Raw genomic sequence first — 125742 nt, 5'->3', positions numbered from 1 at the left:
CTCTGTGGCTGAGAGCAGGAATGTGTCCCAGCTAGGGGGGGGCGGTGGGCGGTTTAAAGCTTTCACCACCGAGCCTCTCTGGCTATGCAATCACTACTTGGAATTTAGTCCATGTCCGTTAAGGCTACTGCACTGAAGGCATTCTGAGGGATGGACCACACCGTATCAGCTCAGGCGACAAGCGGTACTATATGGACAGTTCATCTTGCTGATATCTCCTTTCCTTTTTTTTTTCCCCTCACAGGCAATCGCTGAAGGGAAATGCATGTTCACCATGTACTGGAGACGGAGAATACTGGCAGGCTGTCAGGGTGCGACTATTTAGCCATGACATCAGCTTTTGATCTGTCTCTATCTGCTAGCAAAGGTGCATAACCTAATCATTGGAACTGACCTACCCGAACCCTAAAGAATAACTGTTTAAGCACAAGCAACATCAAAATAGGATAACTGATGCATATAAGGGACAATCAAAGTTATAGGCAGATTCCAAAGACCTATATAGTTTAATCATGTCATTAGTATGGTATCAGAGGAAGTGTTTGCCTCATTCTATTCTTAAGAGACTCTTGGGCCTCACATTAAACCATATAGGCAGCACTTTTAAAATTTACTAACATATTTTGAGTCTGCTGCTTTTGTGTGTAACTTAACACAGCTTCTATATTTAGTAAAGCAGAGGTGCTTACCTGTCACAGGTGTTCTCCAAGGACAGCAGAATTTAAGTCCTCACACATGGTGATATCAGATGGAGCCCTGCATGGAAAACTTCTTTCAAAGTTTCCTTAACTTTGACTTGGCATACTGAGCATGCCCCATAACAGGCATTGACCCAGGCTCCCTCTTCAGTCTCATAACATAGAATTACAATGAAAAATAAAAAAAAAAATAGAAGAAACCCAACTGCGCTGGGTGGCAGGTGGGTTTCGTGAGGACTAACATCCTGCTGTCTTTGAAGAACACTTGTTACAGGTAAGCAATTCTGCTTTCTCCAAGGGCAAGCAGGATGGTAGTCCTCACATGTGAGTGAATCCTCCAGTCCGTAGGACCTTCTAGTGGAAAGTTTTCTAGAAGCCACTAGGCTCAGACACACATCTTCTGAGAGACTGAGTGGTTGCAGACTTAATCTCTCAATATCCAGGCTGTGAACAACAGGCCCTGGAGGTTGGGATGCCACAACCTCCCTCAATCCTGCGTGATGAGATCTGGGGGAAGTCCCCAGACTGAGCTGTTTCCAGATGGAAAGCTCCTGTAAGAGTGGAAAACAGACCTGTCTCGCCCAAGGAGGGGCTATGAGGCTCATAGTCCTTCTGTCCTCACATAGCTTCAAGAGAGTGTTTGCCACCAAATGAATTGGAGGATACGTGTTCAGAGGACCCTTGCCCCAATGACAAGCAAGGGTGTCTGATGCTAGTTTGCCATCCGTCCTGTACAGGGGGACACAAACAGAGCCATGTCTGGGTTCCCCACAGAGGCAGAAGTTCTGATTCACCACCTTCTGGTTAAGGGACCATTTGTGGGGTCTGAAAGCATGACTCAGTGTGTCCACCACCATGTTCTCTGTACCTACCAGATACATTGCCCTGAGCACCCTCCCATGGGACAGAGCTCATGATGATCCCATACCTCCCTGCTTGTTGACATACCACATCACTACCTGGATGTCTGTTTGGATCAGGACACCTTGTTGGACAGTCGATCTCTGAAACCTCACAGCACATACCTGATCACCCAGAGCTCCAGGAAGTTGATCTGGCAACAGCTGTGTGGATCACATGAGCTCCCCCGCCCAGGGTAGATGAATCTATGGTTAGGACATGTGGGGTAGGATGACTCCAGAAAGAGATCCCCCATTCCAGATTGGAGAGTACCCACCTCCAGGACAAAGAGTCCCAGAGAGACCAGGTGACTGGGATGCAAGCCTGGAGGCTCTGTGTGGCCTGGTGCCAATGCAACCTCAGGATCCATCGGGCTCTGTGCATTTGTAAACGTACCAAGGGCGTGACATGGACCCTGTGATCCAACAACCTTAACATGTGCCACGCTGACAGCTGCTGGCTCCCTGGATCTCTGCTGCAATGGACACCTGGGTGGCAGCACGTGAACAAGGAAGGAAGGCTTTTGCCAGAGTCCTGTCTAGCAAGGTTCTTATAAAGTCCAATTGAGGACAGAGATGGGACTTCGTGTAGTTGATGACGAACCCTAGTGATTCCAACATGGGTATGGTCAAGCTCATGTACCGAATGGCCCCTGCCTGAGATGTGCTCTTGCCCAATCATCCAAACAGGGGAAGAAAGGCACTCCCAGCCTGCGGAGGTGTGCAGCCACCACGGCCAGGCATTTCATGAAGACAGGTGGAGCTGGCACTAGCCCAAATGGCAACACTCTGTACCAAAAGCGCCATTTCCACACCAGAAATCGGTGATACTTCCAGCGACTTGGGAAGATCTCGACATGGGTGTACATATCCTTTAGATCAAGGGAGCACAGCCAGTCCCCCACGTTGTAGAAAGGGGATCAAGGTGCCTAGGGAAACCATCTTGAACTTTTCTTTTTTTTTTTAGAAACTTTTTCAAGGCCCTTAGGTTGAGGATGGGACAGAGACCACCTGTTCTCTTTAGAATCAGGAAATACCTGGAGTAGAATCCCCTGGCTTGGTGGAACAAGCTTGACCACCCTGGCCATTAAAAAGGTGGAGGGCTCAGCAAGCAGTACTGCCTAAAGTACTACTGGACCCCCCAAAATGGGCACATGCAGCAATTTGGCAGGACACCCAATAGGTTTAATTGGTACCCCTGCTGGATGAGGGCCAGAACCCACTGGTCCTAGCTTATACTGGGCCACCTGTCCATGAAGAATCACAGCATCTCTGGTACAGGAAACTGGCTTATACTCCCTCCAATCCAGTCAAATCCCTGTCCTCCTTATCTCAAAACAGATTCTCGCTCATACACGGCTCATCAGCGAGCCATTCCTGAACCTCTGGCCGAAGATCCGAGGCCCGCAGCCATGCCAATCTGCAGGTGCTGATTCCCGCTGATGAGGCCATCGCTGCAGTTTCAAAAACATTGTAGGTTACCTGCCCCTTCTGCTCCAGCAACTGGAGGGAGTCCTGCTGCTGCTGCTGAGGCAGTTGCTCGGTTATCTCCTGCACCTGCTTGCAGAGGTCCCGTGAATACTGGCTCCTGTAGAGCTGGTAGGAGGCGATGCAGGCCATAAGCATAGAGGCCTTGAACACTTTCCTCCCAAGAGCATTTAAGACGCTGTGGTCCTTTCCTGGGGGCACAGAGAAATGGGTCGGAGAATGTTTGGCTCTTGAGGGCGGATTCGACAACCACCGATTGGTGGGGGAGCTGAGGCTTATTGAATCTGGTAGCCTTCTGGATGAGGTAGACCCTGTCCATTTACCTGGTAACGGGAGGTACTGTGAGGGAATGTTCCTATATCTTCATCAGCAGTGTCTTAAGGATATCATGCCCTGGGCGTGCCATGATTTCCTTAGGAGTCTCCACAAACTGGAGGATCTCCGGCACCTTGTGCTTGGAATTTTCCTCCATCAACAACTGAAATGGATTCACTTCTGCCATTACAAAACTTGGGAAGGATAAATCCTCCAGCAGTGACCTCCTTCCCTCTTCTGGAGGAGACTGTTCTAAGGGGAGAACCTCCAAGCCCTCAGAGGAGAGCTCTATAGTATTATCTCCCCCCAGGGGTCACAGGGACTCTCATCCTCATTGTAATCAACAGGGGATGGGGCCCTGGGTGCTCAGCCTTCGTCCAGAGGCGCAGTCATTGGCAAACTTGGTGCAGGTCCTAGCAAAGCTGGACGGGAGCAGCAGGCCACAGTGACAGCCTAGGCAGAGCTTCTTCCTCAGAGGAACCAGTGACGGCCACCACATCAGTTAGGGGAAGCATCAATGCCCCGCTGGACATCGATAACCTCCTGGGCACCGGCACCAGTCAGGCCAGTAACCCACCAAGGAGCATATTGAGCTATTCGAGCAGCTGTTCCAAAGCAGACAGACTGGCATCAGTGCCAAAGAACTGATGCCCTGCAGTGCCTACTCTACCACCAGCCAGACAGACATGCTGCTCCAGTTCCTCCTCGAAAGGTGCCAAAGCCAACACTGCCTGGGAAAAGGGTAGGGGTGGCCAGATCTTCCTGAGGTGAATCAGCAAATGGCACCAGGTCCAGTGAAGACTGTCATGGACACCCAGCATCGATGGAGCTCCTCACTCTGGCTTTGCTTCAGGAGCATCACAGAATGAGCTGGTACATCCCTGTGCATCAAAGGCAACTGGTGCCTATGTTTCCTCTGCTTCCCTTGTTGCTCAGTCTTTCCCCAGTGTCAAGGTCGAAGATAAGCAACCCAACCTCCTCAAGCTGGAGGAGATCAAGCATGGCTAGTCTCTGGCGCCCCATCCACCAGCAGCATTGATGGAACTAACACTCGCGCTGATGTCGATAGCATGGTGTCCATCGGCGCCAATGCCGAAGTTTGTCTTGGACTTCCCCGACCCAAGAGTTTCTCCATCATGAGTTGGGCATGTTATCCCTTTGGAGTCATTTGGGTGCACTTGTGACAATATCGGATGTGATACGATGGCCCCAGGCAGAGGACACATCATGGGGATCTGTGATAGACATGGCCCTTCAGCACAACAAAAACCAGTAGTAGCCAAGGCCAAAGTGAAAAAGAGATGGACACAAAAGCAACAACAATGGCAGGGAGCAAAGATGACCTGCAGAGATCAAAGCACCTCCTCTGCAGGGGAGGTCAAGGCAAAAAAAAACTTACCCAAAAATACCAAACCACCTAGGTGAGGAGGCTACAGGAGGGAGCCATCGTCAATGGAACACAAGAGACCTCAAGGAAAATCAAGGGGAAAAAAGTTTTCCACAAGCTTTAATGAACAAAAGCTAAGAGCTCACTCACACTATGTTGCAAAAGCTCCACAAGAAGGAGGAAAAAAAAAAAAAAAAAAAAGACTGAAGAGTGATCCCACCTGCACATGTAGTATAGGGCATGCTCAGTATGCTAAGTCAAAGTTCTAGAAACTATGACAGAAGTTTTCAGTGCCAGGCTCCATCTGATGATGTCACCCATGTGTGAGGACTATGATCCTGCTTGTCCCACTTATATCTAGTAAAAAGAATAAAGTTGTAAATTTATAGAAGAACCCTGCCTACTACAAAGTCTTCATCTCAATTTAAAACTTCATTAAATGTATTTTAGGTTTAGGCACATCATTTCATGAAAATAAATCTGAGTGTCCATGCCCACTTGTCCAATACAATTTGTAATACCTTCTCCCTCCTTTCGAGATGTAACCTAAATTATGGCTTGCTGTCTAACAGCCTAAGCATGGTTAGTATCTGGAAAGCTAGTGCTTCAAAAATCTAAAAATATCATTCATATGGGACACTTTTTTTTTTTTTTTGCTAAATTCATTTCTAATAGTTCTGTATGTTGACATGGGTGTAGCGAGAAGGGTAATTATTACATGTGGTGGGAAGGCCCTGTTGTGCATGTAATCTAGGAGCACATTGTATTTTGCAAATATATGTGATATCCCCATATTTGGCTATTACCTGTTTGGTGGGATGGAGTATGTTTGAGAGGGGATATAAAACTTACCAACCAATTGCTGCATGTAGGACATCTCAGCCTTGCACATTTGGGGAAGCATTCTCCCAGTTTGCAGTGATGGGGAAAGGAAGGTAGCAGAAATTGCTGCAATGGAGCAACTGCCCTATGCTCTTCATGAACAAATGGACACTTATAATGGTAAGCAAGGCATTCTAGTAGTCTTAGAGACAAGCGGGAATACATGCCTAATTAAGGCAGGACTGGTTTTGGGTATGTAGGTGTTCTATGTAATTGGGCCTGGTATATTGTATCAAGAGAAAAATAAACATTCACCACAACCAGAAGTATTATTTTATTTTATTAGAAGAAAACCAACATATAAAAAGAAAAAAAAAAGAGAACTCTAAAGAATAAAATAAAGCAACAAGCTTGATTTTAAACACAAAATGCTTTTTGAAATTCAATTCAATTAGAACACCAAACATTGTAAAAAACGGAAATCCTTACTAAAGCCTCCAGTTCAACACTTATGCACCAACCCACTTTCACCTTACCTGTACAAACAAAACCCAATTACAGGTAACCAGAATTTATGCCCAGTTTCAAATCCGTGATTTGTGAGAGAGAAGTAAAGGAGGTTGTAAATTAAATTGGTTTGCCATTCTGAGGAAATCAAATCCACATATTATATGAACTGGGACCAGGAAGAACTGCAGGCTTTGAAAAATAATGCATTACATTAGTTACAAGTATTTTAAGACTCTTTACAAATCACTGTAGAAAACAGAATATTACAAACAAATGAGCCCAACAACAGGAAAAACCCCAACATGTTTAACTGAAGAGTAACAGAAAACAAAAAAAACACACTAATAAAGTAGACCTAATCCTATTCCATTTACTCTACATATCAAGTACTCCCTTAAAACTAGAGGAGTGCCAAGAGGCATCGCATCACAGCACTATGCTCCGTATATAACCCTACTTAAAAACTGATATTGCCTTCTAGAACTAAAGAGTCATATTACTCTAAATTAAAAAAAAAAAAGGTTCATCTGCAAGCATATTTGCAAAGTCCCTCATCAATTCTTGTATACAACAAACCATATTGTATGTATTTTTTTGCATCCTCATCACTATCCATGCACAGGGATTCTGCAGTAGCAGTACAAGTATAGGTAGAAAAGAAGAGAGGATGAATGAACAGGCTAGTTAATGGGTCTGTGGGCAGGTGCTACAAATCCAAATTTTTTTTTTTTTTTTTAAAACACACAGATTTCCCTCCCCCACAAAAGGCTTACAAGAATGCTTGCCCCAAACCCTTTGAATCTACCACTATGGATTAGGGACTAGAGGACCCTGATTTATTAAGAGTCACCTCCCATTCTGTGCCTGAGTAGAAATTCTTATGCACTGGAATCCGAGAAATTTTTATGGAACACTTAGGTGAACGCACAATGTAGTGATACAAACAACTGCAAAATATCAGAAATACACTACCAAAACAAAATATACATTTGACATAGGGCTGACAAATCTTGCCCAGCTGAGTGACATTTTCCTTTGCCAATTTACATACAGCATTTTAAAAACAGGCACTTTTGAAGAGTTCCTGCCATGCAGGGAGTAAGAAAGTGACTTACTGATATACACAGAAAAAAAAACAGATTGACCTTGTACAGCAATAGAAACAGAATTCATCTCATACCTGCTATAAAATCAAATCTCATCCAAAACTGTTTGATGCTTTGGCCAAGGTATATGTTTATGTAAACCACAAATTAATAAGAGCAGGAAGGGAAGCCAATAAAATTAAGAGAATTTCTGGTGAAACTGCTGTAAGTAAGCTAATTTAAAATATAGTTATGGCATGGCCAAAGAGTTTTATTATAGAGCCTTGGGACTACTAACCTTGTGGTTGGTTAGGTACACAAAGCAATGGGTGCTAGGAGGAACTAAAAGAAGATGGTATATGCTCTACTACCCAAGATGGTGGAATACAAAGATAAAGGAGAAGTCTTGCTGGTGGTCACACTGACAGCTGGGATATATCCTGTCTTTTTATGCTGCCTTTACTATGTTATGTGTTCTTGGTCATTCCAGAATCACAGATGAGTGGAGGGGGAACAGTAGGTTGCAATGCATAGTAAAGAATGTAGAGGTAAAAGCAGATGTCCAAGTCTTCTTTAGCATGTTAATTTATTTCCAGTATTCTAGGTACTATTTATATGCCCACCTTTAACATGCACAAGAATTGTAACAAGTTTTAGCTCAATAAAAACTGGTTTTACTCTTTAATATTTTCACATCTGATGTTTTAGTGCACATACCATGTAGCAAAAATCTATGGATTTCACAGAAAAATGTCAAAACTAAAAATATTTGTTCTTTATTCCATTTACTATTAGTAAGGAATAGAGAAAATCCCAACTTCATATTAAACATGAAAAAGAATAGTTAATTTACCTCTATAGGCCTCCATTTTTATTTCTCTTTGCTTTACAAATCCTAGCATTTGCCAGAAAATCTTCTTGGGCTGGGATAGTATAAGCAAGATTCCCCATTCATTAAAACAGATAAGCTCCATGCCAGACAGTACTGCATGGCTGCAGCTACTAAACTACTCCATGTGGACATACACACAGCCCCTCCATATCACATCTTACCCTCTCCATTTTCTACAAGAATGAAAACGTCTTGTCAGCAACACTTCCCCTTCTCACCCATAGGACTGCTCTTAATTTATACTCATGTTAACAGGGCTAGACGTTTGCTCAGTCCGCTCAGCCGAGCTCACTGTTTAACCCGTGGTTGGACACATGTTTTAGAAGCATGTCCATAACCCTTATGCTATAAGGGGATTAGTGCGTCCAAAACGCACATCCAAACCCCCTGAAATAGCACTCATCCCATGCAAATGCATGTTGATGAGGCTGTTATTCTCCCTGATCTAAAAAACAAGGTACACTTGACCTGCACATTTTTACACTCAGAAATTAACTCCTGCCCAGAGCAGGAGTTAATGTCTGAGCAACCCAAAAAAATTACAGCAAAGCAGAAGATACTGCTTTTCTGTATATCCTCTGACTTAATATCATGGCAATATTAAATTAGAGGAACCAAAAGGTTAGAAATATATTTTTAAAAAGTGCCAGCAGTCAGATTAGGAAAATGGATACTCAAAATTGAGTGTCTGTTTTCCTAACCCGCTGACAGCCACTGCCATGGAGGTGCTAGGGGCACACATCTGACCCTAGCACCTCCTTGGCAGCATGACCCCTCATTTAAATATTAAATCGCACACCCAGAAGTGGGCGTGTGTTAGGAAAGCAGGTGCGCAATGCTAAGTGCCCGTTTTCCACGCTCATTTATTGCATCAGTCCTTTGTTCATCATTACAGGTTATCAACAGCTCTTTAGTAGTCTGCATGACTGTCTACAGTAAATCCCAAACAGTCCTATGTAAAGAGCTGCTTATAACTTGTAACAAGGTTTTAGAATGCACTATTACTTCTCAATTTATCATCATCAGTGTTTGCATCAGTTTCTTGCTAGTGAAGGATGTCAGTCTGAATAGACTGTACAGAAAGAAGGAACAAAAACTGAATCTGTAATCAGCAATGATGGCCAAAAATGCAGAATATTTAGCTGTTTGGCAAAGAGGGGTGAGCAGATTAAATTTCGTGCTTGTCCGAATAGAATGCGCCTCAAATTGTCTAAATTCTCATTGCCTGTCTTAATCGCCAGATTCCTACCTGTAATCAAGTTAAAAAAAAAAAAAAAAGAACATGATTTTTCAGACCATTAAGTTTGCTCCCCTAGCACCTAAAGAGGTTTAAAGATTCCCAATATCTATTTTTAGTTTGCTGTGTTACTTCCAACATGTATCTTAAAAAGCACTGGAGTGATTTTAGTATAGAGCCCTGCCTCTCCTTCTCACAGTGTATAGGCATTTTTCATCAGGTATTCCTTGTCATCTATGGGGCTCCAAATGGTTGCAAGAGAACTTTCCTGCTGGTTTCTTCTGGCCATCTTGACAAAGACGATAACCATTGCTCCAAGAAGAATAGCAGCCATGACTGCAAGCAGTACCGCCAATGCAACAGCTGCAGAAAGAATGTAGTGTTAGTTTATATTCGAGAGTCTTTTTTCCACTCACTGAGGACAGCATCAGAAAAAGTAAGAATGCTTACCATAAACTGTGTTTTCCATTAATAGCAGGATGAACTAGCCATTATATGTGGGTGATGTCATCTGGCAGCTCCAAACTCATCTCTCCAAGCTAGTAGAGCATGCAGTTCTGAGCATGCACGGCAATTCCTACATAGCCATTGTCCTGTGAGTCTCCTTGGTCTATATCAGAGCAAATCTAGTGGTTTAGTCAAGTCTCTAGGGAGACTAGCAGGTATTCCATGGCTAATTCATTTTGCTATGTACAAAAAACACAGTGTATGATAAGCAAAGTTGTTTTTTGTGTCAATAAGCAAGCTGAATTAGCCATTACATGTAGGGAGTCCCAAGCTGACTGTTGCAGTGGAGTGTTAATTAGTAAGCAACCCAGCCCTTACTGAAGAAAGGACTACAGCAACCAGATTTTGCAAAATTGCTTGTCTAAATTTACTGTCAGTCTTTGAAAGATTATCAAGACAATAGTTGGGTATAGATATGAACTGAAGATCAAAGTTGCAGCTTTGCAGATATCTTCAATAGGTATTTCTCGAAGATGCACAATGGAAACAGCCAAGGCTCGCACTTGATGAGCCTTCAGAGTCTATAATTTACAGTCCTGCTAAGATGTAGCAGTGATAAATGCACTCAGCCAGCAAGTTAAAAGATACCTTTGACTATTGCTACTCTAGTTGGTTGGGAGAGTATGAGAGAAAACCGTTTGGAGGTTGTTTTTTTTTTTTTTAAATATGCTAGGGCCCTTTTGCAGTATGCAAGACTATTTTGCCTCATGTGTAAACAGCCTAGGAAAGAATACAGACAATATATAGTATTAGTTGATATGGAAAGTCAAGACAACCTTTGGGAGAAGCTTCATGCAAACATGGAGAACCACCCTGTTGTGGAACAACTGAATGCATGGCAGATTGTAGAAGACAGCTTGGATTTCATTGACTGAAATCACTAATAAGGAACACAAACCTTCCATATCAAGTACTTTAGAGAAGCTGACTCCAGTGGCTCAAAATGGGGAAAGGACTACATTCAGGTTCCTTGTAACATAGCTTCTGTACTGGGGGTTTGACAAGCTATAGGCCTTTCATGAAATATTAGCAGATGGGTAGAAATCAATTTGCTGTCTACTTGAGTATGGTAAGCTGCCATAGTGCTTTGGCATGCTCATACAGAAGTGTTGGCAAGGCCAGAATCAGAAAGGTGGAGCAAGTATTTCAGCATATGCTTAGGCTTGCAGGAAAAAAGGGTCCAAAGCATTTTGATAACACCATTTGGAGTACCTATGACTGGAGTAGAGCAGCAGCTTACTGGCTAGAGCAGAGGGTTACAACCCAGGGAAACCAGAATTCAAATCACACTGCCACTTCTTGTGACTTTGGGCAAGTCACTTCCCTCAGTATAAACAGATTGTGTACTCACAATGCAGTCTGCTTTGAAGTGGCTAAAAAGCAAATTAATTTGAAGGCATAATTTCTCCTACTGGAAGGTTTTCTAAGAGACTAGAATTTCCATTAAAAAAAAAAGTTTAAATCCTCAATCACTAAGCACTCAAACTCCAAGCTGTAAGGTTGAGGACTGAAAGGCTGACTCGAAAAGAGTGTGTATATATATATATATATATCTAAATAAAAGAAATGGCTTAGAAGCATTCATTCATGAGTCTGTCAGCTTATGAGTGAGCTACGTTTTCTGAGTTTTTCGCATTGATCCCCTTTTTTGTGATACAGCAGAAAAGCATACATGAGGCTTTGTTCCCACTCAGGGTAGAAAGTCTTGAGCTAGTTTGATTGCTTGGTAGAAGTGAACAAAATTGGATTTAGTTTTGTGTTCTATGATCTGAACAGGCCCATCGACAGTAGACCCCATAAGCTGAAGAGTTTGTTGGCCACTGATTGCTAGAGAGACCACTTGTGTGGTTGAAACACCAAGCCGATCCACCAGTGTTCTGGAGATGCCTGGTAGACAGGTAGCCTATACAGCAGTTTGATTTCTCTCTGCCCAATGCCAGACTTTTAGGGCAAAGAGGCCATGATCCCATTCCTTTATGCTTATCTTAAAACATTGCAACTTGGTTGTCTGTGCATCATCTTAAAGAAAAGAGCATCCTAACTCAAAGATTGATAGAGTGTATCTGATTGCTCTCTAGAAGACCAATTTGATAGCAGCTCTCTTCAAGAGTCCAGAGGTCTTGTGTTTGAAGGGTTCCAGTATGCACTCCCTAACCCTTTGGTGGAGGCATCAATCACCAGAACTACTTGGTAGGGGAGCAAGTAAAGAGGGACTCCTTGAGTACTCACTAGTGTTGGCACCACTTCATTTCATAGTTCTGATCTTCAGAGATGACGACAGCAGTCAAGTTAGTTGATCCCATTAGGTACACAGACTCCACTGAATATAGCGGTTGTGATGACGGGTCAGCAGAACCACATGAACAGCTGCTACCATATGACCAAGAACTACTAGAAGCCACCTTGCAGATGAGTCTGGAGAATAAAGGATGTTGTGGATGACTGATGTCATAGTGCACACACTGTCAGTTGTCAAGAATGCTCTCATTTATAGAGTTTATCCAACTCCTGATGAATTTGAGGCAGAGTGGTCTCCATGCTTGATTTCTCGAAGTTGATCAGAATACCTAAATGTTGCAGAAGAGCTATGGTTGAGCTCAGAAAATATGCCCACTTCATCCCTTGAGCTCACTGTGATAAGTCAATCATCCAGGTATAGGAAGATAGTTGCGATGGAGAAGGTACAGAGAAGGGCAACCAAAATGATAAAGGGGATGGAACAGCTCCCTTATGAGGAAAGGCTGAAGAGGTTAGGGCTGTTCAGCTTGGAGAAGAGATGGCCGAGGGGGGATATGATAGAGGTCTTGAACGATTAGATGTGACTTATTTACACTTTCGAATAATAGAAGGACTAGGGGGCACTCCATTAAGTTAGCAAGCAGCACATTTAAGACTAATCGGAGAAAAATCTTTTTCACTCAACACACAATAAAGCTCTGGAATTTGTTGCCAGAGGATGTGGTTAGTGCAGTTAGTGTAGCTGGGTTCAAAAAAGGTTTGGATAAGTTCTTGGAGAAGTCCATTAACAGCTATTAAACAAGTTTACTTAGGGAATAACCACTGCTATTAATTACAGCAGTAGCATGGGCTCTTCTTAGTGTTTGGGTAATTGCCAGGTTCTTGTGGCCTGGTTTGGCCTCTGTTGGAAACAGAATGCTGGGCTTGATGGACCCTTGGTCTGACCCAGCATGGCAATTTCTTATGTTCTTAAGACTTGTATTCCCTAGTAAAACAGATGAGCTGCCACCACCACAAGGCATTTCATAAAGACCCTTGGGGCTGCTAAGAGGCCAAACATGAGTACTCTGTACTGGCAGTGGGAAATAGCCACCTGAAAGTGGAGGTAGTGCCAATGTGAACACATGCATCCTTTAAATCCAAGGCACATATCCATTCATCCTTCTGCATATAAAGGCAGGATTGTACTAAAGCTTATTTTGAATTTCTTTCACAGTATATATGGTTTTCAGGCATCTCAAGTCAAGAATGGGCTGCAGACCTATTTTCTTAGGAATAAGGAAGTATAGGGAATAGAAACCTGGTGCACACAGACGTTGAAATTGATTCTATTGCTCGTTATTGGAACAGTGATAGGACTTTCAGTGAAAGCTGCGGTAAATAAGATGGATCCTGATGGAGCACTGTAAGTCATGTATTGAGGTTGGCAGAAATGCAACTGGTATCCAGACTACACAAGCTGGAGGACCCAGGGGTCCTTGGTGATCTGACGCCACACCTCCATTCTTCCCCTTACCGGAAGGATCAAAAATAAGGCCCGGTTTGGGCTGGGCCTGTCATGTAGGTTTCTGGGTTGTTTTTTTAAAACTATTTTCAGAATTTTCAAATTTTACAAGTTAAAAAAAGACATCAGGAACACCAGATAAACAAGAGGAAATAAATTTATACAAAAGAAAAAAATATTGAAAATAATTATCCTAATAAGACCACATTAGGGGGACCTATTTAGATACAAATATATGTATAGAAGAAAAAGCACTATCAACCAATATTAACTCTCAAGATGTTAACAATGGCATTGATACATTAAGGAAGAACGAGAGATGATCTCTCGATTGGTTAGAAACTCTTCCAACTATCAGGATCAAAGAAAAAAGTATTAGAAGACATTTTAATAATAAATTTACAAGGAAACTGTAGAAGAAAAGCTGCTTTTTAGCCATAAATAACGTCCAACTGTTGGGTTGCCTTAGCAACATAAGGAAATAAAGCCAATTGTTGCCCAAGAAAACTCGTATTAGAAGAACGAAAAAAACATTCATAGTCCACACACGATCATGTTCCAAAGCAAACGCAACAAATAAGAGTAACAGTGCCTTGAACTTCTATCTAGGAATCTGGTAAAAAAGCTGTCAAATTTTCCAATTCATCAGTATGCAGAGAGGAAAACCTCAACATTCTTGCTCGACCGAAAAGGTAAATAGAATGCTTTGGTAACAGGAAGAACAAAGTCATGAGGAACTTTAAGAACCTCAACACAATTTTCTTAACCATTCAATTGGAGAGACACTAGAGGATTTAGGAAAATTAAGTATTTGCAAATTCAATTTTCTAGAATTATTCTCAAGAGCTTCCAATCTATTTTGGGGAAATTCTTGCCCTTTAATCAAGAACATATCACATTTCCTGAGAGAATTATACTGTTTCTCTAGGGAAGAGATACATTCTGAGTTGCTTTTAATCACTTGATCATGACCAGAAACTTGGGTTTGAACTTTTGCAATAGGTGAATTCACAGTACTTAATTTGGACACCAAATAGTGCTCTAACTTTAAATAGCAATCCAAAGAGTTTCTAATGTTATCGGTGAAGGGGTCTCAAGACCTGGAACTTCAGAACTAATTCCTATAGCCGGTTTCGCCAAAGTCTCGTTGGTAATCCCAGCCAAATCTTGAGACTCAAAGCAACTTCCTCCACCATGGAGGTAGAGCTCTGAACCAGTTTAGGTTGTGGAGATACCTCCAAAGAACTTGCTGACAACAGAATGAAATAATGGTGATATGCAAGAATCAGCACGGAGGGAGATTGAATTCCCAGAAAGAGTGGCATGAGTATCTATGCCTGGCTGAACTAACCCTGAAAAAAAGAGTACTGGTGCGTAATGACAGCTGAGTAAAGGAAGATGGTCCTGGAGGAGGCATAGATGAGGAGAGGCAAACAATTCCTTTCCTCTTTTTACTCATTTGGTTGATAGGGGCTGCAGATAAAGAAACAGGAGCGAGGAAGAGAGTCCTTACTTTGATATGAGCCCAAGCTTCTCAAACACATGTAAACAGGGAGGAGAAATTTTCAAAGCTGCGTGCCTCTTTGGTGTGCACGGCTTCGGCAGGGTGCCGCTAAAGAGGCATTTTTATGGCTCCTCCTGATGACATCATATGCTGGGCTCCAGCGGAAAGTCCACTGCAGCTGCACAGCCAAAAGAAAAAAGAAGTCATTTGATGTTCCGGGGCTCACCCAGAGCCGATCACCACTTCTTCCCTCTCTGAAGGTCCCCTGTGTAGGTTTCTGATGACAGCATTCTTTAAGACCTGGGCAGAAGTGGCTGTTTAAGCTGGGACAGGAGGGGTGAGAGATGGTACTGTTGAAAAGACCAGGAAGACCTACTGTGGAATCATGGTTGTTTTTATGGAGAGAAGTGACATTGCACTGTGGAGTGCTGTTCAGGAGCCACTGAGTGTGAGTGCATCACCACATTCTATTCGTTAATTTGAGTGATCATCTCACAGAGCTTTTCATCTAAATGATTGCCTCTTAAAAGATGACTGACGTCCCTTGCTTGTGAATCATCTCACAGATGCTAGTTGTTCGAAGCCAGGTCATATGGCTAGCCCCAATAAAGCCAAAGGAGATATATGAATCCTATTATTCAGTTTCACATATTGATCGAAGTAGATGGCAGATGCCCTCCTCTGCATCCAAGTGTGGTTTTGGATAATTGCCTTGTTAATGGCAGGTAAGAAAAGTTTCAACTTTTGAATAGTCATGAATATATACTGCATATGTAGAACTAGTGAATGCAAGCAGATAGCATTAAACTTTGAAAAATTATGGTTTCCCACATTCTCATGTATAAAACACCGAGTATGTTGTGAACTGGAAGGGCTACCAGTTCAGCTGGCGTGTCTAGTATTTGAAGAAGCCAAAGGAGCTCAGATTAGTGATCTGTCTTTTGCAGACATGAATGCCCAGTACTGAATCCATCTTTTCCATAAACTTAAAATAGGTAAGATCCTCTGGTGGTGAGGCATGGTTCGGAGAATCTGGAAGAAGGTCAGAGGGTATGCTGGTAGAGTCTTTATCCGCACCTAAAAAGTATTGGGTCATTTACTTAGGATCCCTGTGACAGAGGACAAACCAGAAGGGACTGCAGGTTGACTGAGGTAGAGCGGCCTGGTCTAACACCTCTGACCTGTTAGAATCCACTGCAATGGATAAGGAACCAAGGGTTCTGATGAGGAGTTCATCCCTTTAGAAATCAGGATGCTGATCTGTGGTATCGCCATAGCAATTAGTAAAAACAGACTCCAAAATGTTCCTTCCATCTCCTTGGTCAGAGAAGTAAAGAAACTCATGTCTGCGATTTGGTCAAGTGACAGATGTATTCTCTGGCTTGGCAGAGATGTATACTGAGAAATCTGGTTCAGTCTGTCAATTGCATCAGAGCTGTGCCGTGGGTCCTTCTACTGTGCAACACGGAATCATATGATATAGTATCCTGAGCACGAAGGCCTTGCGTGTGTGTGTTAATGAGAGCACCTCTGCGCATGTGTGTGGGGGTACGAGAACCTGTATGCATGAGTGAGTGAGCCTGTGTGCATGTGTGGTATGATGAGTGGCTGTATGTGAGCATGGGTATGTTAGAGGGAGTATGTAACAAATTAAAGTTTGTGTAGCAACCCCAACCCCCCCCCCCCCCCAAACACATACAGCCACAACCTCCTTAGAGTGACTGTAAATCAAAGATCCTAGTTATTGAATGTGGGAGATTCTCTTATTAGATGTTGAGTGTTAGATCAAAACTTTTATTAATTAATTTGAGAACTTAAAAAAAATTGAATGATATCCTGTTGGTCAGTAGTTTTGAAATTTATTCTGTTAGTATAGTTTTACTATTATGATTGATGTGTGTGTGGGACAGTTGGTGTATATGTGAGAGGAAATGTATGAGAGGGCAAGTGTATAAGAGGGTGTGTGCAAGAGAAACGAACACGTAAGTATGCGTAATAAAGAAAACGTGTGTGGCCCCCACCTCCTCCAGTCCATGACTATCTCAGGATGATTAAATATCAAGAATTTAAATATTTCCTGCTCTCTAAACCTGGGACTTTTATTAGTTTTAATTACTGAATGTTATTTATGTTTCTGCTTTGAAATATTTTATTGGTATTTTGGAAAAAAAGTTATCATGATTTTATCCATTTTCTAAAATTGTTAATGCCATCCTGGGTGGCTAGAAATGGACAGGGCTTTTTTTGTTTTATTGCATATAAGCTTCTTAGGAGTTTTTCTTGTAAGGACTTATAGCCAAGTAGCCAGATACAGTAAATGGCAGACCAAGGTATGCACACTTTACTTGAAATTTGGGTTGGAGATTTTTTGGTACAGTTCTGCTGATATGTGAACCAGGAATATTTATGATAGAAAATGAAATTTTTTTAAACCTGTAGATGCAGCATTTTTGTATCTAGAGAAGGCTAGCACAGGAGTGGTGTGTGTGGTGGGGAGGGGAGAAAATGGGGAGTGGACTGAAGTCAGGGAGAGAAAGTATGCCCACTGCCTCTAATCCATGTCAATCTGAAGGGGGGTGAGATAAGCCCTTCTCCCACCTCCTCCCAGTCTGACTTCCTTACCTTTTGCCCCTGAAGAGCAGGGATCAGATGGAGAGAGAGGGGGAATAGGGCACTATCAGACAATTTTTTCCCAGGGCACCATTTGCCTTAGAGCCAGCTGCGGCCATGCCGATGGTGCCAATGGACCCAGCTTAGAATGTTTATGCTTTTTCGATGTAGGCTTCGATAGCTCCAGTAATTGATGCCATTATCTCTGATGCAAAGTGGCTAGTGGACTAGACCCCGTGGCTTCAGTCTGAGCAGACAGGGTTAAGGAGCTTCTGCACCCTCGGCAAGGCAGATGAGGGTGCACCATGGGATGAGGACCTACTGAGACTCCAGAGAGATTTACACAGTTTTTCAATGTGAAGTATCCTAGACCTCTGCTAGTGCACAGGCACATCAGCTATTCTGGTCATGGTCCAGGACCAAAGACATCGGTAATAATTCATGGCCACTGGGGAGGGTCATATAGAATTTTTCAAACATTGTTCACCCACAGTTGATTTCTTCTTCTGATTGGACATGGTGGAAGACATTTTTTTTTCTTGGTAGCATTGAAAAGTGCTGTTGTGGGGCTAGAGGAGTCAGGAAACAAACTGAAGAAAAATTATCGAATTGAGAAGATTTTTACAGGAAAAATATAGGAAAGATGAAGTTCACATGCTGTGCTCGGACAAAACAAATGACTGAGACAACCCAAGAGGCAATGCCTGCATGGCAACTCCCACATAAGCTCAGTACAGTTTAAAGCTCTACAAGCTTGGAGAGACGAGTCTGTTTGGTGCCATCAGATTTCACCCACATGTAACGGCTCATTCAGCCTGCTTATTGATGGAAAAAAGTTGCTTACCTGTAACTGATGTTCTCTGAAGACAGTAGCTCACTAGTTTTATACATGGGCATTGGGCAACATCCAAAAGCACCAGCCATGAACATATTTTCAGACCTTTCTAAGAAAAGCCAGAAGGGCCCTCTGAGCATGTGCAGCATGTCCTGCATTCCTGTGGCCATGCAGTGTGCCTTGGGAGAAATTAAGCTAAGCTCAACTCAAAGGGGAAGTAAGCTTGTGTGACTGGTGAACTGCTAAACTAAGAGAATACAGTTATTGGTAAGCAACTTTGATTTCTTTGACAAGCCGTTCACCATAGCCACATACATGCACTCCCTAGCCAAGGGTTTTCCTCAAAACAAAAAAGGAAAAACCTACCACCACCCACCAACAAGGCAGTAAACTGGTGGTTGCATAGTAGTAAAAAAAAAGACACCAAAGCATTGCATCAGGAACCAGTATCCAAATATTAACTGACTCCACATTACAGCTTTGCATATCTCTTCAGAGATAGACCTAAAACAGGGTTATCAATGCAGCCAGTCTCTTAACATTATGGGCCTCGACATGTTTCTCCAAGTTCAAAGGTTATTCTTTGGTTATGCCCAGTCATCATTAGATAAGACTTTCCAACATAGCTATCCCACACAAAAAGCAGGACAGACTTTCTAAGGTCTTTTATCCATTCTAGATCAGTATTTCAAGAAGTATGCTTTTAGACCTGATTAAATATGCCACAAAAAAAAAAAATCACTGTCTGATGCTCAGTCCATCTATGCTCTGGTCTCAGCACCTTGCAGCTGGGGGCACAAACTGATAGAGAATTTTCTGAGAACATGTGTAATCATGTATGCTGCTCTTCCTAGTTGCAGCATAAGCCCTGGAGTGTGTAAACTAATGGGCAGCATATACAGCATGGATAGCTGGGACCTGCCTCGTGCAGCACACAATGCACAGAACACCTTCTCATCTTCCCGTCTGATTCCTTCAAGCCTGTCATCTCCAAGCTGAGTGAGACCAGGAGAGCCTTCACTGAGCACTGGTTGTAACTCCCTTAGTAGTGGGAGCAGTAGCAGAGGAGCAGCTCTGGTAGCCACATACAGCAGCCAAAACAATTAACTGAGCCAGCTGCCCATTCCACATTGACTTCTCCTGCAGGAGCTGGTGCATTGTGATAGCTTTGTGTGTCTTTGCCTCCTTTCCTTTTGTTTAAAAATTTGGAAGAGACTTGTTCGGGGCTTTTCAGTGCTTTCCTAGCTCTTCTTTTGGCTAAGAGCTCTCTCCACAGAGGCTTCTGTGTCACACATTTTTGTTAATGGGAGGCAGATCTTGCACATGAGAAGGTATGGAACTATTCAAGATTTCTGTTGCCTACCTTGTAATTCAAACTACAAAACTTTGACATGTGGTCTTGGGAGAAATGCTGGAAGGATGAATGGCCAATTAAATGGGAAGCTGCCACAGCCTTAGGCAGAAATTTAGTATGGGTGCATAGCTCCGCTCTATAATAATGAAACAGTGTAAGGTGGATACTTTACTAGGGCCTGAAGTCCTCTAACTATGCAAGCTGAACTTACTATCACCAAAATATGAACTTCCAGAAAAGTAGTTTAGTCTATAAGAGTTCAGCAGCTCAAACGTTTCATCAGCTGCATTAATGCCACACAGATGTCATGACAGTGCAGGTGGCTTGATGGGACGCATCACATGAAGCAAGCTGTACATGAATCTTACAATTAAGTGTTATACAGAGTCTGTCTTCCTTTTACAGGAGGGGCAATGTTCCTTCATATCCAAGATCGAGAAACATGTGAACCTCCAACTATCCGAGCAACTAGAAAATCAAAACATCCTGTACCACAACCAACACGGCTTCAGAAAATTCCTAAGCACCGAGACCCTCCTATCGCTCACAGAAACAGCACTGAGAGGCATCGACGCCGGTCACTCTTACCTCCTCATCCTCCTGGACATCTCTGCCGCCTTTGACACCGTAAACCATGACTTACTCATAACGTGACTGGTGGAGATCGGCCTAAGAGAAAACACCCTCAACTGGTTTCAATCATACCTATCCAACAGATCCCACAAAGTCCACCTCAACAACTGCGAATCAGACCAATACCCACTCCCCCATGGAGTTCCACAAGGATCGTCCCTTTCATCAACCCTGTTCAATATATACATGCTCCCACTCTAATTCCTCTCCACAGCTTGAACCTCATTTTCTACATCTACGCAGACGATGTCCAGATTCTCCTCCCCATCAAAGAAAGTTTAACCAACACTATTACACTCTGGGACACACTCGCCACCCAAATAAAGAATATCCTCTCGCAGATATCCCTCACCCTCAAAATAACTGAAATACTACACATATCAAACAAACCCTCCACCAAAACCAACAAAGACCTCTCCTCTCCCCTACCTAACACCTCCCTCGTCAATAAGGTCAGAGATCTTGGCATCACCCTTGACTCAGACCTCAATATGAAAAAACACATCAGCATGACAATCAAAGAGGGCTTCTACAAACTACAAGTCCTCAAAAAGCTCAAACCACTTCTTTTCCCCTATGATTACCACTCCGTGCTACAATCCCTCATACTATCCAAGTTGGACTATTGTAACTCCCTCCTCCTTGGACTTCCTGCCTCCACCTTAAAACCCCTCCAGCTGCTTCAAAACGCAGCAGCCAGATCCCTCACAAACAGCAACCGTTCCTCACACATCACCCCCATACTAAAAGAACTCCACTGGCTCCCCATATCACACCGATCACAATACAAAATTCTCACCATACTTCACAAAACCATCAACAACCATAAAATCAAATGGTCCAATAACCCTTCCCAACCACACCACAGCCAGAAAAACCTGCGATCTCAAAACAGGCCTACTTATTCCCCACACTAAACTAGCACACCTCACCTCCACCAGACAACGCACCTTCTCTGTAGCTGGACCCACCCTCTGGAACAAGCTCCCCTCTCAACTCAGACTGGAACCCTCCATTGACTCATTTAAAAAGAAATTGAAAACATGGCTATTCCTCAATGCCTACCATGACAACCTAACCCTCCCCCCCACCTTCACTCCCTACTGCAACGCAAACTGTGCCTCTCAGACCCGCCATTACAATCATTGTACTTTTTGACATCCAATATTGAGACCCCCCAACCCTCACACCCACCGTTATTCTTATCAAATGCTACTCCCGCCACATGTTCTCCCTACAATGCCTATACCACTCTTCTTAAAGTTCGCAATTTAAACTTACGTTACATAATATGTATTAGTACCAGTCACAGTTATTGTTAAACGATTTTTGTTAAATGTTTGTATATTTTGTATCAATCTCAGTTAATGTTAAAATGTAAAATAGTATGACCCTAGTCATACTATTGTAGTTGTTGTAATATGAACCGGTGATGTACGCCAACGAATGTCAGTATATAAAAGCAAATAAATAAAATTGCATCAAGATGTACCTTAAGAGTTTGCTTTTGAGTCCAAATTCAAATATATAGAAGGTAGTCAAGCAGTGTGTATGGAACAGGAAAGGGATCTATGGCTTTGCTCCTACACCAGACAGCACACCACCTCCATTTTTCATTTATACAATCTTTAGTAGATTCCTTCTTAGAAGCCTGAAGTACTTGAGACACCAACTCTGAGACCATAAAAACTTATTACTTTGTTCTTAATCAGTCCACAAAGGTAATGAATTGAGATAGATGTGAAGTAATGTACCCTTGTTCTGCAATATTGGAGTCTGGAAAGATGTTGAATTTTGTTGGTTTTCTGATGGATATGTTAAAGGATTGAAAACACTGTCTTGGCAAAATGGCAACTATGACAATTTAAATTTGGACACTTATAGACTGCCTTTCCAAAGGATCTGCACAAGGAAAGATACACTCATAAAACATGTTAAGCAAGCAGACAGTCTGACAAACGCCCCCCCCCCCCCCCCCCACTACACTATTAAAAAGTTAGCACTGATCAGAATCACTACAAGATCCACAATCAATTTTTATAATTTATTCTAAGACAAATCAGCATTAAATATGACTCCTCAATCTGCACATTGCACCTAAAAACACCTCCCACAGCTTGAGAGCAACCCGATCTAGAACACTGCACCAGAAGATTAAGACTGGTACAACTTTTCATATGCCCTCCCCCCCCCCCCCCCCCAATCATACATGTACTAAGAACTGGCATGAGGCATTTTAAAAATACTACAATATTAAAGGCCAGGTTTTTGTCAATGTAAATAGCCAGATTTTAATATTGCCTTCAGATGTCAGGTAAAACTTCCAACAGAAAGCCTTTAGAAAGGTATTCACAAGTTTGGTGCCAATGCACAGAAAGTTCAAACATCATTTCTCAAGAGAATACATAGTTGGGCTTCCTGGGCTGTTCTTAGGGCATGATGTGGAGAATACCAATTCAGCCAATTTCTTATCCCTTATGGCCCTAAAACTTAAATGTAAACCTTAAAAGATATGCTCAAGACTTACTGGCAACAAATGGAGTTTCTGAAGCAGAGAGGTTGCTCTCTCTCCTGTCCCAGAATCATTTGTGCTGCTGCATTCCAGACATTCTGCATGTTGCACATATTTCTTCATAAATCAAACTTGCTATACAGAGGACTTATTGAATATATTAGTGACCTTCATATAGTGCCACTTATGGCTTCTCTTGTGTCAGTGGTAAGACCTGAGAAAGCACTAGGGCTTTATAATCATGAGGTCACCAACTAAGTGAAATTCTAGGATCCTTCGATGTGAAGTTATCAAATGCACTTATCTTTGAAAGAGTCCACTTTAACATTCCGTAGTCAGGTTGACATCGAAGGATCCTAGAATTTCGCTTAGTTGGTGACCTCATGATTATAAAGCCCTAGTGCTTTCTCAGGGCTTACCACTGACAACAAGCCAAGAAGCCATAAGTGGCACTGTATGAAGGTCACTAATATATTAGATAAGTCCTCTGTATAGCAAGTTTGATTTATGTTGAGTTTTGATTTCATGCTATAATTCAGGTATTTTTTTTGAATAGTATATCATGCAAATATTTCTTCAGCAGACTCATAAAGAGCTTGAGGTAAACCAGATACAAGATTTATAGGCCATGCACAACTATCTTAAAATTAATGTGATCTAAAAAGCTTGTATAACTGACAAACTAAAGCAGTTTAATAAAAGCTTTCCTAGTGATTGCTAGAATATTTTAGATCCATCTTTAAACCCAAGCCTAAAATTATCCAAAAGATAACATTTTGTAATTTGGGAGTAAAGGACAGTCCCATTAATAATGGGAAGCAGGCTCAATGCCAAATTATAGGATCTCAAACTTGCTGGAATTTAACCATATGCAAACATTTAAAATCTCCAATGCACCAATATATTATCTCGTACTGGAAAATGGATGTACACATCACATAAATGGCATTTTAAAACCAAACCTAATGATCTCCAAGCAGTTTTAGATTGTTAAATAAGATTTGGTATAGGCAGTGCTATCTTTCCGGGGGAAAAAAAAATGCTGGTACTCACATGCAGGATGCATATTATATATATTGAGGGACCACAGGGCAAATAAAGCAAATAGTGGAAAAAAGGTGCGAGTACTCAGTACCAGCAAGTATCCCCTGAAAAATAGCCATGGTTACGGAGATGAACCCTGTGGAATACCACAGTAAGCCAGTGGGATGATGTATGCAGTCTCCAATTGTTTCTCTGAACTATCCAAAGAAAAAACAGGATAGAACCAATTCCTAACCGGGCCTCCACCCCTCAATTCTACCAATTTTTCCAAGAGGCAGAGATCATGATTAACTGTATTGAATTCACAAGATAGACCCAGAAGTACTAGCAATGATGACCTATCCCAGTCTACAATATGCTGAAAATCAGTTGATGAAACTGTTGCCATGCTAGCCTCATTAATCATTATCTTGCTTTATAAAATGCCCCAAGTCTCTTGTCCTGTATGTTTATTAGATTGTAAGCTCTATTGAGCAGGGACTGTTTTTTGTGTTTGTACAGTGCTGCATGTGTCATGTAGTACTGCAGAAGTTTTAGTAGTAGAAATATATCTAAATATTAAGCCTGTTCTAAGAATAGAGTTGTTTTGAAACTGCATATTCAATTATTTTATTAAAAAAAAAAGAGTAGGTTAGATACTGGCCTATAATTATAGTTCTGGGCTCAGTAAAACTCTTTAGGAGTGGAAAAAAATGGTCTCCTTAAGACATGAAAGAAAAAACAGTATTCATTCAAGGAAGCATTAATCATCTTAAATTACCCAGTTTAATAAATCCCTTATTGATAAAACTGACAAGGCTTGTTGGTATCAACATCAACCCTCCCAGCAACTTCCTGGCTTTTCTCCACTGCATGAAAATTAGTACAAAACTGTTTAGGTTTCTTCCTTACCAGGAAAATCTGGTTTAACTCCTGTGGGCTGTCCAATTATTTCTGAATTTTAATAATTTTATTTTCAAATAAAGACACAAACTCTACAATCTGGAACCCCCAGATATTAATTAAATCTGTTGAGGGTTTTTGGAGCTCAAGCTATTTCTAGTAGAAAGAAATAAAGCTGAAACTTTTTTTGCAGTCATTTCTTTATAACTAGAACTTCTATTCTACTTCAAAATTGTATCTGACTCTGCTCATGTTTTCACCACAAGCATTCCAATCTGCACCCTACTTGTTTAACAGAAGTCTTCAGAGGACCAAGGGGCCGGTTTACCAGAACGAGATTGTTGGGCTTTAATTGGAGCAATCACATCTAAAAGTATTCTGCAACTCCAAATTCCACATATTAAGTAATTGACAGTCATTAGATAGATTTAAGTTTCATTCTCTTAAGCAATAAAATCTATATTAATCCTTTAAGTATAATTAAGTTTTTCCTATATGTTTCAGGGGATGTGTTTTCAGTTTAATTAAATGATGGGTTTAAAAAAAATCTTTGACAGACTGTACCTCATTCTTCTCATTGAAGCAGCAAATATCCATCTGGCTTTATGAGTTTATTTAACTACCAGTTGTACCAGCACTGTCGTAAACAGGGCTGAAATAAAATGTTGGGTATGATTAATATTTACTTTGATGACCTGTCACTTAAGAAAACTACTAGTCATGATAAAGTTGCCAGCTCCACTATACAATCAATTAGGCTATCAATGTAAATTAGATGTTTCTGCAAGAGGCCCACCATAATAGCCAATTTATCATTCTAGTTTGAAAACAAAAACTTTCACATCCCAGGGTTCATTCAGAATGCAGCTGCTAGAATGATTTTTGCATGCCCAAGATGGACAGGTGCAACACACCCCTGCATTAGTTACCTATTGAGCTGAAGGTAAAGTTTAAATATTTGTGCTTAATTTTCCAAATGAGAACAGATTGTCTTATTTGCAACAAATTCGAAAAGCAAGTTTGCTTACCGTAAACGGTGTTTCCATAGATAGCAGGATGAATTAGCCATGCTGACTGGGAGTGTCACGACTGGGATCAGTAGGCGGAGTTTTCTCCAAGAGTACAGAGTTTTCAACTCTGTGCGGTTGCGCGGTGAGGTTCCCTCGCAATTGCCCGATTTACCTCAGTCTCTTGTAACAAAGCAAGAAGTGCATAGAAAAATAAAGGTGTAGTCAGTGTATGTGAAGACTGTCTAGGGAGGAGGGAGGGAACACATGGCTAATAGAGATGTGAATCGGAACTGATATCGGATCCGATTCTGGTTCCGATTCACATCTATAGAGATATATCAGTTCCGATTCACATCTCTATAGATGTGAATCGGAACTGATATCGGATCCGATTCTGGTTCCGATTCACATCTCTAATGGCTAATTCATCCTGCTATCTATGGAAACACTGTTTACGGTAAGCAAACTTGCTTTTTCCCCAGCCATAGCAGGCTGAATTAGCCATGCTGTCTGGGAGTCCCAAGCTCCCGGGTGGTGTCAAGGTGTTTTGTTTGTAGGTTAGGACGCCACCCTTAAATTCTGAACAGTAGACAGTCTTATTTTTGTGTCATGGTTGACAGTATTGCCAAACCCATGGCTGCATCAGAAGAGCTCTGCTGTTGTAAACAGTAGTGCGCTGTGAAAGCGTGGCGAGAAGACCAAGTTGCTGCTTTGCAAATGTCTATCAGCGGAACGTTTCTGTAGTGGGCGACTGACGTTGCAGTTGCTCTTATCTGGTGTGCTTTTCATCTTATATTCAATGGTATATTGCGCTTATTGTAGCAATACGTAATGCATTGGGATAACCAACTAGCCAGAGTTCTCCTGGAGACAGGTTGGTTGGGAGTTAGGGTTGAAGGAGAGGAATGGCTGAGATGGCCTGGAGTCTGATTGAGTTCTCTGTTTGTAATAAGCCAATGCTCTTTTACAGTCCAAGGTATGGAGAAACTTATCTGTCATTCTGATGAGGTTTTGGCTTGAAAATTGGGAGAGAAATGGACTGGTTGATATGAAACGCAGATACTACCTTAGGGAGGAAGGCAGGATGAGGTCGAAGGGTACATTGTTATGAAAGAATTCTAAGTACGGGGAGTAGAGAACTAAGGCTTGCAGTTCTCCGTGCTGATGTTACTGCCACCAAGAAAACAGTTTTCCAAGTAAGGTATTTGACATGACAAGAGTCTAGAGGTTCAAAAGGAGGTAACATTAACGGTTCCAGTACGATACTGAGATTCCATGGTACCGGCGGCTTTGTGACCGGTGGTCTCAGATGCAGAATGCCACGCATGAATCTGGAGATTAAAGGGTGGTTGGAAATGGGTAGTCTGTTGTGAGTACGATGGAAAGCTGCAATTGCACTAACATGCACTCGAACGGAGGTGTATGCTAGACCCGCTGAGAAAAGAGTATGGAGGTATTCCAGAAGACGTGTTATCGTTGTAGAGAAGGGGTCTAGATTCTTTGGTCTGCACCATTCTGAGTAACGATGCCATTTCCCGGCATAGTTGTGCCTGGTGGACGGTTTTCTGGATTCAATGAAAACGTCCTCAAGTTAAGATGAGAGTCCTGGGTAATTTAGTGATGGTGTCTAATGATCTGAAGTCGGCGAAACAATGTGACAAGGCGATAGCTAAAGCCAGAAGAATGCTGGGCTGCATAGAGAGAGGAATATCGAGTAAGAAAAGGGAAGTGATTATCCCCTTGTACAGGTCCTTGGTGAGACCTCACCTGGAGTATTGTGTTCAGTTCTGGAGACCATATCTCCGAAGAGACAGAGACAAGATGGAGGCGGTCCAGAGAAGGGCGACCAAAAAGGTGGAAGGTCTTCATCAAATGACTTATGAGGAGAGATTGAAGAATCTAAATATGTACACCCTGGAGGAAAGGAGGAGCAGAGGTGATATAATACAGACTTTCAGATACTTGAAAGGTTTTAATGATCCAAAGACAACGTCAAACCTTTTCAATAGGAAAAAAATCAGCAGAACCAGGGGTCACGATTTGAAGCTCCAGGGAGGAAGATTCAGAACCAATGTCAGGAAGTATTTCTTCACGGAGAGGGTGGTGGATGCCTGGAATGCCCTTCCGGAGGAAGTGGTGAAGACCAGAACTGTGAAGGACTTCAAAGGGGCGTGGGATAAACACTGTGGATCCATAAAATCAAGAGGCCGTCAATAAAGAGTGGGTGGCTCGCCAGAACGACGGCTACTGCCTGGAGATAATACCCTTATTCAATAAACATACACATGGTTACTGTGACTCCAACATCGCTCTAAGCTACAACAGCAAGAGGAAATGTGGAAAAAAAGGATTCGCACTCACAAAGCGGGGAGTAGCTGGCTTGTTACGGCGGTTACTACCCCAAACCAAATAAGCCTGATACTTCACGTTCAACCCATATCCAGCATAGCTCTCTGCTTCAACAGCAGGGGAGAAGAAAAACTGATACTACACGCATATCCAGCATAGCTCCCTGCTTCAACAGCAGGAGAGAAGAAAAACAACCAATAAGGGCTGAATAACATAGTCTGGGTAAAACAAATAAGCATGGGTGTAGCTTGCTTATTGCGGCGGTTACTTCCCCTACTACCCCTAACTAACCAAGCTTGATATTTCACTTGGATGCACCTCCATCACTGCTCTCTACATTAATGGTGGGGGTGGAAGGGAAATAGAACCAAAGAGCTAAGAGAAACAGATAAGTATGAGAAAAAATGTGTGAAGCTTGCTGGGCAGACTGGATGGGCCGTTTGGTCTTCTTCTGCCGTCATTTCTATGTTTCTATGTTTAGTACGTGCCTTTCAATCTCCATGCTGTCAGATGGAGGGATTGATGCATTGGATGAAGAAGGGATCCCCCCCATCTGAGTTAGAAGTTGGGGATGGTTTTCCAGCAGAATTGATGGGCGAATGGATAGTTGTTTGAGATACACATACCATAGCTGCCTTGGCCAGGATGGGGCTATGAGTATCATGTCCGCTACATCTGATGCATTTCTGTATCGTTTTTGATATGAGTGGAATGGGAGGGTAAGCATAGAGTAGGCCCTCCATCCATGGAATGAGGAAAGCATCTGAAACATAACTAAGTTTGCTTGTGTGGATTGAGCAAAATGCCAGAGTTTGCCGGTTGCTCTCTGTGGCACACAGATCCATAGTTGGAAAACCCCACTGTTGGAATATGTTGGACACTACCTCCCGGTGCAAGGTCGATTCGTGTGGATGGAAAATTCTGCTGAGGCGGTCTGCTGTTACATTGTCTAGAACGGGAAGGTAGAGGCTTGTATCGAGACTTGGTTGGATATTGCCCACGTCAGTATGCGAAGTGCTTCTCGACAGAGAATCCAGGAACCTGACCCTCCTTTGTTCACGTAGAACATGGCTATCTGATTGGTCTGTGTACACCATGATATGTTTTCCTTGAAGTTGGGAAGAAGATTTGAAGTGCCCACCAAATGGCTCGAAGTTAAAGGAGATTGATTTGAAAATTAAACTCCCAAAGAGACCAACGTCCCTGAGTTTTTAAGTTGTTCAGATGGGCTCCTCAGCTCTTCCGGGAGGCATCCCTGGTGAGAGTGACTTGAGGAGGCCGCTGAAACTGTGCTCCCGAGTTCATATGGTTGGTGTTCATCCACCATTGAATGTCTGTACGCATTTGTCTGGTGAGGCGTACTCTGGTTGAGAGTGGTTGCCAGAACTGACACCATTGGTTCTTGAGTCCCCATTGTAGGCGACGCATGTGGAGTCTTGTGTATTGGACTACATGGATGGCTGCTGCCATATGACCCAGCAGTTGAAGAATTTGCCGTGCCGACGCATGCAATTGATTGAATAGACGCTGAGCTAGAGAAGACAGCGTTTGTATCCAATCCTGTGGTAGGTACGCCCTCTGATGCACAGTATTGATTAGCGCCCCAATGAACTGTAGACTTTGAGTTGGTTGTAGATGGGATTTTTCGTAATTGATTATGAATCCCAGCTTCTGAAGACAACTGATTGTTTGGAATGCATGAGTCTTTAATGTAGTGTGCTCCGAAGCTACCAACAGCCAGTCGTCGAGATAGGGAAAAATCTGTATTGAGAGCTGTCTGAGATGAGCCACCACCACCGCTAAGCATTTTGTGAATACCCTTGGGGCCAAGGAAAGGCCAAAGGGTAGGACTTTGTTTCCAAGTTCAGAACAATCACTATCAATTCAAAGGGAAGGGTGCATGGGTATATGGGAATAAGCATCCTTCAGGTCTATGGAGCATAGCTAGTTGCTGGGTTGCAGAAGGGGTAGAATACTCGAGAGATGTCATCTTGACTTTTTCTTTTTGAATGTGTTTGAGGTTTCGCAAATCTAAGATTGGCCGAAGACCTCTCGATTTTTTTGGAATGAGAAAATATGGGAAGTAAAACCCTTGATTTTTTAATTAGGTTGGGATTACTCGAATTGAGTTCTGCAACTGTAGAGTGACTAACTGTTCCCATAGGTCTGTTGAATGTTTTGATGTGTTCTTGAGGGGAAATTTGAGGAAGTGTGGGAAGAGTTAGAAAATTCAATTTGCAACCTTCTTTTATGATGTTTAGCACCCAGCGGTCTGAAGTAATCGCTTTCCAGCTGGCATAAAAATGCTGAAGGCAGCCCCCTATGTAGTGCGGTGGCTCTGGGTAACTCAAAAAGATTGAGTTTGTTTTGGAGGTGCTGCTGGAGTTTGTTTTGGAGGTCGTGGTTGGCGAGGACATCCACGTGAAGGTTGAGTTTGTGGTTGGTAGTGCTGATTGGGGTAATACTGTGATCTATAAGTATTATATGGCCTAAAAGGTGCCCTTGCATAAGGTCTTCTTCTGAATGAAGGGTAAAATCTTTTAGAAGAAGGATGAGGGTCTTATGATGTCAATGATTGAACTGCAGTATTCTGTTCCTTTAAAAGGGTAACTGTTTCAACAAATCTGTTACCAAATAGATTGTCTCTCAGACAAGGAATATCCAGCAACTTGTCATGGACATCGTCCCTTATGGAACTGACTCTTAACCATGCCATGTGCCGTGCTGCTATAGCTGTTGCTGAGGATCTAGCCGATGATTCAAATGACTCAAACAGAACGGAGTAAATGTCGGAGACCTTCCTCCATGTCTGTGAATGATTGTGGTAAGGAGTTATCCGAAGCCACACATGCTGGTTGTAATCTCTGTAGACATTCAAAGAGGTATTGGATTATTTATTTTTCTATACCGACATTCGATTTGACATATTACATTGGTTTACATACATGATGTCTAAGGCAGGCCTAATGACATGGTACAGTGGATTACGTAAAATTGATGTCGTATCTTTGTGGAGCATGGAGGAATGATATACCTTACGGCCAAAATCATCCAGGGATTTATGATCTTTTCCTGGTGGTGAGTTCGCGTGAAGTTTTGATCTTTAAGCACTAATAGTGCAGATTCCACTACTACCGAGTTATGGGGTAATTGAGTGGACTCAGACCGTGGAATTTCTCATTCGGTATTTTAAAGTCCATCTTCCTTGAGGCTGCTGAGGTAGTAAAGGGTTTTTCCCACATTTTATGTAGAACCGCATCTAGCACAGCATGTGGTGGTAGAGCTGTTGGTTCTGGCAGCATTTCAAATATCTTTAGGATTCCTAGAACCTCAGCTCGAGGGTCGGGGAACCTTTCCTGTTTCAATATTCAGGAGAGATCCTACTTTTTCTATGAATTTAGCGTAGGATAAATCCTCAGGAGGAGAATAAGGTTCAGAAAGGCCCTCAGGGGGATCTGACTGAAATCCTGTAGATGAGGAAGGGGACAAAGTATACCATTGTGAATGTGGAGAATCTGGTCGATCCAGAACTGGAATTGATTTTTCTCTTTGCTTTGGTGACGGGACCGTTGGTAGATGTCGAGGAGAGGTTGGAGAAGATGGACCTGGAATCTGGGTATGAACAGCTTCCAGATCATGGAAGAATGTATTCAAAGCCAGAGAAATTTGTGACATCGCCTTTGATGCTAGGATATGTTGTGAAGGTGTAGGAAATGGTTCTGAAGGTGGGGCAGTGCTCCCAGAGACAAGTCCTGAGAAGGACGGCGTGGTTCTGGGATGGTGGATTGAATGAGATCTTTGAGAAGACGACCAACCCGAATGAGAACTCTCTACCAATGATTCTTCAGAGGGGGAGAGGTGGACTACTTCTACATCAGAATCCATCCGTGGAGATTCCGGCATTTGGAGATGTTTCCTCTTAGCCTTTTGTTTGGAATGGTGTTCACGTTGTGATGGATCCTGGGGAGAGGTAAATGGTGGAGCTGTAGGTGGGTCATGATGTTTTGTACACTTTGCTTCATCATGATGGTGATGTCTAGCATGTTTCCTTTTGCGAATATCATGGTGAGATGACCCAGATAGTGAAGCAGCTCTTCCAGAAGCATCGTCCGATGCACCCTGCGAAGCGTCGTGACTAGGCTGAGGCGTCGATGCGCCGTGGACTGCGCCGTGCACCGATGCGCTGTATGGTTGCTCCGTCTTGGTCTCCCATGCTCAGAGTGCTTCGGCGTCGAGGAGCAGGAACGAGCGGGTACAGAGCCCTGTGACCACTGAACGGCGCATGAGTGGACTTTCCCGCCGAAGGAATCCTTTCGCGGCCCTGGCCGAATCGCCCTCCAGCGATGTGGATTTTCTAGCTGGAGTTTTCTTGAGTTTCTTCGCCGGGCCCAGGGCGACATCTGACCACACGGTCTTGGCATGAGGCTGTGTCATGCTCCGGGCCCAAACAAATAATAATTATGTTCATCAGTGATGGACAATTTTCCCGCATTGGCAGTACTTGAACCCCGATGGCTTCGGAGCCATCGCCGCCAAAGTGACGGGAGAAAAAGTCAAAAAAATTTGAAAAATCTGAAGAGACGAGTGAGGAGAAAAAACCCCTGCTTGCGGAAAAAAAACTCCGCCTACCGATCCCGGTCACGACGCTCCCAGACAGCATAGCTAATTCAGCCTGCTATCACTGGGAAATGTATATTCTCTCTCAATGTCTACAGTTCAGTCAAGGCCCTTTTATTTTTGCTGATATATTTTAAGGGGGTGGGTACAGTCCATCTTAGGGATTGAGTGTTCTCTGTAGTAGGGCCTGTTCTCTGGAATCTTTCAGAATCACTAGACAGAAGCTGTCTTTGTAGAGTTTAAAACAAACAAAACAAAAACACACCCTTAAAACATTTTTCCCCCGGTTGTTTGCTTGCAGACATTTTGCCAGAGGTCTCTAGGTTTGACATTTTAGAACAGACCTCAGTTTGGTGTATATGTTTTTGTTTTTACTACACACACTGTGTTGTAATGGTTTTTATAAATGTTGTACACTCTGAATGAGCTTCTGAAGGCTGATGAAGAGGTTTATAAATAAAGCTAAATAAAAGTGTGCTTGACCAAGGAAGAGTAGCCCAGTATATAATTGCTATTCAACCCCATCTCTTTCCTAAATTTGGAATACAGGCAAGTATCCTGGCAAAGGGTTGAGAGTGTAACTCCAAGTTCTATATGCCACATCTCAGAAATAGCAAATAAATCAACATCCTCATCTATTAGATCATGGACAGTCAACCCTCTCTCAGCCTCAGATCTGTCATCAAGAATATACTTAAGCCACCAAATGAAATTTTCTAAGGAGAAATTGTATCTTACCTGTTAATTTCCTTTCGCTACACCAGTCAAGAACCTATGGGTTTATCCTCCCCATCCAGCCAAATGGAGGCAGAGTTTTAAAACTTTTTTTTTTTTTAAATGACAACAGTAGAACATATATGCAGATTAGAACCAACTCAGCCAGTTTACTACTGTCAAAGCCAAAAAATGATTAGAAAAATACTAAATTTCTAAATATTAAATCTGAAACACCACAACCTAAAAGCTGAATCTAAGCAGAATTAAAATGAACTGAAACATAATTCATATATGAAGGAATGAATTCCCAATGCTAAACAATAAGTCTGAAACAACTTAAAATAGCAATGAGTAAAAACATTTAGCAACAACAAAACAAAGTATAGGGTTCTGGACTGGTGTAGCAGAAGTAAAGGAAAGGAAATTAACAGGTAAGAATTTCTCCTTCCATTACCTTCTGCTCCACCAGTCCTGAACCTATGAGAAATACCAGAGCCCATTTAAGGATGGGGGGGGGGGGGGGGGGGGGGAGATGACAATCCTGCTTTTAAGACAGAACAAAAAATGACTTGTATAGCGAGAAGATCCAACTTATAGTGCTTTGCAAATGTTCTCAAAGAAGTCCATGTTGCAGCTTTTCATATCTCCAATGGACTTACAAAACATCTTTCAGCCCACAATGACACTTGTGCTCTTATTAAATGAGCCTTAATCATATTAAGAATCAATTTACCTTTCAGCAAGCAAGCTGAAGAAATAGCATTCTTTAACCATCCAGCAAACGAAGTCTTCGAAGCTGCTTCTCCCTTTTGTGGACCATAAAAAAACAAAACCTTTCCAACTTCTGGAAAACCTTTGTCCTCTCAAGATAAAGTTTTAAACATCTCCTAACATCCAAATATCTTAAAAACTTTAAACCTTCCTTACACTCTCTCTTACTAAAAGGTAAAACAATATGCTGATTTAAATGAAATGAAGACACAACTTTAGGTATAAAAAGAAGGGACTGGTCTCAAAATAATTGAATTCTTTGTAAAGCACAAAAATGGAGATTGCACAGATAAGGCCTGCAATTCCGAAATTTGCCTTGCAGAGGTAATAGTAACTAAAAAAAACCAAACTCTTAAGTGTTAAGTCCTTAATTGTAGACTCTATTAAAAGGCTCAAAAGGTGAACCAGTTAATGCTTGTAAAACTAAATTTAAACTCCAATGAGGAAAAACAATTTACAGGACAACATAAGTGCTTCACTCCACATAAGAAACAACCAACATCCCTATGGGAAGAAATTAAGTTACCATTAATGTTTCCTCAAAGATGAAATGGCCACAATTTGAGCCTTCAAAGAGAGTTTAAATATAAACCTTGTCCAAACCACCTTGGAAAAAAGGAGAGAATATCTCCTATCTGCTCCTTCCATGGTAATACCTTCTTCAAACAAAAAATCTCAAACACCAAACTTTCTAGAATGTAACATTGTACTAATAACTGAACGCAAATAGCCTCTTTTTTACTAATCTTTCCCTTTCAATAGTCAAGCCATAAGCCAGAATGGAGTTCGATCCCATTTCTACAGTACCCTGATGAAGAAGTCCCTTCATCAGAGGGATTAGAAAGTTGGTCCACTAGAAGTCTCCTTAGATCTGCATACCACGGTCTTCTTGGCTAATCAGGCGCAACTAGCACCTTAAAACTTGAGCTATTAAAGGGCATGAGAAAAAAAAAGGTAGGAGATTGTAACCCCTCCAACTCTGTAGAAAAACATCTATTTCTTCGCTGTTCAATTCTCTGCAATGACTGAAAAATATTTTACCTTTTTGTTTTGATTGGATGCCATTAAATCTATTTGGTGAATAGGCATCCTGGATCTATTATGTTCCGACTTAGAACCAAATCCACCTCTTGTGTTAACGAGAAGTTGGTAGTACGAATTGACATAGCTCGCAAATCTAAGCATTTCTTGTTAGTTTGGGATGCTTATATTCAATCCCTGCCTCAGAGCTCGCAGTTTAATCCTAAATGATTTTTCTCTGCCCTATGTACAGCAAACTTCTCTGTGGCATTATGCCTTTTAAGTGTTAAGCTGAGGCCTTGAGGGGGTGGGGGGAGTTAGGGGGGCTGAGAAGATCTCACCAGTCTGCTCTCTGTTCTTGTTGCATAATGTTTGCTACTTGTCCACGGTTGCAATGATGATTACATTTTTTGTTATTTAACTGGTGGGGAAGAAGAGTATTTGGGGAGGGGATGGGGGGGTTAATGTTGGTGAGTTATTGTATGTGATTTTCAAGCAGGGCCACTGGAGAATCCCAGCGTACCCATCCTTATGTATTTATAGTAGTGCTGTATTTTTGAAACTCAATAAAGGTATTTAAACAAAATCTGCTTGCCCTGACCTGCTATGTGTTGTGCTGTCAAATGCAGTGGATGACTCTCGGCCCAAGCAAACAGGCTTGTCTCCTCCAACACACTGACTGCGAGTTCCTCTGTTTGTTTATATATATGTCACTGCTGTTGCATAATACCTTTGCTGCCTTTCCTTGAAGCTGAGGCTGAAAATACAGTACAGCCAACCTGTCAGCCCTGGTCTCTAAACAATTTGACTATTCCCTCTTCCTGAATCCAAACTGTGTGTGTAAAGATTCTTACAATGTGCCCCCCCCCCCCCCCCCCCCCTCAACCTGCCAAACTGGCATCCCTTGTCAAAAACTCAGAGTGTAGTTTCTAGAGGCATTCCCTTCATAGTTGACAACTGAATCCTCCATTTTAGAGTTGCTTGATCCTGATAATCCTGATTCCATCTTGAAAGAAACGAAATCCGCAGGGGGATTGTGCTCTTGCCCAAGGTACTAAACTCTAGATTTGAGGCCATTAGACCTAAAATCTGAAGGTAATGCCACAGTTGGGGCTCATATTGAAAATCACTTTATCTGGACACAAAGCTTTAAAGTTCTTTTCGGCAGTAAATAAACCATGCCAGCCGCAGAATCGAACACTACCCCTAGATGTTCCAACTTCTGGGTAGGCTTTAAATGACTTTGAAAAACTGATCACCCATCCTAGATGCTGAAGTAGAGAGACCACTATTTCTATCGATTTTTCACCTTCGGAGAATGATTTGGCCCTTATTTACCAATCGTCCAAATAAGGGTGAATTAAAATTCCTCTCTCTCAAAAAGGCTGCTACAACCACCGTTACCTTTGTAAAAGTTCTTGGAGCTGTAGCCAAGCCAATCGGAAGGGCCACAAAGAAAATGTTGGCCTAGTATACAAAAACAAATATTTTTGGAAACCTAGTTTCATGGGAATATGAAAGTAAGCCTCTTTCAGATCTAGGGAATTTAAAAATTTGCCCTTATGAACTGAGGCAATTACTGTGCAAAGAGATTCCAAATGGAAACAAGAGATGTTTCGATTTACCCCTTTTAGATCTAATATCTGTCTGAACGAACCGTCCTTTTTTGGAATCACAAAAACTGAATACCCCCTTTGCTGCTCTGGTAAAAGAACTGGACAAATTGCTTGTAATTGAACTGATTTATTTAATGTCACATGGACTGCCGACACCTTTACAGGTGAGTGGGCAGGTGAAACTACAAAATGATCCTTTACCAAACTCAATTCTGGAGCATAATTAACAGATTATATCCAAAACCCATTGATCTGAAAATCTGGATCCATTCTCCAAGAAAAGCCTGTAGCCTACCCCCAATGGCTCCCCTGGAAAATGAATCCTCCTCACTTCATTGTTTATTTGATGCCCCGATAGATCAGAACTCCCCTAGATCTTCTTGCACCATGAAGGAGGGAGAGGAGTTCTTCCCTTTACTAGAGATTGAGGCATTACTCTTACCTATATCTCTTGGCTTCCAAAAACTGAATATGGCTTCTATAAAAATGATAAACTTAGTTTAGCCTTATCCTCAGGTAATCTCACAATCTTTTGGTCTCCCATACTCTATTATATGATCCAAATCTTCCCCAAAAAGTTATTTTACCCTTGAAAGGAAGACGAGACAGCATGGATTTTGATAAAGAATCAGCAGACCAATTTCTTAACCAAAAGAGGTGTCTAGCTCCCACAGAAAGAGCCAAAGACCTAGCAGAAAATATCATATAAAAAAGCATCAGATATATAGGATGCAGCAGTCTCCAACCTTGCTGAGTTAGATAACTCAGATAAGTGCTGAATCCAAAGCAGCATAGATTTAGCAACATAACTAGAATAAACTGCTCCCTGTAAAATCAAAGAGCAAGCAGAAAAAAGATTAAGGACTGCCCCTAACTTCCAATCCTGAGCACCTCAAAGCAAGCATCTTCTTCTACAGGAATATTAGTTTTTCTAGCAACAGTGACTGAAGCATCCACTTTAGGCTGCTGAAAAAAAAAAAAAAAAAAGGAGACGATCCAAAACCTTAGAAGGTAACTGACACAATCTATTAAAAATCCTCTGATGCTTATAACTAGCTTCAGGAAATTCCCACGCAGCCAGATCATAGCTTCAATCTCTTGATGAAAAGGGAAAGTAGAAGCTGTTTTATGTGAACCTCTCGAAATAGGATCACAATCAGGAACAGGTTCATCTTTCTCCTCAAGAGGAAAGGTTGCCGAAACCTGTAAAATAGCACAGCCATCTCCTCTTTATGGAACAATCTAATCTGTTCTTCATCCTCTAATGACTGAATCTCGCCTTCTACAGAGTAGAGAATCCGTCTACATCCATCATCCTCCGTAGCTAAATAAGGACAATTTAAATCCAGAGATAGAGATTTTGCATCCGCTGTATCCAATCTCTTTTGAAATCTCACTGACTCAGCCATAGAAATATTAGGCTGCAAGTGATTCATATCACAACCCTCTCATAAAGCATTAAATGCCTCATTCAAAAAATCTAAAAAATTCTAGCAATAAAGATGCTGAGTTACTGGTAGTCACATCCTGCTTTGACTCTGTAGAAAAATCAAGCCCTGGCAGCAACCGGGGTAGTCCCTGAACCGCACTAGGACCTTCCCTTTAATGACAATGCTCCCAGCGTGTGATCCAAAATGGCTGCCAAATCCAAATCAGCCATTAGAACGGCTATAGAATGTTCCCCTGCAAGTGAAGATGCCCTTGATCGTGGTTTCTGCATGTCAGCAACAGGTTCATGTGACTACTTTTTTGGCTGTCGCTGGAACCTTCAAATGATTCAGAGGATTCAGCCTTACTGCAACAAAGAGCATAATGTTCCTTCACAGGAACTGCGTTCAGCTCCACAGCAACATTTCTCCGACATCAGAATTTTGAAGAATTCAGCTTACGGCAGTGGCTGTCAGATAAAGCAAAAGCTTTGATGCAGGTAAATAGCTAATTCATCAACTACTGAATGAATTAAGACAGCTATAGAAGCTCTTTACCACAACAATGGTAACAGAGTAGGGAAATTAGTGTCTCCGACTCGCTTCACTGCAGGAGCATGGCCATAAAAACTGCAGCTTTGACAAGTAAAGGGGCTAAAATTAGCACGCAATCCTTTAAAGAACTCTCCTATAAGAGTAAAATTAAAAAGCTCCCATCCAATGGCTGGAGGCAGAGAACACTGGCTGAGTAGGTTCTAAACTGAGTTTATGTTCTACTGATGTCATTTTGAAAAAAAAATTTAAGAACTCTGCCTCCATTTTAGTTGGATGGGGAGGATAAATCAATAGGCTTGGGACTGGTAGAGCAGAAGGTAATGGAAGCCAAATGTATTTTATTTAAAGATCCTCTCAATTTTATTAAGGATTTTGCCATTAGAGGTATTGGAAGGAAAAAGCATATGATAATTTTGCTTTCTGAACTTCATTTGGAGAAAAAAAAAATCCACAAACTGATACCTTACTATTCAGGACTACTGCAAGCAAATTTCTCTCAGGAACTCCCCACCGAGTGAAGATGTGGTTTGTTGCAATCTGATCTAAAAACAACTTATGAGAGTCTGACACAATCTGTACTGATCTTCAGTGATGAGATCTGGGGAAATCTCCAGCCTGATTAGTTTCTTGATAGACATGTCTGATGAACAGGAACCAAATCTGTCTTGGTCAGAATGAGGCTATGAGAATCATGGTCCCTGTCTTCAACAGTTCTCAAAATACCTCTAGTTGTGAAGATACATGTACAGCAGACCCTTGCCTCACTTGACAGCAATATCAACATTGTTGATCTCTGCTTTTTTGTAATGAACAGACGAGCTGGAGATTTCAACAAAATATTACGGGCTGAATAATGCTGGAATTTTAATTTAAGAACTATAGTCCCAGATGGTTTAATTTTTTCAGCAGATATATTTTGTTGCTAAGATGCTGAGAACGCTGTTCTGCTTTATTCCTTACACATATTTATACATGCAGTCTTTGTACTTTAAAGTTTGTTCTTTTTTTGTTTTCTTTCGCTTTTTTTGTATATTTGGAATTTTGGTGTATATATGTTTATTTAGATTGAAAAAAAACACATCATGTGTATGTGATGTTTGGAAAAGTGGATCAGCACTGTGAATAGAATACAGGAAGGGGTTACACACCCTCAAGGATAAAGCATACGGGGACATGGACTTACTTTCTTAAGTTATATTGTGGATAGCGAAACATGTTGGAAGATATTTGGTGTTTTGGGACCTGATGATTTTAAATGTATGGATGAGTGTGAATGGTTATATTTTTAAAAAAATATATTGGGTGGGTGTTACCTTGTATATGATTATTGTATTCTATATATTTTTTGTAATCTTTGTATAAATAAAATTGATTTGATTGGATATGAATGATCATATCACTTTTTGAATTTTGTTTTACTTGACAGCAAAGCATCTAAGGTTAATTTGACCTGTGCTCTTTGCCTGGAACAGAAGAGTGGTAAATTCCTGAAGGAATGCAAACTGATCCACTACAACCGTGCCCCACTCTCAGAACATCTGGTTTGCTATCCCCCAGCACAGGGACCATTTGTGTGGTTTCAAGGAATGACTCAACCTTTAATTCTCCATGCCTGCTAGAAATGTGTCCTTAAGAACAATCCTTTCAGAGATGGCACAGTCCCACAAATGGGCAGACACCTGACACAGGAGATACATAACATAATAAATGCCAGCAGAAAGACTCAAGTGATCCATCCAGTCTGCCCAGCAACTGCCACTCCATGCAGGTTACCCCTGTTAACACAGGTTTCCCCTTTTCAACCACTAGGGTCCCCATACCCTTTTGAATTTCATTACTGTTATCTTTATTACCTCTTCTGGTATGATCCCATGCCTCACTGCTTGTTGATATAGATCGCCTTAACTTTGCTGTCAATTTGAACCAGGACTACTTTATTGGCCAACTAATCTCTGGGTATGCTCTGAAGGCTTTCAAAACACCTTTGGCTCCAGGAAATATCCTGAGCAGACCAGAGACCTTAATTGCAGAGCCCATCTACATGAGTTTCCCATTCCAGGTTGAATGCATCCATGGTGAGAAGTCTGAAAGGGTACACCCTTGGTCAGACTGGAATTGTCTCCCTGCCAGTACAGAATCTGAGCAACTGTGTAAAATGGATGCTGTTGTGCAGAGCTTGAACCCATTATGATCTGAGAGTCCACTGGGTGCACCTCAAATGAAGATGTGCCAAGGGAATCACATGGACAGCAGATGCCATAATCACCGACATCCTTAACATGTCCCATACTGATGGGGAGATAATTCATTTGCATGCTTTCCACTACAAGGTGATAGCCCTCTGTTGCAGAAGAAAGGCTTTTGCCCGAGTCATATCTAGCAGAGCTCTGATAAACTCCAATTGAGATGAAAGGCTCAAGTGGCAGTTGGGGGTAGTTGATGAGGAACCCTAGTAACTCCCAACACCCTGATGGTCTTGGGTATTGATTCTGTGACACAACCAATTATCCATATAAGGATACACATGCATTCCCAATCTGCAAAGATGTACTGCCACCTCAGCAAGACAAACAAACTTTGAAATGTTTGTATGCTAATGCCAGAAGTCTAAGAAGTAAGATGGGAGAATTAGAATGTATAGCAGTAAATGATGACAGACTTAATTGGCATCTCAGAGACATGGTGGAAAGAGGATAACCAATGGGACAGTGCTATACCGGGGTACAAATTATATCGCAATGACAGAGAGGAGCAGTCGGGAGGAGGTGTGGCGCTTTATGTCCGGGATGGCATAGAGTCCAACAGGATAAACATCCTGCATGAGACTAAATACAAAATTGAATCTATATGGGTAGAAATCCCTTGTGTATCAGGGAAGACTACAGTGATAGGGGTATACTACCGTCCACCTGGTCAAGATGGTGAGATGGACAGTGAAATGCTAAGAGAAATTAGAGAAGCTAACCAAATTGGTAGTGCAGTAATAATGGGAGACTTCAATTACCCCAATATAGACTGGGTAAATGTATCATCGAGTCACGCTAGAGAGAACGTTCCTGGATGGAATAAATGATAGCTTTATGGAGCAATTGGTTCAGGAACTGACGAGAGAGGGAGCAATTTTAGATCTAATTCTCAGTGGAGCACAGGACTTGGTGAGAGAGGTAACGGTGGTGGGGCCGCTTGGCAATAGTGATCATAATATGATCAAATTTGATTTAATGACTGGAAAAGGAACAGTGTGCAAATCCAAGGCTCTCGTGCTAAACTTTCAAAAGGGAAACTTTGATAAAATGAGAAAAATTGTTAGAAAAAACTGAAAGGAGCAGCTACAAAAGTAAAAAATGTCCAAGAGGCGTGGTCATTGTTAAAAAATACCATTCTAGAAGCACAGTCCAGATGTATTCCACACATTAAGAAAGGTGGAAAGAAGGCAAAACGATTACCGGCATGGTTAAAAGGGGAGGTGAAAGAAGCTATTTTAGCCAAAAGATCTTCATTCAAAAATTGGAAGAAGGATCCAACAGAAGAAAATAGGATAAAGCATAAACATTGGCAAGTTAAATGTAAGACATTGATAAGACAGGCTAAGAGAGAATTTGAAAAGAAGTTGGCTGTAGAGGCAAAAACTCACAGTAAAAACCTTTTTAAATATATCCGAAGCAGAAAGCCTGTGAGGGAGTCAGTTGGACCGTTAGATGATCGAGGTGTTAAAGGGGCACTTAGAGAAGATAAGGCCATCGCGGAAAGATTAAATGATTTCTTTGCTTCGGTGTTTACTGAAGAGGATGTTGGGGAGGTACCCGTAATGGAGAAGGTTTTCATGGGTAATGATTCAGATGGACTGAATCAAATCACGGTGATCCTAGAAGATGTGGTAGGCCTGATTGACAAACTGAAGAGTAGTAAATCACCTGGACCGGATGGTATACACCCCAGAGTTCTGAAGGAACTAAAAAATGAAATTTCAGACCTATTAGTAAAAATTTGTAACTTATCATTAAAATCATCCATTGTACCTGAAGACTGGAGGATAGCAAATGTAACCCCAATATTTAAAAAGGGCTCCAGGGGCAATCCGGGAAACTACAGACCGGTTAGCCTGACTTCAGTGCCAGGAAAAATAGTGGAAAGTGTTCTAAACATCAAAATCACAGAACATATAGAAAGACATGGTTTAATGGAACAAAGTCAGCATGGCTTTACCCAGGGCAAGTCTTGCCTCACAAATCTGCTTCACTTTTTTGAAGGAGTTAATAAACATGTGGATAAAGGTGAACCGGTAGATATAGTATACTTGGATTTTCAGAAGGCGTTTGACAAAGTTCCTCATGAGAGGCTTCTAGGAAAAGTAAAAAGTCATGGGATAGGTGGCGATGTCCTTTCGTGGATTGCAAACTGGCTAAAAGACAGGAAACAGAGTAGGATTAAATGGGCAATTTTCTCAGTGGAAGGGAGTGGACAGTGGAGTGCCTCAGGGATCTGTATTGGGACCCTTACTTTTCAATATATTTATAAATGATCTGGAAAGAAATACGACGAGTGAGATAATCAAATTTGCAGGTGACACAAAATTGTTCAGAGTAGTTAAATCACAAGCAGATTGTGATAAATTGCAGGAAGACCTTGTGAGACTGGAAAATTGGGCATCCAATGGCAGATGAAATTTAATGTGGATAAGTGCAAGGTGATGCATATAGGGAAAAATAACCCATGCTATAATTACACACTGTTGGGTTCCATATTAGGTGCTACAACCCAAGAAAGAGATCTAGGTGTCATAGTGGATAACACATTGAAATCGTCGGTGCAGTGTGCTGCGGCAGTCAAAAAAGCAAACAGAATGTTGGGAATTATTAGAAAGGGAATGGTGAATAAAACGGAAAATATGTCATAATGCCTCTGTATCGCTCCATGGTGAGACCGCACCTTGAATACTGTGTACAATTCTGGTCGCCGCATCTCAAAAAAGATATAATTGCGATGGAGAAGGTACAGAGAAGGGCTACCAAAATGATAAGGGGAATGGAACAACTCCCCTATGAGGAAAGACTAAAGAGGTTAGGACTTTTCAGCTTGGAGAAGAGACGACTGAGGGGGGATATGATAGAGGTGTTTAAAATCATGAGAGGTCTAGAACGGGTAGATGTGAATCGGTTATTTACTCTTTCGGATAGTAGAAAGACTAGGGGGCACTCCATGAAGTTAGCATGGGGCACATTTAAAACTAATCGGAGAAAGTTCTTTTTTACTCAACGCACAATTAAACTCTGGAATTTGTTGCCAGAGAATGTGGTTCGTGCAGTTAGTATAGCTGTGTTTAAAAAAGGATTGGATAAGTTCTTGGAGGAGAAGTCCATTACCTGCTATTAAGTTCACTTAGAGAATAGCCACTGCCATTAGCAATGGTTACATGGAATAGACTTAGTTTTTGGGTACTTGCCAGGTTCTTATGGCCTGGATTGGCCACTGTTGGAAACAGGATGCTGGGCTTGATGGACCCTTGGTCTGACCCAGTATGGCATTTTCTTATGTTCTTATACATGGGGGGCTGATGTAGACCAAACTGCAGCACATGATACTGAGGAGACCAACAACAATGACAAATCAGATTTCCTGTGAGAAGGGAACTATGTGGGTATACGCATCCTTGTGATCATGGGCTTAGCCAGTCACCCCTTATTGAAGAAAGGGAATCAGGGTGCCCAGGGAAGTCATCTTGAACTTTTCTTTTGCTCAAGGCCTTAGTCTAGGATAGGTTAGAGTCCCCCTTTTATTTTGGTATCAGGAAAAATTTGGAGTAAAACCCCCCACTCTCTTTCCCAGGGAGGAATGGGCTCAAGTGCATTGGTCTCCAAGCAGGAAGAGAGCTCCTTTTGAAGCAGCTCCCAATGTGGTGAGTGAACCCAAACTTGGATCTGTGGGCTGATTTGGCAGGAGACCCAATAGATTTAATTTGTAACTTATGATGCTGAGGATCTATCTGACGGATAAAAACCTTCCAATGGGAAGGTCCTGTGGCTGCTGCAGCTTAGGGCCCATTCCTGCCTTGGAAGGCATGAGGGGGGTCTGTTGCATTCGGGACTGAGGGAATGGAGAATAGAATTGCCTTCCCTGCCCCATGCTCTGATACTGTCTGGAAGAGGAGAGCTGCTGACTAACTGCATAGTGCTCACAAATCTGCACCACTGCTTCCTTCACTCTCTGAAGAAATTCTCTCCCATACAAGACATGTCCACATTTCCTGCACCTCATGTCAAAGATCTGAGGCTTGCAATCTTGAACACAAAGGTTGAGCAACCCATGTGTTTTCCCACACTCCATTCTCTTTTCCATTCATCAGCGACTGGTGGATGTTGTGCTGTTTAAGGAAGCTGCTAGGCCATTTTCTGCATCTGCTTCATTAAGTCCTGCATGTACTAGCCCATAAAGAGCTGGTGGGAGGCTATGCAGGCATTTAGCATAGCTCCCTGAATCACTTTACTCCCAAGCGTGTTCAATGTTCTAGAATCCTTCCCCGGGGGCTCAGAGCCCTCAGTCCTTTTGTCCCTTGACAGCAGAATCAACTTAAAAAAAAAAAAAGAAGGCAGCTACCACATGTATGGCATGAGATAAATCATATCTGCCTTCTTGTTGACAGGAGCCACAGAGGGGATTTCCCCCACATACTCATTTATACCACCTGAAAGATTTCAGGAACTGGGACTACCATGATCTCCTTAGGGGGCTCCATGAACCAAACGTCATCCAGCATCTTGTCTCATCCTCCATCAAAGTAAAGGGAATGGCCTCCACTATCCTAATGAAACCAATTAAGGAGATATCCTCAGGAGGACTTCCTTCTTTCCAGGTAAGGAGAAGACTCTTCAATTCTTCCTCTTCAAAGGCATCTGCAGATCTATAGCTGAACCCCCAGGAAAATACAATGTTGGACCCTGACTGGTAGACAGGGGAGAAGAAAGACTGTTCACGTTCTGCAGAAAAAGCTTCAGAGAGGCACAATAATCTGCTTGGGCCTGTAACCTGAAGAACTCCAGTGCCTCAGGGAAGCTTCCTCTCCTGATGGGCCAGAGATCACTATTGGGGAGGCCAGTCTCTTGTTCTCCTCTAGTTACCAGCATCATTGCTTATGCAAAGCCACCAAAAGCTGGAGGGACTCTAGCAGTGGCTCAAACAACTTGCATTGGTCCTAATGCCAGAACACTGAAGCCTTGTAATCAGGGCTGGTGCTTCCATTAGGCAAACTAGGCGGTTGTTTAGAGCACCAATATTTTGGAGGTGGCAAAACCCTGCCAGCACAAGGCCCAAAAGGGTGCTGTGCCAGAACCAATACCATCAAAGATGAGTGCTGCGCTGGAGCCATTGCTGCTAGGAGGGAGAGCTGTGCTCAAGGCAAGGTGGGAGGAGGGTTGGTGAATGACCAAAGGTTCACCTAGGGTGCCAAATACTCTTGTATTGGCCTTGCTTGCAGTACCTTGTCCAAGGCCTGCTGGATCTTTTGGCAAAAACTATTCAAAGATAGCTGATGCCAACATCATTTGGGAGAAAGTTGGTGTAACAGTGGCTAACTCCTGGACCCTTGGAGACTGATGCAATTCCCGACCATTGATGAGGAAGAGCTCTCCTCTTTACAGGACAGCTTTAGGGGGGGATTGACTACTGTCATTGTCCCAGCGATTGAAACAGATGCCGGTACTTCTCAGTCTTTACTCAATGCTGATGTCAGAGGGAGAACCCATTGCTTTCTTTGAACTGGAAGAGCCAGGCAAAGGCCTGACCCTACTGTCTTGTTAGCCTTTTCTCACATTCCTGATCAGATTAGTGCTGATTTATCCTGAATTAAAATCTAAAAGAGTTGGTAAAGCTGATTAACTAGTATTCTTTTACATTTTTAACCCTTGCCTGCTTTTCAATATCGATATAATTTGTCTCCTAAACACTTTTTGGGTGTTCGGGGTTCCCTCCTGAAGCAGTTTTTCGAAACACAGCCCATATCGGGGAACCTTGAAGCTTCTGTTAACTATGTTAGTATGCTGACACATTTGCCTGACATACAAAACATTTTAAGTTATAAAGGGCATTAATAATTGTGTTGTCCTTCCTCGTTGGATTCTTCAGCTGGGATTCAATGCCAAGACGTGCAGTCATGCGTCTGGGGTGTGGTAAACCAAAAGAGCTGTATGTGATGGGAGATGAAAGATTGATGTGCAAGGACCAAGAGAGGGATCTTGGGGTAATAGTGTTGGGAAATCTGAAGATAAAGCAATGTGGTAAGATGATAGCTAAAGCCAGAAGAATGCTGGGCTGCATAGAGAGGAAGAACTAGTAAGAAAACTGAGGTGATAATGCTCTTGTACAGGTTTTTGGTGAGGCCTCACTTTGAGTACTGTGTTCAGTTCTGGAGTATGTATCTCAAAAGGGACAAAAGACAGGATGGAAGCAGTTCAGAGAAGAGTGAACAAAATGGTTTGGGGTCTGTAGGTGAAGGATCTGAATATGTATACACTTGAAAAGGAGGTACAGGGGAGATATGATACAGACCTTCAGATACCTGAAAGATTTTAATGATGCATAATCTACAAACTTTTTCCGATAGAAAGAAATCAGTAGAACTAGGGTGTCACGAAATGAAACTCCAGGGAAAATGACTGAGCAAATATCAGGAAATATTTCTTCATGGAAAGGGGGGTGGAATGCCCTTCTGGAGGAGGTGGTGAAGAAGAAACAGTGAAAGAATTCAAAGGCACATGGGATAAACACTGTGGATCCCTAAAGACTACAGGATGGAAATGAAGAAATGAGTGCATGGGGGTAACTTGCTGGTGTGGCGGTTACTACCCTTAACCAATAAACCTTCATATTGTTAATGCATCATCACTCTCTGCTTCAACAGCAAGGGGTAATGGGGAATTGGATTCAAACAGCAACAGAGGGCCCAACCTTTACAGTCTTGGAATCTGTTAAGTATGGAAGTAACCTGCACAGTGCAGCAGATACTACCATAAGCTTTCTGGGCAGACTGGTCCTTTTCTGCTGTCATTTCTATGTTTGTGTGTTTCTATATATAAACTAGGAGCTTGCTTCCACATATGCGCAAAGGTGAGAAATCCAGTATGCAGCAGCTAGTTGCTAAGCTTCCTATGCCCTTGCATACTTGAGCTGTCCTACTAAAAGTTCAGTAGGCAAATACAGAGATCCTTAGGTGTAGGGATCTCCCACAAATTTGCAGAATATAATTCAAATATTGCTTCCAGAACACTCCAAAAAGGAGGTATTCTCACCACACCTGGTAATGATCCACCTCCCCACATCCACACCAACAGTCAGGCCTACAAGAACTAAATTTAGCAAAAAAATATTGGTGTGCAATTTGTTTGATTTTAACAACTTAAGTCCTCTGCTTTTGGTACAAACAGAAATTGAGGTAGCTACCTGCCATTTGCTTTCAATCCAGCTCTACCTGAAAATTTCTATACCAAGAGCTAATTACATTTGGTGATGTCACCTTTGCTCTTGCCTCATTACCAATACACAAATAAACTTTTTAATCAAATGTTTGCCTCCCTTTTTACAACAAAAGAAGTCCCTCTAACCCATCACATTTCTCTGTATCCTCATCCACCCCTTGCATAGTAATATCTCTTCTTAACCGGAGATATAAATAGTGAGAATGAATGGAAACTAAATTCAGTCACCAAACAGAGAAGGACTTAACCCAAAAACTTTAAGCCCTTCTCTTCCCAGTCCATCATATCTACTGAGAAGGTTGCCTGTGAAAGTCAAAGGGGGGGGGGGGGGGTTATTAAAGAAAACATAAGACTGTTCTATAATAGAAGTCCCAAGTTTCTTATTAGCTATGTGCCAAGGTTTAAGAATATGGACTACAAGCAGGTTGGTTCTACTCACTGCCCTGTAGGCTACTGAAATGGGGGCCAAATGAAGTGCCACACGACTGAAGCCTTCTGTACAGCCCTGCTCTAGTGAAAGCCATTCCCAGATTCTAAGGCAGACTAGCTATGCAGCCCAGTAATATAACTGCAAATCTAGGAAGACTACCCCTTCCTCCCTTTGAGATTTAGTCAATTCTGTATATTTAATCCAGGCAGGCCCACCCTGCCACAGTTGACTAAGGATTTGCCCTTCCAGTATGGAAAAAATATTAATATGGCATGGAACATGCATGAAAGGGTATAGCAGCTTTGGGAGAATAACCATCTTAACTATATTTACTCTACCCAACCATGAATATAGGAAAAAGGGTCCACCTTAACAACTATTTTATTTATAATGGAGAAATTACTTATCTGATAATTTTGTTTTCTTTAGTGTAGATAGATGGACTCAGGACAAGTGGGTTATGCTCCCCTCCCAGCAGATGGAGATGGAGCAAGCTGACATCACAGTATATAAAACTCCTGCAGTGACCCCAGCCTGCCAGTATTCTCTTCAAAAGCAACTGTGGACAGACTAGAAAAATTTTTATTAAAAACAGTCAACCATAACTGTACTCAACCAACAATAAACCCTAAACTCAAGTAACATAGGTACCAGATTAACACTTACCAGTAATCCCCTGGGATCCATATCCCCACAGGAGGACCATGAACACAAACAGTTGGCAGCAGAGGGCAGGAAACTGAGGCCATTAGTTCCTGACAGTGAACTCCCCAACCTTGGAGACTCGCATCTGTCGTGATCACTAACCAGTGTGGGGAGGATAAGGAACCTCCCTGCCTCAGATGTACCTCCTGAATCCACTCTAGATGACAGACCTCCAAATGGCAAGTGGAAACGAACCGAATAGTCCTGAGACTGCGGGTTCCAACAAGACAGCAGTAAGTGCTGAATAAGACACATTTGTGCCCTCACCCACAGCACTACTTCCAGGGTTTCTGCCATCAAACTGAGCACCTATAGATAGCTCCACACTGTCGGGCGGATAGTGTTCACCAACCAACACACCTGAGACATCAACTTTTGGATCTGTGTGTCCAGCAGAAAGACGTTGCCCAGCCTCATGTCAAACCACTCAGATTTTCCAGTGACTGAAAAGATCTAAGACTGCTCTTGCCCAGGTTCACCACTCAACCAAGCTCCTGCAGCAGGGAGATCACCTTCTTGGTCACCCAGCTGCTTTCTTCCAAAGACTTGGCTTGAATCATCCAGTTGTCCAAGTATGGGTGCACCAGGATCCCATCTCTTCTGAATGCCACGGCAACAGCCACCATGACTTTAGAAAATGTTCTTCGGGTGGTGGCTAAACCAAAGGGCAGCACCCAAAACGGATAATGGTGATCCAGCATTACAAAGGACAGAAAACAGTGTTCCAAATGGATGGGAATATGAAGGTAAGCCTTGGACAGATCCAGGGAGGTCATAAATTCTCCCGACTGTACAGCCATCAGAGCACCAGGTTTCCATGCAAAAATGAGTCACTCACAGATGACTGACACTCTTGAGATCCAGGACGGGACAAAAGAAACCTTCCTTCTTGGGCACAACAAAATAAATAGAACAGCGCCCTGTATTTTCCTGAGATGCAGGTATGGAAACCACAGCTCACAGCTATTGGAGCCTCAGAAGCCTGCTTCTTCTGTGGGGAGTGACAAGAAGGCACCATGAACATGTCCTGAGGAATGCTGCAAGATTCCAGCACATAGCTTTCCCGTATTACTTCCAGGATCCATTGATCTGATGTGATCTCGACCCACCTCCGATAAGAGATAGATGTCCCTCTAGCTCCTCTTCCCAAGGTGGGTCGGCAAACCTTCATTGGGAAGCTCGGGACTGGCTGCCTGAGGTTGCTCCTCTCTTGGACTGATGGGGCCGAAAGGACTGAGACCTACCAAAAGGTCGAGTCTTCTGGAAAGTCGGATTCCTGTAGGGACGAGACACTGAGCCTCTGAGAAGACCCCCTCACAGAAAAGGGACGTGGTAATTGCTTATCCTCCTGTACTGGGGAACTGGAGATTTGCCCTACTTACTGGACAGCTTTTCCAACTCACTCCCAAACAGGAGTGAGCCTTTAAATGGCATTTTCATAAGATTAGCCTTGAAGATGTCAGCTGACCAATTTCGCAACCATAGCTGACGTCTGGCTGCCACCACTGAAGCCACTCCTCTGGCCAAGGTATGGGCCAAATCACAGCCCATGTCTTCCAAAGAGGTGGCTGTGGGTTCCATAACTGCTCTGGAATGCACCCCCGAATCATCCACCTCCTGAAAGAGAAGCAAGCAAGAACGTGCCACAAGAGCACAATAGGAAGCAATCTGGAAGGTCAAAGCCATTGCATCAAAGGCCTGCTTAAGGATAGACTCAATCTGCTGATCATACACATCCTTCAAGGCCACTTCTTCCCTCCATGGGGATAGTCATCCATTTAAAGATGGCGCAGACAAGTACATCCACTTTGGGAAAATGCAAACATTCCTTCACAGCTGGATCCAGAGGGTATAGGCCTTCCAATGCCCGACCCCCCTTTGAAACTCACCTCCGGGTATCCCAATCAATTCTTGAAGGGCTTCCATAATAGGAAAAAAGCAAGAGGCTTTACATAAGGAAACAAAAATGGGATTCTCTCTCTGCTCCAACACAGGTTGGAGGTTGCCCCAGGTACTCCCAGCATCTTCGAAGTCTGGGAAATCGGGGCCGGTTGTTCATCTTTATGAAAGAATCACAACATGGTTCGATATGGCTTCAAACCAGGAGGAATTTCCCCATCTTCCAAAGAATCAGGATCCGCCTCAACCGTGCCATCCAGTTCCCCACCTGGGATACCTGCAGTGAACTGAAGCGTGCCACAACGATTAACCGTAGGATTGGAAGAAAGAGGGGCCACCAGCTGAGGATCTGACCTGACAGGTGTGGGCGAAGTGGAGGCTTGTAAACCCTGAAAAAACCCCAAAACAAAACAAAAAACCATTCCACCCATGAAAAAGCAGCCAGATCCAGACCAAACCCCAAAGGTACTCCAGCAGGCCCAACTGAACTGTCATCTCCCTTTGGAACAGCCAATCAAGGGAGTAGCAAGATCTGGTGCACTTTCAGTCAATGCAGAAACTAGGCCATCATCAGAGCATGAAGATCCAGGCTTAGCAAAATCAGAGGAAGACAATTCTCCCTGTGTATCCGAACAGCGCTGGCATGAGGAAAGACAGGTCAGGCTGAGAAGCCCTAATATGACAGGCAACACAAAGAGAGAGGCACTTAGGCTTCTTGTTTACCGGCACCATGAGCAGCAGTAACTGTGCATTTAAAAAACTCGCATTGGAAAAAATGCACGCACAAATTTCAGGCACCCCTGAAATAAGCATGGCAAGGCGCATGCCAACTAGTCCACCTAGCTAGAGCGGATTTCCATGTTAAAAAAATTTGTGTGTACAAAAGTTGCGCAGAACTGACACACATCCAAGTAGGGGGCAGTAAGACATGTATAGGATGCGTAAAAATGCCGCCACAGCCATCACGCAGTGTGCAGAGAAAAGCCTGAATGCGGGGCCTAGTCCACTGGGACCACTCAACCCGCCAGGTTGCCCAGATCCCTTAACCCCAACGGGAGTGGGAACGATGTCGATATGGTGCGCCGGGCACGGAGACCGAAGAAAGACAGTTAAGGGGTTTTAGACCTAAGTGAAAATTTTTTTTTTTATATAGCTTACTCAAGCTTAGCGTGTACCAGATGAGTACAGAGACTGTCGCTGGCTGTGGGGGAAGAAGGCAATTGCTAACACCGCCACACTCAGCCTCCTGCACCCGCTGCCTTTCAGCCGCACAAGCAATTCATGCCAGGAACTGGCTACCGGATCAAGTCACACCTCTGAGGGATCATGGAAATCACCTCAGGAATTTCGAATGGGGGAGGGACCTTTAGGTATCACGGGAGAGTGGGGCTTTCATTTCTCAATTTAAAATTCTCTTTCCAAAATTCACAGCAATCCCCATAGTGAGATGCATGTCCACCATCTCCTGAGACGGAGAATACTAGCAGGCTTGGGTCACTGCAGGAGTTTATATATTGCGATGTCAGCTTGCTTCATCTCCATCTGCTGGCAGGGGAGCATAACCCACTGGTCCCAAGTCCATCTGTCTACATGCTAGGAAATAGGTAGTGGTGAACAACTTAGATCTTTCGGGATCTATATCCCCCGATACTTAAATCCCTCCTCTGCCAGATGGAATCTATTCAAGTGCTCCACCAGCATTGCCTCAGACTTGGAATTATTAATTACGAGAGAGCACTATAATGCTATAGCACCATCATAAATGCAGGAACAGACTCTCGTAAATGTGTGAAAAATACATTGTGGTCCTTTGACTATGCCTCTGATGCTGATTGGTCTGTCCTGCTGGTACCTGAAATACTTATCCATGATTCCAGCCAAGACATTTGTTCCCTCAAGGTCATGGTCGTGCACAGCAAACACCTACAGATGTCATGCGATGCCCCCCGGCACAGGAGACATCTATCATGGTGATCTTCGATAGACATGTCCCTGGTACACAGAGGGCATCGCTGAAAACTAGGGAGGCAAAAATTGAATTCTATGACAGCAGACAGATGCCCAGACACAGATGGCGCTCCAACCCAGCACCAAGGAAAGAAAACTTAGGAACTACTAGGAAATGAAACAAAACCGTGGGGCCCCATGATGAACAAACCTGTGAAAAACTACTCAAAGGCAAAGAAATAAAAGCAGGATTGGTGAGCTCTGCAGAAGAGAGACTGAAGGGGCCCCCATGTGGATGTATGGTGCAATGGGCATGCTGGGATTTTCTGTGAGGTACAAAGTTCTAGAAACTGACATCAGTTCTGGGCTGGGCTCCAGATGAGGATTGCCATACTGCTTGTCCTCAGAAAAAAACACTCAGATTATGTACCTCAATTTTAAAAAGTCTAATGATATCTAACCTGCAATTTGTAGGACTTGTCTGCCTTCTTACTATAAATATTGCTTTTCTCTCTGTTAAAATTTGTTTTGGGCTTACCATGTGGAAAGACCTGTGTTAATTCCTGACTCAGGTCTTAAACAACTTCCCCATCCTGGGGTGGCTGGAAATGGTGTGGATGCAGTGTTCAAAGTGCCTGGTGGTGGGGAAAGGGAGCCATATTAACTGCACAATTGCAGCACCTAGTGGCCAGATTTAGGGACCATAGCTGCAGATTTCCAGAAGGAGCCCGGATGTGGGGGCCCCTCGCTGAAGACTTATCACTAAAATGACTGGACTAAAGTGAGAGAAGATATAAAAACAGGGTGAAAAAATTCCCAGGTGAAATGCAAATTTGCTTATCAAATTATGTTCTCCATAGATAAACATGACATATGGGAGAAATCTGATGGTGCCAAACAGATCCTTCTTGGTTCATACAGCTTTTGCTCTATGTATGTAAGATCCTGCACAAATGCTACATCATGAGTTTCTTAGTTGGATTGCAGAGCTGAGCTTTAGCTGAGCAGTCTATTCTCCAGAGAGGTAGGCATGTGTTAAGCATGGCTAATTCATCCTTCTGTCTATGGCGAACACCATTTACGATAAGCAAATTTGCTTTCTCTGGTCAACAAGCAGGACTGAATTAGCTATGACATATGAGGAGTCCCAAGCAGAGGGTTGCAGCAGAGCACTTACTGAAAAAGCAACCCAGACCCCACCATGGAGATACTGGGTAAACAACCTGCACAAAATTGCTTGTCCACATTTGTTGTCACTTCTTGATAGATTGTCCAGACAGTAATAGGACATGAAGGTGTATCTTTGCGGATACTCTCGATAAGCCCGATTTGCAGATGAGCCACTGATGCAGCCACAGCTCTCATCTGATAAGCCTTAAGAGTCTAATCTGAAGGCCAGCCAGAGCATAATGTACAATATAATCTACAGGCCAGCTGGACAAAAGTGTGCTTGGCAACTGCTATGCCAAATGGTTAGGATCATAAGGAATGAATAGTTATGAGGCCTGATGACGTGATGGAGTTCTCTTTTGATAGTAAACCAAGGCCCTCTAACAGTGAATGAAGGGCCTTTTCTCCTTCACATACATGCGGCCTTGAAAAGCCTTGGGTAACGTAACAGCTTGATTTATATGGAAAAGCGTCACTGCTTTTGGCAAAAAGTTGGGTTGCATCCAGAGAACCACCCTATTATGGAAGAAATGCATATATGGTGAGTAATGTACCAATATCTGAAGCTCAGACTCTTCTGGCAGACAGTCCTATCTAGGAACACTTTTCATGCGAGGAATTTCAAGGGAGTAGACTCCAACAGTTTGAAGTTGGCTTCATAAGCTGGGCCAGTACCATACCGATTCCATGGCACTGGTGGTTTGGCTACAGAAGGCCTTATATGCCATAAGCCTTTCATGAACTGACACATAAAAGGATGAATGGGAGACTGGTTTTCCCTCCACATGGGCATGGAAAGCTGCTATAGCACTGAGATACTACTGATGAAATACTGAGTCCCATGGAGTAAAAGGAGAAAAAGTAACGAAGCAACTCGTTTGGTTTGCAAGTGAATGGGTCCAGTGAGTACTGATGACACTACCACTTAGCCAGATAAGTATTTATCTGCATAACTGATGGTTGTTAAACATGGCCAGGTATTCAGCTACCACCACTTATCTAGCTAAGTTCTTACCTAGATTACAAAAATGAATCATTCAAAATTAACAAAAAACTGGTAACAAGAGCATAGGTATAACCTACACTTCAACTAGAGTGTGTTCAACTGCAAAAATTATATAAAAAATGCAATACCTGTTGTTGAATGGTGAGTGGCAGGATGCAGAGGGTCATAGCCACCATTCTCATCTAAAAAAGGAAAAAAAAGTTAACAGGATTACTATATACATTTCAAAAGCAAGTCATCACCAAATAAGTATTTTGTGCACACAGGAAAGAATTAACATCCAGATACAGCCCAGTCTGAATCATACAGGAGGGAGGAAAGTAGACAACTTGTCAAAACTTAAAAGCATTTTTGGGTGGAAGCGGGTAGGGGGGAGAGAGAGTGAGCAAGTTACTTTTCTTAACCCCACAGTGCTGATACGTCTATTAAATCCATGAGAACTTTGATTGCATTTTATAAAAACTAATCACTTTTTATAAGAAATTCTGCTCATCTTTATACCAAAAGGATTTGCAATCATTTTAGCAGGAGATTTATAAAGAGGTATAAACAAAAAAGTTAAGATATCCATAAAGGCAGAACTAGGAAGCTTTTGTCTTAATTAGGAAGCAGTGCATCTATTCCTTTATGGCAGTGCTTCTCAATCTAGTCCTCAGGGCACATCTAACCAGTCAGATTTTCAGGATATCCACAGTGAATATACATGAGATAGATTTCCATACAATGGAGACAGTGCATGCAAATCTCTCATGCATATTCACTGTGGATATCCTGAAAACCTGACTGGTTATGTGTCCCGAGGACTGGGTTGAGAAGCCCTGCTTTAGCAAGTGTTGCTTACCTGTAACAAGTGTTCTCACAGGACAGCAGGATGTTAGTCCTCACATATGGGTGATGTCAGTGGACTGAGCCCCGCTACGGAAAATGTTTGTCAAAGTTTCTATAAAGCTTTGACTGACGCTGGCACATTGAGTGCACTGAGCATACTCAGCCTGCAATTATCCCTGTGACCACAGGTGTCGCCCCTCAGTCTCGTCTTATAGCAAAAAGCGCAAGCGAAACTAAAATAAAACGTATGTAGACCTAACTCCGTGGGGTGGAGAGTGGGTTTCGTGAGGGCTAACATCCTGCTGTCCTGTGAGAACATCTGTTACAGGTAAGCAACACTTGCTTTCTCACAGGACAAGCAGGATGGTAGTCCTCACATATGGGTGAGCACCGAGCTGAGGATGTCCGAGAGTGTATCCAATGCACCCAAGATGTGCAAAAGGCGCAACGTCGGGATGGAATTTGGTAAGGAGGGCATCCTGAAACCCTTAATGGGTTGGTGGAAGGATGTTGGGCAATTAAACCGAACAGAAGAGGAGTAGAAGGACTGGCCAAACATGGAAGCATGCCGGCCAATCTTATGTAAGCGATAATGGGCTGCGAAGGGATGGAGCGAGCTCAAGGCCGCAGCTTTACAAATATGTACAAGCGGCATTGGCTGAAGGTGAGTTATTGAGGCTGGTATGGCCCTAACAGAGTGTGGTTACACTGTGTTGTAGTGAAATGCCTGCTTGTTAGTAGGAAAAAGATACAGACTGTCAATTAGGAGGAATAGGTCTGTTTGCCCACTGGAACTCGCAGCTTGGCTTTTTCCACAGGAGGAAAGAGTTAGGTGTAAGTTCTATGGAGTGTAGTGTGGTCTGGATAGAATGCAAGTGCACTTTTACAATCCAAGGAGTGGAAAACCCTCTCGCTCTGGTGAGAGAGGTGTTGGGAAAAAGTGGACAGAGTATATTCTGAGTAAGGTGAGATGCTGCCTCTACCTTAAGGACGATATGTGGTTGAGTATGTAAAACCACTCAGTCACGGAGGAATGGAGGGTCAGGTGAGTATGTAACAAGGTGTGGAACTCACTGACCCTGTTGGCAGAAGTGATGACTACGAGGGAAAGAATTTCCCATTGCAGACTGTTATGTGAGAGGAATGGCAAGGATCGAACGGGGAACGCATGAGTCTTGTAAGCACTAATATATAGGCCCCATTCCGTAACCAGTAAAAATAGAGGTGGCTTAATCAGTGGATAACCCATGGTAAGCTGACTCTGAAGGGGTTGAACCGGTAATCAGGTATCCCCACTCCCAAGTGGTTTGCCAATTGGAATCGAGGCATACCCATGTAGAGGATGTCTGGTGAGCAGAATCCAAGGGAGTAAGAGAAAAAAAAAAGAGTGGTGTAAAAATAAGGGGGGGTAAAACCCCTTTTTTTTTCCTACGACACATGGTAAATCATGCCATTTTGAATGGTAAGATTTTTGTGTAGAAGGTTTTTGAGACGCTACCAGTACCTGAGAACATCAGTGAGTTCATGATATGAGAATGACCTGTGAGAAGGCGAATTGGTTACTGGTGCGATAGATTGAGAAGTAAGGGAAAACATACTGGTCTCGGCCAGGACGTGGGTCTGAGAACAGTGAACCCCGTCCCGGTGCAGCATAAGGGTGCTGGCTATGAGAGGCATCGAAAGAGACACATATAAGAGGCCTTTGTTGCAGCAAAGGCATCCATGGGAATGCACTGGAGACATGTGTAGGGAGTAGAATCTGTCCACCGTGTGGTTTGATTCAGACGCAGAGGGCAAGTTCGGCTGACCTCAGCGCTAGAAGATATTCCTCGCTACACATAATCCAAGACCATCCAAGAGGATGGAAACATATGCGGAGAAGGTCTGCTAGTGCATTCAGTAAGTCTGTTAAATAAGTGGCCCGGGGGTGCATGGAGTGAGCAAGGGCCAAGAGTAGAGCTGCACAGCTTCCTAGCAGAGCAGCTAAGAGGTTGTGCATGCTTGTGTGTTGGAAATACCACAATGTCATTATGCTGTCTGTATGCACAAAGGTTTGCTGCATAGGCAGTATTGTAAGGCATAAAGGCATAACTCATGGCTCAAAGCTCCAGGAAGTTAATGTGAAACTGCATGGCGTGGAAGAGACGCATATTGGGTTGAGAAGATGTTAGTTCTAACTCTGCAACCCTGAGTAAATGAGAGTATGAGCAGGACCAGTCTAGGTTTTGGCTCTAGATCTGCAATATGGATCAGGGACAATAGCGGTTGAACAGCTTAGGTCCACTGATAATTGAATTTCACTGAATCTTACTCATAGCAATTTTTTGAGACCTATGAGTAAATGCATGGTGAAAAAAATGCCATGGCCCAACAATGAAAGAATTGAGGGGCTGAGGTTAAGGTGTATGTGTGCAGAGACATATAGGAATTTGTCATAATGTCTGTGCGGTTGTTGGACAGGAAGTTTGTTGTGACTGATGTCCAGAAGTGTGCTATATGGGATTTATGGTAGTGAATAGCAATCCCAGGTAATAGATTTATAGTGAGTCATGAAGGTAGAGCTCCTTGCTTGGTTGACTGATGCAGCTGTCCATGCAAGGAAAAGCGTAAATGATGTTTTACTCCATAGAGAAACAGCAGTCACTGCTAGTGATTTAATGAATTACCCAAGTTACCGAAGCTGTGGCAACCGGCAGAGCTTGGGATTGTAATATTGACGACTCACCATGAAGCACACAGAAAGAATAGAGGAGAGAGGCAACCTACTTACTGTGGTATGGAAGCATGGTGACGAGAGATACTATTTTACCTGCACTTTCTGAAGAAAGTTGATATTTCTGAGGTCCAGGATGGGCGGAGTGTAACTACTTTCTGATGAAAGAAAGAATAGTGAAGTTAGAACTCCCCCCCCCCCCCCTGCGCTTTGTAGCGTCTGGGGGACTGTACCCTAAACCTTGGTACAAAGTGGGGTGGCCGCTCTGATATCTGGCAAGTTGAGAGACCAGGATGTGTCCAACTGGTGGGGCTGACATAATCAGGATATCATGTAATCTCCCACGGGAGCATGAGCGGTAAAAGTTGTACCCGCATTTCTGTGTGCTGTACAAGGAGACATCGAGACCTGTCGTCAGGCTTAGAGGTGGACTTGCACTCGAGGTAGTATTTGCTGGATCTCGTGTTTAGCAGTTCAGCGAATCCATCTGGAACTTTGGTTCTGAATTAGGAACTAGAAGCCAGAGTATTAATCAATACAGATCCCCGTTGCTGAAAATGGGAGGATGTACTGATGCAATCCCAAAGAAATGATAGAGAGGTTCTCTTGGTATTCTGGCTGACATAGCTGGCATAGTGATATGTGACACAAATACGGTTCTTGAAAGGTACATGACCTAGAACTTTTTTCGAAACATGTGGCCCGAATAAGAGAACACATCTCAATGGGAATGCCACAGAAGCGGGTACTTACCATCCGACGTGGATCACTGAAGGACGAGCCGGTGAAGATTGCTGGCTCGTGGATTTCAGGAGTCGAGGGGTAGCCTGTCGGCCGTAGACGCCTTCTCAACTCTGATGCCTGGTATGGTGACGCAGGTATAGAGGAGACTAGCTGAGCGTAGCTGGCACTACCACAGTAATTTTGTGGTGGGGCACGCCTCAGGAACAGGGGAGCCAATTAATAGCTTGTGAACCCAGCCCTCATCGCAGCGGCTCGATGTCTCGTGACGCCAGTGCAGAATTCTTCGGAACTCGTTCCGGTGTTTCTGGAGCACCAAGGACTGCTAGCACTGTTACAGAACAGTGGCGATGGCAGTGATGTTGCTCAGCCCGGGCATTCTCCAGCACCGAGAAGAATAGCACCGATGTGCTAGACGGCGTCTGTGGCGGATGGTCACCGTGTCAGTGACGATGCGTGCCACAGTGCTCAGCCCAATCTTTCCCCAGCGCCAAGATTGATGCCCTCGCTGTCTTGGATGGCGACTGATGACTGTCAGCATGCCTGCACTGCTCCTGGCACTATGTAGTGTCATAGGCTAATACGGGGCTTTAATAAGAACCCAAAGCATGGAGCACTGTGTCTAGGCAAGGGCATTACGTGGAGGTGCTATGTCGGTATTGACTGTGTTGATGGCGGCCTAGAGGGTATCATAAAAAATATATATGAAAAAAAGTCAATGACCCGGGCAGAGCAATGAGTGACGGAAGCACTGACGGCATCGGCGTAGGTATGTATGGAAACGATGTGGCATTGAATAATCGAAAAAACATCAGTTGGCATCGGAAAAATACCACATCGATAGCCCCTCCAGTTGGACACCTCCTGGCCTCCCAACTGGCCGGATATCAGAGCGGCCACCCCACTTTGTACCAAGGTTCCCGGTACACTCCCCCAGTTTATTGGAGAATTTTAAGAGAGTTTTTAATTGTTATATGTTCTGTTCATCAGCTGTTTTGAAACATTTATTCATATAGTTTTACAATTATTTCTGTGTGGGGATCTATAGCAGCTTAGCTTTTTCTGTTTTCCTAACTGGAGGTGTATTGATGTTTAGGGCCTGGTTTAATATTTGTAGTGTTGCCTTTTTATAGGTAGGATTGTTCCATTTGAGTGCATGCCATAATGCAGGTGTAACTTTGTGTGAATTAGTTTGTGTGCATTACTGCAGATCCTGGTACTACTATGTTAGTTGCTATATTTCTGTTTCTATTTTTCCAATTTTGTACTGCATGCAGAGTGGCTTTTTCTGGGTTTCCATTCCAATTTCTGTCTCCATATTTGTAATCTTTCTATACTTGAAGGTCAATCTTGTGTGTATGACAGAGGTGAGGTATTTTACTAGCATGTAGGAAATATTTCTTTACAGAGAGAGCAATGGATGCATGTAATGACCTCCCAGTGGAGGAGACAAACTGTATTTGAATTCAAGAAAGCATGGAATAAATTAAGGGGATCCCTGAGGAAGTAATGGGAATTTTAAGGGCAGCATAAATCAGACTGATGGGCAGACTAGATGGGCTATATGATCTTTTTCTGCTATTTTTCTGTCCTCAGTGTTGGCAGCCAGGCTAAAAAAGAGCTTGGCACCACAACTGCAGCAGTGGCCAGTTTCGAGATGCTGTTAACCAGTTGAGTTGACTATTCTCAAAGACTAGCATTCTGCTCTCAGTTTGCACTGGTAAATTTTTCTGTGCAATGAAATGCACAGTGGGACTCAAACTTACATACAGAAGTGCTCTGTTCCAGCATCATAGATGTGTCAGTTCCATACAGAGTATGTAACGTGAGCCTTGGAGCATGCACTCCATGCTGAAGACACGGACACCACTCAGATTGGTCCTAGGTTCAGGTAAAATAGGTGACTTGGCACCATGTGGATTTTCTGCACTAGAAAAGAAAGAGGGTGCCTGTATAAGGATAACATCCTTTCCGGGCATCTAGGAAGGTCCATTCCTGTGGGGCTCTGAGACAGAGGCATCAAACTTTCTGGCAGAGACTACCAATCTAAAACAGCACATATCACTAAAAGTAAAGGAAGGATACGCAAAACTCATGGTACTCAGAAAACTAAAACCACTACTAACTCAAAATGATTTCCGAACAATTCTACAGGCACTAATTTTCTCCAGCACGGATTACTGTAATGCCCTGCTGCTAGGACTACCAAATACTACGTTAAGACCACTTCAAATACTTCAGAACACAGCAGCTAGAATACTAACCGGAAAAAGGAGGAGGGACCATATAACCGAAACCCTAGCGGAACTACATTGGTTACCGATTGAACACAGAATTAAATAGAAAACCCTATGTACCATCCATAAACTAATTCATGATGAGAAATCAGACTGGCTAAACACAGCATTACGGGTACACGTCCCACACAGAAATCTTCGATCAGCAAATAAAGCACTCCTAACCATCCAGTCAGTTAAAACAGCAAGACTAACCCAAGTGAGAAAAAGGGCCTTATTAGCAGGACCCACAATTTGGAACACAATGCCTCCAGAGATCAGATTACAAAGTGATCTCAAGGCATTTAAGAAAAGTTTAAAAACATGGCTTTTTAAACAGGCATTTTACAAGGAGACGGGAGAATAGAAATTATTCAGGAATAAGCAGATAAACACCGATACACAGTACTTATGACAATACAGTAGAGTAGTCTATGAACCCCACATCACAACTAGCATATTGATAATACTATGTAAAATAAATTTACCCGTAAAAGTACTTTCAGTACACTCGGTCATGACCCACTTCTCTAAATATTTTGTCTAATGATATATTGTAACCGAACCTGTGACGGCACCTGTTAGAATGTACTATAGTACACTTACTTACATTAAATATGTGCCTACATGTAAACTGTTGCGATGGTATATAACTTAGCGACGTTATAGAAAAGATTTTAAATAAATAAATACCCAAAAAGGTGCCCCCCTTTGTCACCTTTTTCTATGTTGCCTAAAGCACACATGGCCTTCATGCCATCCCTGACCTGGGATGGATCAGGAACCCAGGCCCTCAAGAAATTGGAAAAAAAAAAAAGTGTGTAGCTCAGAGGATTACGAGGCAGCACGTACACTTGGAAACTCCCGTGCTTGCTCTGTCAAAGCTCAGTAAGTCTTTTTTACTGATAGGTATGTGTTGGTGCTGTTGAATGATGTCACTCATACATAATGGCTAATTCATGCCTGATGACAAAGTAATTTGTTATACTGTTGTATACACCCAGCTGCTCACATGGGTTCAGAGGGATTTGCAGGCAAGATTTCAGAATTTCATAAATAGCTGTGTTCCAGTAATCAAGACAGTCACCTGGTGGATTATATGCAAGGTGCCAGAAAGCCCATAATATGCAGAATAGGTGGCCTTAAGATATTGTGGTGCGATTCCACAGAGGGTCCTAAAAAAATTGTAAAAAGGTTTCTAGTTTGCTGCTTGATCAGAAAAGCACCCTCTCAAGTCTATTCTGCTCAACATACCTGAGTGTGCTACACAACGATCTTTACACTCTTCTTCTGAAAGGTGGTTGTTCTGGTTTCCCTTGCAACCTCCATATGTAAACTTTGTGCAGGTGCGAGTTGATGTATTATAGTACCAGCGTGGGAAGGCAGCACGGCATGGACCAGTAACACTTGGAGCAGCACAATATTCTAGTGGGATTAAGACAAGACAATGTGCTAATGTGAAACTGGTACAATGTGTACAAATGCCACTGGGTTGTCACCAGGACTTTAGAGATAGGATACTGCTATAGCAAAGTTGCAGACAGTTTTCATTCATGAAAATGCTATTTTAAGCTTCCAATATTAAAGTAGTTTGTTGTAGAAACTGTTTAAAACAGCATGCTGATCAAAATACACTTACCCTGGAAACTGACACCCTTGTCACTTTTGATCTTCTCTGGCTCAGCCACCATTGCTGAAACAAAAAGGTAGAGAACTTGACATTTTGACTGGCTGTCTTTGCTTCACCTGCCTGAGTTCTTGGAACTTGTTTCAGCAAGCCATGACTCACTCCCAAAACAAGAAGGAAGGTCTGTGCTAAAGAACATTTAATTTAAGTGAGCAGAACCAATACCACAATTTTGACTAAAACCTTTTAGATGCACTACCCTCCCTCACAATTAAAACTCTGGCATGCTCAACTTTCAAGGTTGATAAAAAAGTTGCTTACCTGTTATGAGGGTTTTCTTTAGAACAGCAGGATAAAATCAGCCACATAACTGGCACTATATCATCTGATGGTACGGCTGAGCTGATAAACCATACAGGTTTTCAGGGCATGTGCAGGAATTCCTGCACAGCTGCAACCTCTTAAGCCTTCTATAATACAAAGCTTGTACCCAGAGCCAGTGCTACAAGGTGTGCAAACTGTGCATCTGCACATGGCAGCAACTCCATGCGGGTGGCTTCTCATACCATAATCTGGTCAGTGCTGTGTGCAGTGGTGGAAATTTAGCCTTGATTACTGCCCCTCTCTAGCACCTCCCTCCCCATAGTGTCCCCCATCTGTGCTGGTCATGCTCAGCCTCTGCTTACCTGCACAACTGAAGATGGGTCTACTGGAGCCTGAAAATACCCCCAGGAAATATTGTCATCATGGATATGCAAAGGGTAGCAAGTGCTCCCCTAAAAAAAAAAATTGTTTGCCACCCTGGTTCCATTTCCCTTTCCACAGTGCGGCAGTGCAGGGACTAGAAAGCAGGAAGGGTTTGCTTGCAAAAAGGCTGCATTGCCAAAAAGCAGTAGCAAGCAAACAGAAAATAAACAGGAGCCGATCTGTGAGAGCACCAGCGTTAGTTATGTACTCACCAATACACTTATCCTTGCAAGAGTTTTCAGACAAATAGTTATTCTTGTTGCCCAAGCAACCTCCATAGATGAATTCCCTACAGATTTTCTCCTCCATGTCATAATAATAGCGAGGAAAGGCAGCACGGCATGGCCCAGTCTCAGGTTTTACAGTACAGTATTCTAGAAAAAGTTTAGGAATTTAGGCTTAATACACTTTGTAAAAATGAAAAAGTGAACAGTATTTTTACAATCCAATGAGCCTAGTGTGAAACTATGCAAGTCATTTCTTCTCCCAAGAGAGGCTACCAGTCCCTTAACCAGTCAATCACAAGAGTTTAGTTTCCAGCAAAAGCATGGCCCACCACGAGGTGGGTGTAAGTCCACTGATCTGCATATTGAAGCTTAACTTTGAAACCTAACTATGAATCCATCATGGATGCCTTTTTATCCATATGACCTTGAACAAGTCAATCTCCCACTATCTTAGCTTTTCTCTATCTCCAACACTTGCGTATGCATTACAACTTCATATACTTACTAGCAACTGTACACGTTCTACGCCCGGGCGGTGAGCCTTATTGACACATATGCTCTTGTATGGAAGCGTTAGCAAACTTTTTATTGATCAAAATAACACAATTTACATGACAGTCTAAGTAATTCCATTTTAAATTATTAAAGAATAAAGTTATTAAAGTTGTAGAATTTTAAATATTTTGAGCAGAATTTCCCTAGAAATTCACTGTAAGTGTCCCTTCCACATACACACATCCTCACTCTCTCGCACACACATATCCCATCATACAGGCTCCCTCTCTGAAACCCACTCAAGCATCCCCCGCACTCCCCCTATTACCAACCAAGCTGTCTCTCGCACTCCCCCACACACACTCTCTCACCGGCATCCCCCTCCCCTCATATAGACTCCCTCTGAAACCCACACTCAAGCATCCCCCCACCCACCCTCCCCACCCCCTCTTTCCAACCCCCTCACACACACACTCTCTCTCACCAGCATCCCCCTATGCTCTCTCATACCCTCCTGCTCTCTCACCCTCATGCTGTGGGACTTGTGCCGTTCGCGGCGAAGATAAAGTCTCGGCGCATTGTTCGCGGCACACAGGGGCCTTCCATTTTCGCCTTGAGCAGAAAATAGCAGTGGAGACCCCGGCATGCTGCGAACTGAGCTTGTGCCGTGGGACGTGCTCCGTTCACGGCATGCCAGCGTCTCCTCTGCTATCCTTCCGGTTTTGAATAGTCTTCTGGCGAGGGAGGAAATCTGCAGGAAGGAGAAATTCTGTGCAAATTTGCATTCCGCAGTAGTGCAGAATTCCCCCAGGAGTACCTCTTGTAGCTGGTGTTGAGACATGGCTGCTGTATGGCGTGTTTGAGCCTCCAAGGCGGCCAGGGAGCCACCTGCGCCATCTATCAGCGGGCTGGGGAACATGAGCGAGCACCAGACGTACTACCAAGCCAGATATATTATAGATTCTGTTTTGTTTTGCCTTCACATGGCTACACTTGAGGGATAATTAGCTACAGTAATTTTGGATATTTTAAAAAATGAGCATACCAACTCAAAATATTATAAAAAATGACTAAAGTGAAAAATTAAGCTAGTTCATTCAATGTCTCCCATCTCAAGAGGAATGTTATAAAATCTAAACATTAGGACTACCTAGCTACCATTACCATAACTTACTATACAAAAAGTTAAATTTACAGTACACAGCTTATGACAAAAGTATTTAGAGGACTAGCCCAATAGCACTGCCATTGAGCTAATAACTGACACATGGAAGATCCCCAGTTCTTCTGCCAGGTTGGCTGGGGATCTGCAGAACTAGTCTATATGAGGGGATGCGTGTGCTGGTAGTTTACAGTTCACTAGGGCAAGGAAGTTATAGTTATTGTTTAAGGGCAACACCTAGTGGCTGGATTCAGGCTCCATGCTTGAAGAACATGCCATACTGAGTTAGACCAAGGGTCCATCAAACCTAGCATCCTGTTTCCAACAGTGGCCAATCCAGGCCATAAGAACCTGGCAAGTACCCAAAGGGTACTTGCTTTAGATGTAACATTTTCTGCATGAAAACTTGCTGGGCAGGCTGGATGGACCATCTAGTTCTTTATCTGCCATCAATTACTACAGTCCATGGCTCCTGTCGCAAGACCATCACAATGACCAGACTAGGTATATTAAAAGGGAAAAATTTCCAAGTAGTTGTGAATGAAGACTCATGGAGCAAGATCCCAGCTCTGGTTTTGACTGAGCTAGAAGTACAAAAGAACAGGAGGAAACTGATTATTATAATATTTTTCTGACAATGTAAATTGTTTATCGCTGGTACATAAATTGACTGAAAAACAAGCTATTTGATTTTTAGTTAAATGCAAATAAAGTCTAAAAAATAGAAAAAAAAAAAAAGAAGTACTAGCTGGCAGTTTAATTATCTATAGAAACTTTAACAGAACCCCCCCCCCCCCCAACACCACGAATTCTGAAAGTTAGTCTTTACAAATAATTACTTAGCTAAATTTACAATTTAAATATAATCAAGTTATTTTCAGGATTTCCTTCCCTATTAAGGTTTATTTGGTTCTTTATACCGTCGCATCAGTGGGAACCTTCACAACGGTTTATAATAATTTAAAACAAGGAAAGTACAATAATGATAGAGTAAAAGAATGATAGCTAAAATATATAAAAGTAAAACATTAGCAATGGCTGTTAAAATAATCTAAAATACTATAGACTAAAATATGTAAATATCAAAAGACACTAACCTATTGTGGAAGCACAGCTAGAATAGCATAACTATGAACTAAATTAAAAACAAATGCAAAAGGTTGATATCCACTTATCTAATACCGTTAGCTTATCCAATACAGTCTTTTTAGGCTTGTCGGAATAGCCAAGTTTTGAGTAGCTTTTTGAAGAGTTTTGTGTCATTTTGAAGCCTTATGTTTTCTGGAAGTGAGTTCCATAGGTATGGTCTGGCTATTGATGTTGCTCTCTCTGGTAACCAGTTTTGAAACTGCATAAATGTATTACATGAAATTCCAAGGTTTGCCTTGAAACGAGGCAGGAACAGAGATACGATTGTCCACTCTGATTTTGTTGATGAAACATCGCAACATCCATTTAATGATTCGATCAAGAAGGAACATTGTGCACATACAGAACACTTCTTACAGGCATAATCATTTGAGGGAGAGATGCTGCCATAGTTTGCAAATGGTAAATTTAGATTGGAAGAGTCTACGAATTGTGAATCTAGAGGTGGGGTGTATGGATTGTGGTGCCCTTGCCCTTTGTTATATATTGGCAAGACCAAATGGAGCCCCAAGACCCGAATGATAGAGCACCGGAGCGCTATGGCAAGAAGTAGATTAGAGGCGCCCTTAGTACAGCATTGTCTAGATAAGAATCATACATTTGGTGATTTGATGTTTGTGGTAATTGGAAGACCTAGCCCATGTAATCGCGGTGGGAATTTTGATAATTACCTCCTACAAAGGGAACAAAAGTGGATTTATTTTTTTGATGGTGTTTCTGAAAGATTTGAATAAAGAGAGAGATCGATTGGTCAGTTTTTTAATTAAACTTTGATCATTGTGTTGCATATAATCAGTATTGGTAGTGGTGTTTGGGTGACTGGATAAAGGATGTATGAGTGGACTTAGGTTCTACAATTGGGTTGCATGATGGGTTATGTAGTCCGTAGGGAATAAGTTAAACCGTCGTTTCCGGTGACGTGTACCTGGAACGGAATTTAAACCCGTATTTGAGTCTGTGTAGACAACTTAGACACTGAGACGCCATGTTGAGATCTTTTAAGAGCCGTTTAGTATCACCCGGGTGAGTTTTGGATTCTGTTTTGGGTGTTACAGTTCACTGTGGAATAAGTTATGTAGTCTTTAAAGGATGGGAGTTAAAACATTGTTATATTGTTACCTTGTAGCCACCTGAAATGTATCCATGATTTGAGATGTTTCAGTGAAGGTAATTAATTTGAAGATGGATGCTCAGTGAATGTGTGTGTTTGATTTTATTAATTATTTTCTGTTTTAGGATCTGAGAATATTTTGCCTGTATTTCATGAAATAGATTTCCCCTGAAGAAGACTTTTTTCAGTTGAAACATGTGCCATGTTGGGAGAAAACTGGGAAAAGTCCTGTTTGGGTTTTTTGAGTGATCAACATTTGGGCTAAGTATTCAATTTTTTACTAGTTTTATGCACACTTCGCAATAAGAGATGCGTTAATAAAATATATTCTAGCACTTTAATTAAAATTGAATTTTTAGGATGGTTTAAGCAAGAGACAAATGATTATATGAGATTTGCTCAAAAGACTGAAAACTGCCTGCGGCCCATTGCGGGCGAGAGACAGCAGATTATAACTGTTGGAGCACGTGCTGATGATATTGTCTCTTGTCTTATAACAACCTTGTAGTGATAGGATTACATTCTATGTCCCTCTCTTTTTTGCATGTTTTGGAGTGATTAATACGAGAGGTGGTTGCTTCTGCATTTGTAATTTTATATGGAGACATGTCCGAGTCACTTTGATCTGTGTCCCATTATATTTTATACCGATGAGTTAATATTTTATTAATATTTTATCTGGCAATAAAAGTTTACAACCTTTTTATGTCCCTGGCCGAGTGTCTTTCCTCATTCTTCAGTCTTCTCTATCTTGTTTTTCCCTCTATGTGTGCCTCTTTATATTCTGGTTTTTGGTACTGCTCTAATCACTAGGCCAACTGTATTCAAAGTAATACATTATATAATATTTTCCTTCCCTTTATGTTATACCTCATTCCTCTTCTCTCCCTCATTCCCTTTTTCCTCCATTCCCTCACCCCTGTGCACCAGTGGTCGTGTGGAGGTATATTTTATCATAGAACACGCAGAAACAAATATTGCCAAAAAACAAACTTAGTTTACTAAATGTTATGAATATGAATTATCCAAAGTAACATTGAATACAGTATCACTAAGCTGTACATACATCAATACAGGCAAATAGGAGACAGAAATAAAGATAGAACATTAACAAAGAATAAAGAACAAACGCCTCCCTTATATAAGCCAGCATTTGTAGGAAACCTGGAGGACTCTGATCCAGAGACTCTGAAAAGAACCAGCTATATGCTCTGTTTCCTGAGCTCATCTAATTAGAATTAGCAAACATTATGCTTTATATATCTCTCTGCAAGTTAGGTATTTCAAAGACATTTCAGTACCAGTCCTTTGATCTCCCATTTGGTACAAGACATCAATTGCTTTGATGTTCCTTTCCTCATTCCTCTTCTCTCCCTCATTCCCTCACCCCAAGTTGTGGGTCTCCTCATTCATCCCCTCCTCTTTCCCTATATTCTGAGTTATTTATTCATCTCTTGTCTTCCCAGTACCTGGTCCTCTGTCTCTTTATCCTGGGTCCCATCACCCTGTCCCTTAGCCAGAGTCCTTTCATCCTTGATCCTCTCTTCCCCCCCCCCCCCCCCCCCTCGGTAAGGCCCAGCTTGTCCTAATCCTCTCCCTATCCCCTACCCCCACCATCAGGAGTAACAGTGCATAATACTGTCAGCATCTTATGTCTCCTTCTCCAAGCTTTCACAGCCCTTAACCCCTCTCTCAACGTTCACTCTCCTCCCCCCCCCCCCCTTCTTCCCCACAAATAACTCACCTGGCTACATCTCTGGGTGATTCCCTTTTCTGCTGTCAGCTAAGTCCTAAAGTCCCTGCAGCACAGATATCTAGGGCCTGAAACACTTGAGTCTCCAAGTAAAGAAAACACACTAGAGAAGAGTGCTGTACTTTAGGCAGCAAGTGGGGGTAGGGAGTGGACTGGAATAGAGTAGCTGGAGCAGTAGACAGAGGCTCTTACCTACCCATTTATTGCTGCTGTAAAAGAACATAAGATTTGCAATACTGGGTCAGACCAAAGGTCCATCACACCCAGTATTTTGTGTCCACCAGTGGCCAAGCCAGGTCACAAGTACTTGGCAGGATCTCAAAAGGTAAACAGATCTCATGTGGCTTAGCCCAGGGATAAGCAGTGGATTACCCCAACATTAATAATGTTTTATAGGGTTTTCCCTCCAGGAACTTGTCCAAACCACTTTTAACAAACTATTCTAACAGCTTTAACCACATTCTCTGGCAACAAATTCTAGATCTTTATTATGCACTGAATGGGAAAAAAAACCTCTCGTATTGGTTTTAAGTGTACTGATTTTTTTATTTTTTATTTTTTATTTAATTCAATTTAAAAGCACTTTCCTGATTTAAAATGTAGCTTTTGCACCTAAATCAAACTATTACAGAAACCCTTAGTTCATATCATTAAGCATAAGCCAAGTCTTCAGTTTCTTTCAGAATTTCATTAAATCATGTTCTTCCCTAGTCAAAGATAAATCATTCCACATCTTAGGAATTACCATGGAGAAAGCTCTATTCTGAAGTCTGATATTATGAAAAGCCTTAACTAATGGTAACTAATTGACATTATTGCTGGGATCTCTGTAGCCTGTTTTCCATGACAGAAGATTCTCAAATGCAGTGGGCATTTACCCTTCAGTATTTTAAAGACTAAAACTAGCACCTTAAACTTACATCGAGATCTTATGGGGAGACTTTTTTTTAAGAAGTGGGGCTGCAGTAACTATTGCATGACACCTTAGTTTTTGTATTTTTTGAAAGCGTAAACTACTGATGTGTTTACCCATTCTATTCAGCTCATTTTATAGACCTCTATCATCTCCCCCCTCAGATGTTTTTCCTCCAAGATGAAGAACCCTAACCGCTGAGGCCTTTCCTCATAAAGGGACTTGTTCCATCCCTTTAATCATTTTGGTTGCCTTGCTCTGTACCTTTTCTAATTCAGCTGTATCTTTTGAAATATAGGTACCAGAACTGCACACAATACTCATGGTGTGGTCATACCATGGAGCAATAGGGGTATTATGCTATTATCAATTTATTGTCCATTCCTTTCCTAATGCCTAGCATTCTATTTGCTTTCTTGGCTGCTGCCATACACTAAGCAGAAGATTTCAACATATCCATGATGATGCCTACATCTTTTTCTTGAGTGGTGTTTTCCTTGCGTTGTGTAGCTATAATTTACATTGCTCTTCTCCAAGTGCATCGCTTTGCACTTGTCCATATTAAATGTCATCTGCCATTTGGCTTGTCCAGTCTTCTAGTCTTGCAAGGTCTTCTTGCAATTTCTCACAATCCTCTTACAAAATTATTCAAAGTTAAACTGCATCTAGATCACCTCACTTGTTTCCATTTCCAGGTCATTTATAAATGTTAAAGCAGTCTCAGAACAGATCCTTGAGGCACCACACTAGTCCCCTTTTTCCAGAAAATTGATCATTTAGTCCTACTCTTTTTTTGTCTTTTAACCAGGTCCCAATCCACAATAGGCTATTGCTTCCTAACCCATGACTAATTTCCTCAGAAGAGACTCAAAAAACTTTCTGGATATCCAGATACACCATCAACTGCTTAAACATTCATCCACATTTATTTACACCTTCAAAAAAATGTAGCACATTGGTGAGGCAAGACTTCCCTTGACTAAATCCCATTAAATTATGCTATATGTTTAGGAATTTTGTTCTTTGTGATTGTGCCAGATAAAATGGTAGAAACTGACACCAGGCTCAGTAGTCTGTAGTTTCTTGGATCACCCATGGAATTAAAAATTGAAATTACATTAGCAACCCTCCAATCTTCAAGTACTGCAAATGATTCTAAATAGTGTACATACTATTAGTAATTTGTAAACTTGCTCATTTTTCAATTCTTTCAACACTCTCTGATGTATACCATCTAGCCCAGGTGATCTGCTACTCTATAGTTTGTCAGCTTGCCTTATTAAAGCTTCCAGAGTCAACGAGATTTGTTCAGTTTCCTCAGAATCACCACCTTTAAATATTTCTGGCATGGCTCTCTCCCTTATATCTGCCTCAGTAAAGACTGAAGCAAAGAATTCATTTAGTCTCTCCACTATGGCCTCATCTTCTCTAAACACTTTTAACCCCTTGATCACCCAGTGGCCCAACTAACTCCCTCGCAGGCTACTTCGAATATACCTGCAAGTTTTTGAGCTTTTGCTTCCATAGCAGGCTTCTTTTCAAGTTCTCTTTGCTTTCCTTATCAATGCTTGGCATCTAATTTGCCAGTGCCTTTGGCTAGATCCAAATGAAGAAAACAAGAAACCTTTATTATTTGAAAGATATTTTTAGCTATAATAGCTTCTCACCTCACCTTTTAACCATGCTAATAGTTTAGCCTTCTTTCAACCTTTTGTAATGCACAGAATTATCTAGTCTGGATTAAGTGCAGCTCTTCAGTATTCTCCTCGAAAAGCAGTTGTGGATATATATGAGGCTGAATAGCTTGATTAACTTGAACTGGTTATAGCTGGAGACCGCCAGTGCCCTCAACCAAGAAATGTCAACACCCGGTAGGATGGGTGTCCTAATTGGAGAGAAAGCTAGGCTTACCCATGAATAATTCGCTCTCGGGGATGTCGCCCGAGAATTCCGTGAATGATGGCAGCCATGGGTGGGATGTTTAGTCCATCTGTCTACACTAAGGAAAACAAAATTATCAGGTAAGTAATTTCTCCATTTCCTAGCGTGTAGCAGATTGACTCAGGACCAATGGGATGTATAAAAGCTATTCCCGAACCAGGTGGGAGGCTGCCCGTGACCCACTTAGTACTGCCCTTACAAATGTTGTGTCCTCTCGAGCCTGAACATCCAGGTGGTAGAACCTGGAGAAGGTGTGGATGGAGGACCATGTCGCTGCCTGACAGATCTCAGCAAGTGACAGCATCTTGGTTTCCGCCCAGGACACTGCCTGGGATCTAGTAAAATGGGCCTTGACTTGCAAAGGCGGCGGCTTGCCTGCTTCTACGTAGGCCGCCTTGATAACTTCCTTGCTCCAGCGGGCTATGGTTGCCTGTGAGGCCGCTTCTCCTTGTTTCTTCCCGCTGTGAAGGACGAATAGGTGGTCTGTCTTTCGTACGGATTATGACCTTTCCAGGTATCGGACTAGGAGTCTGCCGACGTTGAGGTGGCATAGACAGATTCTGCCGAATTCTTATGCTCATCTGGCGATGGAAGCGAGATGGTTTGGTTGAGATGGAAGTGAGAAACCCACTTTGGGAAGGAAGGACGGTACCATGAGTAACTGGATGCTTCCCGTCGTGAGCCTGAGGAACGGCTCTCGGCAGGACAGTGCTTGTAGCTCGGAGATACGACGGGCTGAACAGACTGCCACAAGGAAGGCTGTTTTCTGTTAATAGTCAGAGAGACAGGCCACAAAGAGGTCTGAAGGAGGCTCCTGCTAAGAAATCTATGACCAGGTTGAGGTTCCATAGAGGCATTGGATCTGCTTGACTCCCTTCAGGAAATGGAAGACATCCGGGTGAGAGGCTATGCTGCCGTTCTCACTCTTGGTTCGTAGCATGACAATGCGGCCACCTGTACCTTGGAGTTGAGAGACAATCCCTTCTGTAGGCCGTTCTGCAGGAATTCCAAAATTGCAGGAATTTTGACTGAGCGAGGGATGATGTCTCTGTCTTCACACCAGGCTTCGAATACTCTCCAAATCCTTATGTATGTTAGGGATGTGGAGAACTTGCGTGCTTGGAGCAGGGTGTCAATTACAACCCCTGAGTATCTGCTCTTACTCAGGTGAGTCCTCTTAATGGCCAGGCCGTGAGAGAATAGAGCTGGATCCTCGTGGAGGATCGGCCCTTGTTGGAGCAGATCCCTGTGTGGCGGTAGCAGGAGAGGGCTCCCTGTCAGCAGCCTTCGCATGTCTGCATACCATGGCCTTCTTGGCCAGTCCGGGGCCACTAGAAGTACTGGTCCCTTGTGGTGTTCTATCGTGTGGATGACTGTGCCCAATAGGGGCCACAGTGGGAAGGCGTATATTAGAGTTTCTTGTGGCCAGGTCTGTACCAGGGCATCAGTTCCCTTGGACTGAGGTTCCTGTCTGTGGCTAAAGAAGCTGGGTACTTGGGCGTTGGACCAGTTTGCCAGGAGGTCCATGGCTGGTGTTCCACAATGGCTCACTATCAATTGGAATGCTGTGGTCGACAGCCTTCTGCTGAGGTAATCCGCAGCGACGTTGTCTTTCTCGGCGATGTGGATGGCAGAGATCTCTTGAAGATTCGCTTCCGCCCATGACATTAGGAGGTCTATTTCCAGAGACACCTGTTGGCTTCTGGTTCCTCCCTGACGGTTGATGTAGGCCACTGTTGTGGCCTTGTCCGACATGACTGACTGATTTGTCTTGGAGTCATTGACCGAACCGTAGGCAGGCTAGTCTGACTGCCCGGGCTTCTAGGCGATTGATGTTCCATCCCAACTGTGTTCCATTGCCCTTGGGTGGTTAGCTCCTGGAAGTGTGCACCCCATCCTCATAGGCTGGCGTCCGTGGTGAGCAGAATCCAGGTCGGTGAGGATAGCCTCACTCTCAGGCTCAGATGGCCTTGTATCCACCATCGTAGTTTGGTCCGGACTTTGTCCGGGAGCTGAAGATGTACGGTGTAGTTCTGGGACCGCAGATTCCATCGTGATAGGGGTCTCATGTGAGCTCTTGCCTATGGCACTACTTCCAGTGTGGATGCCATGAGGCCGAGGACTTGGAGGTAGTCCCATGCTGTGGGACGAAGCTCACTCAACAGGGTCATCAGTTTTGATCTCCCTGTCTGTCAGGATGACCTTGTCTTGTTTGGTATCGAACCGAACTCCCAGGTATTCTAGAGATTGGGAGGGCTGCAGACAGCTCTTGTTTGTGTTGACCACCCACCCGAGGCTCTCCAGTAGAGTTTTGACTCTGTTGGTTGCCTGGTGACTTTCCTCTGGGGATTTCGCCCTGATCAGCCAATCGTCCAGATAAGGATGTACAAGGATTCCTTCCTTCCTTAGTGTTGCTGCCACTACCACCATGATCTTGGTTAACGTCCGGGGAGCTGTGGCTAACCCGAATGGTAGCAGCCCAGAACTAGTAGTGGTGACCCAGGATCGTGAAGCATAGAAAACGCTGATGCTCTTGATGACCCGAGGGTGTAGGTAGGCTTCAGACAGGTCCAGGAATGTAAGGAACTCTCCCGGTTGTATCGCCCTTATTACCGAGCGCAGGGTTTCCATGCAGAAGCGAGGAATCTTCAGGTGGCAGTTGACTGACTTGAGGTCCAGGATGGGTGGAATGTTCGTTCTTTCTTGGGAACGATAAAATAAATGGAATAATGTCCAGTATTTGTTGTGCGGGCACCAGTGTTATAACCTCTAAGGCTAGTAATCTGGTGAGTGTAGCTTCCACTGCCATCCTCTTGGAAGGGTCGTGGCAGGGGGATTCCACAAACTTGTCCGGAGGGAGGTGGTGAAAATCCAGATAATATCCCTCTCGAATGATGGATAGGACCCACTTGTCTGAAGTTATCATCTCGACCCATCTTTGGTAGAATAGGGCAAGTCTGCCCCCTATGGCTTCTTCCTTTGGACGGGTCGGCTGATTTTCAATGTGGGGTGCGGCTGGGACCTGGGCCCAAGCCGGCTCCCCTTTTGTTGTGCTTGTTCCGAAAGGACTGGCTCCTGCCTGCAGGGCGAGCCGCTTGATATGTGCTTCTGTATGGGTTGAAGCTCTGTGATTCTCTGCCTCTGGAAGTTTGGGGGAAGGGTCGCTAGTTTCTCTTATTCCTGTCCTCCGTAGCCGCGGAGATTCGCCCCATTTGTTGGCTAGCTTCTCTAGTTCGCTTCCGAACAGAAGGGTTTCCTTGAAGGACATCCTTGTGAGTCTGTTTTGGACGATGCATCGGCCGACCAGCTTCAGAGCCCAAGTTGTCTTCTGGCCGCAGAGGCTGATGACCTGCCTCTAGCTGTGGTGCGCACCAAATCAGAATCAGCATCCGTGAGGAATGATACTGCTGGTTCCAGGGCTTCCCCGGGAGTGTTGTTCCTGGTCTGTGATAAGCAGGCGCATGTCACAACGGCACAGCAGGCTGCAATCTGTAGAGAATTAGCAGAGACGTCAAAAGACTGTTTGAGGATGGATTCCAGATGTCTATCTTGAGCATCCTTGAGTGCTGCTCCTTCAACTGGGATAGTAGTGCGCTTCGAGACCGCGCAGGCCATTGCATCCACTTTCGGACATGCCAGGAGATCTTTGGCAGCTGGATCCAGAGGGTACATGGCTGCCAGGGCACGCCCTCCTTTGAATGTAGTCTCCGGGGCTTCCCATTCCAGGTCAATTAGCTGCTGCACAGCTTGTAACAGCAGGAAATGACGGGAGGTCTGACTGAGTCCCTCTAGAAGGGGATTCATCTTAGGTTCCCCTGAGGCACTTGTGCCTGGAATAGCAAGCTCTTTCAAGCTGTGTGTGACCAGGTCTGGAAGCTCGTCCTTGTTGAAGAAGTGCCTCATGGTTTGGTGGGGTTCGGTCCCTGGGGGAGGGGGGGGGGGGATTCCCCTTCCTCCAGGGGTTCTGATTCCTCATCTGAGTTGTCCGTGTCCCCGAAGGTGGAGCTACTGGATGGTGGAATCACTTCTCTGGGCATAGAGGGTCCCGGGATGTTGAGATCCTCTGGCGGAGGATGTGGCCATATTATCAGCGGCCCCGGCTGCATGTGGACGAAGGTATGTAGGCCCTTTGAAGAATTCCACCCAGTAGATAGGTGCTGGGTCTAAATTAAGAAGAGCTATGTCCCTGGGGAACCCTGTTTGAGGGAGGCTCCCGCCAAGGGATGCTAGGTCCGGCATACTGTTCGAGAAGCTGGAACCAGTACCGGCTGGGGAGGACCATGGGCTGGATCCCCCAGGGCCTCCTTGCACTGTATACACAGAGCCGTGTCCTCTTCATGCTGAGCAGCTCTAATATGGCATGCTGGTCAAAGGCCCTGAGCCTTGAGCTTCTTCTCCGGTGGTGGCATGGCTTGGGAATGTAAAAAAAAAATACAGACTAGGCGGCCTAGTTATGCGCTCTGGTGCGTCGAGGTTGTGCACGCAAGTTGGGTGCGCGTTCAATATGATGCGCGCCACTGTGTGCACAGGCCAAACTTATGCACCCGGCACAGTAGACGTGTGGTTGTGCGCGTCGCTATGCACATGGCAATTATGCGTGTGCCGATGCGTGCACAAGGGATTTGTGCGCACATCTCGCCTCTGAACACGGGTCGGGACGGCGTACAGGTCAATTTGGCGACGGCGACCACGCAGCCAGTATGGCGACCACCTCGGAGGGTCTCCACGTGGGAGGACCCCCAAATATGACCTGGGCCTAGCCCTGCTAGGGCTGATCAATCTGGTGGCACTGGTGCCGGCTGGCGACCTGTGCGACTCTTCAAACTTCGGAGACCGGAGACTTTAAAGAAGTTTTCTACCTTACCTTGTCTCGGCGTTTCCCGGTCTCATTCCGGGCGGTCTCCGGCTGCAGGGGGAGAGGGAGAATGCCCTCACTGCCAAGCTCGAAGTTACACCTGCTGCCTCTCAGCCTCACCAGATGCCAGAGGCTAAGTCCATGCCAAGGGTCGGCTGTCAGACAGAGGCCAACCACAGAGGGATCGCGGAAATCACCTTGGGAATTCTCAACTGGGGGAGGGACCCAAGGGGTGTCACCGCAGGAGAGTGGGGCTCATCTGTAGAGGTAAGATTTCTTCGGTAAAATTACTCTAATGCTGTGCGAGCGTGCATAGAGTCCCTAATGCTATGGAGTCTGAAAATACTGAAGAGCTGCACTTCCTGCAGGGGTATATGTACTAGGGCTGACATCAGATTGAAATCTGATCTATCTCCAACTGCTATCAGGAGTACACTATACCCATTGGTCCTGAGTCCATCTGCTAAACAAGATCCAAGTCTGCTATTAAAAAAAAAACCCCACAACCATGGGCAGCTGCTCCTTTCAGTTTTGTTCTTAATAATTGTACTCATTTTATCATAGTCTCCCTTATTAAAATTAATGTTATTGCAGTAGATTTCTTTAATGTCCTCCCTCCAAGTTAAGTCAAATTTGATCATGTTATGATCACTATGGCCAAGTGGCCCCAAAACCATTAACTCCTGCACCAAATTCTATATTTCACTAAGGCAGGTGGTAGGCAACCTTTTTGAAGTGGTATGCCAGGATTTCAATAAGGAGTAGTAACTCTGGTCCTTGAGTGGCACAAGCTGGCAGATCATGGTGCCGACCAGATTCCTTATACACAACTCAATTATCACAAAATTAATATTCTTCAGTTAAAATATTCTAGAATTATATAAAAATATGATTGAAGCCAATAGGTTTTTTCCTCATGTAAAAATAAAATGAGAAAAAAAAAGTAATACACCCCCCCTATTAGGGATACAGAACATGCCAGGCTGCTATAGAACCCTATAATGAACCTACATGCTAACTAGCAGAATACCTCATCTCCATCACAAATGCAGAACTTCATATAATGAACAAAGTGACCATAAATATAAAATAGGAACATGCAGACAAAAACAAAGCTGCAACAAGCCAAAATTCTGTATGCAGTGCAACAATGGAAAAATAAACGTTACCATGCCTTAAAACAAAAGAAAATATATAATAAAACCATACTACTAAAAGCACGTTTGCTTACAGTAAATGGTGCTGTCTGGGAGCACCCCCTAGTAGTCCTGTACAGGAACTTCTTAGAAAGTTGAAAACTTCTCTCCTGTGCACTTGCGCGGTGCTTTCCCGCACAACTGTGTCTCTTCAGTTAATTAAATAGCAAAGAAACAGGAACATACAGAAAGGTAGACAGAGCAGGAAGAAATGAATGAGACTGTCCAGGGAGGTGGGTGGGGACACATGGCCAATTCATCCTGCTACCTATGGAAAACACCATTTGCTTCCCATAAACTTGCTTTTTTCCTGCAGCTAAGCAAGCTGAATTAGCCATGCTCTCTGAAGTCCCTAGCTAGGGAGATGAAGCACAAAATAATATACTGTTTTTCAAACAAAGTATGTTTGGATTTGTGTAAGGTTATTTGTGCAGTGTATCCCTGAAAAGTGTGGACAGTCTTAAGAATTAGTCGCATATTGCATCTCCTGCCCCATGACTGTATCAGATTTGGTATGGTGCTGAAGGCAGTAATGAGAAGTTAAGGTATGTCATGATGACCACGTTGCTGCTTTGCAAATGTTTTTTGACAGGAACCTGTCTGTCTAAGGTGGGTGTAGCCCTCAACTAATGGGTTTTAACCTTTGAAGTTAGACACTCAGACTTGGAAGAATAGCTCAAGTAGATGCACTGAGTTAGCCAGTTGGCTAGTGTGTTTAGTTACTGGTAATCCAGGGGCATTCAGGTTGAAGGAAAGAAAGAGCTGGGAGTGCCTCTTTGGAGTGTTAGTCCTTTGCTTATAATAGGCTAATGCTGTTTTGCAATCCAACGTGTACAGAAGAGCTACCAGACTGAATGTGGTTTAGGGAAGAAAGTTGGCAACGTTATGAATTGATTCAAATGAAAAGTCAAAACTACCTTTGGAAGGCAGGATTGATGAATTTGTAAGGTGACTGTCATGATAGAATTGAAGGTAAGTAGAATAGTGCACTAGTGCCTGAAGTTCACAGACTCTTCGAGCAGAGGTTATTGCTACCAGGAATACTACATTCCATGTGAGAAATTTTAGTGAAGATGTTTGCATTGGTTCAAAAAGTGGGAGCAGGGTACTGCTGGTTATGTAGGCGAAGGTTGGAGTCTCAAGGCACTCCTCAAGAAATGAGATATGAGGCAGATGCGTGGATATGGAGGCTCCTTGTATTGAGGGATGATACGCTGTTATGGCGCTGAGGTGCACTCTGATGGAGGAAACCATTAGACCAGAAAGGTACAGAAATGCAGGTATTTAAGTAATTGTTCCGGTGAAGTATGAAAAGGGTCAAATGCTATTGACATACACCAGTGGTGATACCTATGCCATTTAGCTGCATAATATTTCCTCATGGACAGTTTCCTTGAAGAGATAAGAATGTCCTTAATCTCTATCGTAATTTGAAGGTGGCCTAGTACTTCCCTTTCAATCTCCATACTGTCAAGTGAAGGGAGTCATGCATGGGGTGAAGCAGCGTTCCCTCCTCTTGCGTTAGAAGGTCCGTCCTATTTGGAAGAAGGATCAGTCGCTTTATGGAGTGATGCATAAGGTAGGCATACCAAGGCTGTCTGGGCCACGCTGGTGCTATGAGGATGAGACCTGACTCATCCACTATGCATTTCTGTATTACTCGAGTTATTAGTGGGATTGGAGGGAATGCGTATAATAGGTTCCCCATCTTTTTGATTAGAAAAGCATCTTGTGCTAGCATTCATTTGCTTGGATATAGAGAGCAGAAGTTCTGTAGCTTTGTGTTGATTCGGTTGCAAAGAGGTCTATGTGGGGTGATCCCCACCTTTGGAATAGGGAGCATGGCTGTCGTGGTACATGTGGGCACCAACGACATAGGAAAATGTGGGAGGGAGGTTCTGGAAGCCAAATTTAGGCTCTTAGGTAGAAAGCTTAAATCCAGAACCTCCAGGGTAGCATTCTCTGAAATGCTCCCTGTTCCACGCGCAGGTCACCAGAGGCAGGCAAAGCTCCGGAGTCTCAATGCGTGGATGAGACGATGGTGCAAGGAAGAGGGATTCAGTTTTGTTAGGAACTGGGGAACCTTTTGGGGAAGGGGGGGGAGTCTCTTCCGAAGGGATGGGCTGCACCTTAACCAGGATGGAACCAGACTGCTGGCGCTAACCTTTAAAAAGGAGATAGAGCAGCTTTTAAACTAGAACAAAGGGGAAAGCAGACAGTCGCCCAGCAGCGCATGGTTCGGAGAGAAGTATCTTTAAAGGATACTAATGATGCATTAGAATTAGAGCATCCCGACAGTGAGGTTCCAATAATTAGAAAAGTAGTCCAAGTGCCTGTAACTAAAAACTCACCTGAGCTAAAAAATTCTAACTTATCCCTATCAATTAAAAAGCAGAATGAAAATACAAACAAAAAACAAACTTTGAAATGTTTGTATGCTAATGCCAGAAGTCTAAGTAGTAAGATGGGAGAATTAGAATGTATAGCAGTAAATGATGACAGATTTAATTGGCATCTCAGAGACATGGTGGAAAGAGGATAACCAATGGGACACTGCTATACTGGGGTACAAATTATATCGCAATGACAGAGAGGAGCACTCGGGAGGAGGTGTGGCGCTTTATGTCCGGGATGGAATAGAGTCCAACAGGATAAACATCCTGCATGAGACTAAATACCAAATTGAATCTTTATGGGTAGAAATCCCTTGTGTGTCGGGGAAGACTATAGTGATAGGGGTATACTACCGTCCACCTGGTCAAGATGGTGAGACGGACAGTGAAATGCTAAGAGAAATTAGGGAAGCTAACCAAATTGGTAGTGCAGTAATAATGGGAGACTTCAATTACCCCAATATAGACTGGGTAAATGTATCATCGGGTCACGCTAGAGAGATAACGTTCCTGGATGGAATAAATGATAGCTTTATGGAGCAATTGTTTCAGGAACAGACGAGAGAGGGAGCATTTTTAGATCTAATTCTCAGTGGAGCACAGGACTTTGTGAGAGAGGTAAAGGTGGTGGGGCCGCTTGGCAATAGTGATCATAATATGATCAAATTTGATTTACTGACTGGAAAAGGAACAGTGTGCAAAATCCAAGGCTCTCGTTCTAAACTTTCAAAAGGGAAACTTTGATAACATGAGAAAAATTGTTAGAAAAAAACTGAAAGGAGCAGCTACAAAAGTAAAAAATGTCCAAGAGGCGTGGTCATTGTTAAAAAAATACCATTCTAGAAGCACAGTCCAGATGTATTCCACACATTAAGAAAGGTGGAAAGAAGGCAAAACGATTACCGGCATGGGTAAAAGGGGAGGTGAAAGAAGCTATTTTAGCCAAAAGATCTTCATTCAGAAATTGGAAGAAGGATCCAACAGAAGAAAATAGGGTAAAGCATAAACATTGGCAGGTTAAATGTAAGACATTGATAAGACAGGCTAAGAGAGAATTTGAAAAGAAGTGGCTGTAGAGGCAAAAACTCACAGTAAAAACTTTAAATATATCCGAAGCAGAAAGCCTGTGAGGGAGTCAGTTGGACCGTTAGATGATAGAGGGGTTAAAGGGGCACTTAGAGAAGATAAGGCCATCGCGGAAAGATTAAATGATTTCTTTGCTTCAGTGTTTACTGAAGAGGATGTTGGGGAGGTACCCGTAATGGAGAAGGTTTTCATGGGCAATGATTCAGATGGACTGAATCAAATCACGGTGAACCTAGAAGATGTGGTAGGCCTGATTGACAAACTGAAGAGTAGTAAATCACCTGGACCAGATGGTATACACCCCAGAGTTCTGAAGGAACTAAAAAATGAAATTTCAGACCTATTAGTAAAAATTTGTAACTTTATCATTAAAATCATCCGTTGTACCTGAAGACTGGAGGATAGCAAATGTAACCCCAATATTTAAAAAGGGCTCCAGGGGCGATCCGGGAAACTACAGACCAGTTAGCCTGACTTCAGTGCCAGGAAAAATAGTGGAAAGTGTTCTAAAACATCAAAATCACAGAACATATAGAAAGACATGGTTTAATGGAACAAAGTCAGCATGGCTTTACCCAGGGCAAGTCTTGCCTCTCAAATCCGCTTCACTTTTTTGAAGGAGTTAATAAACATGTGGATAAAGGTGAACCGTAGATATAGTATACTTGGATTTTCAGAAGGCATTTGACAAAGTTCCTCATGAGAGGCTTCTAGGAAAAGTAAAAAATCATGGATAGGTGGCGATGTCCTTTCGTGGATTGCAAACTGGCTAAAAGACAGGAAACAGATAGTAGGATTAAATGGGCAATTTTCTCAGTGGAAGGGAGTGGACAGTGGAGTGCCTCAGGGATCTGTATTGGGACCCTTACTTTTCAATATATTTATAAATGATCTGGAAAGAAATATGACGAGTGGGATAATCAAATTTGCAGATGACACAAAATTGTTCAGAGTAGTTAAATCACAAGCAGATTGTGATAAATTGCAGGAAGACCTTGTGAGACTGGAAAATTGGGCATCCAAATGGCAGATGAAATTTAATGTGGATAAGTGCAAGGTGATGCATATAGGGAAAAATAACCCATGCTATAATTACACAATGTTGGGTTCCACATTAGGTGCTACAACCCAAGAAAGATCTAGGTGTCATAGTGGATAACACATTGAAATAGTCGGTACAGTGTGCTGCAGCAGTCAAAAAAGCAAACAGAATGTTGGGAATTATTAGAAAGGGAATGGTGAATAAAACGAAAAATGTCATAATGCCTCTGTATCGCTCCATGGTGAGACCGCACCTTGAATACTGTGTACAATTCTGGTCGCCGCATCTCAAAAAAGATATAATTGCGATGGAGAAGGTACAGAGAAGGGCTACCAAAATGATAAGGGGAATGGAACAGCTCCCCTATGAGGAAAGACTAAAGAGGTTAGGACTTTTCAGCTTGGAGAAGAGACGACTGAGGGGGGATATGATAGAGGTGTTTAAAATCATGAGAGGTCTAGAACAGGTAGATGTGAATCTGTTATTTACTCTTTCGGATAGTAGAAAGACCAGGGGGCACTCCATGAAGTTAGCATATGGCACATTTAAAACTAATCGGAGAAAGTTCTTTTTTACTCAACGCACAATTAAACTCTGGAATTTGTTGCCAGAGGATGTGGTTAGTGCAGTTAGTATAGCTGTGTTTAAAAAAGGATTGGATAAGTTCTTGGAGGAGAAGTCCATTACCTGCTATTAAGTTCACTTAGAGAATAGCCACTGCCATTAGCAATGGTAACATGGAATAGACTTAGTTTGGGTACTTGCCAGGTTCTTATGGCCTGGATTGGCCACTGTTGGAAACAGGATGCTGGGCTTGATGGACCCTTGGTCTGACCCAGTATGGCATTTTCTTATGTTCTTATGTCTGCCCTAGGATCCAGGGGTTTTTAGGTTTCTAAATTCAAGATGGTTCCCACCTTCTCTATGAACCAGGGGTGATAGCTCTGGTGGTTTCTCCGGAGGAAGGAGAGTGGAGAGGAGTAAGCAGGCTCTCCACATGGTCCCTGTCGTAGCAGGCTCTGATTCACCTGCTGATGAATTGGGGGAGGGTGCGGCTTTTGAGAGGACACTAAGGTGTCAAATAAGGTTTGAAGAATTCCAGTAATTTGGGACTGCAATTGAGAGGCTGCAGATGTTTTCTTTTTCTTAGCTGGTAGAGAGCTGTGTGTTGGTCCTTTCTGGGGGAAAGGACCAACACACAGGGCAGTGGGAAGGTTGCTTAGTGTTTTCCCTCTTGTGATGTTTATCTGAAGTTGAAGAGGAAAGTTTGGGAATGGGAATGCGAAGGTGTCAGCATCTGAAGTATTGGAATCTTCTAGATCAGAGATGGTAAACATGTCTTCAGATTGCCTGCAGGACACCTGCACCAAAGTTTGAAGAATGTTTCGGCGATTTCATAGTTTTCAATAGCCTGGACTCATGTGTGAGTCAGATGTGTCGACGTCATGGAAGTGTGGCTCACTTCGACGCACCTTTTGATGTTCGCATCAGTCGACACGTCGCCTGTTTATTTGTGTTGATCTAATTCCTGCGTCTGTCTCAACTGCTCAGTGCTACTCCGGTTATCACAGGAAGCATCAGCAACGCATTAGACACACTGGTGCTTGATTGATTGTGCTTTGGTGCATCCAGGCTGTTATGGGAATGTCCATGCTTCGTATGACCCCCCCCCCCCCCCTACGGTTTTTTACTTATTGGCAGCCAGTTCTAAGGAGGCCTGCTTTTGTTTTTCTGATCTGTTGGGTTCTCGCTCCGGTGAAGATTGCGCGGAACACTGGATAGAAGCATAAGAACCAGACGGGCCTTCCTCCAACTTCCTGAGCCGGGCAATCTTCACGGCCCTCTGCAGCTGGTCCCAAATACCGGCAGGATGCCCGATCGTGGTCTGGGCCGAGGCATAAGTAACAGCAAGTATGCCCATCTGTGAGGGACAATTTCGCTGCATTGGCAAAAATTTAAACTTGGAAGCCTTCGGAGTCATCAGGGTACTGAAAAGGAATAAGTTACTTAACTGATAATTTCGTTTCCTTAGTGTAGACAGATGAGACTCAGGACCAGTGGGTATTGTGCTCTTCTGCTAGCAGATGGGAGACCGAGTCAGATTTCAAAGCTGACGTCACTCTAGATATACCCCTGCAGTAACCTCAGCTCCTCAGTATTCTCTTCGAAAAGCCATTGTAGATATATCTTTACTTAAATAACTTGATTAAACTTTAACTGGTTCAACTAATTTCCAAACTGGAGACTGCTAGTGCACTCAACCAATTAATGCCGACACCGGACAAACTGTGGGTGTCTTGAACTAGGGGTAGGCCACAAGCAGATTGTGATAAATTGTAGGAAGACCTTCTGAGACTGGAAAATTAGACATCCAAATGGCAGATGAAATTTAATGTGGATAAGTGCAAGGTGAAACATATAGGTAAAAATAACCCATGCTATAGTTACACAATGTTAGGTTCCATATTAGGAGCTACCACCCAAGAAAGAGATCTAGGCGTCATAGTGGATAACACATTGAAATCATCGGTTTAGTGTGCTGTGGCAGTCAAAAAAGCAAACAGTATGTTGAGAATTATTAGAAAGGGAATGGTGTATAAAACGGAAAATGTCATAATGCCTCTGTATCGCTCCATGGTGAGACCGCACCTTGAATACTGTGTACAATTCTGGTCGCCGCATCTCAAAAAAGATAAGAGTTACGATGGAGAAGGTACAGAGAAGGGCGACCAAAATGGTAAAGGGAATTGAACAGCTCAACTATGAGGAAAGACTAAAGAGATTAGGACTTTTCAGCTTGGAGAAGAGACGGCTGAGGGGGGATATGATAGAGGTGTTTAACATCATGAAAGGTCTAGAACAGGTTAATGTGAATCAGTTATTTACTCTTTCAGATAATAGAAAGACTAGGGGGCACTTCTTGAAGTTAGCATGTGGCACATTTAAAACTAATCAGAGAAAGTTCCTTTTCACTCAACGCACAATTAAACTCTGGAATTTTTTGCCAGAGGATGTGGTTAATGCAGTTAGTGTAGCTGTGTTTAAAAAAGGATTGGATAAGTTCTTGGAGGAGAAGTCCATTACCTGCCATTAATTAAGATGACTTAGAAAATAGCCACTGCTTTTACTAGTAACAGTAGCATGAAATAGACTTAGTTTTTGGGTACTTGCCAGGTTCTTATGACCTGGATTGGCCACTGTTGGAAACAGGATGCTGGGCTTTATGGACCCTTGGTCTGACCCAGTATGGCATTTTCTTATGTTCTTATTATTTGCTTAGTCTCGAGGTTTGCTATCCAAGGTTCTCCTTTTCTGGGGCAACCATGGGTGGGATGCTGAGTCCATCTGTCTACACTAAGGAAAACGAAATTATCACGACCCAACTGAGTTCCTGCACTAGGCTTTTGACTCTGCTGGTCACCTGCCAGCTCTCTTCCGAAGACTTTGCCCTGATCAGCCAGTCATCCAGGTAAGGGTGTACCAAGATCCCTTCCTTCCTCAGTGTTGCTGCCACGACCACCATGATTTTGGTGAAGGTTCTGGGGGTGGTTGCTAGGCCGAAGGGTTGCACTCTGAACTGGTAATGTTGACCCAGAATCGCAAAGCACAGGAAGCGCTGGTGATCTTGATGGACTGGGATGTGAAGGTAGGCTTCGGAAAGGTCCAGGGAGGTCAGGAACTCTCCCGGTTGTACTGACATTAAGGAGTGAAGAGTTTCCATGCGGAAGTGTAGTACCCGCAGATGACTGTTGATGTTCTTGAGATCCAAAATAGGCCGGAATGATCCTTCCTTCTTGGGAACGATAAAATAGATGGAATAGCGCCCCATATTTTGTTGGGGCATGGGAACCAGAGTTATTGCCTTCAGACTCAGTAGCCTTGTTAGAGTGTTTTCTACTGCCAGTCTCTTGGTGTGGGAGTGGCAGGGTGACAAATTTGTCTCGAGAGATGCTGCGGAATGCCAGAAAGTAACCTTCTCGAATGTTTAGTACCCATTTGTCAGACGTTATCTCGACCCATCTTTGGTAGGAGAGGGCAAGTCGACCCTCTATCTCCTCTTCCTGTGGATGGGTCGGCCCATTCTCATTATGGAGCACAGCTGGAGCCTGCCCCCGGGCCTGTTCTCCTCTTGGTCTATCTGTTCCAAAAGGGCTGGGACCTTCCGGAGGGACGAGGTGCCTGGAACTGCGAGTTCCTGAAGGGTCTAAAGTGTTGCGATCCTCTGCCCTTGGTTTTTCTGGGGGCGGGATGCTGAGATCTTTTACTCCTATCTTCCAGTAGCCAAGGCACTGGGGATTCACCCCATTTGCTGGCTAACTTTTCCAATTCGCTTCCGAACAAGAGAGATCCTATAAAGGGCATTCTTGTGAGATTCGCTTTAGATGTCGTGTCCGCAGACCAATTCCATAGCCATAGTTGTCTTCTGGCTGCCACTACCGAGGCAACGCCCCTGGCTGAGGTGCGCACCAGGTCTGAGCTTGTGTCCATCAGGAAGGCTGCTGCAGGTTCCATCGTCTCAACAGTATACATTACGGAGTTATTTGCCTTGAGAGAGAGAAGCAAGGAGGAACATGCCACCAGTGCACAGCAGGAAGCAATCTGCAGTGTCACTGATGTTGCAAAGGCCTGCTTAAGGATGGATTCCAATAGTCTGTCCTGAGTATCCTTCAATGCAGCCCCTCCCTCAACTGGAATCGTTGTTCACTTTGAGACGGCACAGACCATAGCGTTCCTTGGTCGCTGGTTCTAGAGGATATAGGGCTTCCAAGGCCTGACCCCCTTTGAAGCTGGCCTCCATGGAATCCCACTCCAGGTGGATCAGTTCCTGGATGGCTTCCATCACTGGAAAGTAGCATGAGGCCTTACAAAGGGACACCAAGATGGGGTTCTTCTTTGGTTCCGCCATAGGGTCCGTGCCTGGAATACCCAGTGTCTTCAGATTCTGGGAAACAAGGGCTGGTAATTCGTCCTTGTGGAAGATGCAAAGCATGGTTTGGTATGGTTCCATTCCTGGAGGGATTTCTCTTTTTCCAGGGAGTCACCCTCATCATCTGAGGTGTCTGGGTCCCCGTCAGGGAAGTTCTTGGGTAGGCGAGGCATGTCTCGAGGCATCCGAGCAGGGCCAGGAGGATCTTGTGCTTCTGACAGGGGTTGAGCCTGCGGCACAGCCGGGGTTGATTGCACCTGAATAAAGGCTTGCAGCTCTTGGAAAAATTCCAACCAGGAGAAGATCCCTGGGTCCATAGTAATCCCAGGAGGAGTCTGAGTAGGGGCCCCCAGAGGTGCCCTCCTGTGGGGAAGCCATCTTGGAGATGCATAGAACCGGGGAGCTATAGTCAGTAGTTCCGGAACCATCTCCCGACAGTAAGGGACCAGGCTTTGGTTCCCCCTGGGCTTCTTTGCAATGTTGACAGACAGGACTCCAATTCAGGCTGCGCGGCTCTTATGTGGCAGGCTGTGCAAAGAGTGCCTTCTGGCCTTCTTGGGCACCGGTGCCATTGTCTCTATGTGTTTGCGCACGTGCAGTTCCAAACATGGCTGTGTGTGTAGTTATGCACAGCTGTATTGGATGTGCGGGCAAGTTAGGTGCATCAGCCGCCAGACCTGCCCCGCACGCACCGCTGGTCGAGAAGGTAAGATGGCGCCAACGACTCCCATGCATAAGATGGCAACCCCCCCCCCGAGGGTCTCCACATCTGTGGACCCTCGCACCAGATTGGGACCTAGCCCAACCCGATCGGTGCTCCCTTTTAACCTCGCTGGAGAAGAATTCGGTATGGCAATCCGAGCTCTGCAGACCAGAGACATGAACTATTTTTTTCTTACCTGGTCTCTGCGCTTTACGATAATGTGCCGGGCTCCAGCTGCGAAGGGGGGGGGGGGGGGGAATTACCTTCACTGCCGCGCTCGTTTCTGCACCTGCTGCCTTTCAGCCACATTGGGGGGCTAAATTCAAGCCGTAAATCAGCTACCGGACCAAGGCACACCTCTGAGGGATATCTGAGATCACCTCAGGAATTCTTGATTGGGGGAGGGACCCTTAGGTATCACCGCAGGAGAGCGGGGCTCGATCTTCTTTAAGGTAAATGTTGTTTCTTCTTTGCTGTAATTCTTAACACTATTCTAGTGTGTGGGATAGTGTCCGCATCTGCTAGGAGACAGAGATACTGAAGAGCTGAGATTACTGCAGGGTTATATTTAGAGTGACGTCAACTTTGAAATCTGACTCAGTCTCCCATCTGCTAGCAGAAGAGCACAATACCCACTGGTCCTGAGTCCATCTGGCTACATGCTAGGAAAGTGCTGTTTGGGGTTCACCACAGTGATTTGGAGAAGAGAGAAGTTTTTCAGTAAAGGCGAAGAGTAAGAAGAACCCGCGAAAGCAAAAAACTGAAGAGAGACTCAGTCGCATGGAAAGGCACAACCCAAGTGCACAGAAGTGACATTTCCGCACCAGACCGCCAGGGGGTGCTCCCAGACAGCATGGCTAATTCAGCCTGCTTATATCTGTGGGGGGGGGGGGGGGGGAAATATTCAAAACAGCTGACAAACAGAACATCCAATTAGAACTCAAATTTTTTTTTAGTTTTCCAAACACCAATAAAATAATTCAAAACAGCAGACATATCAACCAGCACCCAATAATTAAAATTTCTAAGGAATAAAAAAAAAACCAAAAAAACCCACCTGCTTTCCATACCTGGGAACTTTTAAATTTCCAGTCACCCTGAGATCAAATTTGTTGGAGAGGGGAACACAAGCTCTCTTCTCTCTCCTCCATGTGCAAATGATACTCACATGCTCTCTCCCTCCCACACATGCAACCATATACACACAGGAGCTCACATTCCCCCCTCAGGGCCTGGGTCTCTTCTTCAGCTGCCAGCGCGATGGGCTCTACTGGCAGCCTCTGGGTGCTCCCTTCTTTTCAACTGCTGTGGGATGGGCTTCGCAATGGGCTGTTGGGCCCAGGGCCGGAGGAACCACTAGGCGAGCTAGGCCTGTGCCTAGGGTGCAGAGATTTAGGGGGCGCTGGCGCCGCTCGCAGCCACTTCAGGTGGCAGAATTTTGAAAGGGCAAAAAGTGCCCCTTCAAAATTCTGCCCAGCCCCCCCCCCGGTGGTCCAGCGGAGGGCCCAGGAGCGATCTGCCGCTCCTGGGGCCTTGGCTGCCACGAGCGGCAGATCGCTCCTGGGCTCCCCGCTGGACCAGGTGTTTTGTGAGGGGTTTTTTTGGTGGTGGAGGAGTGGCAGCATGTGGTCCCTACCTCTGGAGCCAGGGCTGCGTGGCACAAGGCTGAAGGTGCCTAGTGCGCCCAATCCCCTTGCACCGGCCCTGGTGGGGCCTTTCAGTCATCAGTCACTAGCTGGATGGGGTCTGCTGGCAGTCATCAGGTTATCAGTCTTTTTTGCCACTGCTGCAGGATAGACTCTGCTATGTCCTGCCAGATTGCAGGGTGGGCAGCAGCAGGAATGGCATTTTAACTAAATGTCATCTCCAGCTGCCATGAGACCACACACGTTAAGAGATGAAGGCAGCAGGAGAGGACATTCAATTAAATGCAACACCTCCTGCAGGTGTGCGCGCGCGCAGGGTGGGGGGTAAATCACTATCCATAGCAAGCTACCTACAAGCTTGCATTGATAGCCCTTGGAGTTTCCAGCTGCTGCACCACAAAAAACAAACACACATGCCATTGGTTGCTGACCCCTGCACTATGAACTAAGACAAACAGTTCCTTCTCTTGTTGGTTCTTGAACCAGCTACTCCATGAAGTAGTCTATTTCATCTAGGAATTTTACATCCTTGGCATGTCCTGATATGACATTTGCTCAGTCAATACCTAGGTAACTGAATCATGGACCAAAACACTCTCACTACTTGAAATCTATTTAGAAACAATAAAAACCTGGTTCTCATAAGACTCAAATTGAATGCAGCAAAAACAGAATTAGTTTACCTATCTACTGTTTCCGACTCTGCCCAACGCCCTCCAAAAACGTTCAATTTTGATGGACAATCTATAACAAACCATGCAAGAAACCTTGGCATAACAGTAGACTCCAAGCTATCTCTATCCAAACACATCTCAGAAACTGTCAAAAAATCATTCTTCAAAATACACATGCTAAAAAAAAAACTAAAACCACTCCTGCTGTCATCTGATTTTCGAACTGTAACACAAGCCCTAATATTATCAAACTTGGATTACTGTAATGCATTATACATTGGACTACCATTATCCACGCTACATCCACTTCAGCTTATCCAGAATGCTACTGCCAGACTGATTTTCAACCTACCGAAGAGAGAACATATCTCCCCGATATTACAACACCTACACTGGCTCCCCATTACTCATCGTATAAAATACAAAATCTTAACCACCATTCACAACCTGCTTTACAATCCCAACTCTGTATGGATCTGCTCTATGCTACACATATACAAACCAACAAGACAACGTCGATTAACAGACAAATGCCTATTAGAAATACCGTCAGTTAGATCTACCAGTCTAGCACTAACAAGAAAAAGAGCTCTCTCAGTTTTCAGCCCATCCTTGTGGAACTCTATACCAGACCATATCCGGATGACACCCAATCGAAATGATTTCAAAAAGATGATTAAAACCTTTTTATTTAATGATGCATACAACTACAGTACCTGCACCTAAATTAATACCTTGAACCCCCTCATACCTTCTTGATACCGCTATCAAGTATTACTTTGTTTTACTATGCATGTAAATTTTGTTTTATTGTGTATGTAAACTTGTAAACCGCTTAGACTGACATGTAAGTGATCCCTTGTGCGGTATATAAAAAACTTTTAAATAAAGTATAGGCTCCCTGTGCTTGCTCCTCTCTTCAGTGCTGTCTGGTTGCCGTGGGGAGAGGAGGGAGGGGCTGAAGCAGCAAGAGATTTGGGGTACTGTCCAATAAAATCCAGGCTAAACCCAGGGAGGATCATGATATGGCAGTTAGCACTGGCACAGGAATAACACTTTCCCAAGGTGCACTGGTTGAGAACCACTGTTAGTTATAGAAAGCACCCCAAATTTCTAGAACTCACAGAACATTGTTAAAATGTACAATAAACTGAACAAATAGCACTGGAAAGCAGCATGGGCTACCCTACAGAATTAGCTAATCTAGAACACAAAACTACACCACATTACTCACAAGTAAAAAAAAAAAGTTACCTTGGTAACTGGAATCATCTGTAGATTGCTTAGCAAGAATGTTTTCAGCGTCTAGAATAAAAAGTAATTTAGGAAAAATTTAAAGATTTACTATAACATTGTGGACCACATTTAAGGCCCTATATATAAAGCATTTTTCTTCCTCAGACAAAAAAAAATAAAATAGAAAAACCTTTATTATATAAGTGACATTGGTAGCTAAGTACTTTAGTGTGCAAAGGAGAGAATTTTCAGCTAACTTGATAGCAGACTGCCTCCATATCATGCAAATTTTCTCTTATGCATAATCAGTGTGGATATCCTGAAAACTTGACTAGCTGGGAGTCCTCCAGGACAGGTTTGGAAGCCTCTGTTATAGACAAAGGCACAAAACACTTTCATAAGGGTGAAGAAAACAGCCCAAGAGGCAGATCTGAGGCATCAATGATTTCAATTTCACAGTGACTAGGAAACAAAAATAGGAAGCCAAGGTCCTAGATGTCTGTTGCTAAAATGACTGCATTATTTTCAACAGGAGTAGGTAAACTCTTTAAAAAGATAAAATTATGCCTCCATAATAATAACAGTTCAGAAAGTGTCATAACTGGCTAAAATGTCCAGAGTATTAAAAGGCTGCAAAGTCCTACATTTTATAGAGAATCCTAATAACCTAATTTCAGTACTTTAGCACAAACACTGTCAGTTGATAATCATCTCTGCTCTGAACCAGTGTAAGTACTCTCTTGTTTCATCTATTACTTTTTGATTCAGGTGACTTGCATAACCTAAAACTAATGAGCCTGATGCCCAAATATCCAACCTCCTAGGTCCCTATGGCTTTGCTGGATAGCACCTGGCTCCAACAGACAGTTTCTGTGAAGTTGAAGCCTGTTGTCAACAATCCAGCTACCCTTTGGCTTGCAGTAAAGTGTTACTTAATAAACCCTCACATAAAAACAAAAATCCAACATACTCATGTAAGATATGTCCAATAAGAGTAGGCTTTAAAAAAGCACCAGATATATAGTTTAACAAATTACTGCAAAAAAAAAAAAAAAAAAAAGCCACAAGGCAGCACCAACTTTCCTTGTATACTTAAAATGACCTCATGCTAGAGTAAACAGGGATTACCATTTCTCATCACATTTTTTTTTGTTGATTCACCTGAGCAGGGCCAGTGGTACCATTAGGCAAACTAGGTGGTTTCTTAAAGCACCAATTTTGGGAATGGCAAAATCTTACAAGCATGAGGCACAGAGGGATGCTGTGCCAGAGCCAATACTGCCAAAGAAGGAAATGCTGTCCCAGAGCTGCCACCAATATGCAAGTTGGGAGAGGAAGGTGCATAAATGAAGGTTTGCCTAGGGCACCAAATGTTCTTGCCCAAGTCCTGTACCCGAGCATATCAAACCATAAGGAAGTGGAAATGGAGAGAAATGAAGCAATGCACAGGATGTATAAAGTAAACAAAACTGGCATAGATACTCTCTTCAAGTCCAGCAAGCTCAATGTTTTTGATTTACAGATGATATAACCCATAGCAGGGAGCCCAAAAGAAACCATTTCTCCTGGCATTCATGAGCTTCTGGTGCAGTTTATTTCTACGCACAACTGCATTGAGTAGAGGCCGAGCAATGGCCTAATCATACAAAGTCCTCATAAGCTGCATGATGGCACTTTTAGGATTAGGCACAATCAATGCAAGGATTTTTTTAAAACAAGAAGTTGGTCTTTTCCTGAAGTATTTTCAGAAATCTGAGGTAATTTCTTAAACTTTTTAGGTCACAGAAAGCATAAGCATAAAAGGGATACTAAACCAGTACCACAGAACATCCAGGTTGTTTTGACCATACAGCTTGACAGAGGATTCTTAGAACAGCCCCATGACCTGTTGAGTACCTATAGCAAGGGGGAAAAAAAACACAAAACGAAAAAACCACACACCACACAAACTTACCCTGTACAAAATTTGTTTCTGCCATTCTTTTATTAGTTGAAATATTTGATTTTTCCTCACCTGAAAAATTATGAAGTTTTATCAAAAAGCATGTTCTGTGTGCAGAAGTTTAAAGCGTCAGGAATCAAAAAGACTTAAGGACATTGGCTCTCTCATTCAGATATAAACCATTTGATCTATAAAGTTGACTAAACCTAGTTTCACTGTGCTGTTTCTTCACTGCCCTGATGAAGTATAACTCTGGTTAGTCACAGATGTACTTAGGTAGTCCAGTTAAATAACAAAAACGTATTGCCTACAACTTGCTTGTTAACCCTTATTTCTACGTATTCAAATGGTTAATGCAGCAAGCACAATATTTTGCTCAAGTGTCAGTGGAAAAAAAAAATTTCAATAGTTATATATAGACACTAATTAGCTTTAATTTTGGTTTTAGTCTGCATTTCTAATATCCACTTCAATAACTGGTTATCAAGTATATATTTAAAACCAGTATTTCACACTATACAAATACATATTTTCATAAAATAGCCAAGGGAACTAAAGACCCAAATAGTGTCAGCAGGCTGTTTCTACATCTAAAACCACCATACACCCAAGTAGATTTTAAAAAATAAATAAAAAAGATACCAAATGCTGACGTGATACCACACAAAAACAGAACATTCAAAATTGCTTACTTGCAAAAGGCGTTTTCTATTGACAGCAGGATAATCTGCCACATAAATGGCATAACCTTACCCAATAGTGCAATGCAGAGTAGTTCCTCAATAGCATTAGGAACGTCTAGAGGGCTTTAAGATCCTGTCTAGTCATTGTCATGCAGGGCCTCCTCAGTCCTATATAATACATGGGGGAGGGGAGGGGACTTCAAAAGGCAGCTGAATATTCTGCTATTCATGGAGACCATCTGCAAGCAAATCTTTTAATGTATTTTAGAGTACTGATGATTTCTGTGCCTTTGAGATGCTAGAATAGTTAACATTGACCCGCTTCACTTTTTTAATCTCGTTTGTAAATGTTGACTTGCTATAACACGCCTTTTGAAAAAAAAAGTATGAAATAATTTAAACAATCAGGATAAAGTCAGTGACAACTGAGAAAAGCTAGCTAAGGGTTGTCTTCAACAAAAAAAAGTGGAAAATTAACAGAATAAGCTGCAATTAAGTAAAGAACTTGTTTTTAGATAGCTCCAAATGATTGGTCCTAGCCCATGGAAACTCTAGAGGAAAGGCTGACCAAACTTATTGTCAGCATATGGTTCTATCTGACCAATAATGGGATGCAAGCGTGTCACAGCCTTCGAAATCTCTTCAACAGAAGTTTCACAAATCAACCACCAATTATCATGGCTGCAACATAGCTGGACAAGTGGCACTGAACATGAATCTAAGTTGAGACTGTGGGTTATTTCTAAAGCTATCGCACATGTGCGATAGCTAGCTCGGGGCGAGGTTGGCCCCGGAAGAGGAGTCGTCGGGGCAGCACTAGGGCTGACGCCGTGAAGACTGCACTGACAGCGAAAAGGTAAGCCCTTTATTGCTGTCAGTTTCGCATCGAATAACTACATCTTTTATGGTGTAGTTATTTGGCGCGACAAAGAGGCAATCGCACCGCGGAGGTGCGATTGCTGCCGGCTATCGCAGGACCGCCCCCCCCATTACCGCCGAATTCACTATGCCTTGCAGCATTAAAGCCCATTAAATCCACTAAGCTTTTCCAGAGCTAGCAAGGAAATGCTTCGAGTTGCTACTGTCTAATATCACCTCAGCTGGGTGGCCAATTCATCCTACTTATCTACAGAAATCATGCAGGTTACAGAAATTTAATAAGCCTTGCTTCTTACTTTTGAAGTTATTGCACATCTTGATACAATCCTCCTCTGTCAAATAGTTGTTCAAATTTCCATTACAGCCACCATAAATGAAATGTAAGCAGGATTCGGTGTTTACATCATAGTTCCATCTTGGAAATGCTGCACGACATGCACCAACTTCCTTCCGTGCAAGGCAGAAGTCTAGAATGAAAAAAAATGACCCCCCCAATTCACAATTAAGCCTTTAACTCTTGAGTTTACCAAATTAGACTATAACCAGCAAAAGGCCACATGATACTGCTACTGTAACAGAGTGCCTCAGATATCAAAGCTTACAGCTTATGTAGATAATCCATCTCAGCTTCACCACCATGAAGAAATGCTCATAAGTTTTATAGTAAAACAAGCGCCAAAGTCAACAAATTTGATTAAAGAAAAATTAAGGCAATCTTCAGTAAACTGATGGAGTAGGCCAGAAAAAAAATGAATTAAATTAGTACTGTAGAGTAACTGTAGAGTTAATATACTAATGCAAGAACCACTGCACTAAACATTCTTTACATCTTACAAAAGAACCAATGAAAAATTAACAAGTGAAGATACTTGCTGGAGAAAAACGGGTAGTGCTAACACAGGCCGATGCATGTTGATGGCCCTATTAGTCATTCCCGTGCAATACAGTAAGTAAAATGTGCAGCCAAGCCGCACATTTAACTTTAAGAAATTAGCGCCTACCCAAAGTGCTTCTCTGTGCACCCTCCGACTTAATATCATGGCGACATTAAGTCGGAGGTCCCAAAAGTTAAAAAGTTAACAAAATTTAAAATCAGTCCGCGGGTTTGACAGCTGACGCTCAATTTTGCCGGCGTCCGGTTTCCAAACCCGTGGCTGTCAGCGGGTTGGAGAACCAACGCCGACAAAATTGAGCGTCGGCTGTCAAACCTGCTGACAGCCGCTGCTCCTGTCCAAAAAGAGGCGCTAGGGACGCGGTTCTGTCCCTAGCACCTCTTTTTACTGTGGGCCCTAATTTAAATACATTAATTTACTGAATCGCACGCACAGGAGAGTGGCCTGTGTGCTCGCCCGCGATTTTTACCGATTGAAACAGCAGAAAAAGAACACAAAGTCTATCTGGTTTGCCCATTCACACCTGCTATACAGCTTTACAATCCTTACTACTCCCTCAGATCTTCTGTATTTATTCCATGCTTTCCTGAATTCAGATACAGTTTGTCTCCACAGAGAGAGGCTATTCCATGGATCCACCACCCTCTGTAAATGTTTTCCTTAGATTACTCCCAAGTCTACCTCCTTTCACCCTCAATCCACGAGCTTCCTTTACATTGAAAAAGGCCCACTTCCTGTGCATTGAAATCTTGGAGTGTAATGGCCAGGGAGTGGTTAAGGTCACTAGGGTGTTTTCTTAATTCCCATAGGCAAACAGAAAATGTCTACACACTGTGCTTAGCTGATTTTCATATTTGTTGTCCCAGTACATTGAGAATATACAATAAAGGACTAATAAAAATTGCAATGTACATAAGAATAAATGTAAGCAAGGAAAAATACTTGGACCAGTGCTTTTAAATATATTTATAAATGATCTGGAAAGGAATATGAATGAGGTTATCAAATTTGCAGATGATATGACATTATTCAGAGTAGTTAAATCACAGATGGATTGTGATAAATCGTAGGAGGAATTTGAGAGACTGGAAGATTAGGCATCCAAATGACAGATGAAATTTAAATGTGGACAAGTGCAAGGTGTTGCATATAGGAAAAATAACCCATACTGCACTTACACAAATCGGGCTGATACAGTAAAGCGCGGCTGCGGTTGCCCTTTTTTTAAACCTGCTTTGGACGCATGTTTTGCGCGTGTAAGACGTACCAGCGATTCAGTATCTGCTTTTAAGCGTCCTTAGCGCTTGCTGAAAAAGACGCGTATCCATTTCCGCCCGCCGCATGTATATATATATGTTAATGATCGGATTAGCTATTCCCCCCGATACAGTAACATGTGTCTTTTTAACCAGTTTTTTTCCCCACGTCTTTAACCTCAATTTTTACCACCTACCCTGACGTTAGTGTGGTGTTCAGTTAGCTTTGGACCAGACAGTGTGCATCTTTTTCATTTGGTTGAGAAGCAGAATGAGAAATGCTCGGAAAGCGAATTCTACAAAGCAGATTGGAGAGGCCAACAGGGGAGCCCAGCAGCAAGGAGAACCCAGCCAACTGGAGAATCCAGCAGCAAGACTGGAGGAGGTATGTGTTCAACTGTACCATCCATCTCTGGATGCCTCCACGAACACCAGACAGATGGGAGCCGCGCCAGGCCTTCCTCCAGCATCTGCTAGGCATCCTGAGGCTCCAGGGGAGGGCCAGCGGGTGCTTATATGGATGCCTTCCTCCTGTGTCTAGAATTAGGCATCCCTGAGGCTGATTGTAGTAAACGCTTAAATAAGAACGCATAGCTCATTTATGAATAGTAAAAGCTTAGCTAAGAACGTATAGCTCCTTTAAGAATATAAACTTGAGAATCCACAGTGTTGCAGATGTATGTATTGTTAAACAATTTATATGTGCTACTAGTATGTACACCAGAGAATCCACAGTGTAGCATATCCATGTACTGGGAAACTTTTTGTATTTGCCCTGCTAGTAAATCTATGTACCCCCGAGAATTCACAGTGTTGCATATCCATGTATGTGCTGTTAAATGATTTGTGTGTGTTCATCAGCGTTTAATTTTAATTTCTTGTGTTTGCCTCTGTTGTATTCCATGCTGGCACAGCACCGGGCCATTGGCAGGCCAGGACGTTTCATTCGCACACGGACAACTCTGTTTGGCACATGTGAGTGAGATGTTGTCTGAACCAACCTGCTGAGCTCACAGGCAATCCTGTTCCTCTATGAAGATCTGTGCTACGACCTAGACCCCCTGGCCAATGGCCACCATGCTGTGCCAGGGTTGACAAAACTTCTTGGGGCCTTAAATTTTTTTGGTACCAGAAGTTTTCAAAACCCCATATCGTTGCAGGTATGACAGGCCTCCATTTCACGGCATCTGTCACAGGTGTTGAAGGCCATGATGAAGCGGATGAGGGAGTACATAGTTTATCCTACAGATCCAGCAGAGCTGCAACAGATCCGCAGTGGATTCATGGTATCGCGGGGATGCCGAACATGTTGAGTGCTATTGACTGCACTCATATTGCGTTTACCCCCAGGTCAGAGGAAGAGAGTGCGTTCCGGAATCGCAAGCACTTCCATTCGAGTGGTCAGGGGAGTTTGAGGAGCCCCTGATCAACACCTTTCCCAGCAAGGCAGACGAGACTGTACTCCAGGATGAAGACCTACTGTGACTCCAGAAAGATTTATGCAGTTCTTCAGTTTGAAGCGCCCTGGACTCTACAAATGCAGAGACATCCATCCACAGACATAGCAGTTCTGGTTGTGTTCTGGGCAGGGGCATCAGTATAAATTTGTGGCAGTCTGTGAGGGATAACTTTCCACAGATACTTGTGAAACCAGTCAGTCAATGTAATTGATTTCTTCTTCTGACTAGACATGGTAGAAGAGAAGGCCACGCTTCAGTATGAGATTTCCGCCCCCCCCCCCCCCATAGCACTGAAAAAAATGCTACTGTGGCGTGACAGACACAGCAAGGCAACAAAAGAAAAAGCTGAAGAAAAACATATCAAATTGAGACTGTTTTAAGAATTTTTACAGGAGAAAGTTCACATCCATGCTGTGTTCTGACATAAAATAAACTGAGGAGAATCATGAGGCAACTCACACATATGCTCAGAAGAGCTCAGTGCTCTACTATCTTGAAGACAAATCCATTCGATGCTGCCTGATTATGTCATTCCACATATAATGGCTAACTTAGTTTTACTATTGCTAAGCAGGCTAAGTTAATTAAATTACTTTACTGGAATAAGCACAAATATAAACTGTCCAAGCACTTCCTAAGATTTTACTGATCTTTCTAAACAGATGAGTAATTAATAGACCATTTTAAAAAAGGGTCTGGAAATCCAGATTATAGTCACAGCCTCCAGTTTCCTATGGCAGAAGTTAGAAAAGTCTGGTAGTTATGCAGTGAATTTGCATTAGTTTGTACATTTGTCTATTAAATTTGATATTTTACTTTTTTATAAAATCATTTTCTGACTGTGTATCTGGTTAATTTTTTTTTTGAGGGGGGAGGTAGGGAAGATTTTAATGACTGGCACTGGGAAGGGGGCTCCTAGACTGAGTAGGAGATTGCGATCTAGGGTCAGGAGAGGGAGAGGATCCTCTCATTCACTTGCATTCCACAAATCTTCATCCCCTTGTTCACCCACTCTCACATTAAACTCTTCCCCCCACTACTCTGTGCCAGGCTTGGTAGTAAGAGGACAACAAAGCATGGGTATTTCAGGCCAATGTCGTTCTCTTCTGCTGTTATATGAGGCCCAGAATGTTACATTTTAAACTGCACAGCACAGGTTCTTCAGCTTTTTAAAATTAGAATTAGTTAAACCAGTCTTACAGGTTTATCTTCAGATTATCAGAATGCATCAGCAACTTTGGTATGGTCCTCTGTTTATTTGATTACGTGCTTGAGAGTTTAGAAATGTGTGGTTAAAAAGTCTTTCTGCTTAAACAAAGGGATTTAACCTCAGCTTATAGAAAAAATTGACCATATTTAACTGTATGAAAAGGTGTTAATATACTGCATATAAACAAAATGGTTAATCCCAATCATTTTCTCTTTATATACTTCATAAAAGAACATGCCACTCAGAACTAAAAGGAGCCTATTTTCTGTACAAAAAAGTCTACATGTTGAACTGGGGGGGGAGGGCGGGGGGAGAAGAAGTCCACTTCTCTCAGAGTCCTTATACCCCCCCTAACAAGTCTGCAAAATATGTCATGGATAGGATAATAGTTGATTTATATTCTGCTTTTTAGGCACTTCAAAGAAAATTTTGTTCAGGTACTGTAGGTATTTCCATCACCAAAAGGACTCAGAATCTAAGTTTGTACTGATACACAATCTCATAAGCCTTCTTTCCTTTGGAAAATAAATAAACAATATGGGATAAGTTTACAGTCCTTTGTTTTTCATGTATATGAAGGCAAAACAAACATGATTCTGTAATACTGTATGTAGCTAGTAATCTAAAAATATAGCTATCCTTTGGAATAAGATCAGATTGGACTGAAGATTTTAACACAACAGTATTATTATTATTATTGTAAAGCTTGTTGCTAGGTTACGTTACACTGTGAACCGAGGTGATGTTTTGCAAACGTGCCTCGGTATATAAGAAACCCTTAAATAAATAAATAAATAAATAAACAGGGGGAAACCCTGCATGAACAGAGGACGCTAGGACTTTCCCTTTAAAGCACAGTTTGGAAAATATGAGGCCTCATAGGATACAATCTGTCAAGCTTTACTCAAAGCTTATATAAGCAAGTTTGCTTACCGTAAACGGTGTTTCTGTAGATAGCAGGATGAATTAGCCATGCTGTCTGGCAGCATCTCGTGACTGGTCAGTAGGTGGAGTTCTCAGTTAGTACAGAGTTTTGAACTCTGTACGGCTGCGCGGTGAGCTTCCTGCGCGATTGCCTCGTCACCTCAGTCTCTTGTAGCCAAGCGAGATGTACGTGGAAACGTTTTGGTAGAAACTGTAGACTGTCTAGGGAGATGGGAAGGGATCACATGGCTAATTCATCCTGCTATCTACGGAAACACTGTTTACGGTAGGCAAACTTGCTTTTTCTCGGCGATAGCAGGGCTGAATTAGCCATGGTGTCTGGGAGTCCCAAGCTCCCGGGTTGTGTCCATATAATATGTTCTGAGTTGAGGACACTACTCTTCAATAAAGGTACAGTCTTATTCAGTATTTAGGATCGACAGAACTGCCAAACCCAGAGCTGCATTGGAAGATGCTTGCTGTTCGATACAGTAGTGAGATGTGAAGGTATGAAGAGAAGACCAAGTTGCTGCTTTGCAGATGTCCAGCAGTGGAACCCTTTTTAAATGCGCAACAGATGCTGTTGTTGCGCATATCTGGTGTGCTTTAGGTTTGTCGCTCAAAAACAAGAGAACATTTATTGTAGCAGAATTCAATGCATTGGGACAACCAACTAGCAATAGTTCTTTTGGATTCAGGCTGGTTTGGATTATTAGGGTTAAAGGAGAGGAACAATTGAGATGGTATTTCTTGAGATAGAGTCCTTTGTTTGTAATAAGCTAACGCTCTTTTACTGTCTAAAGAGTGCAGAAGCTTGTTGCAGTCATTATGATGAGGTTTAGGTTTGAAGATTGGCAATGTAATTGACTGGTTTGTGTGGAAAGCAGATACTACTTTAGGAAGAAAAGTAGGATGAGGCTGAAGAGTGACTTTATCATGGTAAAATTCTAAACAAGGAGAATAGTGCACCAAGGCTTGTAGCTCACTTACTCTCCGTGCTGATGTGACGGCCCCTAGAAATACCGTTTTCCATGTTAGGTATTTTATGTGGCATGAATCTAATGGCTTGAAAGGAGGTAGCATTAATTGTTCAAGTACTAGATTGAGATTCCGTGGTAAAGGTGGTTTTGACACCGGTGGCCTTAGACACAGCATGCGTCGACTGAATCTGGAGATTAACGGATGGTTGGAAATGGGAAGTCCATTATGAGAGTGGTGGAAAGCTGCAATAGCGCTAACATGCATACAAACTGAAGCCAATGGTAAACCAGCAAGGTAGAGTGTATGAAGATACTCTAGGAGTTGCATGGCTGTTGATGAGAAAGGGTTTAGCTTTCATGGTTTGCACCATTCTGTGTAACAATGCCACTTTCCTGCTTAGTTACGTCTAGTTGAAGATTTCCTAGAAGCAATGAGAATATCTTCAAGTTGAGCTGGCAGTCCCAGGTGGTTTAATAATTGCCTTTCAACCTCCAAGCTGTCAGGTGGAGGGAATGATGTATTGGATGAAGGAGGGACCCCTCTTCCTGAGTCAGACGTGGATGGTTCTCCAGTGAAATTGGTGGGCGAATGGATAGTCGCATGAGATACGGATACCAGGGCTGCCTTGGCCATGCTGGAGCTATGAGGATCATATCCGCTGTGTCTCAGATACATTTTTGAATCATCCTTGATATTGGCGGAATGGGAGGGTAAGCATATAGCAAGCCCTCTGTCCATGGGATGAGAAAGGCATCTGGAGCATGACTAAGTTTGCTCGGGTAAATGGAGCAAAATGCTTGTGTTTGACGGTTGTTCTCTGTGGCGAAGAGATCTATTATCGGGTTGCCCTAGCGTTGAAAGATTCTGGTTGCTACTTCCCGATTCAAAGTCCATTCATGTGGATGAAAACTTCTGCTGAGGCGATCCGCCATGACGTTGTCTAAACCTGGAAGGTAAGTGGCTTGCATCAAAACTTTGCTTGCTATTGCCCATGCCAGTATTCGAAGTATTTCTCGACAGAGGATCCATGAACCTGACCCTCCTTCCTTGTTTATGTAGAACATGGCAACTTGGTTGTCTGTGTATACCATGAGATGCTTGCCCCGAACCTGAGGGGAGAAGGTTTGAAGAGCTTTCCAAATGACTCTCCTGTGCAGACCAGAGACCTTGAGTCTTTAGGTTGCTCAGATGAGCTCCTCAGCCCCTTCTGGATGCATCTGTCGTGAGTGTGAGTTGATGGGGAGGTAACCGGAAAGGTGCTCCAGTGGTCAAATTGTTGGGGTTTTTCCACCATCGAATGTCGGTGCGCATTTGAGTGGTACGTTGTACCTTGGTTGAGAGAGGTTGAAAGTATTGAGCCCATTGATTCTTTAGTCCCCATTGTAGGCGACGCATATGTAGTCTCATGTAGGGAACCACATGGGTAGCTGCCGCAATATGACCAAGTAGCTGGAGGACTTGATGTGCTGATGTATGTGAATGGTTGCATAGATGTCGAGCTAGTGAGGATAAAGTTTGAATCCTGTCCTGTGGGAGGTATGCTCTCTGTTGTGTTGTATCTTTGAGTGCTCCAATGAACTGTAGTGCTTGGGTCGGTAGTAGGTTGGACTTTTCGTAATTGATTATGAAGACAGTTGATTGTTTGGAAAGTGTGAGTTTGTAGAGTAGCCTGATTTGAGGCTTCTAAAAGCCAGTTGTCCAGATAAGGAAAAAGTCTGGATAGACAGTTGTCAGAGGTGAGCCACCACCACTGCTAAACATTTTGTGAACACTCTTGGGGCTGAAAAGAGGCCAAAGGGTAGAACCTTGTATTGATAGTGGCTGCTCTGAGCTTGAAAGCAAAGGTATTGCCAGGAAGAAGGGTGCATGGGAATACGGGAGTACACATCCTTCAAGTCTATGGAACATAGACAGTCGTTGGGTTGTAGGAGGGAAAGAATAGTCTTGAGACATGTCATCTTGACTTTTTCCTTTTTGAATGTGTTTGTTGAGATTCCGTAAGTCTAAGATGGGTCAAAGACCTCCAGACCTTTTTGGAATGAGAAAATAATGGGAGTAGAATCCCTGATTTTCCCATGACATTGGAATTCTTTGAATGGATTTCTGGCTTTGTAGATTTTGTAACTGTTCTTGAAGGTACAGTGAGTGGGTTGATGTATTTCGGGGGGAGGGAGACATGGGAGTGTTACAAAAAAAAAAAAACAAACTTTCGGTAGCTCTCCCTTATGATGTTCAGCACCCAACCATCCAAAGTAATCGCCTCCCAATTGGCATAAAATAGTTAAAGGCGACCTCCTATGTTTGGTGGTGGAGGTGGCTCAGGATAGCTCAAAAAGATGAAGTCTGTTTTTGAAGAGGTGCTGGTGTTTGCTTTTGTAGTCTTTGTTGAAGAGGTCATCCATGGGACTGAGTCTGAGGTTGGTATCTTTGGTGTGAATAATTCTGCGATCGATAGGTACTGTATGGTTTAAAGGGTGCCCTTGAGTAGGGCTCCTTCCTGAATGAAGGATAAAATTTTCTGGACGAGGTATGGGGGTCTGTTGGAGATGTGACAGAACAGCGGTACTCTATTCTTTAAAGAGTAACTGTTTCCCCAAACTTTTCACCAAAAAGACTATCTCCTAGACACGGTATGTCCACTAACTTATTGTGAACATCTTAATTGCACCCGCTCTCAACCACGCCATTCGTCTTGCTGCTAAAGCCAAAGACCTTGAGAAGACTCAAAGGACTCATACACAGACTGAAGTAGATGGTGAAGCCCTTCTTCCATGTCTGTAAATGGTTGTGGTAGGGTATATCAGAGGCTAAACATAAGGGATGTAATCTCTGAAGACATTCAAATAAATACTGGATTATGTAAAACTGATGGTGTTGAATTTTTGTTGCTAACATGGAAGAATGGTATACCTTACAGCCGAAATCATCCATAGACTTATGGTCTTTCCCTGATGGTGAATTGGCATGAAGTTTTGACCTTTTTGCCTTTGATAGTGCAGATTCCACTACTATTGAGTTGTGTGGAATTGTAAATTGAGGAATTACGCATATGGTAATTTAAGTCAGTTTTCCTTGATGTGGCTGCGGTGGTAAAAGGTTTCTCCCACATTTTATGAAGAACTGTATCCTGCACTGTATGTGGTGGTAGAGCTGTTGGTTCTGGAGGCATTTTGAATATTTTCAGTATTCCTAAAACCTCCGACCTAGGATCAGGGGATCTTTCCTGTCTCGATATTTAAAAAAAGAGCCTGCTTTCTTGATGAACTTTGCGTAGAACAATTCTTCGGGAGGGGAATAAGGTTCCGGGAGACCTTCTGGAGGGTCAGATGGGAATCCTGTAGATGAACCAGGCGATGATGTCCATGGTGAGTCTGGAGTGTCTGGTCGATCTGGGATTGGAGATGGTGCCGACGGCCGAGACGGAAGGAGCGGAGTTGGTGATGCAGATGGCGAAGGCTGAGAAGGCGCAAGTGGAGGCTGAGGATGTGCCATGTTCAGATCTTGGAAAAAAGTATTTAATGCCTGCGAAATCTGTAACCGCTTTAGATGCAAGAGGTTGTGAAGGTCCTGGAAAAGGACCTGGTCCTGAAGGCATTGCTGCTATGAGCGCGTCTTGAGGAGGCAGGCCTGACTTATGGAGAAGACGAGGGGATTGTGGTCTAAGAAGATCCATCAGAATCCTTGCTAGAGGTGTCGGAGTCATGGACAGAGACTAGTTCCACATGCTGGTCAGAATCTGTCTCAGTATGTTTTGAAGAAGTTATATTCTTCGTTTATGACTAAGATATTCCTGACTTAGCAGTGTAGACTGCATCAAGACTCGTGTCAAGTACATCGGAATTAGAGGTTGAATAGATAGCATCAGGACTCAAAACATACGAAGCTTCGATGCGTCGTGTGGCATCGGTGCTGTACGCTTAGATGCGCCCTTCTGCGCCAATGTGTTACGCGCCGGGCTATTCGTCAATGTGCCGTGCGCGTATCCCTGTGCCATTCTTCAAATGCTTCGGCCGATTTGATTTTGTGTCCCGACTTTTTTGGTGAGGAGCAGGAGCAAATGGGTTCAGTGAAATGAAAACCCAGCGGCTCATGAGGGGATTTCTGTGAAAGGAGTTGCGGCCTCAACTCCCTTCACTGGCCCTGGTGGTATGACCGACCTGGCCGAGGCACCCTCTAGCGAAGCAGACCTCTTAGATGGTGTCTTCGGTCTTTTCGACGGTCCCGGCGAAGACTGTGTGGAGGATATCTTTAAATGCGCGATTTTCTCTACGCACTTCCTTTGGGCCCGGCATGAGATTGGTCGTGTTACGGTCCCAGGACATAATTTTACCGCATTTACAGTAAAATCCTGATGGCTTAGGCGCCATCACTACTCAGAAGAAAAGGAAACAAAATTTGAGAAAAAAATCACTTCAGAGACAAGGAGGAGAAAAATCTCATGTGCAGACTGCTCGCAGAAAAAAAAAAAAAAAAAGAGACTGAGGTAACAAAGCAACTGAGTGGAAAGCTCACCTCGCAGCCGTACAGAGTTCAAAACTCTGTACTAACTGAGAAAACTCTGCCTACTGACTGGTCGTGAGACGCTCTCAGACAGCATGGCTAATTCAGCCCTGCTATCGACGGGAAATGGTTTTTAAATTTTACTTCACAAAAAGTTGTCAGTGGGATTAGGTTTTCAAATCCTCCTATAAAAGGTGACATTTCTTCAATATATTAAGCCAAGACTTGACAAATGGTGGGAAAAAGGTTTACCAGAAGTTGACACCATTGAGATTTTTGTACCCTGCTCCAGGTACTACTGCCACACAGGAATTACTGCTCCTACTGGGTGAGAGCCCGCACTGTGCTGCTATCAAATGTATTTGAGCCATGTGACACCTACCTCAACTCTTGTATTGGTCTTACATTCCATGAGACCAACACAGGAGTTAAAGCACTGCACATCTCAAACACCCCAAGAACTGGCAATAGCAGCTACCCTCCTCCTCTTCTGATTGCTAATAGGAGTCTGGGGGTGCAGCTGGTTTAACACAGCTGGCATGCTGAAGGCAGAATGGAATTGACTAGTTGGGCTCCCCCCACCCCCACATATACACCTAAACTTCCATGGAACAGGGAAGTAGAGAGTTCTTAGCCACTGGCTCCTAGATCCAAAGAAACTTTTATCAGGGCCAATGTTAAGCATTCAAATTTTGAATGACCAGTATAGCTACACTCTAGCTTGAATGTCATTTGACATTTGATTTTTTTTTTTAAACCAAGAATGGCCTCAAAGCAGATTACAATACATTTTAAAGTAGATTGCAATAGTATGGATCAACAAACATTACTGGTTGAGGATCTATATATTTAAAGAGATTCAGTTAGGTTATTTTGTTGTTGCTTTAGAAACCTGAATACTTCTATGGTAACTAAGTTGTTGGTCAGAAAGTCTCTGTTGGGAATGATTGGCTAAAAAGCAATGCATTAGCTTTCTTTTTTAAATATATCCGACGCAAGAAACCTGTGAGGGAATCAGTTGGACCATTAGATGACAGAGGTGTTAAAGGGGCTCTTAGGGAAGATAAGGCCATTGCAGAAAGTCTAAATGAATTCTTTGCTTCCATGTTTACTAATGAGGATGTTGGGGAAATACCAGTTCCTGAGATGGTTTTCAGGGGTGATGAGTCCAATGAACACACACACCGGTCTAAGTACAGATCCCTGAGGCACTCCATTATATATAAATGATCTGGAAAGGAATACGATGAGTGAGGTTATCAAATTTCCAGATACAAAATTATTCAGAGTAGTTAAATCACAAGCAGACATACATTACAGGAGGACCTTTTAATTTAATTGCTATCTTTACATGATTTCATGTCTATCGTATAATGATATAAAATTGATTGGTGAAATGTATTAGGGGGTCACTATGTTTATAGGATTTGTGTTTTAAATGTTTTTAGCATGGTGTGAATGTACATGGATGTGTGGAATAGAGTTTTTATTGTCTAGATAGAGTGAGGATTGTTATACAATTTAATAAAGTTTGCACATTATTTGGTACTGTTTAATATATTCTCTGGGTATTGTATTATTAATTTACTGATATGCATTTTCATTGTTAGGTTCTCATCCAGCTATATACTTAAGTCCTGTACTTGATTTGAGGAAATAATCTGAAGATAAACCACCTGCCCTTAACTTGGGTAAACTATTAATGAATTTCTACTCAGCCAAATTATGTGTCTTTTTAGGGTTCAATGTTAGTTTAAGTTGCAAAAGTTCTTATTGTATTGTTTCTATATAGAGTATCAAAGCCGTATTTTCAAATGATCTGGAAAGAGATGTAGAACTGTATGTCGTCAGCATACAGGAAGAATGTTATTCCTAGATTTGTCAGTAATTTACATAGCAGGAGCATGTATATATTGACTAGTGTTGCTGACAGGGCTGAGCCTTGAGGGACACCTGTAGCGCTATAGAAAGTATTTGATAAATGATTGCCTAATTTGACTTGGAATGTTCAGTTAGATAGAAATGAGGAGAACCATCTAAGAACCAGGTCATCTGTCCCAATGTTTCTCAGCTGATGGCATAACAAGTTATTGTCCACGGTGTCAAAGGTGGCAGTTAAGTCAATTAGCACTAGGTAGTAAGATTCATCTGCATCAATTCCTCAGTTAATGAGATGAGTTGTGTCTCAGCTGTCATGTTTCCTAAATCCAAATTGATTAGGAAAGAGAATATTGTGATCTTCCAGGTGATATACGAGGGTAAGTCAGTAAGTAAGTCACAAATCTCTCTAAGGTAATAAAACATCTGTAATGTTGTCATATTCCATAGATGGCAGCACCTTAGAAGTGCTTATGTACAGTTATTTAAACTGTGCATGCACAGGGGCTATGTACACAAGGAAAATGGCTGCCGTGTTGACAGATTGTACGGTCGAAGAACAACGTACAGTTGTCCGATTTTTATGGGCTAAGGGCTTAGTGGCAAAAGACATTCATGAAGAAATGTATCCAGTATATGGAGAGAAATGTCTCTCGCGTAAAGCAATTTATAACTAGAACGATAAATTTGCACAAGGACGTGCCAACGTGAACGATGAAACCAGACCTGGTTGACCTGTAGAGATTGCGACAGAGGCAACTGTGAAGCAGGTTGAAGAGATGGTTCGCGCTAACCGGAGGGTAACAATTGACGAAGTTGCCAAAGAAATTGGGCGTTCTTACGGATTAGCATATTCCTTAGTGCACGATGCATTGAACTTTGCAAAGTCTGTGCAAGATGGGTTCCCAAACAGCTGACCGAAGACAATAAGAACAACCGGATGGGTGTCTGTTTGGAAAATCCCTGCCATTATGCAAACGAAGGTGAATCAATGATGGCACATATTGTTACTGGTGACGAGTCGTGGGTGGACCACTATCAACCAGAAGCAAAACGCGATTCCATGCAGTGGAAGCATCCACTATCACAGACACCAAGAAAGTTCAAACTTGTGCCTTCTGCAGGAAAGGTGATGTTGACTGTGTTTTGGGACCGAGATGGGATACTCTTAACCAGTTTTCAGAAGCATGGTGAATCTGTTAATTCGGCTTCCTACTGTGCTACTCTGTTAAAGCTTAAAGGAGCTATTCGTAGAAATATCATGATTCTTCACGATAATGCCAGACCACACACTTCGAATGAGACTCGTCAGACAATTGCGAACCTGCACTGGGAAGTTCTTGAACATCCACCATACAGTCCGGATTTGGCACCCAGCGATTTTCACTTGTTTGGCAAACTGAAAAGCCATCTCGGTGGTAAACATTTCACCAGCGATGAAGAAGTGGAACAAGAGGTGAAGCACTGGTTACGATGCCAGCCAAAAGACTTTTATGCAGAAGGTTTTGACTGACTTTTCAAACGCTGGGACAAATGTATAAATGTTTGCGGCGATTATGCTGAAAAGTAGTTGGTTTTTCCAGAAAAACTGTTTGTGACTAAATTCTGTATATTTCACAGTAAATAATTCATCTTTTGCATTTAAATAAATTTCATGAATATTAATCCCATGTATGTTTGTGAATTACTTAGTGACTTACCTTTGTACAAACTGGGATAACACTGCTTTCTCAAGAATTTTTGCGAGAAAGGACAAAGTTGGATATTGGATGACAGTTGTCCCACTCGTCAGTTCTACCAGACTTTTTTTTTTTAGGATCAGCTTTATCACAGCCTGTTTTAATGCATTTGGAACAGTTCCTGTGAGAGAGAAAGGTTAACTAATGTTGTGATTACACAAGGTTATTACTCAGACACTTGTTTCAAGGAACTGGCTGGAATTGTGTCATGTGGGTATATGGCTGGTTTAATCTTAGCAATGATTTGACTAATTTCCAGTTTCGATACTGTGTTGAACACGAACCATTCAAATCTTCAGATTTTGCTGGAGAACATTTAGGAAGTTGAATTTTCAACTTATTTTTTGTAAAAGCATGGTGGTGTATTCATTACAGTCAGCCTTTGTGAAGGTGTAGTTTTTCAAGATGGAAGATGTCGGGTCTTTGATTAAAATGTTTAACAACCTCAAAGCAGTTTAGAATTAAATATAACCGCGTGAATCTGTTTGGCATAGTAATCATTTTTAGATTTGTTAGCGTATGGTATTCTGCAAGGAAAGATTTATATTTTTCTAGGGATTCAGCAGCTTGGCATTTTTGCCATTGTTTCTCTAATTTTCTGATGTTCTGTTTAGTTCTTCTTAAATCATTATTCCAAGACTTATGTTTGGAGGAGTTCATTTCTTTGTAAATAGTTTTTGTCTGGACCAGACTGAGGTTTTCAGGTATGTCACTGACAATCTTATCCCAGGATTCAAAAGACGATGTGGAGATGGTTTGATTAGTTCTTGGAGCTTGTTTTCTAATGCATCAGCACAAGTATTTCCAGCGCAATCTTTTTCCTGAAGGTAAAATAAAGTTAGCTTATTATCTATACTATTGTGGATTTTGTTTGCGAATGCTATTTCCGCTTTTATAAACTGGTTTAAGGTTTATTTGGTTTTCTATACTGTCGCATCAGTGGGAACCTTCACAATGGTTTACAATCATTTAAAACAAGGAAAGTACAATAATGATAGAGTAAAAGAATGTTAACAGCTAAAATATATAAAACATTAGTAATGGCTGTTAAAATAATCTAAAATACTATAGACTAATATATGTAAATATCAAAAGACACTAACCAATCGTGGGAGCACAGCTAGAATAGCATAACTGTGAACTAAACTAAAAACAAATGCAAAAGGTTGATATCCGCTTATCCAATACAGTCTTTGTAGGCTTGTTGGAATAGCCAAGTTTGAGTAGCTTTTTGAAGCGTTTTGTGTCATTTTGAAGCTTTGTTTTCTGGAAGTGAGTTCCATACGTATGATTCGACTATTGATATCGCGCGCTCTCTCTGGTAACCAGACCAGGGCAATATTGTGTACAAGGTACTGATTAGGCAACTGCTAGTATTAGCAAACATTAGGTCTAGAGTGTGACCCACTTTATGAGTGGCTTCGGAGACAAATTATGACCATCTCAGGGGGCTTCCATCGCTTCTAGACATTTCACAGACGGGTTCTTGGTGTTCTGTCTACATGAAGGTTAAAGTCTCCTACAATTAACGTAGAGTCTGGAGATGGAAACACCTTAGCGAATAATTCAGTTAGTAGTGAGCAATCTTTTCGTAGTGTGCCTGGAGGACAGGAGATGTGTCCTAAATTTGAGGAGATTTTAGGACTGCAACTTCATAGGGTGGGTTAATCTCAACTTTATAAAGGTACTAGTGTTTTTTTTTGGTTTTGGTTTTTTTTTTGTTTACTAATTATTAATAATCTTCCACCTTTTCTTTTGGGTCTAGGAAAGTGAAATATAGTTAATATTTGAGATTTGGTTTAGGAGCACATTTTGTCATTCAGCCAAGTTTCAGTTATGCAAAAAATAGAGGGGTTTAAATCTTCTAGCAGATCATTAATTAGAGGGATTTAGTCCTTATTCTGTTTGTTAAACTGTTCCTCCTGCAAGCTCCTGTCTTGGAACACTATCAAACTACATCATATAACGAATCTGTCTAGTCCACATTGACTGAAATGATTGCTCCAAGGACTCAATGATTTACAGAAGACAGAAAAAAAGCACCACACAAACAGCACCTTGTAAAAGTCTTCACTGCAGGAGAGACTGAGAGAACGTTACCATTTGAAGCTGTAATTGTCAAATTTTGGGGCTTTCCTCCTGCCTGTTACCACATCACCGATGGCATCAAGAGGGCCTTTTCTTCTATAAAAGCTGTGATGCCCTATGACATATTGCTATGTGCCAAAGGGCCCTACACCCAGAATCACTATCTTTGAGTATATGACCATGGAGAAAAGGGAATGCTTTATATTACTCCAGCCAAGACTGCTTCTTCTGGTCCTTTTCTTCTAAGCAAAATTGGACATTTTCTAGCCAAGATGTATCTGTTCAGGTGCTTGAGGGCTCGGCCTCTGCACCATCTGGGAGCTCTCCCTCATTGAGTCTGCTGCTGCTTTTGAATATCCAGAAAGGATTCAAGTACGGTACCAATATAGCTTCCACTTTTCCTCACAGTGTTGGAGGTGGGCCTCTGCTGTTGGATCCCTAGAAGAATCACAAGCCATTTTGGTCAGTGATATATTTGGGATCCTTCTCTCCAAGGGGAATGAAAGTAGAGACACTTTGGTCAGCTATTGGATTAGAGCAGAGCAGACTGTCTTCAATGATTACAAGGTCAGATCTTCAGTGGAAGAGATCATTCCCTAAATTACCACCCATGGTAATAATCTGCAAGTTTGGACTTGCAGATGTTTGATTTGCAGAATTTCTTCTTAGCCCTTATAAAAGGACAATGAGGAATTACACTGTAAAATTGAAAATGCTGAAAAATCTTACAAGTAGATTCAATTTATACTTTCTAAATTTTCCAAAAACGTTTCCTTAGTTTCACCAACATACATGCTCAGGAGATTTTATTCCAAAAGGTTTCTTCTGATTTGATTCCTTTGAAATCAAAGGTATTGTATCTCCCTGTGGAACCCTCAGCCAGTACCCCAGTGAGAAGGGTATCATTGGGCATTACACCGAGATTCTCCTCCTGAGAACTGAGCATCAGCACTACTTTGCTAATGGTTTATCCCTCAGAACCTAATAAAAAGTGTGCTACAATGTTTTAAGATTGAATCAAAGTTTTCTTGGGTAAAATCTATTGCAGCATTTCCAGCTATATCTAGATCCAAACTGATTAGGCATAAACAATTTTTGGAAGAGAGTAGTTAATGGGTAACAGTTAGGAGGGTTACTTTTTTGTTGCATTTTGCTAAAACTAACAAAAACTTATACGGGAATCTTAAGTAGGTTTTCTATGACTAAGCAATTCGAGAGGTTTCTCCAAAACAGAGTTGGCAGCAAATTTGGCTGAAATTTGTATTTCCCTGTGGAGCCTTGTATTTTTTTCTGTTAATATTTTTTCTTAGTTTCTCTCCCATGTGGTCTATTAGAATTCCACATTTTCTTTTGATTATATTTTAAGATGTATGGGAAATTTTTTTCTTATTTAGACAACTGTCAAGATTTTGCTTGATTTGAATTGGAAATTAAAGGCTAAAAATAAGTCTTCACAGCTGTGTATTTTTTTTTTTAATGTTTAACCACTTATTGTTTTGCAATTAAAATGCTTACGACCACTGCAATGTAAACATGGTTCCTTTGCATCCACACAGATTAGGATATCAGAACTTTCAAAGTTATCATCATAATCATTCCATTCCCCTCTCCCAGAATACTCTCCCCCTTTCTCCCCCCCCTTCCAATAAAGGGAACTGGAGGAGAAAGAGCCACCAGAAATGAAACACTGACACAAGAGGGCAACAACACCTTAGGAGAGTCTTACAGAGCACGCCATCAATTATTTAAGATCAGACTCCTGGATCTATGCGGCAAGGATTGGATATATAAAAAAAAAAAAATCCCATATCTGCAGGAACCGCCGCCGAAGAGCCAGGGATGTCTTCGAAGTCATACTATCCATCTGCATTATCCGATGTAGGTGGTTGCGCCACGCCCAAAAGGATGGCAGGGATGAGTCCTTCCAGCTGAGTAATATAAGTTTCTTTCCAACGTAGCAAGCCTTTTTGACAAAGGTGCACAGGCCCGGACTTCGCAGCAAACAGGGCAGAATACAGTCAAATAGCAATAACTGTGGTGTGGGGGTTAGTGCTATGCCCAAAGGTTCCGTCAAATGACGTACAATCTTATTCCAAAACTGCTTAATGTGCCAGCACCCCCAAAACAAATGTGAAAGCGAACCTTCCACCTGCCTGCACCTTCCGCACAAAGACAAAGGAACTGAGAGCGAAAGGCAGGAGTGGTGGAAATGTACGCCCCGCCATAAAAGTTTATACTGCATTTCATGGAAGTACGTTAGGAAATACTGAAGGCAATGAGAGTAAACTGGATCTAATCATAACATCTTAGACTTTAAAATATCCCTTCGGCATTCCATCTTTCCACTAATAGTGAACTCAGGTCAAGTCTCATCTGGGATCGTAACTGCTTATAATAGCATGATAATGAAGGGGTTTGTTTTTTTTTTATCTAGCAACAGAAAGGTCTCAAGGCTTTGAAAGACAGCGGATTTCAGAGAGGGTTGAAATAAAGAATTGACAGTGTCTGAGCTGCAGGTATGGGAAGGTCTGTATGCCAGATAGACCATACAGATCTCGTAATTCCTACAAGGGTAACAGATTACCAGTTTCGTGTAATACGTGGCCCAATTGTACAATGCCTTGGCTATTCCAGTATTGAAACGCTGCCGACAGAGCCCGGCAGGAACTCCATATTACCCTGAATAGGCAGCAAATAGGCACACAGCGAAGGCAGCCCCAAAATACAAATAATTCACTAAAGAATTTGACAAAGGTAATGCATAAGTTCCTGCAAATTTTGTTTAAATGTAAACCGATGTGATATGTAAAATCAAACACCGGTATATAAAAGTAAATAAAGAGAGAAAGTGTTTCACTAATCTACACAAACTCTCCACTATCATGAAAGAACAATTATAGAAATAGTCCACAGTAATTAATAATGAAAAAAAAAACTACAGCCTTGATTGAATAAGTCTTCAAACCCTTTAACTATACTTGATGAAAGCCCCTTTTGCAGCAGCACAGCCATAAATCATTTAGGATAAGTGTCTACCAACTTTGCACAGCAGGATGAAGTTTATACTCCTTCTTGGCAGTAGAGCTCAAGTTCTTTCAGGTTGGGAGAAGGATCATCGATTTTAGACTGGGCTACTGAAGAACAGTTCCTTTCTTCTTGCTCAGCCTACTGCACTGTTGCTTTTGACCATTATGCTGGTGACAGGTGAATCTTCTCACCAGTCCCAGACTGGAACAGGTTTCCTCCAGGGTCTGCATGTGCACCATTCTTCTTTCCCATGATTTTCATAATCCTCCCTTTCTATGCTGCTACAAAGCATCCCCACAACATAATGCTGCCACTAACGCCATCTGTATATTAAAGCATGTTAGAGTGTTCTGCTGCATTTGTTTTTATGAATGACACACATTTAACAGACTCCCAAAAAGTTCCACTTTAGTCTCATCAGAACACAAAACCTCTTCCCCCATGCATGCAGTATCCCTTAAGTGTGTCTTTTCAGAAGCTATGCAGCACATCATATGGCTTCTTTCTTGCCACCCTCCCATATAGGCCATATATGAGAGTAATGGAGTAATCTTGAAATTGTTGAACAGTCAGCATTTTCCCCAGTCTCAGCCAGAGATCTCTGTAGTTCTTTTAAAGTAATCTTAGGCTTCATGGTGACCTTCTGCAGCATTTTCTTCTGGCAAGAATGTACATGTGTAGAAGAACACTGTTGCCAAATTGTGAATGTGTTGAAAACTAAATGCTTTGCATTCTATCCAAAGAATAAGATTTTTTTTTTTTGGCCTAGCAGTTTTTGCCTGCTTCCTTTGGGCTTTTAGCTCAATTTAAATAATTCCGCTGGGCTAAGTACCATTCACAATTACCCAGGGATTTTTCCCATGTTTAAATTCCCCATCCAACTTAATCAGTCTGGGCATTATGACAGTCCTCAAACCAGCAGCACAGAGTGCAGCACCCTCTGAAAGAGTTCATTATTCATGCCTGAGTCTGGCCACTAGCTATTACTGTTAAGTGATAGATAGGACTCCATCCATTAAAGGGCCGTGAACCACAGCATCACTAGGCAGTAGAATCTTCGCCCAAGAATCAAACTCCACTCCTCTTATGGAAAGCTTGCAGCTCCGCCAAACTGGTCCAAAGCACAAGATTTTTAAACCATAAGAATGTGCCATGTGAATCAAACCAGTGGTCTTAATGGTTCCTGCTGCTCACTCCCAGAGTAAGGTGGTTGTGAGATACCCAAGTCTACCTGATTAATAATTAACAGATCTTGTCTTTAAATCCAGCTATACTAATAATATGAACCACATCATTTGACAAATTCCACAGCTTAATATTTCATTGACCAAAAGAAACCGCACTTTCTTAAAATTTAAAAGCATTTATATTCCACCAACCCATCAAGTTCTCAACTGAGAAAATAAAGCAATATAAAATAAAATAAGTCAAATATACAGCAACATTACTATTAAAACTTGTTGTAAAGTTACTACCATGAAGTTTCATAGAGTGGCCCCTAGTTCTATTTAAAAGGGTAAACAACTAGACCCAGTTACAGGAGTGGCCAATCTTTCACACACCAAGAGCCATAAGAACATAAGAACATAAGAAAATGCCATACTGGGTCAGACCAAGGGTCCATCAAGCCCAGCATCCTGTTTCCAACAGTGGCCAATCCAGGCCATAAGAACCTGGCAAGTACCCAAAAACTAAGTCTATTCCATGTAACCATTGTTAATGGCAGTGGCTATTCTCTAAGTGAACTTAATAGCAGGTAATGGACTTCTCCTCCAAGAACTTATCCAATCCTTTTTTAAACACAGCTATACTAACTGCACAAACCAAATTCTCTGGCAACAAATTCCAGAGTTTAATTGTGCGTTGAGTAAAAAAGAACTTTCTCCGATTAGTTTTAAATGTGCCCCATGCTAACTTCATGGAGTGTCCCCTAGTCCTTCTACTATCCGAAAGAGTAAATAACCGATTCACATCTACCCGTTCTAGACCTCTCATGATTTTAAACACCTCTATCATATCCCCCCTCAGTCGTCTCTTCTCCAAGCTGAAAAGTCCTAACCTCTTTAGTCTTTCCTCATAGGGGAGTTGTTCCATTCCCCTTATCATTTTGGTAGCCCTTCTCTGTACCTTCTCCATCGCAATTATATCTTTTTTGAGATGCGGCGACCAGAATTGTACACAGTATTCAAGGTGCGGTCTCACCATGGAGCGATACAGAGGCATTATGACATTTTCCGTTTTATTCATCATTCCTTTTCTAATAATTCCCAACATTGTGTTTGCTTTTTTGACTGCTGCAGCACACTGAACCGACGATTTCAATGTGTTATCCACTATGACACCTAGATCTCTTTCTTGGGTTGTAGCACCTAATATGGAACCCAACATCGTGTAATTATAGCATGGGTTATTTTTCCCTATATGCATCACCTTGCACTTATCCACATTAAATTTCATCTGCCATTTGGATGCCCAATTTTCCAGTCTCACAAGGTCTTCCTGCAATTTATCACAATCTGCTTGTGATTTAACTACTCTGCACAATTTTGTGTCATCTGCAAATTTGATTATCTCACTCGTCGTATTTCTTTCCAGATCATTTATAAATATATTGAACAGTAAGGGTCCCAATACAGATCCCTGAGGCACTCCACTGTCCACTCCCTTCCACTGAGAAAATTGCCCATTTAATCCTACTCTCTGTTTCCTGTCTTTTAGCCAGTTTGCAATCCACGAAAGGACATCACCACCTATCCCATGACTTTTTACTTTTCCTAGAAGCCTCTCATGAGGAACTTTGTCAAACGCCTTCTGAAAATCCAAGTATACTATATCTACCGGTTCACCTTTATCCACATGTTTATTAACTCCTTCAAAAAAGTGAAGCAGATTTGTGAGGCAAGACTTGCCCTGGGTAAAGCCATGCTGACTTTGTTCCATTAAACCATGTCTTTCTATATGTTCTGTGATTTTGATGTTTAGAACACTTTCCACTATTTTTCCTGGCACTGAAGTCAGGCTAACCGGTCTGTAGTTTCCCGGATCGCCCCTGGAGCCCTTTTTAAATATTGGGGTTACATTTGCTATCCTCCAGTCTTCAGGTACAATGGATGATTTTAATGATAAGTTACAAATTTTTACTAATAGGTCTGAAATTTCATTTTTTAGTTCCTTCAGAACTCTGGGGTATATACCATCCGGTCCAGGTGATTTACTACTCTTCAGTTTGTCAATCAGGCCTACCACATCTTCTAGGTTCACCGTGATTTGATTCAGTCCATCTGAATCATTACCCATGAAAACCTTCTCCATTACGGGTACCTCCCCAACATCCTCTTCAGTAAACACCGAAGCAAAGAAATCATTTAATCTTTCCGCGATGGCCTTATCTTCTCTAAGTGCCCCTTTAACCCCTCGATCATCTAACGGTCCAACTGACTCCCTCACAGGCTTTCTGCTTCGGATATATTTAAAAAAGTTTTTACTGTGAGTTTTTGCCTCTACAGCCAACTTCTTTTCAAATTCTCTCTTAGCCTGTCTTATCAATGTCTTACATTTAACTTGCCAATGTTTATGCTTTATCCTATTTTCTTCTGTTGGATCCTTCTTCCAATTTTTGAATGAAGATCTTTTGGCTAAAATAGCTTCTTTCACCTCCCCTTTTAACCATGCCGGTAATCGTTTTGCCTTCTTTCCACCTTTCTTAATGTGTGGAATACATCTGGACTGTGCTTCTAGAATGGTATTTTTTAACAATGACCACGCCTCTTGGACATTTTTTACTTTTGTAGCTGCTCCTTTCAGTTTTTTTCTAACAATTTTTCTCATTTTATCAAAGTTTCCCTTTTGAAAGTTTAGCACGAGAGCCTTGGATTTGCACACTGTTCCTTTTCCAGTCATTAAATCAAATTTGATCATATTATGATCACTATTGCCAAGTGGCCCCACCACCGTTACCTCTCTCACCAAGTCCTGTGCTCCACTGAGAATTAGATCTAAAATTGCTCCCTCTCTCGTCGGTTCCTGAACCAATTGCTCCATAAAGCTATCATTTATTCCATCCAGGAACGTTATCTCTCTAGCGTGACCCGATGATACATTTACCCAGTCTATATTGGGGTAATTGAAGTCTCCCATTATTACTGCACTACCAATTTGGTTAGCTTCCCTAATTTCTCTTAGCATTTCACTGTCCATCTCACCATCTTGACCAGGTGGACGGTAGTATACCCCTATCACTGTAGTCTTCCCTGATACACAAGGGATTTCTACCCATAAAGATTCAATTTTGTATTTAGTCTCATGCAGGATGTTTATCCTGTTGGACTCTATGCCATCCCGGACATAAAGCGCCACACCTCCTCCCGACTGCTCCTCTCTGTCATTGCGATATAATTTGTACCCCGGTATAGCACTGTCCCATTGGTTATCCTCTTTCCACCATGTCTCTGAGATGCCAATTAAGTCTATGTCATCATTTACTGCTATACATTCTAATTCTCCCATCTTACTTCTTACACTTCTGGCATTAGCATACAAACATTTCAAAGTTTGTTTTTTGATTGTATTATTATTCTGCTTTTTAATTGATAGGGATAAGTTAGAATTTTTTAGCTCAGGTGAGTTTTTAGTTACAGGCACTTGGACTACTTTTCTAATTATTGGAACCTCACTGTCGGGATGCCCTAATTCTAATGCATCATTAGTATCCTTTAAAGATACATCTCTCCGAACCATGCGCTGCTGAGCGACTGTCGGCTTTCCCCTTTGTTCTAGTTTAAAAGCTGCTCTATCTCCTTTTTAAAGGTTAGCGCCAGCAGTCTGGTTCCACCCTGGTTAAGGTGGAGCCCATCCCTTCGGAAGAGACTCCCCCTTCCCCAAAAGGTTCCCCAGTTCCTAACAAAACTGAATCCCTCTTCCTTGCACCATCGTCTCATCCACGCATTGAGACTCCGGAGCTCTGCCTGCCTCTGGTGACCTGCACGTGGAACAGGGAGCATTTCAGAGAATGCTACCCTGGAGGTTCTGGATTTAATCTTTCTACCTAAGAGCCTAAATTTGGCTTCCAGAACCTCCCTCCCACATTTTCCTATGTCGTTGGTGCCCACGTGTACCACGACAGCCGGCTCCTCCCCAGCACTGTCTAAAATCCTATCTAGGTGACGCGTGAGGTCCGCCACCTTCGCACCAGGTAGGCATGTTACCAGGCGATCCTCATGAAACTGGAATGCACAGTAGCAGAGCACAGTAGCAGAGCACCTCACCTTTTGAGGAGACCAAATTAAGGGCCAAATCTCTCCTTCACTCACCTACCCTGGCCCCACTAGTCTCTCTCCTTTGCTCACTATCTCCACTTCACTAAGGCAGCTTTCCTCCTGCTGGCTGGTGGAATCCCTATCTCTACCTTATTTCTGCTCACAAGGCTAGTGACACTATTTAAACCACAAAACAAGTTTTATTTATTTAGTTATAACTTACATGTTGGGATTGCACCCCTTTTAGAGCTTTCAACCTCATGGTGGTGGACTTAATTGACCTATTAACCTTTATCCAGGGGAGGGGGGGGGAGAAACTACCTGCAAAGGCAGGAACTGCAATAAAAGCATTGTCACCTGGCTAGAGAGTGCACTGGGGTCAGGCGGTTTCCATCTCCTCAGGTCTCACAGCCAGCCCGGTGGAGGGGCTCTTCCTCTATACCATACTGATGCACCTGTGTATTTGGCTTCCCTCTCTGATATGGTGCGCTACAATGTTGACGACTGTCCCCCACCCTTCTGAAACAATGTGTGGGCATGCTACTCTAGTGACAGGGGCCAGTGATGAATAAGAATGCTGCTACAAATGCCAGGGAAAACAATAGCAAACTCTGCCTATTTATTCCATTGGGTCCACATGGGCCTCAGACTCTACTGCCACTATTCAAAGAGCTACAGTTAAGTTCTCAGAGAACCTTATGTAGCTCATGAGATGATGGTTGGCCACTCTTGCCCTATTAACTTCTTCCATACCACTTATGATTTTATAAACCTCTATTCATACCAGGTTGTACCTGCTGTATGAAAATAGCTAAAAGGCAATACAGAGGAAATGTTTTTACCATAACCGTTCCATTTTAACTGTGGCTTATTTTAGATGTAATTCATACCTTACTACTTATTAGTTGCAAATATACTTAAACAGTAAACTCAAGGACCTGGATTTATTAAAACTTTTTCCTCTGCTCCTCCCAGACACTGAAGTGGAAAAAAAAGCCTTAGTAAATCAAGTACTTCGTCCATGTTACTACTTTCAAATACTTTAGTGGAATATCATCCACTGATTTCAAGCTGTAATACTCTTAGTTGAAAACCTCATTCTTTTCCTCATCTATAATATACAGTGTCAAAGTGTCTTATCAATCTTGATTCACAAAAGATATTGTGCTTGCCTCAAACAGAAAACCTAATTTTACCACAGCTATTTCATTCTACAGTAGTTTTGAAACATGACCACACTAGGATGGCCTGAACTGTCCATTTTAGCCTTAGAAAACTATTCCATTTCTTTCTTTCTACTATGCTTCTGCTAAAAGTGTACAGTATATTCATTCTGAAAGGGAAGGCTGCCTCTTTAAACCCCCCAATCTATTCCTTTCCCATCATAAAGGAACTCCTGACCTCCCCGCACCTTCCATTCCCAGAGAGACTTTATTTCAAGAGGGACAGTCAGGATGGAGAAAGTCCAGAGAAGAGCAACCAAAATGGTATGATGTTAGTATGAGAAGAGGCTGAAGGATTTGAATATGTATACTCTGGAAGAGAAGGTGCAGGGGAGATAAGATACAGACCTTCAGATATCTAAAAGGTTTCAATGATGTATGGACTTTGAACCTTTTCCCATTGGAAAGAAAATAGAACTAGGGGGGGGGGGGGGGTCACAAAATGAAACTCCAGGGGGGATGACTCAGAACTGTCAGGAAATATTGCTTCATGGAAAGTGTGGTGGATGCCTGGAATGCCCTTCTGGAGAAGAAGATGAAAACAGTGAAAGACTTGAAAGGGGCATGGGTTAAACACTGTGGATCTCTAAAGGCTAAGGGATGGAAATGAAGAAAAGATTGCATGGGGGTAGCTTGCTGATATGGTGGTTACTACTCTTAACCAATAAGCCTTCATACTTTTGACACAACTCCAACATGGCTCTCTTGCTTCAATGGTCTAGGAAACTGATATGCATAGGAGTAATGTACATGGCGCAGCTGATACCTGATACTACCATAGCTTGCTGAGCAGACAAGATAGCCTATTTGATCCTTTTCTGCAGGCATTTCTGTTTTTTTTCCCCCAGTTCTGGATTCCATATCCACTTCTCCCTATTCTCACCAACCAACGATCACAGTCTCTTTGCCCCTTCCCAAGGATTAGGAAGCTCCATACCACCTACCCCTTACTATTAGATATTCTCCCCATCCCTTTGAGAGACATGATACCTCTTCTTTCCCCACCCTAATTCCATCATTAGAAGGTCCCTCTCACCCCCTTGGCTTCTTACCCTCCTTGGTGGGCTGCTCGGCCGCCTCTCCCTTCTGGTAACTGATGGCTCCGTCCCGTGGCCCCAGGCGACAGAGACTGTGGCCCTGATAGGTACAATTTAGCAGATAACAGCTGTTATTCTGCAGCAAGGCCAAGTTACAGCTGGGCAAGGCACAGCAGGCATCAGCGCAGTCTGCCGGATCCTCCGTCTGGCTAATCACGTTCATTTCCACAGCCCAGTGCAATGGGTCCTCTAATCCCATGCCGCTCTGCACCTGCAAGGGCTCCCCGCTGCCGGGGCACAGCCTGGTCTTTTCTGGCGAGGCCGAGCTCCCTTCGCCACCTAACGACAGCAGGAGGAGAAATGAGCCAAGGGAAAGCACCTGTGCTGCCATTTCCCTGCGCGGACGACTCGTACACAGGTGGAAAAAAAAAAAACCGCCCTTAATTTAAATAAATACAACGCTTGTGTACCCTTTAACCGCCGGCTGGGGTCGCGAGCCCACCACCCAATCAAGCGGGGTTTTTCTTTACGTTTGTTCCTCTTTTTCAGGGACGAACGCTCATGTCCTCCACCGAAACAATTAAAAAAAAAAAAAAAAAACAACTACAACTCTCTTCTTTCTCAACCAATCAATCTCCGAGGTGGGGGGACGAGAGTTGGTCTCGCGCTCCCAACTTTAAACCGCCTAAAAAACCGAGACGACCAACAAATCCACCCCCCTCCCCCTTCAGCGAGTTGTTTCTCCTCGTTCGCAGCGACGCGGAACTTAAAATCTTATTTCCCTGTATGACGTCATGTGCAGGTGCAGTTTCCTTCGACGCTTTTTTTTTTTCTTTTCGGCCACTCTACCTCGTTCGCCTCAAGTGTTGCGCGACGGCGGCCCTACGCACGTATGGGCAAGGTGTGGCTGAGGTGGGTGTTGACTGTTGAGAGGGGCGGGGCGGCTTTCTAGCTGGTTTGGGCCGGTGTCGACGGGTAGAGGCCGACGAAGGTCCTAGAGACAACAGTGATCATAAGACAATCAAATGTTGATATAATCACCAAAAGCGTAATATGAAATAAAATTATAATAGCGGGAGCATATCGTTTTTCAAACGGGGGATTATGACAAAATGACAAACTTAGAAGGAAACTGAAAAGAGAAGTTGTGAAGACTAAAAGCTTGAGGGGTGAAGATTATTTAAAAACATTCCACGCATTAAAAAAGATCCAAGAAAGACCAAACGTCTGCTAGCATGAGTATTTTGCTCTAAAAGTTGTTGTGAAGCAGGCTATTAAAGCCAAAAGGCATCCTTTAAGTAAGGAAAAGGGATCCCTAATGAGAAAAATAAGGCGGCGCATATGCACTGCAAATTACCTGTAAAACAGTAATAGGGCAGGAGAAAACAGGTTTTTAGGCGAGACCTGCCAGAGAGAGAAAAACTAATAAAATCTTTTCAAGTACATCAATAGCAGGAAGCCTGGGTGATAATCTTTTTGACCATTAGATGCCCGGCCCAGAGAATAAAAAACTGTTAAAAATAACAGTTCTTTATTAATCATTGTCAGAAATGAAGTATGTAATACATGCTATGTTTTATTTGTATTGTCATTTTAATTATGTATGTTAATTGTAAACCATCTAGACGGTCAGAATTCTGACCAATTCACGATATATAAAAAAG

General features: G+C 42.8%; 1 protein-coding gene across 4 annotated transcripts; it reads right to left on the bottom strand.

Annotated features, from left to right (window-relative positions):
• Nucleotides 1-5930: 5930 nt before the first annotated feature.
• On the bottom strand, nt 5931-124920 carry SPINT2 (serine peptidase inhibitor, Kunitz type 2). 4 transcript variants are annotated; one of them, XM_029619511.1, is made up of 9 exons: nt 124094-124920; nt 96904-97074; nt 95058-95117; nt 93122-93172; nt 64807-64968; nt 63860-63913; nt 63475-63645; nt 55791-55844; nt 5931-9696 (listed from the first exon to the last, which is right to left on the bottom strand). In XM_029619511.1, the coding sequence occupies exons 1-9, from the start codon at nt 124467-124469 to the stop codon at nt 9527-9529; spliced, it is 1269 nt and encodes a 422-aa protein (XP_029475371.1). In that variant the 5' UTR covers nt 124470-124920; the 3' UTR covers nt 5931-9526. The 4 variants fall into 4 exon arrangements, with proteins under 4 accessions (XP_029475371.1, XP_029475372.1, XP_029475374.1 ...); XM_029619513.1 differs by lacking the exon at nt 5931-9696 and adding an exon at nt 25553-25608; XM_029619512.1 differs by lacking the exon at nt 95058-95117.
• Nucleotides 124921-125742: the final 822 nt, after the last annotated feature.

Source organism: Rhinatrema bivittatum, chromosome 11 (assembly GCF_901001135.1).
Source record: "Rhinatrema bivittatum chromosome 11, aRhiBiv1.1, whole genome shotgun sequence".
NCBI classification, from domain to species: domain Eukaryota; kingdom Metazoa; phylum Chordata; class Amphibia; order Gymnophiona; family Rhinatrematidae; genus Rhinatrema; species Rhinatrema bivittatum.
This window is presented reverse-complemented; position numbering and strand designations above follow the sequence as displayed.

What these genes read in the sequence shown, in the direction of transcription:
- SPINT2 (XM_029619511.1), bottom strand. Translation starts at nt 124,469, where the DNA reads ATGGCAGCACAGGTGCTTTCCCTTGGCTCATTTCTCCTCCTGCTGTCG. An exon ending in GATGTGCAATAACTTCAAAA is followed by an intron (nt 95,118 to 96,903) that starts GTAAGAAGCAAG and finishes ATAATTTTTCAG; the next exon opens with GTGAGGAAAAATCAAATATT. An exon ending in CACTCACCATTCAACAACAG is followed by an intron (nt 9,697 to 55,790) that starts GTATTGCATTTT and finishes TTCTTTCTGCAG; the next exon opens with CTGTTGCATTGGCGGTACTG.